Here is a 144,179-nt window from a genome sequence, read left to right as displayed (position 1 = left end):
TTTTTTTCTTGATTTCTTATAGTGTTTCTTAAAGCCAGAAAGTTGCCATTTGAAATGACTTTAGTTTTGTGTCATGTCTGTGAACTGCTTTTTTTCTACAAAATTAAACAACTGAATGAACATCCTCCGAGGCCGGTGATTCCATAATTTTTGCCAGGGGTTGTAGAGTGCTTTAGTACAATCAAGTTCAAGGTCTCATGTCAAGGTGAGCATGAGGAGAGTTAAAGAGACTGATAGCTGTATGATCAGACACATTTTCTTACCTTCACATATGCACACCTTTGAGGAAATCATATTTACTGAGAAGTGCTTCCCTTTTCTCTTGATTGTTCTTGGTGTTTAGGACAATTCTGCAAAAAATGGGCCTGCAGAAAAAGGTCACTCCTCTGCAAGCAAAAAAGAAGTGGGACAACCTCAAGAAAAAATACAAAGTATGTATTGTTATTCTGTAATTATGTCTGTTTCTTGATTAAATCGTGTCATTTTTTAGAATGTTGCTGTTGTCATTGGTAGTAGCAGCTAATAATTAATCAGTTGTTTGAATAAATTTGTATGCTGTTATTATTCTTTTAATTTTTAATTAGTGTCCATGATAAATTTATCACTTTGGATGAAAGCATCATTTAAATCCTGCAACATTAATTTTACTACCCTGTGTCACTTTCTGTGCCTCAGGATTGCAAGTACCCAGAGGCAGGAGAAGGTGTCGCTGGGAAACCCAATGCTGCTACTTGGCCGTGGTTTTCCCTCATGGATGAGATGCTGGGACCCTTCACCACCCCCCCTCTGAAAATAATCACAATCTCTGACGACACCCCAGAGACAAGTACAGCAATGGGTGATCAGGAGGAAAATGACGAGGATTACAGCCCATGCTGCAGACTGGAGAGAAAGAGAAAAAGAAATCAAGAGAAGGTTGAGCTTCTAGAACTCATTAGAGAGGACATGAAGCTGCAGAGGGAGATTGAGGAGAGGATGGCAAAAGAGAGCAGGGAGAGGATGGACAGGCTCTTCTCTCTGCTTGAAAAATTAATTGAAAAATGAATACATGAAGTCATTTTTAAATACATTATTTTAATAAACAACATGTTAACACTACATATTGTATGGACTGTATATACAGTGCATCCTGAAAGTATTCACAGCGCTTCACTTTTTCCTCATTTTATGTTACAGCCTGATGGGCCTTTCACATTGCACGCTTTACATGAGTCAGGCAACGATTCCCAACGCGTCGTGACATCAGATGCTTCGCTTCGGAAGCGGCAAGGGGGTTGGAGATTGCTCTGTCACAGTTCAGAACGGCGAAAGTTGGATTGGGTTGAACTTTGACCGCACCAGCCGGTCGACAAGCGGCAATGCGTGGTTCCATCAGAAGTGTCGGTTTAGCTTGGCTTTTGACGCGATACTTCTGACACCTCTAAAAAGCAATGTGTCTCATTGTAAATAATGCTTGCACTTGGCAGCCCACCTGGAGTTTGCCAAAAGGCACTTGTAGGACTCTCAGAGAATAAGAAACAAAATTCTCTGGTCTGATGAGACAAAGCTTGAACTCTTTGGTGTGAATGCCAGGTGTCATGTTTGGAGGAAACCAGCCACCATCCCTTGTATTCCCTACAGTGAAGCATGGTGGTGGCAGCATCATGCTGTGGGGATTGTTTTTCAATGACAGGAACAGGGAGACTAGTCAGGATTGAGGGAAAGATAAATGCAGTAATGTACAGAGACAGCCTGGATGAAAACCTGCTCCAGAGTGCTCTTGACCTCAAACTGTGGTTCATCTTTCAGAAGGACAATGACCCAAAGCCAAGATATCAAAGAAGTGGCTTCAGGACAACTTTGTGAATGTCCTTCAGTGGCCCAGCCAGAGCCCAGACCTGAATCCAGTTGAACATCTGGTTCAGTTGGATTCAGATCTAATCGGGACCATCACCTCCCCACCTGGTTTGGGGAGGTGATGGTCTAGTGCAGTGGTGTCCAAAGTATTCCAGAAATGGCTGAGAGGGTGCAGGTTTTCTTTACCGATTTCCCTGATGAACTCATCCCACCTGCTCAAAGGGATGTTAATTAGTGAAATCACCTGCTGAAGTCAATGACGCCACCAAGCTTGTGGCATCATATTCAAGAAGACTGTAATTGCTGCCAAAGGTGCTTCAACAAAGTATTGAGCAAAGCCTGTAAATATTTAGGTTTTTTATTTTAATAAATTTGCAAAAATTTCAAAACTTTGTCTTGTCATTATGGGGTGTTATGAGTAGAATTGTAAGGGGGGAAAAATGAATTTACTTCATTTTGGAATAATGTAACATAAAATGTGGGAAAAGTGAAGCGCAGTGAATAGTTTCTGGGTGCACTGTATAGTAGTTAAATTTTACAACTATTTATAGGTTCCGGTGGTGCTGCTGGACCTGAATGTGTTGTCATAATGAAGACATAGTGTCTTCTGTCAGTGGCAGGGGCGGATCTAGAGATAAATTCATGGGGTGGCAAGCAGGGACAGGCACTATTATGTGGGGTGGCAATGTAATGTTTATGTATTATGCTATTATAGGTCAGGAATCTGGATTATAGCGTCATGAGTCCAAGTTTCATATAGCCTAGAGCAGCGGCCCGCAAGCTTTTTGCGCCACGGACCAATTTTCATGTAACATTAAAACATTTTTGCAGACCAATATAGAAAAAACTATAAACGTGTAAAAAAATAAATAAAATAAATAAATAAATGCGTGAGTGGAATGGTAATTTCAAGTGCTCCAATGGGCGTCATAGATCTGTAAATTGTGTTTTCATGATCACAAAATGAACATTGCTGTAGTAGTGCAGCAGATAACCAAAACAATTGTTCAGTTTGTGATAAAAGCATGAAATGTGGCACGCATTTTCTAAATTAACTGTTTATTTTCAGATATGGCGACATCCTGGAGGTGACCTCTAATGAGCTACAGGGGTCAAAGAATTACACGGGTCAAAATATAAAAATTCTCCAATCATGTTGAAAACTATACCACACTATTTGTGTGATCATAAGGATTCCAAAAATGTATCATTTGGGCTATCCATGACTGAATGTTATGGGGTAAAAACAGCAAAAATGGTGACAAAGGTCAGTTTCAGTTTGTACAAGGGTGAAAACTTAGTTACTTCAGTTTTGGTAAAAAGTGATGCAAATTATTGGTTGAGTGAATAGGATTAATAAATGGAATAGCTTTGACTATGTTGAATGCTTGGTCTCCAAAGTAAAGGTCAAACAAGGTTGATGTCCATTAGATTCTATGACGTGTGACATGTTACCTCGTAACATGATAACTAAGCGTGATAGATGGTGCAAACTATTCCTTTTTAAAATACTATTAACTAAACCAATAATTTGCATAATTGTTTACCAAAATTGGAGCAAGTTTAACGTTTGACCCCTGTACCTTCAAGGATTCAAAGGAATTTTATTGTCCTATGCACAGAAGAACATGTTCCCTGCACAATGAAATGTCTACTGCATTTAACCTATCCTAATTGCCAGTAGGAGCAGAAGTCGCCATTAGGCGCCCGGGGACCAGCTCCAGATGTACATCCCTGCCTTGGCCAACAGCAGGGCTGAGCAAACCAACACCGACCCATAACAAACACACACACAACACATAGGCCGGCCCGGTACATAAACATATATTGAAAAGCAAAACATGAGGGAAAAGGAGAAAAAAAAAAACCCTCATAGCCGCTGCATTACACAGCAGCAATGAGGAAAAAAATCCCCATCAGCACAGAAAAACAATAATCACACAGACAAAAACAAGGACACAGGACGACAACCGAGATTTGAAAAGGTCCAGTTTATCAGTACACTCCGGAGGCAGCCTGTTTGGCGCCGTCAACGGCCTTGTCCGACAATCCTGGAGGGGGAGGGGCAGTCCTGAGCACAGTCAACGTCAGAGCTGGAGAAGCTGAGGGGAGGGGGGAAGACCAGGGAGCGAGGCTTAAGTGTTGATCTTCTGAGGAGGTTTTATCACAGCGACCTTGAAGTGCAGCTGTGTTTGGGTAAGCCAAATGAATAACCAGATTAGCAGACGCTTAAAAGATTCCACAGTTCTGAGAACAGAGTGGCTCTCAATGCATCTGAATGTAGAATGTGGTCTTCACAGACGGTCAGAGCAGGTTTCCAGGGCTGCGATACTATTTGAGATGTTTTCCAACGCGCGGTTAACTCCCGCCGACTGCGCAGCCACTGCCTTCCCAATCGAATCAATCATGTAGGGCAGCCTGGAAGGACCAATCAAAGCTGCTTCCACTTTCTGCCGGTCACCACCAAGCCGAATATGTACACATCTTCGACGTCCTCCACAGAAAGCATGTAAAGGCACATGACCTGCCATCTCCTCCACGAGTCCATCACGTAACCCATCACATGCGTCCCGGCAGGACAGGTCGGGTCCTCCGCCCCCGAATGTCTTGTAGAAAAAATAGTGTCAATTGCGTTGAGAGACCACTTTAACAGATCCATTTTTGTCGTTTTCCAGAAGAGCAAAGCTGCAGCCTCACAGACAACACGCCACAGAAGCAGGAAAGATAAGGAGGGAGGGAGAAGAGAAAAGTGCGTCGGTCTCGGCCGAGTGCAAGCTGGCAAAAAAAAAAAAAAAACTGTACAAACTGAAACTGACCTTTGTCACCATATTTGCTGATTTTACCCCATAACTCCAGAACATTCAGTCATAGATAGTCCAAACTATACCTTTTTGGAAGCTGTGTAATCAGATAAATAATGTGGTATACTTTTCAATATGATTGGAGCATTGTTAAAGTTTGACCCCTGTGTAATTCTTTATTGACCCCTGTAGCTCATTAGAGGTCAGCTCCAGGATGCCTCCATATCTGAAAATAAATATTAGTTAATTTAGAATATTTGTGCCAAATTTCATGCTTTTATCACAAACTGAATGATATGGAAATTTTAGGGCAATTCTACAGCAAAGGAATTATAATCTGACCTAATCTGTAGTTGTTAGATGCAGTATGTCCAGATTTTGCTGCTGTTGTGATTCCGAATTGCCCTTTAGCTTAGCTGCACCACTATAGTAGAAAACAACATATTTAATCAAATGACAGCAGAGAAGCTGTATGAGTCTTACCTGAGCTGAAGACTCACAGAAACACACCTCAAGGGTGTGTATATCAGCGCTTGTCCTCTGCTCATCCTTCTGTACTCTGTCCATCCCTCTGTCCTCTCCTCACACCATCTTCTCTTGTTTCCAATGTTCCTCTAAATCCACAACAAAGTGTTTTCTCCCCTCAGCAATAAAAAAGTGCTCCACTGTTGCCTTATGAAATGAAAGTGAAACCTAAAAAGCATACATTGCCGCACGCGTGCACGGACACGAGTAAAGCTGAAGTCTAGCTACAAAGAAAGTTTTGCCGGCTGATGTGACCAGTGTTGACGTCTGTCCTTGTTTTCAGTTCACCTGAAAGGACGAGGGAAATGAGGTTACGCCCTAATAAAAATACCACTTAAAACTTATTCCTCATTGTTTATTAATTTATACAGTTCTTGGTGAATGTATCAATTTTATATTTCTTTCTCCGCAAAGTTTTCCTGGCAGCCGTGTGTGCTGGCGTGTCGCTGTGTCTTTTAGGGAAAGTTCGGCGTCACAACGGGGGGGGCAGGGAGAGCGCAAAGTGCAGCTTGTGCTGCATTCAAGGGCGCTCAGAGAGCACAGTTTTTGCCGGTTAAAGTCATTTGCGAGGTCCCTTTTTTGAAAAAAATGTCACCCACTTCTGATTGGGGTGGCAACTGGGGTGGCAAGAGCTATTTTTAGGGTGTCAGTTGCCACCCCATGCCACCCCAGTAGATCCGCCCCTGGTCAGTGGGACATAATCTGGGGTGGTCTCCAGAGTGTGTTCAAGAAATTAATCTGTCCAATGTCTACCACGTTGTTCACTGAGTGGATTTGCAGGGCTAACATGGTAAAATCACAGTCCAAGTGGAGGCTAAAGCAGCTGCGTGTGCGCATCGCAGTTATGAACAGAACCCATCAATAACAGCCTCGTGGTCTGCTTGCTGCGCGCTCAGCTCACTTCTGGATCCAGTAAACTGACAGACACTCGAAAATGAAAGGACTTGAGGATTGCCTGTTCTTTTGTGTGTAGCCGTGGACCCACTGAACTGCGTGTCACGCCCAAATTTGAAGTTACAAAGTTAGATCAGCATTGCTCCATTTCTTATTTTTTACTTATGATTTTGACAAAGGCTATTTTCATTCACAAGACTATTCATATTGCAATTTAAGACAGTAATGATTTTATTTTAAAATATGTAAAACATTGAACACCTTGTTTATGTTTGTCATTCAGGACCACAGGCAAGTTTGTTTTCTTGTTCTTGTTACTTTCTTTTGGGGGGGGGGGGGGGGGGGGGGGGGCGCTGATCTGTTCTGTGGCTTAAATAAAACCATATCAATTCCAACCTGTGACACCCTTAGCTCTGCCAATATTTGAGCTCTATCTCTACCACTATAAGTTGGGAAACTGGGTGCGGAAGCACAAGTTCAGGCTCTATGTGTACAATTACAAATAAATACAAGTTTTGATACATTAGTACTAAACTATGGGTTAGGCCCACTACACAGCCGTCAAGGTTAGGGTTGGGCGAGGATAAGCTAATGATGCAATTGCAAAATGCTCATTTCAGAATGAGAGGTTCCGGTGTCACTGACTGAACGGTCCCATGGGTCCGCCCTGTCTTCGTTGCACATACAGCTGAGACTGACTTTGAGTCTGACTCTACACCCAAAGATATCAAAGGGAATAATGTGATTATTAACCATCAGATGACAAAGTAAATCCTCTTGAATCATTTTGAAATCAGTTTTAATAGTTAGGTTCTGTTTTCAGACTACCCAAGGAATTTTCTATTAAAAGCAGAGAACAGGCTGATTCTTATGTGTTGTGACCTGCTGAGTTCAAAAATTGCTATTGGCGTGCTGTATCTTGACTGTTTCCCCTTTTTATTTGCATAAAAAATGGCCGCCCATTTTGCCAAATTTCCCACAAGTTCACTTACCCCTGGCAAAAATTATGGAATCACCGGCCTCGGAGGATGTTCATTCAGTTGTTTAATTTTGTAGGAAAAAAGCAGTTCACAGACATGACACAAAACTAAAGTTATTTCAAATGGCAACTTTCTGGCTTTAAGAAACACTATAAGAAATCAGGAAAAAAAATTGTGGCAGTCCGTAACGGTTACTTTTTTAGACCAAGCAGAGGGAAAAAAAATATGGACTTGTATTTGCTTTAGAAACAGAAATAAAAGGTCTATTCTTATGTATTTTGTCCTGCAGAATTCAAATATTGTTAGCACTGCCTAATTTGCATAAAACAAAATGGCCACCCGGTTTTTCACGTTTTCTAAGTTTGTTTTTGCTCAAGAAAGGCAATGAAAACTCTTTGTGTTATTTAAACTGCTGAGTTCATAGTTTATTTTTTACAAGCTGTATCTTCTCTCCATCCCTAATATGCATGAAACAACATGGTCGCCTGCTGCTTTCATACTTTGTAGAAGCTTGTTGGTCACGTTATTTTTGGCTTGTTCTACATAAGAAATTGATAACAGAACCAATTTTTCCCCATGCCTCTGCTCTGGAATGGATTTCTGTCAGTGCCTAAGAACAAGGCAGACCTGTGTAGCTTATTGGCAACAATTCTGGTTGAAAAAGCCCCAAAAGATAAGCTTGTAGTTGCTGCAGGTGGATGCCAGGATGAAACCAACCATGTTGTCAAACAATTGTGTATGTGAACCTTAAACCACTGAGCTTGCCATGAAGAGGGCGACACAAGGCTGGTGCTCCATTGTGTGAAGAGCACCAGGTTCATTGTTGTGTCTGCCAGAGACACAGACGTCCTACTCCTGCTGATGGCACACTATCCAAAAATGGGAAACAAGCCTGTCTTCACGAAGGCTGGCACTTACAAGCCAAAATTCATACCAATCAAAGATGTCATTCCAAGCCAATGCCCTGAATGAGGAGGTGTGAAGCTGTTGCTGTCCTTCCTTGCACTCACTGGAAGTGATTCAACTTCCTACTGGCTGCACACAGTAAGAAGACAGCTCTGAAAATATTCAGAGATCACAAGATGCTCTTAGCAAACCTTAGACAGGATCCACTCACCAGGGACTCTGAAGTTCATATGTCTTGTGTATAACGCTTCTGATGATACCACTGACAGTGCTAATGTCACTCTGTTCCAGAAGAGAGTGAAGCAAGAGCATCAACAGGCAGCAAGCACACAAAGCATTTCCTCAAGTTCCCCCAGCAGTTGGCATGGGCTGGGAGTAGAGAAATGCACAGTTAGTGCCAACTCTCCTTACATTACCCCCCATACCAGAGTCCTGCTTGCAACGATGAGCTGCGGTTGCACATCTGGCTGTTCCTCTCATCACTGCAAATGCAGGAAATTGGCATTCTTTGCTGCGGGTCATGCAAATGCATCATAGATTGAGCAGAGATAAAAACCTTGTTTCTTAGTACACTCAACAAAAATATAAACGCAACACTTTTGGTTTTGCTCCCATTTTGTATGAGATGAACTCAAAGATCTAAAACTTTTTCCACATACACAATATCACCATTTCCCTCAAATATTGTTCATAAACCAGTCTAAATCTGTGATAGTGAGCACTTCTCCTTTGCTGAGATAATCCATCCCACCTCACAGGTGTGCCATATCAAGATACTAATTAGACACCATGATTAGTGCACAGGTGTGCCTTAGACTGCCCATAATAAAAGGCCACTCTGAAAGGTGCAGTTTTATCACACAGCACAACGCCACAGATGTCGCAAGATTTGAGGGAGCATGCAATTGGCATGCTGACAGCAGGAATGTCAACCAGAGCTGTTGCTCGTGTATTGAATGTTCTCTACCATAAGCCGTCTCCAAAGCCGTTTCAGAGAATTTGGCAGTACATCCAACCAGCCTCACAACCACAGACCACGTGTAACCACACCAGCCCAGGACCTCCACATCCAGCATGTTCACCTCCAAGATCGTCTGAGACCAGCCACTCGGACAGCTGCTGGAACAATCGGTTTGCATAACCAAAGAATTTCTGCACAAACTGTCAGAAACCATCTCAGGGAAGCTCATCTGCATGCTCGTCGTCCTCATCGGGGTCTCGACCTGACTCCAGTTCGTTGTCGTAACCGACTTGAGTGGGCAAATGCTCACATTTGCTGGCGTTTGGCACGTTGGAGAGGTGTTCTCTTCATGGATGAATCCCGGTTCACACAGCATGTGTGGCGTCGTGTGGGTGAGCGGTTTTCTGATGTCAATGTTGTGGATCGAGTGGCCCATGGTGGCGGTGGGGTTATGGTATGGGCAGGCGTCTGTTATGGACGAAGAACACAGGTGCATTTTATTGATGGCATTTTGAATGCACAGAGATACCGTGACGAGATCCTGAGGCCCATTGTTGTGCCATACATCCAAGAACATCACCTCATGTTGCAGCAGGTTAATGCACGGCCCCATGTTGCAAGGATCTGTACACAATTCTTGGAAGCTGAAAATGTCCCAGTTCTTGCATGGCCGGCATACTCACCGGACATGTCACCCATTGAGCATGTTTGGGATGCTCTGGACCAGCGTATACGACAGAGTGTACCAGTTCCTGCCAATATCCAGCAACTTCGCACAGCCATTGAAGAGGAGTGGACCAACATTCCACAGGCCACAATTGACAACCTGATCAACTCTATGCGAAGGAGATGTGTTGCACTGCATGAGGCAAATGGTGGTCACACCAGATACTGACTGGTATCCCCCCCCCAATAAAACAAAACTGCACCTTTCAGAGTGGCCTTTTATTGTGGACAGTCTAAGGCACACCTGTGCACTAATCATGGTGTCTAATCAGCATCTTGATATGGCACACCTGTGAGGTGGGATGGATTATCTCAGCAAAGGAGAAGTGCTCACTATCAGATTTAGACTGGTTTGTGAACAATATTTGAGGGAAATGGTGATATTGTGTATGCAGAAAAAGTTTTAGATCTTTGAGTTCATCTCATACAAAATGGGAGCAAAACCAAAAGTGTTGCGTTTATATTTTTGTTGAGTGCATGTTTCTATCAATGTAGAAATTGATATGTGTATATATTATGTATAAGACTGTAAAGTCTTCATATTCGTGTGGGGTTAGGTGTTACACTACAATAGTGTTGTATTCAGTGTTCATGTTAGACCGTTTGTATTATACATCAGGTAGTTTAATGTTCTTGTTAGACTTAAGGAACATTTGTATTACTTACATAACCACACTATCACAGGTGGGACGAAATCACCATCAAGTCACTTTCAAGTCATGAATCAGCAAGTTCCAAGTCAAGTCTCAAGTCATAACGACCACCAATTGTTTGCAAGCTGACTTGAGACTTGACTTGGGACTTGCTGATTCATGACTGGAAAGTGACTTGATGGTGACTTTGTCCCACCTCTGCACACTATTACAAGATAGATAGTATTAGAAGTTTCACCCACAACTGACATAGAGACATGCATATTTATGAGAAATGTGTTTCATTTCAAACTATCATTCTTTTTTACTTCATTTTGCTCATTTGCTTGCCATGGTCAAATCAAAGCTTACTTTTTTACTGATAACAATATGACACTCAGAAACGACGCATGCGCAGTGAAGGCAGGCGGACCGATTTTTAGGGGGACCATTCGGTCGGTGACGCCGCCCCGGAAGGCCAGGTCTTTGCAGCATGTAGCCTTTGAAGGATGCAGCGCCTGGATTGAGATACATTCTGCCTGCTTCTAGGAAATTCCAAAAACAGAAGCTACAATGAGACAAAGCAAGGATACTAACACTTAAGTGTAGTTCCAGCATCTTTAGGGACAAATAATTAAAAATTGATGTTTGATTCATTGTTACCATTTAAACGCATCAATGATGATTAAATTAGTAATACTGGAAATGTTTTACGTTTTTATGATCAACTTTGCACACCGAATGAAAAACTGAAGTTACAACATACAAACTGTGGCCCTCTTGTCTCACAACAAGAAGGTCCAGGACTCAAGCTCTGCAATGGCCACTTTCTTTCTGTGTGAAATGCATGTTCTCCCCATATGTTACGTGGGTTTCCTCCAGGTTCCTCCCACCATCAAACATGCTCAATAGGTGTGTGAATGATTGTGAAGGGTATGAGGACCCTGCTGTGAATAGACCGTGTCCATTCTTTGTAAGTGTTAATACATTGGCTAGTTGGGATATCCTAAATAAAGATATGCAATTATTAGAAAGGATTTTTTAATTTTTTGAAGTAGACATTTGACAAGCACTGATGGATTTGGTGGCTTGGCTTTGGGAATTCTTTTTTTTTTAAAATGAACAAATGCTTATTTCAAGTTGCCTAAGTTCAACCATACCTGCTCCTAATTTCCATCATTCATGAAATGATGATTATTCCCTGAAACAAGCACACAGATGTCCAGCAGGTAGCAGACAGCTAGGTCTATGGTATATTGAGCACAACAAAGAAAATACTTTTTGGATTAATTTGGTGCATCAAAGTTAACCATTATATTAGCTATGTGCCATTTTTAGTTACAGGTCTGTATGTCTGCATGCGCTCAGTCCACCCAGCTGTAAATGGGTAACAGTCTTGACTGGGGAAGTAACCTGTGATGCACTGGTATCCCCTGCAGAGAGCCATGGGCGCTCATCCACTAAAGGCTATAGTGTCCAGTGATGACCACCGGCCTGATGGCTTGTATAGAATCAACCAACTTCTATCAAAATTGTCCATTGGGTACATTATGTTTCTTCAGAATTGTTTCTTTAATTCATTCCCACCTCCTCCTGTTACTGGGCATGGGCTGAAGCCCATCCAAGCAGTTGTTTGGTGGGAGGCAGGGTACACCCTGGATAGGTCACCAGTCTGTTGCTGGGCAGATTTTATATATATATATATATATATATATATATATATATATATATATATATATATATATATATATATATATATATATATATATATACACACACACACATTTTTTTTTTTATTGAATTAAGTATATAAATTAGATTTTCAGTTGGGCCACAATGGAAGGAGGGTTGACGATCAAAATTCTGGATTACAAAATTTATTTGCCAAGAACAATGTTTTTCTAGATATACAGAATTGCTTTTTAAATGATAAATTTTCAAGTTTACCTTTCAACATAAAGCAATCACACAGAGTAAAAATAATCAGTTGTCACATAAATGGAGAAAAAGAACTTTTATTCCAGGTGTACTTCTGAAGGAACAAAGTTGTTTTGCCAAATCCAATCATGAGCCTGGCAAAGTTGAAATGTCTCATATTCATCCTTCCATCCCTCCCCATGATGTTAATCAGGTTCTGGTTCAGTCCAATATGAAGATAAACAGAGATGGTCCACAAAGAAACACAACACAAAACACTCAGAGCTCAAATTTTTTAAGAAGTCAACAGATAAATAGACAAAACCTTTAAAAAAAAAAACAAAAAAAAACACACACAAACAATGCAGACAATGCACAAATCATTCCTGATAAATTATCCCTCAGGTCATCTCCAAGACTAAACTTCACTCCTGCATTGTGCAACTACTAAACATTCATGTCACTGCACTGGATACTTAATTGTCACCCAGCATAAGACAGCAGTAAATATTGTATCTTAGCTTATCTGGATTTCTGAAAGAAAGAAAAAAAAAATGCAAACTCTAACTTCAAAGTTACTCAACATACTCAACATATTATCACAGAGGTAAACAATTTAGGAACATCAAGTTATCTCACAAAGTCATAGTGGCTACATGGTCTCACAATCTCCCCCCCCCCCCCCCCCCCCCCAAAAAAAAAGAAATTACTGAATTTGCCTCTACAATAGCATGGTTCAGCTTTCTTCTGTACAACTTTGATTTTAGATTCCTGCATTTTTATTTTTAGCCATTTAATGGCACCTTCTAAAGATACTCTATAAATAAAGTTTTTTATCATCTTTATAGGACTAGCTTTTGAACTCACATCTGTGTTTCAACTTATGCATTTTGATCCCGGTTATATCAGACAGCTGTCTAATCACAACTTGACTTTTGGCTTTTGCAAATGGCTTCTTTTTTTTTAAACATATGAATAAAATGGCATATTTTACAAAAGCACATTTATATGTAAACACCAACAGGCACGTCACATTAACTTGTTGGTTTTTACACAGCATGAATGAGTCAACCAATCAGTGTTAGCGGAGTTTCATTTTACCCATAGTCCCTTTGGCATCTGTGTGTTTGTTACAAAACATCAGAATTAGTGCATTATGTAAAATTAAAAGATATGTGTTATATTTTAACTTTGTACAAATGGCAGAATTGTCATTAATGGAGTTATTCTACCCGGATGAATTTGATTTATAAATCAAAACCATAAGTCAAAACTGCTTTATTTTCCAAGACTTCTGCCTCACGGGGGGACTGCTACATGCTGTTAAGGAATAATGACTTCTTTTTTTTGTGGCAACCTGGCGGTCAGGCTCCTTTTGCTGCAGTAGAGTTGAGCTTAACGCCTCTCAGCTGCTTAACTACTGCAACATATGTAGCAAGCAAACAGGAGCTTCCAGCAGTGGGCAGGGTGCACAAAAACAGAAGTGGTGACTCATTGTTTGGGTTTGTGATCATGGTGTTAAAACTCAAAATCGGCTGGTTAGTAGCTGAGAGTGTACCGGAGACAATACTGAAAGTTATCGTTTAGCTGTAGATTCCAATAAATTTTTGGGTGGTTTATCGGTTTAGCTTTATAAAAGATAACTTTACAGTTAGCTGATTAGCTCTTATCAAAGCTAACTTTTTGGTTAGCTATGCCCACCACTGGACACAGCGTATATTTAGGAGTGTTATTTGCTGTTGAATTGAAACAGTGGTTACAATGTAAGAAAATTGCATCAAACTGTGCATTACTTAAACAATCCACTTGAATTTTTTCACACCAGCCGGCATTGTGCCTGGATGTGTGACTGACACACACCAAAGGAAATGCAGCTCTGTAATTTAGTCCATAATGCAGATCAACCAGCACTGTCCTGACAGGTGTCAGGCATCTTCCACACCTGATGCTTTTGATCTTACCACACAGTTTAGAGGACTTTCCTTTCATTTTGCAGGCCTCCATACTTTAACACATCCCACATCCCCAGAGGCTACAGCGAGGACTCCATCCTGCACATTCAGCTAACAAAAGGAAAATTATAATGAATAAGACATATGAATCATATAGCTTGGTCACACAAAAAAAGAGACAAAGATCTGTCTACAGACAACGGCTTCTCAAACTAGACTGGGTAGGACTGGAGACTTGTGTGCTGAACACATCTGATCTACCTGATCAGGGCCTGGAAGTCTTGTACTAAATCATAGTCTGAGACTCAAAGACCAGTGTTTAGCACCAGACTATATGAAATCAGATGTGGAACCTCTCTTCTCCCGCACTGAGTGTTAACGGGGTTAGAGAAATATTTTTTGAGCCTACTGGTCAGGACCAGTAGCACTAATTTTGTTACTGGTCCTCCTGGTCCAAGGCAGTGGTCCCAGGTATTTGGAAGCTCAGATGCTCCAACGGCAAGCCTCAGCGTAGCATTAATCATTACATCATTCGCATGTATTCAATCAATATTGTATTTGTGAATCTATAATTTTGTGTTGAATGTATGTAAAGTTATAAACATTTTTTTACGTGATCCTCTGCTTTCATGTGAATGTACTGTGCACCTTATACTTCGCTTTCTGTAATTCTGGCCTTGTGCTTGTCTTATGCAGCCCAAAAATAGCCTTTAGTCTTGTTACTTAATCCACTTGTCTGTTCTTGCTACATGAGCTCTAGAATATCTTTTTGGGGGGCAACAATTATACCAATTGCTTCTCAGGCTAGTATGATGAAAATTTTATTAATGGGTTAGGGGTCAGCAACCCCAAATCAGAAAAGTTTGGATATGAAAAATTTGGTGGTGGACCCATAATAACTCCCATTTAAGCCCATTAACTTTTTACTATTTAACTATTTACTGCAGACTGTATAAAACCAACATATTTCATGTTTTGTATATTATTATACACTCACCGGCCACTTTAAGGTACACCTTGCTAGTAATGGGTTGGACCCCTTTTCAAAGATTCAAGGATTCTTAGGAATTTTATTGTCATATGCACAGAAGAACATGTTCCCTGCACAATGACATGTGTCTACTGCATTTAACCCATCCTAATTGCCAGTAGGAGCAGAAGTCGCCATTAGGCGCCCGGGGACCAGCTCCACATGTACATCCCTGCCTTGGTCAACAGCAGGGCTGAGCAAACCAACACCGACCCATAACAAACAACACATACACAACACACAACACATAGGCTGCCCCGGTACATAAACATATATATGAAAGCAAAACACGAGGGAAAAGGAGAAAAAAAAAAAAACCCTCATAGCTGCTGCATTATACAGCAGCAATGAGGAAAAAAATCCCCATCAGCACAGAAAAACAATAATCACACAGACAAAAACAAGGACACAGGACGACATCCGAGATTTGAAAAGGTCCAGTTTATCAGAACACTCCGGAGGCAGCCTGTTTGGCGCCGTCAACGGCCTTGTCCGACAATCCTGGAGGGGGAGGGGCAGCCCTAACAGTCCTGAACAGTCACAGTCAACGTCAAAGCTGGAGAAGCTGAGGGGAGGGGGGAAGACCAGTGAGCGAGGCTTAAGTGTTGATCTTCTGAGGAAGTTTTATCACAGCGACCTTGAAGTGCAGCTGTATTTGGGGAAGCCAAATGAATAGCCAGATTAGCAGACGCCTGAAAGATTCCACAGTTCTGAGAACAGAGTGGCTCTCAATGCATCTGAATGTAGAATGTGGTCTTCACAGACGGTCAGAGTGGGTTTCCGGGGCTGCAATTCTATACGAGATGTTTTCCAACGCTGCGCAGCCACAGCCTTCCCAATCGAATCAATCATGTAGGGCAGCCTGGAAGGACCAATCAAAGCTGCTTCCACTTTCTTGATTTTCCGGTAAACCAGCATAGTGCCCGCTCCACACAGCAAAAAGCCGGTCACCACCAAGCCGAATATGTACACATCTTCGACGTCCTCCACAGAAAGCATGTAAAGGCACATGACCTGCCATCTCCTCCACGAGTCCATCACGTAACCCATCACATGCGTCCCGGCAGGACAGGTCGGGTCCTCCGCCCCCGAATGTCTTGTAGAAAAAATAGTGTCAATTGCATTCAGAGACCACCTTAACAGATCCATTTTTGTCGTTTTCCAGAAGAGCAAAGCTGCAGCCTCACAGACAACACGCCACAGAAGCAGGAAAGATAAGGAGGGGAGGGAGAAGAGAAAAGTGCGCCCGTCTCGGCCGAGTGCAAGCTAGCAAAAAAAAAAAAGTCTTCAGAACAGCCTTAAATCTTCCTGGCATAGATTGAACAAGGTGTTGGAAACATTCCTCAGAGATGCCGGCCCATACTGACATGATGGCATCACACAGTCACTCATTTAACCAGTCTGCCCATTCTCCTCTGACATCAACAAGTCATTTTTGTCCAAACAACTGCAGCTCACTGAATATCTTCTCTTTTTTTGGACTATTCTCTGTAAACCCTAGAGATGGTTCTGTATGAAAATCCCAGGAGATCAGCAGTTTCTGAAACACTCAGACCAGCCCACCTGGCACCAACAACCATGCCACGTTCAAAGTCACTTAAATCTACTTTCTTCCCCATTCTGATGCTCGATTTGAACTTCAGCAAGTCGTCTTCACCACATATAAATGCCTAAATGCATTGGGTTGCTGCCACGTGATTGGCTGATTATCTTTTTGTGTTAACAAGCAATTGACCAAGTGTACCTAATAAAGTGGCCAGTGAGTGCATACAGCATGTAATCAAAATGTAAACAATTTGTTGCTTAATTAACAACACTCACCCGCAGCACTGTACTTTGGTGACGAAGCGTGCATAATGTTCTTGGAGGTGCACAAGGAATATGTATCTGCAACACATACAAGAAAAATTTAATTATGAGAAAAATCTAACCTTCAACACTGTATATTGTCTCAGCCACACCCTACCTTAACAGTACAATCAGTTGAACAGGTGTAGAGGCTTCCCGGTGACTTGTAAATCCCGGTGATCAGAGCTGTGTGCCCCACATCAAACTGAGATACATGTTTAAACATCCCCGCCTCCATAGAAAAGGAGTGGATCATGCCTTTGCAGTCTCCAGCCCAGAACTCACTGTCGCTGTAGCTCATAGACAGCAGGTAGGAGTTCAGCTAGAAATGAAGAGGCATGTTTGGAGTATGTCTTAGTATACAGATGTATCCAAGTAAATACAGTCAGGACCATACATATTTGGACCGTTAACCAATTTTTCTAGTTTTGGCTGTGTAGACCACCACAGTGGATTTGAAAGCACACACTCAAGATGTGCCTGTTCTGTAGACTTTCAGCTTTTAATCAAGGGTCTTAAAAATATCAAATTACATTTAGGAATTATGAACATTTGAAGACATAATCCCTTCATTTTCAGAGCCCTAAATAATTAAGAAGTAGCAGTAAATCCTGTACAGGCCCCAAGGCCCATTAGAGCCAATGCGTATCCTCAGATTCTACAGCGTGAAAAAGACGAGTCCTCCACACCATGTGGTACTTAAATCAATTTTAATTTTAGCATACTTAACTGGCAGTTTAGTTATTGTTAATGGTTAAGTTGTACTTTTTAGACAAAATGTGCAAGGTCCTCAAGACTGCATTCTGGTGTGACTTGTTTCCAAACAGTAGTGAATAGCCCTATTTTTATACCACTTATATATATATATATATATATATATATATATACATACATACATATACATACACACACACACAAGGTCTGTTAGAAAACTAGCCGACCTTTTTATTTCTTTAAAAAACTATATGGATTTGAATCATGTGCGCTTGCATCAGCCAAGCTTGAACCTTCGTGCGCATGCGTGACTTTTTCACGCCTGTCGGTTGCGTCATTCTCCTGTGAGCACGCTTTGAGTGAGCAGTGGTCCACCCCCCTCGTCAGATTTTTATTGTGAGGAAAATGTCTGAACGATTTGGAGCTTTGCTGCATCAAATTTTTCCAGAAACTGTGAGAGACAGCCAGGTGGAAACCATTCAGAAGATTCAGACGGCTTTCAGGGACGATTCTATGGGGATCACACAGATTAAGGAGTGTTACAACCTGTTTGAAGACGGCGCACAATGGCGGAGGGAGCGCCGCGCGGCGATCGACAGACTGAAACGACCAGATCATTTCCAAACTGAACGCTGTGTTGATCCGGGATTTCGGCACAGTCCACTGTTACAGGAGTTTTTGTCATGAAAAGGCGTGCAGAGGAATTTGCACGTCGGGACGGAGCCGCTCATGGTGCGGGACAAAAGCAACGCCGTGATGAAGCCTCACAGGACATGTGGCATGTCCAGCTCGTCCACAATTTCTCGGATAGTCACACGACTGAAAAGCCACCGAAAGCCATCTGAATCTTCCGATTGGTGCAAGAGCTGAGCATGTTCCAACATGTCCTGTGAGACAAACACGGAGGTGCTTTTGTCCCGCACCATTAGCGGCTCCGTGGCGAATTCCTCCACTCCTCTTTCCATGACAAAAACTCCTGTAACAGTGGAATGTGCCAAAAAAGTGGTATGTCCACATCTTTTGCCATTTCTGTAGTAGTCAGACGACGTCCCAGATCAACACAGCGTTCAGTTTGGAAATGATCTGGTCATTTCAGCCTGTCGATTGCCGCTTGGAGCGCGGCGCGCCCTCCACCATTGTGCGTCGTCTTTAAACCGGTTGCAACACTCCTTAATCTGTGTGATCCCCATAGAATCATCCCTGAAAGCCGTCTGAATCTTCCGAATGGTTTCCACCTGGCTGTCTCTCACAGTTTCTGGAAAAATTTGATGCAGCAAAGCTCCAAATCGTTCAGACATTTTCCTCACAATAAAAATCCACGAGGTGGGTGGACCACTGCTCACTCAAAGCGTGTTCACAGGAGATTGACGCAACCGACAGGTGTGAAAAAGTCACGCATGCGCACGAAGGTTCAAGCTTGGCTGATGCAAGCGCACATGATTCAAATCCATATAGTTTTTTAAAAAAATAAAAAGGTCGGCTAGTTTTCTAACAGACCTCATATATATATATATATATATATATATATATATATATATATATATATATATATATATATATATATATATATATATATATATATATATATATATACACATATATACATATATATATACACACACACACACACACACACACACACACACACACACACACACATATAAAATTTATTAATTTATACAGCGCCATCTCACAACAGTCGCCCCAAGGCGCTTCACATAACAACACAAAGTAATTTAAGATCAAAATTAAAATCAAGAAGGGCATTATAAAAGGATAAAACACAGTAGAATAAAAAGAAATTACAAGGCAAACATAAAAAGAAATTAGATTAATGATAAGACAGTCTAAAAAAGTGGGTCTTCAGTCTTGATGTAAAAGTCTCCACCGTGTCAGACTGCCTAATAACTGCAGGTAGATTGCTCCAAAGAGTAGGGCCACGGTAGGAGAAGGCTCTATACCCCACAGACTTTTTGTTCACCCTCGGAACACACAGAAGCCCTACTCCCTGCGAACGCAAGAGCCACGCAGGTATGTAGGGCTTAACCAAGTCCGCCAGGTAGGAAGGTGCCAGTCCATCAACAATTTTATAAACCAACAATAAGACTTTAAAATCCGATCTGGCAGAAACCGGAAGCCAATGAAGGGACGCCAGAATGGGTGTAATGTGGTCAAACTTTCTACTTTGTGTCATAAGTCTGGCAGCAGCATTCTGCACTAATTGAAGACCCTAAATGCTGGACTGTGGCAGACCAGAAAATAAAGCATTAAAATAATCCAGTCTGGAAGAAATAAATGCATGTATCAAAGTCTCAGCAACAGTCATAGACAGGATGGGACGAATCCTCGCTATGTTTCGCAGATGGAAGAAGGCAGTCCTCGTAATGTCTCTAATGTGGGGGCCACAGGACAACATAGGATCAAAAAGTACCAAGATTCCTCACTATGTCCGTATGATGCACGGACATGACGCCGATGTCTGGCTGGACCCAGAACCATCATTTCAGTCTTACCAGAATTCAACAGTAGGAAGTTACTAGACAACCAATTTCTCACAGATACAAGGCAATCTTCTAATAGTGCAGCAGATAACTGAAACAATCTTTCAAATGGTGATACAAACACCAAATTTGGCACACATATTATTTAAACATTACTCTTTTGAGAAAGCAGACTATCCACTTGATTGTTCAATAGGCGGACAAGTAGGGGTCAATGAAGAATTACACAGGGGTCAAGATTTACAAATGCTCCAATCATATTGAAAAGTATACCACATTATTCATCTGATCATACAGATACCAAAAAGTTATAGTTTGGACTATCTTTGATTGAATGTTATGAAGTTATGGGGTAAAAACAGCATAAATGGTACCAACGGTCAATCTCAGTTTGTACAGGGGGCCAAAGTTAAAGTTGCTCCAATTTTGGTACAAAGTGATGCAAATTATTGGTTGAGTGAATAGGGTTTTAAAAAGGAATAGTTTGCACCATGTGTCATACTTAGTTATCATGTTACAGGGTAATCTATGTCATATGCCATAGAATCCAAAGGACGTTGACAATGTTTTTGCTGTTTTTGCCCCATAACTTCATAACATTCAGTCAAAAGATAGTCCAAACTATACCTTTTTGGAATCTTTATGGATGGATTAATAATGTGGTATAGTTTTCAATATGGTTGGAGCATCTTTTAATTTTGATCCCTGTGTAATTCTTCACTGACCCCTACCTGGCTGCCTACTGAAAAATCGAGTGGATAGTCTGCTTTTTCAAAAGAGTAATGTCTCAGGACTATTTGTGTTGAATTTGGTGCTTATATCACCATTTTAAAGATTCCCCTGTAAATATTCTCTAATCTGCTGCACTATAGGGATTTTATATGGGTAAGATTACCAGCAGTTATCAGCATGTACAATTGAGTATCATCAGCATAGCAATGAAAGGCAATCCCGTAATGCCGCAGAATATGCCCAAGGGGCGCTATATAAAGTGAGAAAAGCAAGGGGCCTAACACAGACCCCTGTGGAACCCCAAATTTCATTTCACCAAGGCCAGAAGTAGTGTTATTATACACAACACAATGAGAATGACTGGACAGGTATGACGTCAACCAAGCAAGAACCCTTCCAATAATCCCAAAGTAACTTTACAGCCTATCAAGTAAAACACGATCCACAATATCAAATGCAGCACTAAGATCTAAAAGCACTAAAACCATCGTGGTGTCTGAATCCATTGCACACAGAAAATCATTCACCACTCTAATAAGCGCTGTCTTTGTAGAGTGATGTTTTCTAAAAGCAGACTGCTATATATATATATATATATATATATATATATATATATATATATATATATATATATATATAATATATATATATATATATATATATATATATATATATATATATATATATATATATATATATATATATATATATATATATGATTTTCCTTAATAAATCATTGGTTGTTTGGATCAGATATTTCAGTTAAATATATCATATAGCAGACAAACCCAGTGATATTTGATAAGTGAAATAAAGTTTCTAGTATTTATAGAAAGTGTGCAATAATTCTTTAGACAAAATTAGGCAGGTGCATAAATTATGACACCCCAACAGAAACAAAATACATAAATATTTATTAGATCCTCCTTTTGCAGAATTAACAGCCTCGAAACACTTCCTATACCATCCAATGAGAGTCCGGATTCTGGTTGAAGGTATTTTGGACCATTCTTCTTTACAAAACATCTCAGGTTTGTTGGCTTCCGAGCATGGACAGCCCGCTTAAAATCACACCACAGATTTTCAATAATATTTAATATAATTATTGCACACTTTCTGTAAATCCTAGAAACTTCATTTCACTTCTTAAATATCAGTGTGTTTGTCTGCTATACATTTAACTAAATTTCTGATCCAGACAATCAATGATTTATAAAGGAAAAGCATGAAAATGATCAGGGGTGCCCAAACTTTTGCATACAACTACAACCCCTGGCAAAAATTATGGAATCACCGGCCTCGGAGGATGTTCATTCAGTTGTTTAATTTTGTAGAAAAAAAGCAGATCACAGACATGACACAAAACTAAAGTCATTTCAAATGGCAACTTTCTGGCTTTAAGAAACACTATAAGAAATCAGGAAAAAAAATTGTGGCAGTCAGTAACGGTTACTTTTTTAGACCAGGCAGAGGGGAAAAAAATATGGACTCACTCAATTGTGAGGAAAAAATTATGGAATCATGAAAAACAAAAGAACGCTCCAACACATCACTAGTATTTTGTTGCACCACCTCTGGCTTTTATAACAGCTTGCAGTCTCTGAGGCATGGACTTAATGAGTGACAAACAGTACTCTTCATCAATCTGGCTCCAACTTTCTCTGATTGCTGTTGCCAGATCAGCTTTGCAGGTTGGAGCCTTGTCATGGACCATTTTATTCAACTTCCACCAAAGATTTTCAATTGGATTAAGATCCGGACTATTTGCAGGCCATGACATTGATCCTATGTGTCTTTTTGCAAGGAATGTTTTCACAGTTTTGCTCTATGGCAAGATGCATTATCATCTTGAGAAATGATTTCATCATCCCCAAACATCCTTTCAATTGATGGGATAAGAAAAGTGTCCAAAATATCAATGTAAACTTGTGCATTTATTGATGATGTAATGACAGCCATCTCCCCAGTGCCTTTACCTGACATGCAGCCCCATATCATCAATGACTGTGGAAACTTACATGTTCTCTTCAGGCAGTCATCTTTATAAATCTCACTGGAACGGCACCAAACAAAAGTTCCAGCATCATCACCTTGTCCAATGCAGATTCGAGATTCATCGCTGAATATGACTTTCATCCAGTCATCCACAGTCCACGATTGCTTTTCCTTAGCCCACTGTAACCTTGTTTTTTTCTGTTCAGGTGTTAATGATGGCTTTCGTTTAGCTTTTCTGTATGTAAATCCCATTTCCTTTAGGCGGTTTCTACAGTTCGGTCACAGATGTTAACTCCAGTTTCCTCTCATTCGTTCCTCATTTGTTTTGTTGTGCATTTTCGATTTTTGAGACATATTGCTTTAAGTTTTCTGTCTTGACGCTTTGATGTCTTCCTTGGTCTACCAGTATGTTTGCCTTTAACAACCTTCCCATGTTGTTTGTATTTGGTCCAGAGTTTAGTCACAGCTGACTGTGAACAACCAACATCTTTTGCAACACTGCGTGATGATTTACCCTCTTAAGAGTTTGATAATCCTCTCCTTTGTTTCAATTGACATCTCTCGTGTTGGAGCCATGATTCATGTCAGTCCACTTGGTGCAACAGCTCTCCAAGGTGTGATCACTCCTTTTTAGATGCAGACTAACGAGCAGATCTGATCTGATGCAGGTGTTAGTTTTGGGGATGAAAATTTACATAGTGATTCCATAATGTTTTCCTCAGAATTGAGTGAGTCCATATTTTTTCCCTCTGCTTGGTCTAAAAAAGTAACCGTTACTGACTGCCACAATTTTTTTTCCTGATTTCTTATAGTGTTTCTTAAAGCCAGAAAGTTGCAATTTGAAATGACTTTAGTTTTGTGTCATGTCTGTGATCTGCTTTTTTTCTACAAAATTAAACAACTGAATGAACATCCTCCGAGGCCGGTGATTCCATAATTTTTGCCAGGGGTTGTGCCTATATATCAAAAAGGAAAAACTCTGATGTTGTTCATTATAATGGCCAGCACAGTGGCTTTCTAGTTAGCACTGTTGCAACAATGCAAGAAGGTCATGGGATTGATTCCCACCTGTGGCCTTTCTGTGTGGAGTTTACATGTTCTCCCCACTTGTGTGGGTTCCCTCCAGGTGCTTAGGCTTCCTCCCATATCCAAAAGACATGAAAGTTAGGTTGACTGGGAACTTTAAATTGCCTGTAGGTGTGCATGTTTGTCCATATGTGGCCCTGTGACAGAATGGTCTCCTGTCCAGGGTGTACCCTGCCTCACACCCTAAGACTGCTGGTATAGGCTCCAGCCCCCCGTGACCCTTAACTGGAGTAAGCGGTTGAATATGAGTGAGTTTATTATAACTCTATATCACACATCTCTATGTCTAACTATTTGTGGACCTGATTGTAGATGCACAAATGTATACTTCTAAAGAAACAAATACTACCTGAAGCTGCTTCAAAGATTTGCCTGCCCTCCGGTCATACATGGCAACGGTGCAGTCTTTACTACCAGAGATGATGTATTTGTCATCTTCAGCCAGGCACATCACAGCATTACCGTGCAGATGAAGGGTCTTCACCAGGGGTTCAGCGGCTTTGAAACAAATAATGACAAACAGCCACGTCATTTGTTTCCATTACTGTTAAAGGGTTTTCAAATCATACATTTTACATGATTTGTTGGAACAATTACATCATATGGTGTTAAAAACAAAATAGCCAATTAGCTCAAAATCTGTATGTTGTATAACCACTAATTAAAATTCCTAGTTGTTTTCGATAAATTGTGAAATAACTGCTACTGAAACATCATCAATTATCCTTTAAATAAAGAATTACAAAAATAAACTTTCGCACCTCTGATGTCATATATTCGGACTCTCCTGTCAAACGTACCCGCCAACAACACATCTGTTTGATATGACAAGCAGAGAACGGCAGCCCCCGTCCTTATCAGACCTCTTTCTGCCCCACCTGAATCGAGATCCCACAGCCTGACTGTGCTGTCAAAGCCACCTGAAGCCAACAGAGGTCCTCGAGATGCCAGGCACCACACCCAACCCCGATGGGTGCTGAAGTTGCCCTGTGCTCCCAATGTTTGTAATAGAGAGCCACCAGAACCTTCTTGCAAGTCCCACAGTTTCACATTCCAGTCTCTAGAACCTGTGGCACAAACTGTCCCCGCATCCCCCACCAGGAGGACCGAGTTCACCTGGGCAATGTGGTCTGATTGTATAGTGATACACTCCAGCGCTGAGGATGTGCTTGGAGCAGGACTGCAGAGTTGATGGCGCTCCAATTCCATGTCATTGTCATTATCCAAATGCCTGGGTTCTGCCAAAGCCATCTCCATCTCTTCCTCAATAGCATAAGGAACCTTCAGCTCTGCCAAATCCTCCCTCTCCTCATCATGCCTCCTATCACCATCATCTTCTTGTCCCTCTGCAACAGGCTCCCTTTCCAGCCCTGCCCTTTGTTGCTGTATCACTCTCTCCACTTCCCGATCATCATCTTGGGACCGTGTGGCCGAAAGATGTTTTTGGCCTCCCCAGCACAATATCAGTTGTTCCATCTCCAGGCAAGCTTTAATCCAGTCAAAATCGGTGCTCAGGCCCACCGGAAAGCCAGCTTGGGATCCTGTTAGCTTGCGTGCACGAAGCTGCCATGCAGTACTGTCCTTGGCCACATTACCCAATGCACGACACACCTAAAATGAGAGAAGTACTAATCTAAAAGAATTCCGCGTATCTGCAAAACACAGCTTTAATTAGTAACTTATCCATGAAAGCCTGGAAATTATGATAGAGCCTAATGAGAGACATTATTGAAAAAATAAAATCATGTGCCATTATTAGTCACAAACTAACTTTAATTTTAAATTAATGTTCAGCTTTTAAACATAAAAACTTAAAATTGGCTTTATTTATTAAACAAAACTACATAAGTGCAAGTAAGAAACATGGCATTAACACAGGGAACTATATAGACAAAATTTTTGTGCTTCTACTAGACATCATGCCAGGTATTTATTCAAAACCCTTAAGCAGGGGTGGGTAATGCTGTCTTCAGTAAGTAAAAGTCCTACCACATATTTGTTACATTCAACCACTAAACCAGCTGATTCTAATTAGCTCAACTCCTCGGGCAGGTAGATGAGCAAGTCACTGAAATCACCCCTTTCACATGTACAGATAGAAATGACACATCAGGACTTTTACCCACTGAAGCCGGGGTTACCCACCTCTGCCCTTAAGTGAAGAGAGTGGTAGTGGTCCATGCTTAGTGCTGCTTGAGCTTTGTCCTGGGTGCTCTGTGTTTTGGGAAGCTGCGCTGGAAGCAAACAGCCTGCTGGAAACTGAAAAAGTCTTGGATAATTGTCCAAGTCAGAGAGCAGTGTAAATCAACCACAATGGAAATGTATAACCAAACTCGTGTTCGTAAAATTAACACTGGAGCCGAAAAAATAAACTTATAAGCTGCATTTTATTTTTAGCAATGATTTGCCTTTCAAATGTAGGAAAATCCTACTACGTGAATTACACAACTAGAACAAAAGCTACTGACTAGATGGGTACCCGCGAGTTATGACCCATTCACACATAACACGGTTGAAGCCGACTAGCGCATGAAGTAGGAATTGCATGCCATTCGTGAAAAATCAGAGCTGCCACTAACGCCTCGTACACCTGTCACTACAACTGTTCGCACACACCAGCGGCCGAAAGAGTGCGCTGTGAGAGCCCATCCGATCCCTCTCTCGGCAGGTGCCAGCCAAATTCCAGGTGACACATACGAACATCCAACACCGCTCGCTGGACACTTAGAAAATGTGGTGCTATTTGCACTGCTAACACAAAAATAGTTAGCAGATGACTACTTTCGAGGTGTATGTGAAATTTGTCTAAGTCCCCCCAGGAGTGTGGCGATGCAAAGCATGACACGTGGTGTGCCAGTGTGTCGGCTCCCCCAACATGTAGCACGCGTGTGTATCGTGGCGTGCGTGTGTCCACCACCCCCCCAACATATATGGCATTCAGGGGGAACACACTTGCATGAAATGCTGATATGTATGTTGTATGTACAGATGGGGACTGCCCAGCAATGTCTGAGTGCACACAGCACGGTGAGGCGCCTCTCAGCTGATCGCCGCCCAGAGACTCACTGACAGCTGCCAATGACAGCTCAGTGCACACGATGTGTCACATTAAAAACACAGAGACCACAGCCAGGACAGATATATTAATAAGTACTACAATAACTACATACACAATTACATAACAAATAACAAAAAAAAAAAAGATCTCACAACACAGAAACACAGAGCGACACATTGGTGTGTGCGCTGAACGGACAGGGAGCATGGCCACCGACAGCAGCAGCTATTGAGACCTCTGGTTCTGGACGTCACAGCTCAGGAACATGTACCGTGTTTAGAAGGACATAAAAACTGTCCACTGTGACGCACATATGTCTGCTTGCTGTCCTCACATGGAAATGCATAAAAACATATATCGTTTTGGAACGGGTCGCAGCGAGCAAGCGCACATTGACAGGCTGTCCCAGGTGAAACGGACAGTCAGATCATGTGAACACACAGTGGGCGATCTGAATGTCACCCACGTGAGCTCTGTTCCACATGACGCGGTGTATGTCCTGCGGCGCGCCACCCACAGGACACGCGTTTTGGGCCGGACACATGCACGCGGGGTCAAATGGACATACCGGGCTAGCAGATGTGGACATAAGAGCGCACTGCTTCATTCAGTCATCTCATGACTGTACGTCTATGACTATGGGTCATCTACAGAGGAACAGACAGTTCATACTTGTATTGTCCGCTCGATGAGGGATTCAATAAATTGTGGTGTTTTTTAATGGTGTGTGTTTTTTATGTTTATTTTTTCTCCACAGCAGAGGCACAATGTGGTGCAGCACGTTCCAGCTGGGTTTTTTATCTTTAAATTTTTCTCCACATCAGCGGTGCAATGTGGTGCAACACATTCCAGCTGCTCACACAGTGTTCGTGCACGCTTGTGCGTGTGCATGAAACAGTCGCCGGTGTATTGTGCATGCCTTGTGTGACCATGCGTCCCTCACGACAGCAGGTGGAATGTTTCGTGGTTTCGTCTTTGTTTTGCGGATTTTCTTCCAGTTTCTGCGTCTTTCGTGTTATGTGTGAAGGGTCACTTACTATTGAATATTACAACTACTCCTCTAAACCCTACTGGAAACCTTCAAAACTACGAGTAACAGCCCATTATTTGGCGTACACTTTTTTAAGGGCTGTGAAAAATTTGATATCTACTGATTGGAAAAGAAAAACATGAATACACAGAAAATCGCAATGAAAAGAAATGTGCATTTTATGATAAAGACAGGCACCTTTTAAACGAACCTTTGGCAGCACAGAAATAACACACTGAGCAGGAAGATGTGATGCAATGAGAACTATCATCTCCCAAGGCAGAGACAACAAGCCGGACTCTGCAGCTGGAGATGGAACATCATCCACTGACATCTGACCTCGAAGCACAAGACTGAAAGCAACATCAATACAAGTTAGGCTCAATTTGTTTTAACAGCCATGTAAGCAACCAGACAACAGTAAAATAAAGTCCTACCCTTGTAACTCAGGCCTGGAGTAGCTGTTGCACTCAGTCTTCACAGAGGGTTTGTCTTGATGCTCCTCCTGACCTCCATCTGGCTGGACTTCCAGCTGACCTTTGACCTCACACATACTCCTCTGGGCACAACACCGCAAAAGAGCTGCTACCTATTGTCGTGACAACTTCTATGGCTGGCTACACGAAAGTACATGTAAACCTACGTAAATGAATTATTAGTGTTAGCACTGAAAGGTAAAGTAGGTAAAATCAGGCAACGGCGATAACCAAACACTGCTTCGGAATTAGCTTTAGCCACTTGCCAAAAAATGTCGTCCAGTTCACGGGTATAACTTCATTATAACGGCAGTTTTATCGTTAGTTTTGCCGAGAGCAGCATTAGTGAAAAACAAAGGGTACCGAAGCTTTGTTTCGAGACCTGTGTCGTTGCCAATCACGTGGTCGATGACCGTACGACAACGGCGCGTGCATATATATATATATATATATATATATATATATATGGGGTGTGTGTGTGTGTGTAAAATTAAACGTCAAGTGAGGCTGCAAATAATTTGGCTAATCAGTCAGTTCGAACCGGTTCGAACGCCGCGTTCAAAAATAATTAATACAAGAGAGAAAAAAGTACAATCCAGAAATTTCAACCACCTCAAATCCCCTTTTTTTTTTTGCTGTATTCAAAATTTTAACCGCCATTCCTGGAACGGTGCTACACACGCGGTAGCCTGTCGTAACGTGGCTCGAAACCTGAAGTCTCACCTGCCAATTAAGCAACCTTGCAAATTATTTATTTATTGATTGATTACAGTTAAGGATCAATTTCAGTCGTTCTTAAATGGAAAAAAAAAATGGAGACCTTTGCTACCTCGGTTTTGTCCACTTCCGGAATACTGTCACATTGTCGAACTTTTTTTTTTTTTTAAAGGAAACAAGCATGTTACCACATTCAAACTGGCTAATTGTAAAATTATGGTTTTGATTTATTTTCATTTTGTATTTCTGAAGATGGTGAAATATTTTTTTTTTTTTTCCCCATGCATTTCACTCAGCTGTAACCAGGTAAATCTTTGGCTGTGGAAATTTTTGTTTTGTTTTTTTTTTATTTTATTTAAGAATTAAATGTACAAAACATCTTGGCATTTAACAATTTGAAACATTCTAGTGCGGTTTACAAGGCACTGGTAACTTAACAAAAAAGAAAGAGAGAAAAAAAAGGGGGTATAGATCCTTCACACATACACACTGTGTACTGTGGAATAACCTACTATAATGGACTGAAGTCCTGTCCAGGGAGAATCATAGACCGTCATCTGTTTTACAATATGGTGTCTGGAGATAAGCACCGGCCTGATCGGCCCTGGGGCCTGAACGGGACTTGTACATAAAAAGACACTGGAATAAAATAGAATTCTCATTACAGCATATTGGCCAAAAAAAAAAAAAAAAAAAAAAGTCGACCTAGAATGCATTACGTTGTCAACATTTTGGATTGTGTAGTCATCTGAAAGTCCAGTCACTCTGATGCAATAAACGGTTTTGGCTTTGCAGCACCGAGCAACTACACTTTACATATGGCGCATCCAGAAGTATACAGGGCTTCATTTTTTTTCCACATTTAATGTCACACTGCCTTATTTCAAAATGGATGAAATTCCTTTATTTTTTCCCCTCAAAATTCTACGAATACCCAATAATGACAATGTCAAGAAGGTTTTTTTTTTTTAATTTTGCAAATGTATTAAAAATAAGAAAACAGGTACACAAGTATTCACAGCCTGAAGTTCAAAATTGAGCTCAGGTGCATCCTGTTTCCACTGATCATCCTTGTGATGTTTCTACAGCTTAATCGGAGTCCATCTGGAGTAAATTCAGTTGATTGGATATGAAAGACACACACCTAAGGTCCCACAGTTGACAGTAAATATCATAGCACAAACCAAGCACAAAGTCAAAGGAATTGACTGTAGACCTCTGAGAGGGGATTGTCTCGAAGCACAAATCTGGGGAAGGGTACAGAAACTTTTCTACCGCTTTGAAGGTCCCAATGAGCACAGTGGCCATCATCTGTAAACGGAAAAAGTTCAGATCCACTAGGTCTCTTCCTAGAGCTGGCTGCCCATCTAAGGGTGATTCTTAGACTACGGGCACTTATGTCCTTTGATCATATTGTATGAAAAACAGAAAAAAGGGGAAATTTCACACTTTTATAGTTATCTTTATAATGAAAGTATGTTAAGAAATTTGTTCTAGTAGTCTATGATGACCTTTTCACCTTTTTTCAGCATCATTAGATGCAAATATTGCCGTTTTGTGCTTGTCCCACACCCAGACTTTTGATCTTCAATGATAAAAATGAATGGTAAAGAAACATTTTTTCTAATGTTTTAAAATATCTCTGAATAAAATATCAGTAAAATAATCAAAACATAATTGGGGTATTCAATGTCATACAACTGTTGTGATTTTTTTTAAACAAAATGTAGTTGTCCCACACTATTGCCGTAATTTCCACCACAACACTGTAATGTCCCTTTAAACAGTTTGTATGAAAGATTTTTTGGGTAGTTTCTATGGAGAGAAACAGTGACATCAGAGCACATGTATATAGCGCCAAATCACAACAAACAGTTGCCCCAAGGTGCTTTATATTGTAAGGCAATGGTGTGGTGGAAATTACATTTACAAGGCCAATAGTGCCCGTAGTTAAAGAATCACCCCTAAACTTAGCGATCGGGGAGAACGGCCTTAATCAGGGAGGTGACCAAGAACCCAATGGTCATTCTGTCAGACCTCTAGCATTCCTCTGTGGAGAGAGAACTTCCAGAAGTACAACAATTTCTGCAGCAATCCACCAATTAGGTCTGTATGATAGAATGGTCAGTCAAATGGCAGATCACCTGGAGTTTTTTTAAAAGGCACCAGGACTATCAGACAATCAGAAACAAAATTCTCTGGTCTCATGATACAAAGATTGAACTCGCTGGCATGAATACCAGGCGTCGGAAACAAGGTATAGATAGAGCCCCGTTAACTTGCACACACACAGTCACAATTCGGCTTTACTCGCAGTCAAGTTGTGGACCCCAAAAATTTTAAACTACCTATAAAAGTCCATTTTGATTGGACCTTTTTTGCAAGGGATCACCAGTGCAAATTATTCTGGATGATTTCGTCTTCCTCGTCTGGCAGCTGCAGGTCAATAACGAGGGCAGACAATTCTGTGTGGAAGATTCCTGATGATTAAAAGTTTTTGGATGCGACTCTTACTGCCAGTTCAGATTGAGTTGGAATACACACGCCCACCACACATGCTAAAGAGTCACATCCAAAAACTTCTAATTGTCAGCAATCTTCCGCAATGATGAGGCCCTCATCGCTGACATGCAGCAGCTGAAGAAGGGGGGGGATTTTGAACCCAATCCAGATGAAGAAATGATTATTTAAACAGTTCTTTCAGTCAGACAAGGAAGATTGTTTTACCTGCTTTATATGTTTCGGCTACTTCCTGTAGCCTTCCTCAGAAGCGTCACAAGATGGGGAAGTGACGTGTCTTATAAGCTGCTTCTTGATTTGGCAAGACAGCAGGGGGAATTTTCGCCCCCTACTGTCTGACATCTTCTCCAGGACGGCATCCCATGTATGTGATAGGGTATAGGCCCCCTCATCCCGATTCATGCTTCTTGGACCTCGCTTGCGGATCTCGATGGCCTCTCTGATCCAGCGGTGGTATTTGTTGCTTTCAGCACGTATGACCCTGGCATTGGTCCAGTCCATGATGTGATTTTTCCTCTTGCAATGGTCAGATATGGCTGATTTGAGATTTTCCTGCTCGGCTTGTTCTTTTATGTCTGACGTGCACCCCTACTGTCTGACATCGTAGGGGGCGTAAGTTCCCCCTGAAGTCTGGCCAAATCAAGAAGTAGCAGCCTATAAGATACGTCACTTCCCCATCTTGTGACGCTTCTGAGGAAGGCTACAGGAAGTAGCCGAAACATGTAAAGCAGGTAAAACAATCTTCTGACTAAAAGAACTGTTTAGTTAACTTAAGAAGACAGTATGAAATTTCACAAACGAATGAAGAAATGATTGTCCAGAATATATTGCACTGAAAGCCCTCACTGCTGACCAGCAGCAGCTGGAGCAAGAAGAAAAAGATCCCGAACCCACTTCAGATTAAGAAATCATCACCATCCATGAAGGAATCACACTTCAAAATGGTCAAACTATTATAATAAGCTCATTTACATTATTTTGGTCTCCTTAATTAATCTGTGGTTTCAGATAACTCACGGTTTGATTTTGTGGACCCCAATTGGCATGAGTTAATAAGACTAACCTGTATCATCCCCACAGTGAAGCATGGTGGTGGCAGCATCATGCTGTGGGGATGTTTTTCAGCAGCAGGAACTGGGAGACTCGTCAGGATTGAGGGAAAGATGAACGCAGCAATGCAGAGACATCCTGGATAAAAACCTGCTTCAGAGTGCTCGAGTGGTGCGACGGTTCATCTTTCAGCAGGATAATGATGTGCACCAATGCTCCCCATCCAACCTTACTGAGCTTGAGAGATGCTGCATGGAACAACTTCCCAAAGATAGGTGCAGCAAGCTTGTGGCATCATATTCAAGAAGACCTGAGGCTGTCATTGCTGCCAAAGTGCGTCAACAAAGTATTGAGCAAAGGGTGTGGATACTTACAGTGCATCTGGAAAGTATTGACAGCACTTTTTCCACATTTTGTTACAGCCTTATTCCAAAATGTATGAAATTCATTTTCCCCCCTCAAAATTCTACACACAATACCCCATAATGGCACTGTGAGAAGTCTTTAGATTTTTGCAAAAGATTAAGTGGATCAGAGGATTTTCTTCACTAAAATTTCAAATCTAGGGTTGCATCTCAGATGTACCTTCTGGTAAAGTGTAGCTTAACTTTCAGGTTTGTTTTCTTTGTTTTTTTTTTTAGAAAATCCTCCACTATACCACTTCATCATGAAGCTGTATAACTGGTGCTACAAAATACAAAATGTGCACTCTGCACAGTTTCTCCTATCACAGCCAGAGAAGCCTATAACTTCTGATGGGTTGTCTGGGTGTCTTGGTGATTTTCCTCACTTCTACTTCTACTGAACAGTCACTCAGTTTTCGAGAACTGTCCACTCCATGCAGACTTACCATAGAGTGCCATACTGTTTATATTTCGTCATAACTAATAAAGTCCAAGACAGAATCAGTGACTTAAAAATGTTCATGTACAGTATTGTTCAGAATAATAGTAGTGCTATGTGACTAAAAAGATTAATCCAGGTTTTGAGTATATTTCTTATTGTTACATGGGAAACAAGGTACCAGTAGATTCTCACAAATCCAACAAGACCAAGCATTCATGATATGCACACTCTTAAGGCTATGAAATTGGGCTATTAGTAAAAAAAAAAAAAAAAAAAAAGTAGAAAAGGGGGTGTTCACAATAATAGTAGTGTGGCATTCAGTCAGTGAGTTTGTCAATTTTGTGGAACAAACAGGTGTGAATCAGGTGTCCCCTGTTTAAGGATGAAGCCAGCACCTGTTGAACATGCTTTTCTCTTTGAAAGCCTGAGGAAAATGGGATGTTCAAGACATTGTTCAGAAGAACAGCATAGTTTGATTAAAAAGTTGATTGGAGAGGGGAAAACTTATACACAGGTACAAAAAATTATAGGCTGTTCATCTACAATGATCTCCAATCCTTTAAAATGGACCAAAAAAAAAAAAAAAAAAACGGAAAACCACCATCAAAATGGATAGAAGAATAACCAGAATGGCAAAGGCTCACCCATTGATCAGCTCCAGGATGATCAAAGACAGTCTAGAGTTACCTGTAAGTGCTGTGACAGTTAGAAGACACCTGTGTGAAGCTAATTTATTTGCAAGAATCCCCCGCAAAGTCCCTCTGTTAAATAAAAGACATGTGCAGAAGAGGTTACAATTTGCCAAAGAACACATCAACTGGCCTAAATAGAAATGGAGGAATACGAGTATTTTGTGGACTGATGAGTAAAATTGTTCTTTTTGGGTCCAAGGGCCGCAGACAGTTTGTGAGACGACCCCCAAACTCTGAATTCAAGCCACAGTTCACAGTGAAGACAATGAAGCATGGTGGTGCAAGCATCATGATATGGGCATGTTTCTCCTACTATGGTGTTGGGCATATATATCACATACCAGGTATCATGGATCAGTTTGGATATGTCAAAATACTTAAAGTGGTCATGTTGCCTTATGCTGAAGAGGACATGCCCTTGAAATGGATGTTTCAACAAGACAATGACCCCAAGCACACTAGTAAATGAGCAAAATCTTGGTTCCAAAACAACAAAATTAATGCCTCACAGATGGGTGACCCACTGCTTAGGCCATTCTAATGCATTTTTGTTGTTTTTACCCCTTAACTCCATAACATTCAGTCAGTTAGTCCAAACTATACCTTTTTAGGAATCGACATGATCAGAAAAACGCGGTATATTTTTTAAACATGATTGGAACATTTTTAAATTATGACCTCTGTGCAAACCTTCATTGACCACTACCTGGCTGTAGCTACCACACTTGGATGGCCATCATACATTTTTGTGTAGGCCATGGCACACTGAGGCTGGACTGTGCATTTCATTTATTCCCCTTACGTGGTACCAATTTGGTCAAAATTGATGACTGGCTCATGGACAATTACGAGTGTTGCCAATGCACTTGCTCAGGGGATGGTTCAGGTTGGGTCTTACCCTTGTGAAGCACATCAGGGTGACTTATGCACTATATAAATGAACTGAATTGCAAGTGATCAATGAGTGATTTGGATCCATTTTTGCACTCCCTTCCAATAGACATGTTCAGGTGTAATGAAAGAGATTTCAATTAGTCTTAATCACACAAATTATACTGACTTAAACCAATACTTTATTTTCAATTCACAAAACTTTTAGATACATACGGCAACCCAGCTACAACACAGCTGAGCATAATAACATTAAAAATCCAATACCAGCCTAACTGAAACAAAGTGGAGGGCTTTCCCCTCCATTTTTTTTTGTACAAGCATTTAATTTGACAAATGATCCACTATAAAAACTGAAATTCTTTAAATATATATAAAAAAAACATCCAAAAACAACTTCTGTAGCAGAGCACAAAATAAAGTCTCAAATAAAAGTGTGAATAAAAAAATAAATAAAATGTGACTGCATCAAAATAAAAATTGCAGAAAGCCAAGTTTACTTTGATAACTGAAGTGGTACAGAATGAGTATTATATCCACTATGTGTATTAAGGTCTATGCCACACGGAGTATTTATAATGTGCAGTTCCACTGCTACACCAATTATATCTGAGATCACAGTCTGCAGCTTGCTTTCCAATTAAACCCACAGAGGACTGACATTTAATTTTCTCACATATATACATTTATAGAGTTGTGGTGATATGCGATGAAATGCTTGTCAAGATTTCTGCATTTTCAATTAGTGAAGTTGTAAATCTTGAGGAGTGCTCTCCACATTTTTGTCAAGCTCTGATTCAGTCTAATGATGGTAAGCATCACAAAGATAATGTCCAAGTGCCCTCATTAAGTTCTACATGATTCACACCATACCTTGCAGGACATTACCTGAGGGAGGGGCTGGTGCAGTAATACAAGCCATTGTAACAGAAAAACCACACACAGCCAGTTTTATTCAAAGTAAAACAGACTAAAAGATAAAGCTGGCTAGACACCTCCACTCTCAAGTAAAACAAACAGCACCTGGGACAACTGCACATTCCCAGATACATCTGACACAGTATCAGCGGGCAAATATATGGCCAGTGGCAACAAATGTCACCAGATTGATTATCACCTGGAAAAACAATCACTGTACATTAGTCCAGCAGTGGGTTACACTGCCAATAATAAAGCTTATGCACCCCTTGAAAGGGACAAATTACAAAATTACAAAAAGTTTCAAGCAAAGCTTGTCCAATAGCATGAATGACTATGACTATTAAGCAGAAACCTCAATCACCCTAAATGCCATTCCAAAATGTCACAATGCTGCCAATCTACAAAATGTCTTATTAAAAGGGGTGACACATGGCAGATTTGCAGATACATTAACAGTTTCCAAATACTGAAATTAAGATCCGGAGTACATTTTAGCTGTGCTACCTTAGAAAAGTAACCCTATATAAAATGCCTTAAGCCATACATGATCATATTACCATTGCATACTATCATAACTGCTTACTTTAACAAGCCATCAACATTCCTAAACTCATTCATCAAAACATCTCTCTCAGTATATTACTGTGAACATGTGAAATTCTATAATTTTTATGAAGAAAGTGCATTTATTTGAATACCAATCAATCCATTCTTGGTTTATTACCATTGAAACAACCATTGTGTAAATACTCTAAACAGTAGCAGCAGAAAATGTTCTCATCTTGCCAACACCTAACAAAATTAGATTGAGAACACAAGACAATCACACATAAGAACTCATGCATTAATCTACTTTAACTGGACCTTTTGAACACAAAATCACAGGGGTTCATCACTGCCCGTCAGAATAAGTCAAAGGATCTAAGCATCTAATAGCTTGAAACTATGGCAGCATCGTAATACTGCAAACAATGCACATAAATCAATTTCAAGATAAGCAACAAGGCAAACATTCACTCAAAATTGTTACTTAACAAGAGGCAATCATATACCATGCAGTAACTTGGTACTTAAAAATCCTTAGCCACATTGACTGCATGTTCATTTAAAAAGAACATGCAGTCAGAGATGAGAAAAAGAAAAGCAAGACTCCTAAGGAATCCATAAACTAATAGGAAAGAAAAAGTTGAACTAAAAGATACAAAAGGACAATGAGACTTGTATATGCAACAAATTTGCACATTTTTGCCATAAAAACCTGCAAAAAAAGGAAGAAAAAAAATACAAAAAGTGTGCATATCTCTTGCATTTTTAGATGGCAAAAACATTGTTCTTTACAACCCATAACAACTGGAATCGCCACACAGAGTGCTCTGCCAGCTTTCTTTCCTTGTAGCAAGTAAACAAATCACATACCTCAAAAGAAATTAGATTAGTTTATTAAAAGAATGTTGCTCTGTCATGTCTTTCAACACTATGACTTATGAACACTGGATTATCACTGTACCACATTTATATACGGTGCATCTGGAAAGTATTCACAGCGCTTCACTTTTTCCACTTTTGTGTTACAGCATTATTCCAAAATGGATGGAATTTTCCCCCCTCAAAATTCTACTCACAACACCCCATAATGACAACATGAACAAAGTGTTCAAAATCTTTGCAAATTTATTAGAAATAAAAACTAAGAAATCACATCAACACAAGTATTCACACCATTTGCTCAAGTTTGTTGATGCACCTTTGGCAGCAATTGGCATGCATTCAAAAAGTATTCACAGCGCTTCACCTTTTCCACAAATTCTGTTACAGCCTTATTCCAAAATACATACACTTCATTTTTCCTCAATTCTACAAACAATATTCCATAATGACAATGGGAAAATTTTGCAACAAATTTATAAAACAAAACAAAAAAATATATAAGACATCACACGTACATAAGTATTCACAGCCTTTGCCATCAAGCTCAAAACTGAGCTCAGGTGCATCCTGTTTCCACAGCTCATCCTTGTAATGTTCCTACATTAGAGGTCACCAAGCCTTCCCCTGAAAGGCACCTGCCCTGCATGTTTTGTAACTGTCCTGATCCACTCCCAGGCAATTAACTATCAGGTGTACTCAGCCAATCAACAGCTGGAAGACACCACTTTAAAACAAAAAACAGGTGTGTCTTGAGTAGGTTGACATGGAAAACATACAGGGCAGGGGCTCTCCAGGAACAGGGTTGGTGACCCCTGAGATACAGATTTGAACAAAAGCTCATAATGGTCAGTATGTGATTAAATGATGACGAAGTCACAAAGCAGGGGTCACCAACCCTGTTCCTCAAAGTTGGTGACAAATGTTCTACAGCTTAATTGGTGTCCACCTGGGGTAAATTCAGTTGACTGGACTTGATTTGAAAAGGCACACACCTGTCTACATTTAAGGTCCCACAGTTGACAGTGCAGGTCAGAGCAAAAAGCAAGCATGAAGTCAAAATAACTGTCTGTAGACCTCAGAGACAGGATGGTCTCAAGGTACAAATCTGGGGAAGGGTACAGAAACATTTCTGCTGCTTTGAAGGTCCCAATGAGCACAGTGGACTCCATTATTTCCTTCATTTTGAAATAAGGCTGTAAATATAAAACGTGCACAAAAGTGAATCACTGTGAATAGTTTTCAGATGCACTGTAGCAGCTATGGTTAAAGTGCTTTACAGTGATGCCTCACATTCACACGTCAGCACCCTGACGTGTGAATGCTGACAAGGTGCTTGCCACACACCGGGAGCAAATTGGGGACTAAGGACCTTGCCCATAGGAGTGATTTTTCCAGTCTGATGTGAATTTGAACAGCAAGCCTACCACTTTAAACACTCATGGCCTTCCATATCACAGTAGATTCTATACACACTAGATAAAGCCGGTATGATGTCACCCATAGGTTTATTTTTTGTTTGGTGGGTTTTCTTCTTTTTTTTTGAGACCTGCAATAGCCACTATGAAGCCCATATCTGGGCACTGCCATGTTGGCAGCAGCAGCAGCACTGATTCTGGCTATGTCACAATGAACCCATGAATGGATTAAGAGGTGAAGTGTGGGCGACTGTGTGTATGCCAAAAGAAGCCTGAACACACCCCTCTCTTCGAGTCTGAACCAGCTAAGCTAACTGGCTAACATCTGTTTGGGTGTTTAGTAAATAATTTTTTGCGGACTGCGTGACAGTTTTCGTAGCAGTTTGGTTTGATGTGAGCATTAAAAGTTACAAGTCGATTATTTTATCAGTAATCGTTCATTAAAGGAACCTAATGGATCAGACTACCGATGGCTGCTGAAAGTGCTAACACCGTGAGCATAAATCATTAAATTTAATAATTTCACTCAGCGTGAATATTATAGTGGGGACTTATGAGATGATTCGTTAGGATGTCTCACCACACAACAAGCCAATTATTACAAGCGTTTGTCATAAAATCCTCAAAATGACAGATACAGCCCTCGACAAGAGCTAGCAGCCGCAATGAGTGGACAAGGAGTTAGGGACACAGAGAGTCGGGATCGGTTCAGCAGCTGTCACTCAAAGCGAGCACACCTCCAATAATAATTTATGGTTTAAAATGTCTAAGTAGAAACAGAAAAAAAATTTAAATTCACCCTATATAGTTGTCATGGAGGATAAAACTAGATGTAGAGACCAAAAGCACTTTTTGTACCAGGGTGTAAACATGTTTATTTCTGAGATTTTACCAGACGAATAGGAACCTGTTCGGTTTTAGCGAGGTCCTCAAGCGGCAATACAGAACTGTAACTTCTTCTGCTTCTGGGTAGGCTTCATCTGAGACCATCGGCGACTACCACTTGCATATTGCCACCCCCATATCCAATTTATCCCAAAATTAATTTGCTTACTCATATACTGGCTTTCCCCACGCTACAAGCTTTTGGTCCATACACAACATGCTCCCTCTGTGTGTGTGTGTGTGTATATATATATATATACAAATCCATCCGTCAATCCTTTACTGGTGTATGACTGAGTTACACATGAATACTTTTGTTACACATGGCTTGTGGGGTAGGGGCACTGCTCCACCAAGAGTTGCCTTGTTTCTTTCACTTGGTCTGGAAAACAATGTCATTATTTCAATTAATTCATATATGTGTGTGTATGCATTTCCCCCACAATGCCACCTATTGAACAAATACTGCTTTGTGCCTCATCTGTGATTTGTTTATTTGCTATAAAGTTTGGTGACTATCCTACACATGTGGTGATTCCATAATTTCTGACAGGGGTTGTACTCCCTGGCCAGCCCTGAGTGGCTAATAAAATTAAACCTACACATGCATCTGCACACATCTATACTGTACATGTCCTGCTGACTATGGGCACTGTGGAACCATGTCATCATATGCTGGTTAGAAAATTCTTCTTATGTACTTTACTGTCACCCCATGCTTCGTCTTACATATTAAAGCGGTGATCACACCTAGCCCTATTGGCTTCAACTATCTATAATCCCTGCAGTCCTGCTGATACAAGTCATTTCTGAGTGTGTTGAATTTAGTGCATCCAGTTTACCCTCAAACCTCCTCCTCCTGTCCCTTTCAGAGACATACTGGATGAAGAGGCACAATGACTATCTGCGAGGAAACCGTTTAGGCCAGTCACACCCTTACAACTCTTCTTTCTTCTCACATACTGGGCAGTGAGATTATATCGATGTACGAGTTCCCCAGTAACATTCCGATAAATTATCCTGGAGGGGGGGGGGGGGGGGGGGGGGGGGGGGAGAGAGAGAGAAACTGTCACCCTCTTACCTAAACAGGTAAATGTAAAGTTGCTAGAACTGCAGAAAACAGCTGGAGAAAACAGCAGTGGGTTCTGGATCAGAAAATGTATTTGGGAACAAAATCTATCATTGCTTATCAATGAGCTGGGTTTTTCATCATTTCCAGGTGGTGATCAGTTTTACAAGGCAGTGGCATCTGTGGGACGTACCTAAAAGGTTGTTGTCTGATGCAGACCAGGGGTAGTTTACTAAACACCATAGCAGGTTGACAGCCGCTCCTTCAGCAAAGGAGGGAACTGCTTGGAGAACTGTTGCCAGTTCTCCTCCCCGACCTGGTTCTTGAAGCCGTGCAGGATCTTGAAAAAGAGAAAACAGGCCATAAACTCCAACAGGTGCTGTCTGAGCTCTCAGGAGAATAGTACTGGGCTCCAGTTTAGGATAATTGCAAAAAGCTGACTTATTTGGCTTCTTTGCTCACTGATTCAACAAATAAAGCCGAATTATCGCTTCTGTAGTCTTCAAAGTGAAGAGCTTTCTGTGGTGTTTGGGCTCACGATATCTTCTCCCCAGACAATAGCTCCTCCACACACTCAGAGTCTAAATTCTTCCACACAGAACAATCAGATTTCGAATGTCTGATAACTGATCATCACAGAATGCAGAGGGCAAAAAAGGGGTAAGGAAGATTTCATTTTACAAGTACTACTGATCAAAACTGAACATCCTCTGTCTATGTACAATCTCCTCAAACATAGTACAAACAATAAAAACATGGATGGCTTCAGAAATTTCTACCAGCGTTGAAGATGCACTCACCTTATAAAACATATCTCTCAAGTCATCTTTGGGGTTGGCCCAGGAGGCCACAGCATCACAGAAGAAAATAAAATCCTGGACACAGATAATCATCATCACAATAATGACAGATGTCTGCTGGCTCTCGTGCTTCTGTAGTATCAGATTCTCAAGTTCATGTGATCATTATTCAATTCATTTTAGATAGCGCCACATCAATGGCCCTGTGCACATCAGGTAGTGAAAAGGAGACAGGCAAAAACAAAAATCCTAAAACGAAAAGTTCTCCCTCTTTTTTTTTTTTAACAACCTCAGTAACATTAAAATAATATTGGCACTCAAGCTTCTAAGTGCTTTCCTCACCAAGTGTAGATCCACAGTGGATATGTTGTGGCAAAAAAACTTGCAACTTTGATACTGTGGTTGTAAAAAAAAAAGTGAGTGTATCTTTTAAAGGCCTTTTACTTGCTAAAATGGGCAAAATTTCACATCTGCAAGGCCCACATTTAGGTCCTAATGTCATGTCATAGTCTTCATGGTCTTCATTTATATGTGTACAATACAGCCAGGTAGCCAAGGTCAATTCACCTCACCTGCAATACTCCTGCAGGGTTGACGCCAATCATCATGCAGATTCCACGGAAGGCCGAGTCCTTCTCTTCATTATCTCTAATATTTCTCAGTGACTGGCACCTAGAAAGAGTCGTGATAATGTGATCAAGACCATACTCTTACAAAGAAATCATTTCACTGATGACAATTCAAGAATCAAGAAGCTCTGTCATTATACATATGCACAATGAAATTTCTAAAGTCTTTTCTCAATATGCAGAAAATCAAAATACAAAAGAACAAACTGATAAAACAATAAAAATCAGAAGTAGCAAAAATCAAGGGTCCACTGTTTGGTTCTTTTGTATTTATTTCAGAAGATATTCTCAAATACTGCGTACTTAAAAAAAGAAATAAAATATCAAAGGCACGTCTATTGTAAGTATTATATCAACTTATTGCATGATAGATGGACACAAACCCAGTGGTTTCTCTGACTTTGTGTTTCCATTTGTGTTTAAATGTGCTTTCTTTACATAAAAATCTCGGCAGCATGACACCAGAATAAATGCCATGGTTTTTCATACGATGGAACAGCACCTATGCTGAATGAACAAAGAGGAGAAAAAGTAGTACACAGACAAGGGCTTCATTATTTTGCCGCAGTGCTGCTGTTTTTTGGTCTCTGTGTTGGAGTTTAACTGCCGGGTGGAGCTCAGGCTGTGCAGCCACCCACAGAGTGACAGTGAATCTGCAGGCAAAGATAACGTGCTATTTGACACTGAGGCCATAGTTATTGGATTTACTTGTTTATGGATTTCTCTGGGACTCGAGGGCCAGAGTTGCTCGAAAGAAAAAAAGAAAAAAAAAAAAAGGCTAAATATGGTTTTGTTTCAAAGCTGCACCGAAAAGCTTCGCTGCTATGGGATTGTTTTGGTTAGGCTAAGGAACAGCTTTTCCCCAGAACTGTAGCTTCCATCACCCCACCGCATCCCCCTCCCACAAATACAGACATTCAGTAACAGATATCAACATGTGCAATGAATACTACAGTCTGTTTACATGTCTATAACTATACTACCTCACTAATCACAAAGTACCTTAATTTATTAAGCACCTTTTTTTTTGCACCGTCAGTATTTAAGGAGGTCTTGTCTTATGAAGAATTGTTTGTTGTTTGTAAAGCTGTTGTGTTTTTGTTTGTGTATAGCTGTTTGGGAAGTGCCACCAGAATTTCATTGCAGGGATGCTATGACAATAAGCATCTATTCTTTTCTATCATTCATGTAATTAAAACATTATTTGTCCAAATTATTTCTGTGACTTTATATTGTCAAACAAAATTAGTTATCAGGACATGCCTAATCAAGGGTGCCAATAATTCTGTTCATATCTACATTAAGATTAAATAATTAATACAAAACTCACCAAGGTCTAATGAAATGCTGAAGCTGAGGCGCCACCTCTTGGGGACAGATAAAACCCAATCTACCGATTGTAATGGCTGCATGTGCACGCACACACACACACACACAAGACAGGAGAGGAAAAAATTAATCCACCTCATCAACATACTAACTTACCTACTCCGGGTTCATGTACTTTTGAAGTTTTAAAGCTTGTGTGTGTGTGAGAGAGTGGGACACCACTCACCTGTATTTTCTAGCAGAGTCTTCGGAGTGTTAGGTTTGTTAATGATCTCAACTAGATGTGGCAGAACTAATCCCACATATGGCTGCATCTCTGCACCAACAAATACACACAGAGAACATCATCTGTCAGAAGACTTTTGGACACATCAACAAATAAATTACTTTCTATGGCTTACACTCTGGCATTTATGAACTGTGCACCAACTAGTGTGGGAGGAAAGACTGCTTTAGTGTGACTCTACATTAGGCTGTCCTGACACAGCCCACATAGGTGAAGAAAACCATGTTGCAGAATCTCACTTGACTGATGATAGCCAATCCATGATATTCATGTTTTTGGACAAATGGACACTAGTAACTCGGTGTACACAGTAAGAGAGCCATACAGCCATGACAGAGCAGTGTCAGAGAACAAAAAAAATAAATGAATAAAATTGTATTTGAAATGAGAGGGGATATGACTTGAAAATTACACTATTCTTTCACATATATTCAAAGTGATAAAAAAAAAAAGTAATTATGAAAATAGAATGGACCCAATAGCATGTTGTAAGCACATAGTGACCAGTATTCACTACACTGTGTCTGTAGCAACTCCAGTTCAAAGCCAGATCACAGCATGATCAAAACTCATTGAAAGGGTTACATTTTCAGGGTGGTGTGGTGGCCAAGTGGTGAGTGCACTCTTTCAAAACAGCAGGTTTTGTGTTCAAGACCACCTGTGCTCATTCTCTATGTAATGCGACTTGCATCAGGAAGAACATTCAGTGTTAAACTTGTGTCAAATCAACATGCAGGATCCATACTGGACCTACTGTGCAACTCCAAGCAAAAAGGCAGAAGACAAAAGAACTGACTTAATGTGATCTCGTGGGGAAAAAAGCACCCGGTTATAGTGTGCATTTGAAAAACACTGAGACATGAATATTTCAAATCAACCCACCCACCCTTGGTTTTTTTTTTTTTTCCTGGTACGAAAAGGCCTGTAATTTTTGCAACATCTGCCTTATCCAAGTTATGGACCCAAGAAAAGAAGTGATCCTCCACACTTCCCCAGTCAACAGCACAAAGAGGGGAAAAATATAGAATATAAATTCAGACCTGAAATACTCCATCACTCAACCCTAGTGTTAAAAAAAATTGACTGGACCAAGTGAGTTATGGTCAGAGACATGGAAAAGTGCAATTCTTTTGAAGCTCAGTGGGCAGGGAAGAGGATTATAACAAAAACTATAAAAGTGAAAAAGTCAACCAACTATTATATAGTCAACCACTATCTGGATCAGAAAATATAAAAGGGAACAAAATGTATCATTTTTGTCAATGAGCTGGGTGTTCATCATCTCCAGATAGCACTGAGAAGTTGACTGCGATTCACTTAAAAATGATTTCAGACAATTACCAAATCCACAAGAGTTTCCTAACTCACCCATTTGCATGGAGATCTCTCCAATGGCCCAGGTGGCGTTGTTGCACACTGAGATGAACTCTGGGTTGAGGTTGACTGCCAGGATAGGCATGAACTCAGCTGGAAGGAGAGCAAGTGTTACGACACATACAAAATACTTGTACAACATTTCATTTGTAAAGCCCTCAAAGAATAGATCTGGCAATCAGACATTAGATGAGAACACTACCTATGGATGCGTGCTTTATACAATGGTAAAGACAAAGTCATTTTAATCAACCAGTTAGTGGTCAGCCAAAGAATTACTCACCAACACAGGGCTTAACGTGGAGGAAACAAGCCTTCGCTAGATCACCCAGCAGAGCAAACGAGCTCTGTCTCACCTCAGGCATTGTATCCTGCAAAACAAACCGCCAACCTGATGCCACAGACTGCATGCAGCACATCTTACATCTGTTATGATGCGTTGAACAACAAAAACAAAAAAAAAGAACTTTTGCAGTAAAGTAAACATTGCCCAAGACTGCCATTGTACATACCTGCATGCACTGGAAAAGCAGGGTCATGATGTTGGAGCGGGCCACTAGCTGTTCGACGTGGCCCCCCAAACCCTCAGCCAGGCCACTCAGCAGATCCAAAGCCACAATCATAAAATCCTTGTCAGGTGCCTCATACTGGTCTGGATGCTGGCTATACATCTGCACATGTATACAAAAATATTCAGACTTCCAGCTTTAAATAGTTATTTACATTACCTCTGCCAATGCACTTTGAAAACTATGCTAGAAACCTGAATCTGACACACAGAAGAGCCCAACAGAATTAAAGTGGACTGGACTAAATACATTGAATGCAAATACAGCTGCCGTCTGAAACCTAACCCTAGACCTCTCATTTTCTGCTGCACAAAATCTGAGGCAGGCCCATTGGGTCAGTGCTCATCCCTGGATACCATAATGTGAAGTGGAAGAGTGTTTACAACTGCCTAGGACACCAGTCTATTGTAGGTTACATCCCCATTTTCAGCTGGGTGGACTGAGACAAAGTTGTTAACACTATCACGTCCAAGGTCACAGATCAGTAACCTGAAGCACATACATGCCTGGACTCGAATCCCAGTCTATATCCTGGTAGTCTATTACCTATCCCACAGAGGCACTTTGGCAGTAATTACATCCTCAACCCTTCTTGAATATGATGCCACAAGCTTGGTGCACCTATTGTTGGACAGTTTTGCCCATTCTTCTTTGCAGCACCTCTCAAGCTCCATCAGGTTGGATGAGGAGCCTCGGTGCACAGACATTTTCAGGTCTCTCCAGAGACATTCAATTGGATTCAGGTCTGGGCTCTGGCTGGGCCACTCAAGGACATTCAGAGTTGTCCTGAAGCCACTCCTTTGATATCTTGGCTGTGTGCTTGAAGTCATTGTCCTGCTGAAAGATGAATAGTCATCTCAGTCTGAGGTCAAGAGCACTCTGGAGCAGGTTTTCATCTAGGATGTCTCTGTACATTGCTGCATTCATCTTTCCCTCAATCCTGACTAGCTCCCAGTTCCAGCTGCTGAAAAACATCCCCACAGTATGATGCTGCCACCACAATGCTTCACTGTAGGGATGGTGCCTGGTTTCCTCCAAACATGAAGCCTGGCATTCACACCAAAGAGTTCAATCTTTGTCTCATCACACCAGAGAATTTTGGCTCTCGTGGTCAGAGTCCTTCAGGTGCCTTCTGGCAAACTCCAGACAGGCTGCCATGTGCCTTTTACTAAGGAGTGGCTTCCGTCTGGTCACTCTACCATGCAGGCCTGATTGGTGGATTGCTGCAGAGATGGTTGTCCTTCTGGAAGGTTCTTCTCTCTCCACAGAGGAATGCTGGAGCTCTGACAGAGTGACCATCGGGTTCTTGGTCAACTCCCAGACTAAGGCCCTTCTTCTCTGATTGCTCAGTTTAGACTAGTTGTGTCCAAAGGATTCCAGAAAGGGTCAAGAGGGAGCAGGTTTTATTTGCAGCCAGATGGGATGAGTTCATCAGTGAAATCACAAGGGCACCCCATGTATCATCTGGCTGTAGTTACTTTCAGCAAGTGGGGGCAGAGCAGTCTACCTGGGTGTTTGCTAACCAGGATTCATGGGTTCCATTAGTCTAGATGATAAGGTGGCAATATCAGATGAATAATCCATTTTGTGATACAAACATGCCCTTTGGCATGGTAATAGAGCATGACCTTCTGAATATTTTCAGACATAGTCACAGGCTGAAAGTGCCCCTGGTGGCAGATGGCGCCACCTACATTTAGACACCCCGTATATGCTGTAGTGTTACAAAAGTTTACCAAAACCACTAGGGCTGAAACAATTAATCGAGTAATTCAAATAATTCGATTACAAAAAATGTTGAGGCAAATTCTTTGCCTTGAAGCTTCGTTTGAAGCTGTAGTACATATGCCAGGACTGTAGGTGGCATTGTAACGCTCAAACAAAAAACCGAGAAGAAGACCGTAGAGCATGCCCATAACTAATGTAAGCGCTAATCAATGTAGCAGGCGATGCTACAAGTTTACAAAGCCACATGCTGAGTAAAATAAAGCCTTTTAAGAGAAAGGGTCTGTGCTGATCGTCTAAAACAGACTTATGCATTTAAAGTGAAGCGGTCTGTTATATATATAGCCAGCGGTTTGCTCCACTGGCTGCTCTCCACCTCCGCAGATGAAGCGAAAGGAAGCGCACTTTAAATTAATCATGTTTAACTATTTAAAAAAAATGCTTTTTCAGATTTGATTAGAGTTTTTAATCAACAGGCTGTAGAGTTAATTTATCAGTGCAGCTGTTGTGGAAATGTTGCACTCCACGGCCATTTTTTCAAAGGCTTTGTTATTTGCCAAGTATCCACAGATAAGGAATTTGACCGGTTTGAGCTGCTCTGTATGGCATGTAGAAATATACACTAAACACTCAATAAATCACAGCAATAGAAAAATAATGTCCTGTCCGCAGACTGAAGATTTCACAGAGAGCCTGGGCTTGTGGATTGGCAAAGCTCCAAAACTTAATGTGAAAAAATAATTACCTGGGAAAACAGAGAGGGGGAACATCCTAAACTTAAAAATCTGCATGATGGCATAGCGACATTTTGCCATTGCTTAGGGAGAGCCCTGCAACTACTGATATTGTTTAAAAATACAAAAGTACTTTTTTTATCCGATTACTCGATTAAGCGACAACATAATCGATAGAATACTCGATTCGATAGCTGCAGCCCTAAAAACCACCTTTCACTTGGTAATGAAGCTGAACAGATCCTTTTCCTAAATGATGTATGTACAGAGCCTTCATCAACACAGGATTTAGGGGCAGAGCCAGAATCAGGCACATGGGGTGCAGTGAGGGTGCCTGTTGAGTATGGCTGCCAAAAAAGATACTCCTTGGAGAAGCACTGCAATTTGCTCTGTAAACCCATACATTTCTCTTCATTTAGAGTGCTGAACATGTTATATATACTGTTGTGTATTCTCACCATAGCCTGAGCAAGCGTTTTCTGAACTAGTGTAACACACCGCTGGTAAACAGGTTCACAATAAGGCAGGAACCCACTCTGCAGGGCTGTGGCTACCGATGACAGACACTAGCAGAAAAATATGAAAGAGATGATTAAGGTGAATCTTCCTCTAATAAAAGCAAAACTGAAAAAAGAACACTTGATCAAAAAGCACCACAAAGCCAAAACCAGTGTCACTCACTCAGCTTAAACCACTTACTCCAATTGAAGCCCCTTTCACATCAGGCCAACGTAGAGTTGTGCAATGCACCGTACAGATTACACCAAGCTTATGCAGCCCTACGCAAAGCTTACGCAGTCCTATGTGGCAATATGCTGAGGGACGCAAAGGGGTCCACGAAATGGAATCAAAAAAATAAATGTTAAATTTTTTTGTAGACATTCGGCGTAGAGCGCTGCGTCCAGTGCTCTACGCACGTCTATGCAACACTCCACTACTGTATGTAAGTCTACGTATCACCATGCTACTGTACACCAAGCATCCACAATTGGATGCTACCCTACACCAGTTTAGCAAAAAACCCTTTTAGGTATTTTAATTAGTACATACCTGCACTGCTAGATTTTATACATCCCACTGGACTCTCTTGAACTTTGCTGGCAGTGAAGCGTCAAAATCACAGAAGAAGAGGCAGGCCAAAGCTCCCCCCACCCACCTCCCAGCCCCGCACAAAACATACACAGCCATTCCTGCGCATTGCAATTCTACGCAGGCCCAGTGTGAAAGGGGCTCCAAGGGTCACGAGGATGCTGGAGCCTATCCCAGCATTCATCAAGCGTGAGGCGGAGTACACCCTGGACAGGACACCACCAGTCTGTCGCAGGGCCCCAAAACCAGTGCCAGGATATATTATTTAAGGGAGTATAATGACAAACACATAGCTTTCATTTGAAGAAATTTCAGTATAAAACAGGACTGTAAAATAAAGAAATAAAAATAAAATAAAGGACAGTCTCTTGGTTTATTTGGACATTGTGCAACTTCTCAGCTATTCATCTTTTTTTATATGAATGGTATAAACTTGGTACTGACTGCAGTGCAGATATTTTAAAATAAACTAACCTCCAGTAGTGGGAAGATATCTTTGTCTTCGTCTTTTAGCTCATTCCACTTGGCAATTAGAGGAGGCATCAATTTCTGAATGTACTCCTGGACAACAATACATAAGAGTCACAACTGCATACTTCTTTTTGAACAGACCACATATGATCAAAGTTTTAAACACCAGATATAAGTTAAACAGAAACAAAATGACGATACAGCTTAGAAACTATATTATAATAGCCAAGTGGCCTCTGTGTGCATGTATGCATTTGGCTTTGATCACAGAGAAAATGGGGAAAGCTGGCATTTGCCGTTTGGTATTCAGTGTTTCGCAGTTGTGAATCTCGCGCTGTTTGGTCGGTTTCAGCAGAGTTCCGATGTCATGAGCTCAGTACTCACGATGTAAACATCTCGTTACGTATGGACAACAGGACAACATTGGGGCACAGCAGAAGTCCATCACAGGTGCTACACCTCCTCTAGATAACCCTCTCAACTTGGGAAAGCGTATAATCATCATAATTGCTAAATTAACACCATCCACACCTTCGCTTTGCCATTGTTTACATGTGCTGAGAGACAGCGGAACTCTGCTGGCACAGCAGTGCATTGTGGGAAGTGCAGGCGGCCATTGTGGGAAACATTGAAATACTGAATGCTTATGTATTTTGGGTCAAGAATGAACGCTGAGAAAATGGAAAGTTGACAGGATGATTATTTTTGCAGAAATTAGTCATTTTAGCTAACAGTGAACAATGGACGTTGTGGCAATGCACCATGGTGTTTTAAATGTTGTTACTGTGGTTCAAGTTAGTTTAACAGTGTTGTTAGCATTATTGATTTATTGTGTTTTGTAGTTCAACTAAGTGTCCTGTTGTCGTTACCATGAGTGAAAAGTATACTGCGTTTGATGTCTTCCGCCACCATCTCTGTTTGTGGGGGTGTAAACATAAAAGCACCTGCTTGCGGCAAAATGCAGAAAAGAGGGTGCAGGACTATTGTGTGTCCCGAGGGTGAAGAAAAAGTCAGCGGGTTACAGAGCTTTTTATCACCGCGCCCCAGCTCTGTGGAATGATCTGCCTGCGCTGATACAATAGTCGGACTCTGTGGAGACTTAAAGCTAGGCTGAAGACACATTTGTTCTCCCTGTTTTATCATTAGTATTTTATATGATTGTGTGTCTTTTTTTAATTCGTTTTATTTATTTTTATTTCTTTTACCTTTTTATGGTTAAATTTTTTTTTTATTGTGTTTTAATCTTATTTCATTTTATTCTCCTTTTAAATGTTTGTGAAGCGCCTTGAGGCGATTACTCGTGATTTGGCGCTATATAAATTAATAAATGATTATTATAAAAGACAAAAAGTTCAACGTGCATGTGTATAACTTCAATCACAGACAAACTGGGGAGAGCTGACATTTGCCATTTGGTATGCTTATGTATTTTGGGTAAAGAATGAACGCCGCCACAACGGAACATTAGTAGGACTAATATTTTTGGAGAAACTACGTATATTAGCTAACAACACTGAACAATGGACGCTGCTAATTACATTCTAGACTCACACGCCATTCTAGTAGGGGGCAGTGAATCAGCTATATATTAAAAGCGTGCATGATTTTATGTACTAAGTTCAATGTTAATACATAATATAATTGTAAATATGTAAAAAAAAAAATACATGGATGCACAAGGAAGTGAAAACACTTATTTCCATGGTAGTTCATTTAAAAATTCAAATGACAAAACAGAATAACAAAATATAATAATAACAATAATAATAATAATAATAATAAACTGTTGAGGTCGAAGGTTATAAAAGCATTCTGAACTCACACACCATTCCAGTTCATTACAGAAACTTTGCATAATTTATTACCACCCTTGAAAATGTCAGCCACCTATTTTATAAACACTAACCAATCTGGAGCCCATGGATCCCCACGGGCAAAGCACTAGTAGTTTGGATTTTGGAAAAAAAAAAAAGCACAGGTCTAAACTTCACAGGGACTTACAGGCTGATTCAGGTGGTGACCCACTGAGTCTGCCAGAGTTCCAATGGCATCATAGAGGATGAGCAAATTCTTGTGCTGATACTTCCCAAAGGCAAAGACCAGTGTGTCCAAAATGAAGCTCAGGTATGGCACAAGTTCAGTACACGCCTCCTCCTCCAGGGTGGCAAATGCACTAAGAAATAAAATAAGGTAATCAATCAGTATTTTTTTGTGTATTTATATACCACATTTTTCAGACTACAAGTCGCTTTTTTTTTTAACTAGCATGGGAAGTCCATGACATATGTAAAAAAAAAAAAAAAAAAAAAAAAAACACTAAATAAAATAATAAACCATTAAAAAAATAAATAAATAAAAAGAAAGTTACAGTTCAGTACTTTCTCAGTACAGTGGAAACAACATTAAAGATATATATAGAGGTGCACCGATCGATCGGGCACCGATCATTATCGGTCGATCACGCCTTGATCGGTTTGATCGGTGATCGGCAAAATGCGCCGATCAAAAGGACCAATCACAACAGTGCAGGCAGTAGCGCAGGGAGCGCTTGGTCCTGTCATGACACGCTTTCCTCTGTGACGTAAACTCATTTTGACTTCTGATATGAGCTGGACGGACAAGGAGAGCAGTCGCCATCATCTAATGTAGTCCATGTCCGTTCAGCTCATATCAGAAGTCAAAATGAGTCAAATGGCTCTGAGAGATCTAAATAGACTGCTGTGTAATGAATGGAACCACACTGCCATCTAGTGGATGTCCAGTGTGCTTGAGTGTGTATTTGTGAATCAGTAGGCATTTTGATTTTGTTTGTTTTTTTCATATGAGTGTAAGGGTACAGAGAGTACAAAGAAGCTTTGTTCATTTGATTTGCTTATATTGTGAACTGCCATGATACTGGAATTGACAACTAAGTTCGAAATAAAAAAAAAGAATTGATTGAATTGATTGATTTGTTTGTGGATCTGTGGATTTCGCGAAAAGAATGTTTCAAAATTACGTCACAGAGGAAAGCGATGATGAATGCATGTAATTGGTGATCTACAAATGCTGAAACTCAATTCACAAATACAATTTCCAGTTTTACAAATGTAATTTTTTTTTTTTTTTTACAAATTAAGTTTTATATTTGCAAATACAACATTATTTGCAAAGACCAATTTACAAGTTACAAATATGAAATTTGCATTTGTGGATATCTGAACACATTTGCAAATCAATGATTATTTGTAGATCACCCTGTGTGCATTTACAAATATTGAGACAATTTTAACCCCATAGAATGAGGGCTGTATTTTACATTCTCAACATATTCTCTGTAGGCTGTAACTTGAGCAACATGAAACATGGAAAAAAAAAAAGCTTGCTGGTAGAACAAAGTCTGTAATAAAACAAAAGTTGGCAGTTTATTCTAGTGTCTTTATTTGAATGCATGTTTTTTGTTTTCATCATTAAGTTTTAATGCAAAAATAGTCCTATACATTAGACCTATATTCTTATTTTGGGCATGATCCAAATATGTACTTGATCGGTATCGGCCTTGATCGGTATCGGCAGATCAAAATTTCCGAGGAATAACTAAACATTTCACACCCAGAGCAGAAAAGTGCGGGAGAGACAGGAGAAGCCGGCCTCCTTTAGCAGTAATGGTACTTGTAATAAGTGTAGCTTATTCGTAGCTTTGGAGGCCAGGCTGGGCGAATTGGAGACTCGGCTCCGCACCGTGGAAAATTCTACAGCTAGCCAGGCCCCTGTAGTCGGTGCGGACCAAGGTAGCTTAGCCGCCGTTAGTTACCCCCTGGCAGATCCCGAGCAGCCGGGAAAGCAGGCCGACTGGGTGACTGTGAGGAGGAAGCGTAGCCCTAAACAGAAGCCCCGTGTACACCGCCAACCCGTTCACATCTCTAACCGTTTTTCCCCACTCGGCGACACACCCGCCGAGGATCAAACTCTGGTTATTGGCGACTCTGTTTTGAGAAATGTGAAGTTAGTTGTCTTCCGGGGGCCAGAGCAGGCGACATTGAAGGAAATTTGAAACTGCTGGCTAAGGCTAAGCGTAAATTTGGTAAGATTGTAATTCACGTCGGCAGTAATGACACCCGGGTACGCCAATCGGAGGTCACTAAAATTAACATTAAATCGGTGTGTAACTTTGCAAAAACAATGTCGGACTCTGTAGTTTTCTCTGGGCCCCTCCCCAATCAGACCGGGAGTGACATGTTTAGCCGCATGTTCTCCTTGAATTGCTGGCTGTCTGAGTGGTGTCCAAAAAATGAGGTGGGCTTCATAGATAATTGGCAAGGCTTCTGGGGAAAACCTGGTCTTGTTAGGAGGGACGGCATCCATCCCACTTTGGATGGAGCAGCTCTCATTTCTAGAAATCTGGCCAATTTTCTTAAATCCTCCAAACCGTGACTATCCAGGGTTGGGACCAGGAAGCAGAGTTGTAGTCTTACACACCTCTCTGCAGCTTCTCTCCCCCTGCCATCCCCTCATTACCCCATCCCCGTAGAGACGGTGCCTGCTCCCAGACTACCAATAACCAGCAAAAATCTATTTAAGCATAAAAATTCAAAAAAAAAATAATATAGCACCTTCAACTGCACCACAGACTAAAACAGTTAAATGTGGTCTATTAAACATTAGGTCTCTCTCTTCTAAGTCCCTGTTGGTGAATGATATAATAATTGATCAACATATTGATTTATTCTGCCTTACAGAAACCTGGTTACAGCAGGATGAATATGTTAGTTTAAATGAGCCAACACCCCCGAGTCACACTAACTGTCAGAATGCTCGTAGCACGGGCCGGGGCGGAGGATTAGCAGCAATCTTCCATTCCAGCTTATTAATTAATCAAAAACCCAGACAGAGCTTTAATTCATTTGAAAGCTTGACTCTTAGTCTTGTCCATCCAAATTGGAAGTCCCAAAAACCAGTTTTATTTGTTATTATCTATCGTCCACCTGGTCGTTACTGTGAGTTTCTCTGTGAATTTTCAGACCTTTTGTCTGACTTAGTGCTTAGCTCAGATAAGATAATTATAGTGGGCGATTTTAACATCCACACAGATGCTGAGAATGACAGCCTCAACACTGCATTTAATCTATTATTAGACCAACTGGCTTTGCTCAAAAAGTAAATGAGTCCACCCACCACTTTAATCATATCTTAGATCTTGTTCTGACTTATGGTATGGAAATAGAAGACTTAACAGTATTCCTTGAAAACTCCCTTCTGTCTGATCATTTCTTAATAACATTTACATTTACTCTGATGGACTACCCAGCAGTGGGGAATAAGTTTCATTACACTAGAAGTCTTTCAGAAAGCGCTGTAACTAGGTTTAAGGATATGATTCCTTCTTTATGTTCTCTAATGCCATATACCAACACAGTGCAGAGTAGCTACCTAAACTCTGTAAGTGAGATAGAGTATCTCGTCAATAGTTTTACATCCTCACTGAAGACAACTTTGGATGCTGTAGCTCCTCTGAAAAGGAGAGCTTTAAATCAGAAGTGCCCGACTCCGTGGTATAACTCACAAACTCATAGCTTAAAGCAGATAACCCGTAAGTTGGAGAGGAAATGGCGTCTCACTAATTTAGAAGATCTTCACTTAGCCTGGAAAAAGAGTCTGTTGCTCTATAAAAAAAGCCCTCCGTAAAGCTAGGACATCTTTCTACTCATCACTAATTGAAGAAAATAAGAACAACCCCAGGTTTCTTTTCAGCACTGTAGCCAGGCTGACAAAGAGTCAGAGCTCTAGTGAGCTGAGTATTCCATTAACGTTAACTAGTAATGACTTCATGACTTTCTTTGCTAACAAAATTTTAACTATTAGAGAAAAAATTACTCATAACCATCCCAAAGACGTATCGTTATCTTTGGCTGCTTTCAGTGATGCCGGTATTTGGTTAGACTCTTTCTCTCCGATTGTTCTGTCTGAGTTATTTTCATTAGTTACTTCATCCAAACCATCAACATGTTTATTAGACCCCATTCCTACCAGGCTGCTCAAGGAAGCCCTACCATTATTTAATGCTTCGATCTTAAATATGATCAATCTATCTTTGTTAGTTGGCTATGTACCACAGGCTTTTAAGGTGGCAGTAATTAAACCATTACTTAAAAAGCCATCACTTGACCCAGCTATCTTAGCTAATTATAGGCCAATCTCCAACCTTCCTTTTCTCTCAAAAATTCTTGAAAGGGTAGTTGTAAAACAGCTAACTGATCATCTGCAGAGGAATGGTCTATTTGAAGAGTTTCAGTCAGGTTTTAGAATTCATCATAGTACAGAAACAGCATTAGTGAAGGTTACAAATGATCTTCTTATGGCCTCGGACAGTGGACTCATCTCTGTGCTTGTTCTGTTAGACCTCAGTGCTGCTTTTGATACTGTTGACCATAAAATTTTATTACAGAGATTAGAGCATGCCATAGGTATTAAAGGCACTGCTCTGCGGTGGTTTGAATCATATTTGTCTAATAGATTACAATTTGTTCATGTAAATGGGGAATCTTCTTCACAGACTAAAGTTAATTATGGAGTTCCACAAGGTTCTGTGCTAGGACCAATTTTATTCACTTTATACATGCTTCCCTTAGGCAGTATTATTAGATGGTATTGCTTAAATTTTCATTGTTACGCAGATGATACCCAGCTTTATCTATCCATGAAGCCAGAGGACACACACCAATTAGCTAAACTGCAGGATTGTCTTACAGACATAAAGACATGGATGACCTCTAATTTCCTGCTTTTAAACTCAGATAAAACTGAAGTTTTTGTACTTGGCCCCACAAATCTTAGAAACATGGTGTCTAACCAGATCCTTACTCTGGACGGCATTACCCTGAGCTCTAGTAATACTGTGAGAAATCTTGGAGTCATTTTTGATCAGGATATGTCATTCAAAGTGCATATTAAACAAATATGTAGGACTGCTTTTTTGCATTTACGCAATATCTCTAAAATCAGAAAGGTCTTGTCTCAGAGTGATGCTGAAAAACTAATTCATGCATTTATTTCCTCTAGGCTGGACTATTGTAATTCATTATTATCAGGTTGTCCTAAAAGTTCCCTAAAAAGCCTTCAGTTAATTCAAAATGCTGCAGCTAGAGTACTGACGGGGACTAGAAGGAGAGAGCATATCTCACCCATATTGGCCTCTCTTCATTGGCTTCCTGTTAATTCTAGAATAGAATTTAAATTCTTCTTCTTACTTATAAGGTTTTGAATAATCAGGTCCCATCTTATCTTAGGGACCTCGTAGTACCATATCACCCCAATAGAGCGCTTCGCTCTCAGACTGCAGGCTTACTTGTAGTTCCTAGGGTTTGTAAGAGTAGAATGGGAGGCAGAGCCTTCAGCTTTCAGGCTCCTCTCCTGTGGAACCAGCTCCCAATTCGGATCAGGGAGACAGACACCCTCTCTACTTTTAAGATTAGGCTTAAAACTTTCCTTTTTGCTAAAGCTTATAGTTAGGGCTGGATCAGGTGACCCTGAACCATCCCTTAGTTATGCTGCTATAGACGTAGACTGCTGGGGGGTTCCCATGATGCATTGTTTCTTTCTCTTTTTGCTCTGTATGCACCACTCTGCATTTAATCATTAGTGATCGATCTCTGCTCCCCTCCACAGCATGTCTTTTTCCTGGTTCTCTCCCTCAGCCCCAACCAGTCCCAGCAGATGACTGCCCCTCCCTGAGCCTGGTTCTGCTGGAGGTTTCTTCCTGTTAAAAGGGAGTTTTTCCTTCCCACTGTAGCCAAGTGCTTGCTCACAGGGGGTCGTTTTGACTGTTGGGGTTTTACATAATTATTGTATGGCCTTGCCTTACAATATAAAGCGCCTTGGGGCAACTGTTTGTTGTGATTTGGCGCTATATAAAAAAATTGATTGATTGATTGGTGATCGGCCTAAAAAATCCAGATCGGTGCACCTCTAGATATTTATCCTATGTTCTTTCAGCTATTGCGTTACTGAATAGTCTTTCTGGATTGTTACCGCCGCCAACAAAGTTCAGTGGAGGTTATGTTTTGACTCGTTTGTCAGTTTCTGAACAGCCTGTAACCCACAATTTTTCATATATCGTTATAAAAGTTTTACAGAGGATTCATATCCTCTCAAGGTCATAGCTCTAAGGTCAAATTCAGGAACAATCTTGGAAAAAAAATCTCTATCCTTAAACAAATTTTCAAAAATGTCAAGAAAGATCAAATGTCTTTCATATTTGAGAGCCTTATGTAGGGTGGTATCCTTTAATCAATTGACATACTTTAATCCGGATCTGATCCAGATTACAGATTTTGTGGCCATTTAAATTTAACACTGAAAACCCCATTTAATGTATATTTTACATCCTATCTTCATCAAACGTGCCCCAGTCACGCTCATACTTAAAAGTGAGGCGCAGACTGGCACTCACTATCACCTGACAAAGTTTCACCTGGATCTGATCCGGAAAGCAGATATTTGAATATTAAAAAGCCCATTTGGTGTACATTTTACATTATAGCTCAATCCAAAATGCCTCAATCACTCATTTGTGACAATGAGGTGCAAACTTGCACTCTCAATGAATAGACCAATTTTGATCCGCATCTGATCCATTTTGCAGATATTTGATTTTAACATTGAAAATCCCTTTTGATCTATATTTTGTATTATATTTTAGCTTATGAAAAGCCATTTCTAACAGTACTTTGACCTTGAAAATGTTTTCCAAGGTAAAAATTTGTGGAAGTGGAAACTAGTGTTGATGGAGGTTTGTGCTCTATGAGCGCAGTGCTCTAGTTACAAAATGTTTCATTTCATGAATTCTTGTGATATATATATATATATATATATATATATATAAAACAACTTAAGGTCTTTCAGCTTCTCCGTTTCACTTGGGTTCACACAGTAGCTCAGACATAGATCTGCATATTGATATGGCCTAAGTTTTACACTGGATGCCCTTCCTGTCGCAGCGCCACATGGCATGGAGAAATGGGCAGGGTTGGTTGTGAAGTGGGAACGTTATGCTTTAGAAACAAGCACTAACCCCTTGGCCAGCAAGCTAAATGAGACTTGCACTCTGTTGCAACTTAAGAGCCTTAAGAGTAAAATACGAAGACGAATTGTGTGATTCCCTGATCAAAGAATAGGAACAATGTGTGTCATGGTTCAGGTGCGAGTTTTAACAATTCTACTTGATAACCAAGAATAGAATGGAGCTGCTTACCTGCAAGCAGCTTCCTGCACCCTTTTGTTGCTGTCCAGAATGCATTTCAGAAGCTCAGTCATAAGAGGTTTGAGGTAGGAGTCAGAAGGCTGGGAGACCACCCAATGTGCATAACGACTCAAAGTCCAGCACGTGATGGAGCGCACAAGGGCTTTCTTGTCAGACAGACACTGGATGAGGTGAGGGATGAGCTCTGGCAAGTAGGGAACCATACCTTGCATGCATCCTTTTGTATGGAGATGCGCAAGTAAAGAGAAAAGATAGAGGGAAAACAAACAAACAAACAAACCCTATTAATGACATTTGGGAAAACATTGCATAATGTACGCATTTGTTCTTGCAGGTGAAAATCAGCATACCAAGGCCTCCACCTCAACATGCTGCCTGAACAGACTGCTGCTGCATTCTGAATGAGCATACTCAGTGGTGGGTAAATCTCACATCACTAAGAGTGAACTGCCAGCTCCACTGTCAGCATGGCGAGAAGGCGTTGAGAGGATAGTCATCAAAAACACTTCTAAAGAGTGGCGCTCTCAGCCTATTCCACAGGACACCATTCTACTACAATTGTCCACAATGCAAAAAAGTGCAAAACTGGATAAAACCGCTTAATCCATCTTGCCTCCTAACAGGCTGGTTTATAAAGTGCAGGCCTGGCAACCAGCTGGGAAAAAAGTATGGCAGTGCACCTTAGCCAGAATTGCAAGAAATATTGCCTTAGCTTGTAACACGCGCAAGGATGGTTTCGGACATAATTCACAAAGTCAAATGTTCAGAAGGAAATTTTGCCTAAGTTTTACAGATTGTGACCATGCTTTGATCGGTTCCCTCCATCTGATCAGTTAGACGGGGGAAACTGATCAGACAGCAACTGGTGCTTTGATCGGTCCGCCGGACTGATCAACCCGGGACCCCGGTCTGCCATGAATAAATGAAGCGCTTGACGCCTTAAACTTTTGATCGGTTCCCCCGTCTGATCAGTCAGAGTTGTTTGAATACCCCGTCACATCAGACAGACGGGGTACTGCTCAAAATGCCGATCAGTTTGATCGCGACCGGTGCTTTAAAAGTTTAATGAGTCACAGCGTTTCATTCATTCACAGCAGCGTTTACCACAGCCAGTTGACTCATCAGCATTTTGATCGTGATGAAAATGATCCACCAAGACAAAAAATTAAATAATGTTAAATTACTCTGTAAAATGATCCACAAAGAGACAAAATAAAATAAAGTTAAATTACTCAGATTCTGACCCACACATCACGCAATACTGACCCGAAACACTGTGTAAACGGGGATGTCGGCATACACTGACCAATCGTCAAGTTGACAGCTACATCCATTTATTAGACATACACCAGAGTATGCCAGCATTTTTAATACAGTCGGCATACACAGGCTAAATATTCAAGGTGTGACAGGGTCTTAAAGAAGACCATCCTACATAACACTCTCAAATATGAAAGAAATTCAATCTTTTTTGAGTGATGAATTTTTGAAATTTGTTCAATGGATAGGGATTTTTCCCATTTTCCAAGATTTTTCTTGACTTTGACCTTGAAATTTGAATCTGAAAAATTTTAGGACGATATATGAAAAATTATGGGTTCCAAAACATAACCACAATCCAACTTTGTTGGCAGAGGTAAAAACATATACATTTTTTAAAAAATGCTATTACATTAAGTATATGCAGAAATGCCATGAGAACATCAGCACTGTCAATACGCACCCTCAGCTATAGCGCCCAGCACCAGGATGCCAGACTCCTTGATGACCCAGTCAGGGTGGAAAAGCAGTCCTTTCAGAAGAGGGAGGAGGTGGGGTAGCAAGTCTTCACGGAAAACATTGGCCAGTATGTCGAGTGCAGCAGCCGAACACTTTCCTGAAACAAAATGAAAACCACACACAAAACACTTTCTCAAAATGATCACTGAGCTCAGCTGAGATTTTCAGGCCAACTTGCAACTCAAATGCCTGTCAAAGAGACTGTGTAGGACCAAATCTTATCTTATCACCTATCCCTCAACCAGCAATTTTACTTTTTTTTTAATCCCCATACACTATAACATGATGAGAAAATCAAACACTGAAAAAGACCAATAAAAGATGCAAGTGTTTGGAAAAAAGAAACGATTGAACAATTCATCATATTCCCCTTTCCAAGAGTAACAGGAACATTTTAAGCATTCATAACATGACATCACTTACGCAAGTTCCACTCAGACAGTGTGTCGTCATCATCATCATCGTCATCTTCAATGTCCTCATCATCCTCACCATCCACTCCTCCTCCATGCTGCAGTGTGACAGTGCGTGATCTGTGGAAACGAGGCTTGATGTCCTGATCACTGTCTGGTACTAGCTCATCCTCCTCCACATCACCCTGGGCAGGAAAGAAGTCACACCTTTCATGTCAACATCATATGCACATTTTCATTTGCCTTTCAAAAAATAAAAGTGTCCTCAGAAACTCTTAGCCACGATGAAAGAACAGCCACTTAACACCACACTACAAATGATGTTTATTTAAATAAATACAAAAAAAAATCCAAGTTGACACCATCTGCAGTACTGAAAGGAATTTCAAAAAATCATGTACAAACAATTCCAGCTAGTTTGTGTGGTATTTTACTCTTATTCAGTAATTTATGTCAAATCCTGGTGAAACATGGGCCCCGCCCATGTACCTTACCCTCTTAGTTAATTTTTTTTCTAATAAGTACCAACTTACATCAGTAGAAATTCGGTCCAGCATAGTGGCTGCAGGTTGTCAGCAGTATTACTTTGTACAGCCACGTACACACAAACTACTCTTTGCAGAATCTTTATCAATTTCTCGGATACACTTGCCATCTTTCTCTTTTATCCTTTCCAGCGCATTTTCCTCCCACACCACCAAAAAAAAAAAAAAACTGCCTACAGTTTCAAACTTTTTTCACTTGCTGCCATGATTGTGTATCCCATAATATGCAGTTCTGGCATGTGGGATGTCGCATGAGATGTTTTTCATGAAAAGTAAAGTTTTTACCGCTTAGGGTACTCCTGCCCTGTCATGAACTACCCAGCCTTTGTTTCGTTAACTGGCTTTATTTACATTTACGGACACAAACAAAGTGCAGGACGAGGTGCTAAGCTGTTTAGCACAGCAACTCCTCTTCTACCTAATACTGGCAAGCCTCGTGCACTCCACGTTGTCCAGTAACGACGACGCCCGCTGGCTAATGTGAGAACTGTCACACACATCAACTCAATTTTTTCCTCACTGGCTTTGAAATGATATAGAAAGGTGACTAAATTAATCACAAAAGTCGGGAAAACCACGGATCGGCAGGAGATTCACATCCCTGCATGAAGCTCGAGCAATGTCAGACAACAGTGCAATATTCTACGTGGCTGCTGTGTGCCACTGCAAGAGAAGTAAAAATCAGCGGGCTGCAGGTGTGGTACAGAGTATGTATTTATTACATAGTCTGTCCAAATTCTGTCAGCTCAATCACAAAAATTAATGAATGCTGCATAATTAACATCTGCTTTCTGACCACTGTATGTATTACAATGCAACTGGAAGCACAGCTGACTTCGTACGTAAGTATACGCAATGGAGAATTTTTAAATGCATTATTGATAAACTTTTTGCAATTTTCACTTGTTCGTGCAATTTAACTGCAAAAAGAAAATGCCAAAAATGTCAACATGCATTGTATTTTATTTATTTTTTATGCTGTGAAATCATGAGTTTAAGGCCGCAACATTAAAAACAAACAAAAGCCTCTGAGGGAAGTGAGAGCTCACCTTGAGAAGTATGATGTCGATTTCTGAATACTTCATCCCATTTACCAATACTGGAACGAGCCTATAGAGTAGGAGGAAAAACAGAAGAATATCTAAGTCACCTAATGGGGCTATTCCTTTCAGTTTAATCCCGAATAGCAAATTGGGGTGCATTTTGAAGCATCATAACAACTTCTTGATTTATCTTTGTCAATCTTGAACAAATTTGTATATGTCATAGTTATGGCCATCGTTGGCACCAGTTTGGAAATCAGGATCAAATGTCCGAACTCTTTAAAAAAAAAAAAAAAAAAAAAAAATTCAATCCCGATTTGCAAAATCTGTATCATTACAACTTTTCTGACATTTTACTGCAGGCAAATATTGGCCCCCAAATCTTTTCAATAATTGGTATTGGCCCATAAACTTCCATATTGGTCAACCCCTAGTCTTAAAGAGCTTCAATCATGTTTGAATGTCTTTAAAAGAGGGATTCCTAGTGAATACAGCTTGAAACTTGTTTGACTGTGCTCCAGTGAGGTAAAAATTTGAAGCTGAAGCAGCGTTTTTTTGCGGTTCTAGCTAAGGGCACAGCTCCTTACTTTCTTTTCCTGCTAGGCTGCCAGATCTGCACATTATAAGCCATCTAATTGCCAGGTCTGCACTTGATGAGCCAACCTGTTAGGAGGCAAGCCGGATTAAGCCGTTTCATCCTGTTTTTGCACATCGTAGAACGGCACCCTGTGGTACAGGGGTATGAAAAAAATTATAAATACTGTGTTACATGTACAGTGGGGTTAAAAAGTATTTAGTCAGCCCCTGATTGTGCAAGTTCTCCTACTTAGAAAGATGAGAGAGCTCTGTAATTTTCATCACAGGTACACTTCAATTATGAGAGATCAAATGAAGGAAAAAAAAAAAAAAAAAAAAAAATTCCAGGAAATCACATTGTAGAATTTTTAAAGAAATTTATTTATAAATTATGGTGGAAAATAAGTATTTGGTCAATAACAAACAAGCAAGGTTTCTGGCTCTCACAGACCTGTAACAACTTCTTTAAGAAGCTCTTCTGTCCAGCACTCATTACCTGTATTACTGGCACCTGTTTGAACTCGTTATCTCTATAAAAGACACCTATCCACAGCCTCAAAGAGTCAAACTCAAAACTCAACCATGGCCAAGACAAAAGAGCTGTGGAAGGACACCAGGAAGACAATTGTAGATGTGCACCAGGCTGGGAAGAGTGAGTCTACAATAGTCAAGCAGGTTGGCGTGAATAAATCAACTGTGGGAGCAATTGTAAGAAAATGGAAGACATACAGATGACCTGCAGAGAGCTGGGACCAATGTAACAAAGGCTACACACTACGCACAGAGGGACTCAAATCTTGCAGTGCCAGGTGTGTCCCCCTGCTTAAGCCAGTACATGTCCAGACACATCTGAAGTTTGCCAGAGAGCATATGGATGATCCAGAAGAGGATTGGGAGAATATCATGTGGTCAGATGAAACCAAAATAGAACTTTTTGGTAAAAACTCAACTCTTTGTGTTTGGAGGAAGACGAATGCTGAGTTGCATTCCAAGAACACCATATCTACTGTGAAGCATAGGGGGTGGAAACATCATGCTTTGGGGCGGATTTTCTGCAAAGGGGACAGGACGACTGATCCGTGTTAAGGGAAGAATGAACCGGGCCATGTATCGTGATATTTTAAGCCAAAACCTCCTTCCATTAGTGAGAGCATTGAAGATGCAACGTGGCTGGGTCTTCCAGCATGACAATGATCCCAAACACTCTGCTCGGGAAATGAAGGAATGGCTCTGTAAAAAGCATTTCAAGGTCCTGGAGTGGCCGAGCCAGTCTCCAGACCTCAACCCCATAGAAAACTTGTTGAGGGAGTTGAAAGTCTGTGTTGCCCAGCGACAGCCCCAAAACATCACAACTTTAGAGGAGATCTGCATGGAGGAATGGGCCAAAATACCAGTTACAGTGTGTGCAAACCTGGTGAAGACTTGCAGGAAACGTTTGACCTCTGTCATTGTCAACAAAGATTATGTTACAAAGTATCGAGTTGAACTTTTGTTATTGACCAAATACTTATTTTCCACCATAATTTAGAAATAAATTCTTTAAAAATCCTACAATGTGACTGATTTCCTGGATTTTGTTTTCCTCATTTTGTCTCTTGTAGTGTACCAATGATGAAAATTACAGACCTCTCTCATCTTTCTAAGTAGGGGAACTTGCACAATCAGGGACTGACTTTTTTTACCCCACTAAGTATTTTGTCTTGTCCACACAAGGCAAGGAGACAACCAAATATCACTTCATATAAATGGCATAAAAATCTAAAACTATATTTTTGAAATTGCAGCAAAAGACAGCATTTAGTGTTTTACATGAAATGCGCGATCAGACCACACCACAGAACCTGCTCAATGAGATTATCAACAACAAACTTGGGTTTCATGTACATGTGTACATTTTATGATAGTCACTTAATTTAACCTTTATTTAATCAGGTTAGTACTCTTTTGCAAGGGAAACAACATGTAAAACTTATACACAACCATTATTTATTCTGCAGAAAACAGCTTTAAAAATGATTAGCAACAGTCGTTTTAGAGATCCATCTAATCCATTATTCATTAAGTACAAGGTACTTAAATTTCATGATTTAGTTGATTTGAAAATATTACAGTGCACCAAGCTAATAAAAATATCTTACCAATAAACATTCAAAATATGTTTGAAAAAAGAGTAAGTAGTTATAATTTGAAAGGAATAGAAGTCTTTAAAAAAACCAAGATTCAGAACCAAAGTAAAGGAACGGAGTACTGCAGTGAATGGTGTAAAATTATGGAACAACCTCAACAAAGAAATCAAAGAATCAAGGTCGCTTAAATTATTTAAAAAACGTATTAAACTAGATGTATTAAGTAAGTATGAAACTATGAAATAAGTCAGTGGGTTGTGACAAAGTCTAAAATGTTTTAAGTCTAAAATGTAACCTGTTAAAAATGTAATCTTTTAAATAATGCCTAAAATTATGAAATAAGTCAGTGTTATGTGACAAAGTCAAAAAATGTAATCTGTTAAATAATGTTGAATAATGATGCTTAAAATTGAAAGACTGTATTGTAAAAAGAGGCAGAAAATAAAAGACTTGTTCTTCCCTCTGCTCCTTTTCATTCAATGTCTTGTAATATATTCATTTCTGCTTTTTTGTTTTTCTTTTAAATGAATGAAATAAATATTGGGAAAAAAAAAAACCTGGACATTTAGAAAGTTTCCAATTCACCTGACCTGCAGGCCTTTACTTTACATATAGTATCTAGTTTGGGGTTTCCATTAGATAACCTATAGAATATGTATTTTGTCTTCCTATAGTAAGCTGGCAGGGTTAAATTTAAATAGATACCTAAAGATTAGGGCTGCAACAACGAATCGATAAAATCGATAAAAATCGATTACAACAGGCGTTGGCAAAACATTGCATCATCGATGCGTTGTGTCGAGCGATTATGGCGTCAGAAGCGGCCAGTAGTGACCAGTGCACAGAGCAGATCAGACGCTGTTTCGTAGAACTACACAGTTAGAATATGGCAGATGCAAGTAGACGAAAGAAAGTTAAGACTTTAAAAGTGTGGGAGCACTTTACGTTAAACAACGCAAAGACGTTTGTTAACTGCAACATTTGCAAGTCGGACCTCGCATGGCACGGGAGGCTCAGGCTGTCTGCGCGTCTCCCAGAGCAGCAAAGTGAGGGGCAGAGAGTGAGAGAAAAAGAAAGAACAGCAACAGCACCGACAGTTTTTTATTAATGTTGTCAAAGTCCTACCATCGACATTAACACTTGTCCGATTGTCCGGGACAAGTGTAAAATGTGATCGGACAAGTAATAACTCTAAATCGTTGTCCGACCGGACAAGTGGCATTTTTTTTTTCTTGGTTTAAAATGTTCAAATTCTTCTCGCACCTCGCGAGAAAGCGTCTTCGGTTTTTCCTGCCACACTCTATGCAGCGGACAATCAGAAAACATGATAACACCGAGTTCTCGCCAGACAGTGGAACAACAACGCCGCGCCATCAGTGTTCTGACAGCGCCGTCACACTCTGCCGTGCTCTCAGGTAGTTTTTAAAAATTCAGCCAGGCTGTTTGTGCAGAAGTGGCAGCTCCCCCTCCCCCGCAGACACTGCAGCAGAAAAAAACTCCATCAAAGTCTTCACATAAAACGAGCTCCTTCTGGATGTATAGTTCCAGAAATTCATTTATCGGCTTTATTTTACAGTTGAAAGTCTTCATGTTTCCAAAGTTTGCTCAAATACGGTGTGTGTGAGAGAGACAGAGAGAGAGAGAGAGAGAGAGACAGAGAAAGAAAGAGGGGGGGGAAGAGAGAGAGAGAGAGAAAGAAATACGTATATGTGGGATGAGTTATATGTATCATTGTGAAATGACCACATAGTTTACAAGTTATACAGAGAATATTGCACATATATAATGAGTCAGGCTACAGTTTTTGATTTAGGTTTTATGGTTAACTGGTTATGCTAACTGCGCATTTGCAGCAATAAAATACCTCTTTTTTCACCATATACGTATTTTATAATATTTATATGTTTCAATGCTGTTTTATGGCAACTCAGCACTTTGATAAAGCAATGCCATTTGAAATAATTATTTTTGTTCTTTATTATAAACTGTTTTATTCTTTATTATTTTATATTTCAACAGCCAAGGGACATTTGACAATTTGTTGATTTTCAAGTATTAAGTATTAAGTAAGTATTAAGTTTTCAAATAATGTTCTGTTGTAAATAAAGTGCTGAAGGGGGAGGTGGCCAAATCAAATCAAATCAATTTTATTTATATAGCGCCAAATCACAACAGTTGCCCCAAGGCGCTTTATATTGTAAGGCAAGCCATACAATAATTATGGAAAAACCTCAACGGTCAAAACAACCCCCTGTGAGCAAGCACTTGGCCACAGTGGGAAGGAAAACTCCCTTTTAACAGGAAGAAACATCCAGCAGAACCAGGCTCAGGGAGGGGCAGTCTTCTGCTGGGACTGGTTGGGCTGAGGGGAGAGAATCAGGAAAAAGACATGCTGTGGAAGACAGCAGAGATCAATCACCAATAATTAAAAGCAGAGTGGTGCATACAGAGCAAAAAGAGGTGAATAAAAAGAAACATTGGGTGCATCATGGGAACCCCCCCAGCAGTCTAAGTCTATAGCAGCATAACTAAGGGATGGTTCAGGGTCACCTGATCCAGCCCTAACTATAAGCTTTTTCAAAAAGGAAAGTTTTAAGCTTAATCTTAAAAGTAGAGAGGGTGTCTGTCTCCCTGATCCGAATTGAGAGCTGGTTCCAGAGGAGAGGAGCCTGAAAGCTGAAGGCTCTGCCTCCAATTCTACTCTTACAAACCCTAGGAACCACAAGTAAGCCTGCAGTCAGAGCGAAGCGCTCTATTGGGGTGATATGGTACTAAGAGGTCCCTAAGATAAGATGGGACCTGATTATTCAAAACCTTATAAGTAAGAAGAAGAATTTTAAATTCTATTCTAGAATTAACAGGAAGCCAATGAAGAGAGGCCAATATCGGTGAGATATGCTCTCCCTTTCTAGTCCCTGTCAGTACTCTAGCTGCAGCATTTTGAATTAACTGAAGGCTTTTCAGGGAACTTTTAGGACAACCTGATAATAATGAATTACAATAGTCCAGCCTAGAGGAAATAAATGCATGAATTAGTTTTTCAGCATCACTCAGACAAGACCTTTCTAATTTTAGAGATATTGCGCAAATGCAAAAAAGCAGTCCTACATATTTGTTTAATACGCACATTGAATGACATATCCTGATCAAAAATGACTCCAAGATTTCTCACAGTATTACTAGAGGTCAGGGTAATGCCATCCAGAGTAAGGATCTGGTTAGACACCATGTTTCTAACATTTGTGGGGCCAAGTACAATAACTTCGGTTTTATCTGAGTTTAAAAGCAGGAAATTAGAGGTCATCCATGTCTTTATGTCTGTAAGACAATCCTGCAGTTTAGCTAATTGGTGTGTGTCCTCTGGCTTCATGGATAGATAAAGCTGGGTATCATCTGCGTAACAATGAAAATTTAAGCAATGCTGTCTAATAATACTGCCTAAGGGAAGCATGTATAAAGTGAATAAAATTGGTCCTAGCACAGAACCTTGTGGAACTCCATAATTAACCTTAGTCTGTGAAGAAGATTCCCCATTTACATAAACAAATTGTAATCTATTAGATAAATATGATTCAAACCACCGCAGCGCAGTGCCTTTAATACCTATGGCATGCTCTAATCTCTGTAATAAAATTTTATGGTCAACAGTATCAAAAGCAGCACTGAGGTCTAACAGAACAAGCACAGAGATGAGTCCACTGTCTGAGGCCATAAGAAGATCATTTGTAACCTTCACTAATGCTGTTTCTGTACTATGATGAATTCTAAACCCTGACTGAAACTCTTCAAATAGACCATTCCTCTGCAGATGATCAGTTAGCTGTTTTACAACTACCCTTTCAAGAATTTTTAAAAGAAAAGGAAGGTTGGAGATTGGCCTATAATTAGCTAAGATAGCTGGGTCAAGTGATGGCTTTTTAAGTAATGGTTTAATTACTGCCACCTTAAAAGCCTGTGGTACATAGCCAACTAATAAAGACAGATTGATCATATTTAAGATCGAAGCATTAATTAATGGTAGGGCTTCCTTGAGCAGCCTGGTAGGAATGGGGTCTAATAGACATGTTGATGGTTTGGAGGAAGTAACTAACGAAAGTAACTCAGAACAATCGGAGAGAAAGAGTCTAACCAAATACCGGCATCACTGAAAGCAGCCAAAGAGAACAATATGACTTTGGGATGGTTATGAGTAATTTTTTCTCTAATAGTTAAAATTTTATTAGCAAAGAAAGTCATGAAGTCATTACTAGTTAAAGTTAAAGGAATACTCGGCTCAATAGAGCCCTGACTCTGTCAGCCTGGCTACAGTGCTGAAAAGAAACCTGGGGTTGTTCTTATTTTCTTCAATTAGTGATGAGTAGTAAGATGTCCTAGCTTTACGGAGGGCTTTTTTATAGAGCAACAGACTTTTTCCAGGCTAAGTGAAGATCTTCTAAATTAGTGAGACGCCATTTCCTCTCCAACTTACGGGTTATCTGCTTTAAGCTGCAAGTTTGTGAGTTATACCACGGAGTCAGGCACTTCTGATTTAAGGCTCTCTTTTTCAGAGGAGCTACAGCATCCAAAGTTGTCCTCAATGAGGATATAAAACTATTGACGAGATAAAAGTGGTTAATGCGCTTGGTTTCAGTGCAGAAGGTTCCGGGTTCAAATCCCACCCCCGCCACATTTCTCCATGTAATGTGGAGTTGCGTCAGGAAGGGCATCCGGCGTAAAACCTGTGCCAATTCAACATGCAGATCCACCTTGGATTTGCTGTGGCGACCCCGAGTGCAAACAAGGGAACAGCAGAAGGGACTTACTGTTAAATAAAGTGATGGAAGGAGAGAAAAATTGTTTCCCTGGCACATTTTTTTAAAATTCCCCGCTAATCCGATTAATCGTGTCGAAACCCCATTAGATTAATCGATTACCCAAATAATCCTTTGTTGCAGCCCTACTAAAGATATTACATCATAGCTTCTGTTTCTATAAAATAACCATATTTATAGCTTAGCCTACTAACTATAATTTAATTTTACTACTAGTCTACAGACTAAGTATACGTATACTACAATCTTCTCCTGTATTAATATTTAGATTTTAGAAGCTAACTCCTATAATATTATGTAGTAACTATATTTCTTGTATATGTTGTTTATTACCCTTATTACGTAAATATCACTTATATACATGATGTCTATTTTCTTATATGTCTTATGATATATAATTATGATACGTCTATTTTCTTGAGCCGTTTGGGTGGGTAGGGATAGTTACCATAGGATAAAAAAGCTTTTCAACCTACTATCCCTGGTTCTCAAGACCAGGCACCTAAGTGGCTCTACTCTACTCTTCTTTTTTTTAGATATACTTTAGTATACGAGGGCTGTCAATAAAGTAACGGTCCTTTTAATTTTTTTCAAAAACTATATGGATTTCATTCATATGTTTTTACGTCAGACATGCTTGAACCCTCGTGCGCATGCGTGAGTTTTTCCACGCCTGTCGGTGACGTCATTCGCCTGTGAGCACTCCTTGTGGGAGGAGTCATCCAGCCCCTCGTCGGAATTCCTTTGTCTGAGAAGTTGCTGAGAGACTGGTGCGTTGTTTGATCAAATTTTTTTCTAAACCTGTGAGACACATCGAAGTGGACACGGTTCGAAAAATTAAGCTGGTTTTCAGTGAAAATTTTAACGGCTGATGAGAGATTTTGAGGTGATTCTGTCGCTTTAAGGACTTTTCACGGTGCGAGACGTCGCGCAGCGCTCTCAGGCGACGTCAGCCTGTTCAAGCTGAAAACCTCCACATTTCAGGCTCTATTGATCCAGGACGTCGTGAGAGAACAGAGAAGTTTCAGAGGAAGTCGGTTTCAGCATTTTATCCGGATATTCCACTGTTAAAGGAGATTTTTTTAATGAAAGACGTGCGGACGGGTCCGCGCGTCGGGACGCAGCCGCCGCGACGCTCCGCCACAGGAAAAACACCTCTGTTGAAAGCCTTAAGGACAAGTTGGAACATGTCCTGCCTGTTAAACAATTTCTCATATACTCACTCCACTGAAAGCCATCAAAAGCCGCCTGGATTTTACAAATGGTTATCAACACGGAGGTGTTTTTCCTGTGCCGCCGCACCGCGTCGGCTGCGTCCCGACGCGCGGATCCGTCCGCACGTCTTTCATTAAAAAAATCTCCTTTAACAGTGGAATATCCGGATAAAATGCTGAAACCGACTTCTTCTGAAACTTCTCTGTTCTCTCACGACGTCCTGGATCAATAGAGCCTGAAATGTGGAGGTTTTCAGCTTGAACAGGCTGATGACGGCGCCTGAGAGCGCTGAGCGACGTCTCGCACCGTGAAAAGTCCTTAAAGCGACAGAATCACCTCAAAATCTCTCATCAGCCGTTAAAATTTTCACTGAAAACCAGCTTAATTTTTCGAACCGTGTCCACTTCGATGTGTCTCACAGGTTTAGAAAAAATTTTGATCAAACAACGCGCCAGTCTCTCAGCAACTTCTCAGACAAAGGAATTCCGACGAGGGGCTGGATGACTCCTCCCACAAGGAGTGCTCACAGGCGAATGACGTCACCGACAGGCGTGGAAAAACTCACGCATGCGCACGAGGGTTCAAGCATGTCTGACGTAAAAACATATGAATGAAATCCATATAGTTTTTGAAAAAAATAAAAAGGACCGTTACTTTATTGACAGCCCTCGTACACTAGTAGAGTTCTACCTTAGAATTGGAAAATATTATAGAAGACATACCTTACTGAATTTTCATGACAAGCATACACAGACCATAGTAAGTTCAGAATTTTTGTGACTGCAGGATATTAGAATGTATGTAGACATATGCTGCATTTGTCTTTATTTTGGACATCTGTGTGAATTAAAGAGGATTACAAGCTCTGGCTTATACATCACATGGGCAACAATGAAAGTGGGCCATGGAGAGAGAGATAGAAAAAAAAAAATTTGTGCAAGGGTCGAAGCCCTGGCAGAGGTACTGGGGTTCTCCCCCAGAGAAGTCTAAAATCTCAGATGCATTCTGGTAAATTTCCAAGTCTACTTACAAGGTCTTCTTACAAGTTCGCTTTTCCTGTTTATGTTTCAGGTGTGTTGATGAAGCCAGCAACAATTCCACGGATTCTTGTCCTTATCAGACTTTTTCAAACCGTATTTCTCGCCATCTTCACTCTGTCTGATGTTGCTCTGTGACACAGACATGCTGCAAAAGTCTTCTTTTAAAAACTTGAACATTCTAAAAGTTTGTGCTCTCCACATGCTACGTTTAGCTAGCTTCGCATGGGAGCCACACAGCGTCACTGCAGCAACCAACCAGTCCCGCTTTACGACAACTGTTGTAACAGCCACGTTGTGAGCGGCATTTATTTTCCTCGAAACTCAGCAGATCCGAGGAAACTGATTTGTATCTGTAACACACAGATCAGTGTCCGCGGACTTATAAAACTTGCATGATGTCGTAAAAAAAGAGAATGCTTTGCGATAAGCATTTTAAAAACTCAGTAACAATCACAATTAAAGAGTACAACACTGACACTCCCGCACCCCTCCCCATGATGAAATCCGCGGAATTCCGTGGATCTGCGGAGTTTTCACAGCCCTGCTTATTTGATTTTATTGCCGGCTTGCAAACCAACACTGTGGGGTGGGCCATACTAAAATATGAAATGGACAAAATGGAGCGAAATGGGTACTGATAATCACAAAATGGGGTTAAAAAGTAATGAAATGAGCACATTGAATCGGAATGACTCCAAATAATTACTTTAATTATTTAGCTTTTGTTTCTGTGAATTGCACTCAATACATGTAGTACGGGCAGGTGCGCCATCTGGCGTTCGAGATGAAACCTCAGTCAATGGGTCAGTCTGCTCTATTTTGTTACATTTAACCCCCGTGTCGTTATTATCAGTCCCATTTTGCTTAAAAATAATTAAATATAAGTAATTAATTTAATCATATTGAGTCAGTCTGGGTCAGTCTGCTCCATTTCGTTACGTTTTACCCCAGTTTCGTTATTAGCAGTCCCCATTTTGCTCCATTTCGCTTAAAAATAATTAAAGTAATTAACTGAATCATATTTAATCATATTTGGAGTCAGTCTGCTCCATTTTGTTATGTTTTACCCCATTTCGTTATTAGCAGTCCCAATTTTGCTCCATTTCGCTTAAAAAGAATTAAATAAAAGTAATTAAGTGAATCATATTTAATCATATTTGGAGTCAGTCTGCTCCATTTCGTTACTTTTTAACCCCATTTCATGATTATTAGGCTCCATTTCGTATTTTAGTATAGCTACTGTTGAGTTGCAACTGTTGGAATGGATTCTGAGGAATTGTCAAAAATAACCCGGAAACATTCACCAACTAAGTAAAAACCCGGATTTCCAGGATTTTCTGGAAAAATAAAGCTTTCATCACCGCATGGGTAAAGCTCAAAATGGCGAATGATGTGCTACTTACTGCATCAGGTGTCTAAAGAGCATCTCCTTACAGATTGGTTGCTCAGCCAGGGTTAGCCAAAACTCACAGGCCTCCAGAGCCACATTCTCATCAGGGTCTTGGGTTCGCTGCAGCATGTACTGCAGGAGGAGACAGAAGTATACACATGGGAATACTGGAAAATCCACGCGAAATGCCAAAAATGACTGTTAATGTAACATTCAGTTGTCTCATACAAAGAGGTATTCCCCAATTCGTCACAGAGGAGTGTCAGGCCATAAAAATAACCAAAATTTAACAAATACTCATTACAGTGACAGTTTCTGGCATATTGCAACAAAAAAATGGGCAGTAACATTTCTGTTATCTCTAAAACGCTTAGTGGGAAAAATACTGGCACAACACATCAGCTGCTAAATGAAGCGACTGGATTAATCTTATTTTATGCATTAAAAGCAAAAAAATTTTAAAATTTCAGACATGGTACAATTTTTCTGTGAAGGCTCTCAGTTGTGGGGCGGCACGGTGGATTAGTGGTTAGCACTGTTGCCTCACAGCGAGAAGGTTGTGGGTTCAATTCCCGTGGCCTTTCTGTGTGGAGTTTGCATGTTCTCCCTGTGTTTGCGTGGGTTTCCTCCGGGTGCTCCGGTTTCCCCCCCCACATCCAAAGACATGCGGGTTAGGTGGATTGGAATCTTTAAATTGTCCTTAGGTGTGCATATGGGTGTGTCTGTGTTTGTCTGTCCGTCTGTGGCCCTGCGGCCGACTGGCGTCCTGTCCTGGGTGTACCCCGCCTCATGCCCTATGACTGTTGGGATAGGCTCCAGCCCCCCGCGACCCTTAACTGGACTAAGCGGTAGTAGATGAATGGATGGATGGCTCTCAGTTGTCCAGATGGTTTTCATAGTAGAGAAGCTTGAATCTTCGACTGGACTGGGTTGCTTGACGAGAGGACATTTCGCTTCTAATTGCAGAAGCTTCTTCAGCTAAATTTCTTGCTCTGGTAGTAGAGAAGAATGAAACAACCCAGTCCAGTCGAAGATTCAAGCTTCTCTACTATGATACGGTACAATTTTTTGTGAGCGATACACTGTGTGTATTGCCCACATTGATGTGTGGCATCTGCTTGCATTTTTTTGGATTAAGAGTGGCTGGTGTGTCCAAGAAAGCATACAAGAAAAGCTGTTGACTTGCTTGCCAAAATAAGACTCTTGCTCAAAAGAACCTTATTTCTCTTTATGCTAAAATGTACAGTCTCATGTGATGTGTGGCTCGCAACCTCAGTCAGGCTCAAGCCCATGCATTTACGACAAGTTGCACAAAACTTCTAACATGCTAATAAAATGAATATTATCAGATGTATTTGACACCAAAACCAGGACACTTGTACCATTAACTATTTTCAAGCCGTATTATGAGCAGATCATAGTTACAAGATGGTGGCAGTCGCATAAACAAAAAAACCTTTCCCTTCAGTATACTGTTAACTTGCTATTCCAACATCCCTGATCTGAGCACACACATGACAAATTTGACTCCTCAGTTTATTCAGAGTGGTCATAATAAACAGACAAATATATTTAAAAGCTTTTTTTTTTTTTTTAGGTCAGGTACTCCTGAGCACATTTCTGGGATGGTGGCCAAGCCATTAGTGTGCTTGTTTGCAGAGCGGAAAAATTCCAGGCCCTGCCCATGCTCCATGTCACGTGGAGTTGCATCATTTGGCATAAAAATGGTGACAAATCAACATGCAGATCCATCTCAAATGTACTGTGGCAACCCTGAGTGGGGTGGAGCCAAAGCGGCGTACTTTACTCCCTAGCACGTTTCAATTAGAGGACACATACGTCTTACGATGAGTTGTGCATTGTAGCATGGCTGGAACACTTAATAGCGTGGCAATCCCACAACACAACAATGGAACACTATCATGGGAAATCTGGACCAAAACCTCTAGGGCAGGTATCAGCGAAACCACAGACAGTATATATACGCACTGGACAAATCCTTCATGATGTCACACAAAGTTTTTTTTTTTTTTTTTAATGAACAAGATGATACATTTCTGTGACAGACTGGCGCACTGTCCTGGGTGTACCCCACCTTGCTGTCTATGACTACTGGGTTAGGCTCCAGCCCCCCGGGACCCTTAATTGGACTAAGTAGTTGAAGATGAGTGAGTGAGTGAGTGTGTGTGTGTGTGTGATAATACATTTTGAAGTCCCACCAACTCCCAAAAAGTCCTGCCATGTTGGCAGGGTTTATTATGCCTACTTCACAGGTAATCCATATCTGAATAAAGTGGTGGAGTGTGGACATATGTTGCGTGATGTGTGCAGGACAAATAAAGCCCGAACTCAGCCTCATCTTAGCGTTACCAAACACGGTAAACCAACAAGCAGACTTTGGGTCAGGTGTTCATTAAAATCATATTTTTGTGGACTGGGCAGTGGGTTTCTTAATGGTTTGGTCGAGTGTCGTCATTAAAAATTATTTGCTCAGTCATCGTGGATTAATGGGACCCATCAAGGTATGAACAGCTACTAAAAGTGCCAACAACATTAGAATACAAAATTAAATTACACTAAATTTCTCTCAACAGAAATACTGCGAAACAGACGTTTAATTTAGTAAAGGACAATTACCACATTTGAGTAGTTCCTGAAATTAGCAGCTCTATAAACTGAATTTGGCGTTCCTGTGAGGTGGCTTTGCTGCCTTGAGGTGCTGGGATTCTATTTTGGGCCTTGGGGACTTACATTTTCAATACTTAGTGTGTCCCAGGAGTCAGTGGCCAAAATCTGTAATGCAAACCATGCAAAACTAAACTCTGATGATGTTGTTGCAGAGTAACAGCTCAAACCAGGAGGCACACCTGGACAATGTTGTGCATATGGGGAATGAGGCGGTCTATCCGGACTTCCAGCAACATCACCAGAGCCCGACACACATTCTTTCGAACCTCACAATCCTCATCTGCAGCCAGTGCAAACAGACTCTAGCAAGGGAGAAGGAAAATATGAGAAAAGGAGAACAGACATTAGAAAGCACCTTTGATTCTTATTTAAATCCAAGACAAAATAAATAATAATTAAAAAAACAACTTAATTCATGTGTTCGCACATGCTACTTACCTCAATGAAAGTGTCAATGTTGTCCATCAGGGCCTGGGATCTGCCAATGATGAACTGGTTCACACAAGCTATAGCATGAGACCTGCAGGGAAGCAAGATTCATCCAGCATAACATGATAACCAGCAAAATGGAATAGACGCAAATACACATTTACCAGCAGCTTACACAAATTTTGTCAAGAAATACAGAAAAACTACATTTGAATAAATTTTTAAAAACTCAAATCATTTGACACAAAATTTACTTAAAACCAAATTAAATCAGCTTTAAAATCGGAGCAGGTGAAACTATGAATGCAATGCGTGATCTGAAATTTTGGTCCGTAACCTTATACCAACATTCTGAATGCATCACATATTTTGTATCATGCCCAGAGGCCTGGCAACAGCTCTTCCACTTGTGCACAAGGGAACATTTGAAATTTGAGTCCCTTCGCTCCTGTACCTAATCTTGGGGCTGCGGTGGCTGAAGAACTGAAGGAACTTAGGTATCATAATGGTGAGGGGTCTGTTCAGAGCGTCGCTGTCAAGCAGCTCAGACGAGTCCTCGCAGATCTTTTGCAGTGCTCCAAATGAGCCCTGAGACACGGACACACATAAAGAAGCTGTCAAATCAAACAAACACGTACAGGGACACAAAAGAGAGAATGACAGTGCATCAGAGAGCAACACAGTGACGAGTTATACTGCAGATAAATATACCTTATAATTTAAATCTAAAATTTTTGCACACAGCTAGACTTGAGCTCACATAAAACAAAATGATATACCGTATTTTCTGGAGTATAAATATCACTGGCCCAAAAATGCCTCTTTAAGAGGAGGAAGAAAAAAAAAAAGATGAATTCTAAGTCACACCAGAGTACAACTCACATTTATCACTTTATGCAAGAAGCATAATGGATTAAATTGCTGTTATTCATTTATAATGCATACACAATGTTAAGGAGAACAGCTAACAAGCCAATTAATGTCAATATAAGGGCACAAAATGCGAGTAAAGCCTCGGTCCCACTGAATAATAAGCCATGAATAATGAGCCACGCATGGGTGTGTCAGCAATTATCCGAAGAATGATCCACGTTTTAAGCTATCACGTATCTGCTACTAAGGAACCTCTATGCACCTCACATGTGCCAAGTATCAGCTTCTAATGAGGCTGATACACGAGCCCCCTCCAGCCCAGAATGGCGCGTCGCTGCATATGATCCATGTCAAGCCACATATGATCCACGTAGCGCCATGTAACGTGACACTGGCCACATTTAGGCATGGGTTTGGTCCAAACCTCCAGCCCTTCCACACTTGGTCTCTTTAAAGTGTGTATTTTCAATTCATAGCATCCATTCATTACGTTACATTTTTAAATGCAGTTCAAACAGTACAGTCTGGCCAGTGTGCGCCGTGCGCCAGTTCGCCTGTGTTCCAGAGTCATTAAATGCACCAGACCAGCTAGAACCGAAAACATAAGTTCCTGGACAGTCGCCTCTGCACCTCTGCCTTCTTCTGGCTGGCTTTATTTCCTCTGTGGCTTACAGGCACCGTGATCCAACTTTTAACTTTGTGTTCTTCCATTATTGACTGCAAAATCACTCTTTTGTGAGCTTGCGTTCTGCGTACTGCTCGTCTTGAGTGCGAGTCACTGCGTCAGCGCGCTCGGAGTGTGCCTCATCATAAACATAATTTTACAGCTGCTTATAAGAAGGAATGAACATGAAGCTGTTTTACCAAGCTATTACAATAAAAACATTACAAATACTTACCTCTGAAGCTGTTCCAAAGAAGTTCTCCACTTCAACGCACAAGACAGACAAGAAAAAAGTTCCAATGTCCTCTGTGATTCCAGAAGCAATTAGATGTGTTTTCAACATCCAAGCTCTGACAGAAAATGATTAATCCGCTAAAAAATAATTATTTTATATACAGGCGCACAAAGCAGGTGGAATTGCAGTGTGCAAGAGGGCTGAGCCTGTCCAAAATAACCTGTCCTGTACTCATAGCTGACAGGTGCTTGGATATGGGATTTTAACAGCCTCGTCCACACCACAAACATGCCTCTAAAATCCTCATTTGTCCTCGTAGTACCATGTACACAAACTGCCCCATGCTGTTGTTGCTAAATTTTGAACTACTTGAAATTAGTGCCACACTCAGGGATGAGCCTTATCTGAATATTCTGCATCTTAGAGCCTCTCAGAGCCACTAATCTCCCATGATTGTTGAAAAAAAAAAAAACATGCTACATGGCTCATTATTCATTCTTCGTTATTCGCCCGGACCAGGGCTTAAGCTGCTTCTTTCAACCACTGAACAATCATACGTGAGATGAATGCACCACTCAATGAAACATTGAAAAACCTGGTATATCATTCATATATCTGCAACATAAACACTGCTTCAGCCACCAGAAGCTAAGAGCTAATTATTGTTTTTGTGACAAGCATGAACTCTTTAAGTCATTGAATAGACAATCATATATGAGGTGATTGCACAATGCAATTTAAACTTTTTAGTACATTTCTAAAATAAACCCAACATTGATCTTCTTTTTCCTTGTTAAAATAGTTATCCTTGGGCTTTCAAAAAGTGTGGTCTTCCAGTAAAAAACATGTTATGGTATTTCTTCAGAATAAAAAACTTTTTTCCCCCGTCCCGCTCTTTCTTTCATGATTTTATGCTGCTGGTTCTGAGGTCTCCTTCCTGAAGCAAGACATCTTGGGACAAATTTTACAAACCATAACATTGGGTGAGAAGCAGGGCGAATAAGCCCACGTGGTGGCTGGGGAATCAGTCGCCCCGTCACCTCCACCTCTCCTGCTGGCTAAAGGCACGGACCAGCGGACCCGCCTCGTGGGTGGTTTCTCCCTCAGGGTGGGCGGGCTCTTTTCATGGATCCTCCCAGCTATGGATCCACCAAGACCCTGTTTTGTGATCAGACCACAGACTGTTTTATTTGAGCCTCTTTCCAGAGCTCAGTCAGCTGTTTTCCTCTTCCTCGTACAGCGCAGCGTTGACCTCTTGTGGATTAGTTTCTACGTGGAACATTTCCCAAAGTGACAGAGCGGTCCAACACAAACCTAAGTTCAGTTTTAAATTGGCTCACAGCAGGATTTATCCATTTCCTGTTCATGTTGTTCTGCTGTGGAAATAAACGTCTTTTTGTTTGCGCCGTAACAGCACACACACACAAACGTCTGTTCCTGTGTTTTTTTTTTTTTTTAAGGCAGACTTTGTGTCATTTGATAGCACTTTTTGCTGTTTGATAAAAATCTTTATTCATATGTACTGGCTTGAAGTGAGCATGACTGCCAATTGTATTCTATCTGGAGGCCGACATGAGGAAAAGCTCAAAATAGCAACATTACGATTGCTCTTAAAAACAGTTTAAATATGATCTGACTGTTTTAAACAACCACTGAAAGTAATAAAGCCCTGTTAGAAAGTTTCCACCCTCTCATTTTTTAAAATGAAAAGACAGCTTAATGGTTTCTCACTTCAAGCAGAAACAAAATTTGTGGCAATGACTCGTGTTTTTTTTCTGTATGTAAGTTATGGGGTTTTTTTTCTGTACGTAAGTCACAGGACCTCTCAAACTAGTTAAAAAAACACAACTTATACTCCAGAAAATACAGTAATCAGATGCCCTATCAATGGCAGACTTGTCTCAGTTGTAATTTAAACAACAAGTTAGCACAGGGCAGCTGCAGACCTCGCATGTGTTGTAGTCCTCTGAATTGAGCAAGTTGCACAACTGGGGCAGCAACTCCGGCCATGTCTGCAGCTCACCCTTGGAGGAAATAGTAGTGATCAAGATGCCTGGAAATAAGAATAGATGGGAACATTTAAGTATAATGTAATTGATGCACATACGTGCACAACTGTCACATTTAAAGTTGTAATTATATCTGGATCAGACAGTATGAACACAAAAAAACCTTCATAGATATTCATTCAGATGTATTTATTAAATCATCTCCAGAGAGCAGAACAAAATGACAGATGTCAATAAAAACAAAGCAGCAATTCCAAGCCTTCACGACACGTCAGCAAAAACTTACCAATTGTGGCTCGGATGAGCGGCGAAGAGTCGCCGATGTTGCAGAGACATTCCTGCTTGATGAATTCAGCAACAGCTGGCGGTAAGTTCTGGTAGTGGGCTTTAACATTGTTCTTTAGGATCAGACCACTCAGAGAACGAGTCGCCTCATCTGAGCACGGTCAAAGGGAGAAAAGCACAAGTACAGTGACGAAATTAGGTTCAACAGACACTCCACACATAATGCAGGTCAACATGGCCTTAAGAAAAAAGAAAAAAAAAAAAAAAAAAGGGCCAAACACATACATGCCTGCTGGAAACTCACCTTCAGTTTTCAGTCGTGTGAGGACAAAGATGAGGTAGTTGTTGAAATCTGGGAATTGATTGAGTTGTTCAAGTTTCTAGCAGAGTAGCTAAGGACATTTATAGTAAAGAGTATCCTTGCATTCTTACACCAAGTAATACAACAACTGAAGACAATTCTCCAGACCCACCTCAAAATAACAGTAAAATTTGATACAGGTATTAATAATTTACAGTACCAATGGCAATTTCAATACACAGGACCGACTCATTTTGAACATGTTCAAATCTTCAAAATTTCATTACAGGACAAAGTTATCATCTGCAAATAAATCCTCAATGTGCAACATTCTGAATTGTGAGGTATCAAAACTACAGGGCTGTGAAATGAAAATTGTGAAATCCGAGGAAAATTTGCAGGGGGTCTGGGGGGGGGTACAGCTCCCCAGGAGCCAGGGTCTAAGGCCCTGTGGGGCCCCAGAATTAAATTTTTATCCAATGATACTTTTTCAGCATCTCCTGGAAGAACAAATCTCAAAATTAGTGGATATTTAAATGATCCTATATTCAACCTTTTATTTGACCTGTCAATGATCATGTTGAAATAACAGAATAAGACATGGAAGTAGACCTGGAATGATTTTCCTTTTAATTGTAAACCAAATTATGCATTAACGCAAAACAATTAAACTACATGAAATTTATGAAGACTGAAAAGACTGTTACAGCATTTCAAAAACCACTGCTAAAGCTTGGAGAATATTTGGAAAATCATGGTAAAATATCATTAACAAAGCTTACAGTAAAACGTCATTATATTCTTGTGTAAATTCATGCAGTCTAAATCCATTCAAAGCCACGTATTTTTTACAATGAAAGAAAGTCTAGATTAGTGAAAAAAGTCACAGAATCTTGTCTAAAATCCTGTTTGAACAGCAGAAGGTTTATTTTCCAGGGAGAGAAAAATTCTTACCGTGTTTTCCTGAGAGAGCACAGTTCACTTTTCCTGTTTCTTTTATCTTTCAGGTGTGTTCATGAAGCCTTTTTCAAAGTCTTTCTCGCCATCTTCTCTCTGTGTGACGTCGGTCCGTGACACAGACATGCTGCACGAATCTTCTTTTAAAAACTTGAAAGCTCTAAAAGTTTGGGATGTCCACATGCTAAGTTTAGCTTCGGCGTCTTGCAGGAGCCACACAGCGACAACTGTCGTAACAGCTACGCTTTGAGTGCCATTTTTCCTCCGCAAAAACTCCGCGGATCCGAGGAAACTGATTTGTATCTGTAACACACAGATCAGTGTCTGCAGACTTATAAAACTTACACGACCTCGTAAAAAAAGAGAAGCTTTGCGATAAGCATTTTAAAAACTCAGTGATGTTCATGATTAAAGAGTACATCACTAACACCCCACCCCCCTCCCCATGATGAAATCCGTGGAATTCCGCGGATCCACGGAGTTTTCACAGCCCTGAAACTAGGACACTAAGAGCACATACCTCCTCCAAGGTCCAACAGTCCTGTTAACACCTCTTAACATTATCATTTTGAGGTTATTAATTTGATCCTTCTCTTAGATCAGTCCTTCTCAAACAGTGGGGCGCGGTGCGATACCAGGGAGGGGTGAGTGTAACCGCGGGGAACATGCCTTTTTTCCCCCTACAAGAAAAAAGTGTAACTGCACATCCACTACAGTAGGTGGCAGTGGTGCTGTCATTGTCAGAGTGTGCGCAGGGAGTACTGAGGACTCTAGCATAATGGAACGCAGCTCTAAGTAGGGTTTTTTTTTTTGTGCACTACAGTGGGAGACGAGGAACGATCGTTGTGCCTTAAAATGTTGACAGCGGACAGCATGAAGCTAAATAAATTAAGGCGTCACTTAAAGACATTACACCCCAATCACGCAGATAACCCCCTTGTTTTTTTTTCAGCAGAGGAGCTGAGCAGCAGCAGACATGGTCTACTGCTGCTGGTCTAGTCCTGCAAAAATAAAAACAAAAAAAAAAATATAAATTCACAAAAAAAAAAATCATAAAAAATCTGAACAAATTGTTTTATTCATTTTTGTTTTGTCTGTTAAAATGTTTTATATATTCTGCTCCTGAGTAAAGTGTTCTGATCAATTTGAATTTATTATTATTTATTCATTTTATTTCATTTTTCAGTATCAAATGGCAGACGGTCAAAAAATGTTTATAGTTTAAGGATCACATTTTTTTAATTTCAAGAAAGTGATGAAAATTTTTTTTCCTGTTACAGACTAAAAACAATGTTAAAGTTATTCTTTGCTGTAAGTTGATCTAAAGTTCTTTCTTTTTTGTTTTCTTTAACGTTAATAAGGGTACAATGTTATGCAGAGGTGTACTTATTACAATTTTATGGACAAATGATACAATTTATAGTCACGGCGGAGAGTGGGGCACAAAAGTTTCTTCTTCCTGGGGGGGCATAACAGAAAATAATTGAGATGCACTGCCTTAGATCCTTAGTAGATCTTGACTGTTGACCTATGATCCAAATATTTTCTCATGAACACTGACCTTTAACACACACACACACACATATATATATATATATATATATATATATATATATATATATATATATACAACCCCTGGCAAAAATTATGGAATCACCGGCCTCGGAGGATGTTCATTCAGTTGTTTAATTTTGTAGAAAAAAAGCAGATTACAGACATGACACAAAACTAAAGTCATTTCAAATGGCAACTTTCTGGCTTTAAGAAACACTATAAGAAATCAGGAAAAAAAAATTGTGGCAGTCAGTAATGGTTACTTTTTTAGACCAAGCAGAGGGAAAAAATATGGAATCACTCAATTCTGAGGAAAAAATTATGGAATCATGAAAAACAAAAGAACGCTCCAACACATCACTAGTATTTTGTTGCACCACCTCTGGCTTTTATAACAGCTTGCAGTCTCTGAGGCATGGACTTAATGAGTGACAAACAGTACTCTTCATCAATCTGGCTCCAACTTTCTCTGATTGCTGTTGCCAGATCAGCTTTGCAGGTTGGAGCCTTGTCATGGACCATTTTCTTCAACTTCCACCAAAGATTTTCAATTGGATTAAGATCCGGACTATTTGCAGGCCATGACATTGACCCTATGTGTCTTTTTGCAAGGAATGTTTTCACAGTTTTTGCTCTATGGCAAGATGCATTATCATCTTGAAAAATGATTTCATCATCCCCAAACATCCTTTCAATTGATGGGATAAGAAAAGTGTCCAAAATATCAATGTAGACTTGTGCATTTATTGATGATGTAATGACAGCCATCTCCCCAGTGCCTTTACCTGACATGCAGCCCCATATCATCAATGACTGTGGAAATTTACGTTCTCTTCAGGCAGTCATCTTTATAAATCTCATTGGAACGGCACCAAACAAAAGTGCCAGCATCATCACCTTGCCCAATGCAGATTCGAGATTCATCACTGAATATGACTTTCATCCAGTCATCCACAGTCCACGATTGCTTTTCCTTAGCCCATTGTAACCTTGTTGTTTTCTGTTTAGGTGTTAATGATGGCTTTCGTTTAGCTTTTCTGTATGTAAATCCCATTTCCTTTAGGCGGTTTCTATAGTTCGGTCACAGACGTTGACTCAAGTTTCCTCTCATTCGTTCCTCATTTGTTTTGTTGTGCATTTTCGATTTTTGAGACATATTGCTTAAGTTTTCTGTCTTGACGCTTTGATGTCTTCCTTGGTCTACCAGTATGTTTGCCTTTAACAACCTTCCCATGTTTGTATTTGGTCCAGAGTTTAGACACAGCTGACTGAACAACCAACATCTTTCGCAACATTGCGTGATGATTTACCCTCTTTTAAGAGTTTGATAATCCTCTCCTTTGTTTCAATTGACATCTCTCGTGTTGGAGCCATGATTCATGTCAGTCCACTTGGTGCAACAGCTCTCCAAGATGTGATCACTCCTTTTTAGATGCAGACTAATGAGCAGATCTGATTTGATGCAGATGTTAGTTTTGGGGATGAAAATTTACAGGGTGATTCCATAATTTAATCCTCAGAATTGAGTCCATATTTTTTTTCCCCTCTGCTTGGTCTAAAAAAGTAACCATTACTGACTGCCACAATGTTTTTTTCTTGATTTCTTATAGTGTTTCTTAAAGCCAGAAAGTTGCCATTTGAAATGACTTTAGTTTTGGGTCATGTCTGTGATGTGCTTTTTTCTACAAAATTAACCTGAATGAAGATCCTCCGAGGCCGGTGATTCCATAATTTTTGCCAGGGGTTGTGTGTGTGTATATATATATATATATATATATATATAAACACTCATACACACACCCACGTACACAGTGCATCCAGAAAGTATTCACAGTGCTTCACTTTCTCTACAGTTTATGATGCAGCCTTATTCCAAAATGGAATGCATTCTTTGCTTCAAAATTCTACTGACAACATCCGATAATGACAACATGAATGAAGTATTCTTGAAACCTTTGCAATTTAAAAAAAAAAAAAACTAAGAAATCACATTTACATAAGTATTAACACCTTTTGCTCAATACTTTGTTGATACAGCTTTGGCAGCAATTACAGCCTCAAGTCTTCCTGAACATGATGCCACAAGCTTGGTGCACCTATCTTTTGGCAGTTTTGCCCATTCCTCTTTGAAGCACCTCTGAAGTTCCATCAGGTTGGATGGGGAGCGTCGGTGCACAGCCATTTTCAGATCTCTCCAGAGATGTTCAATGGTATTCAGATCTGGGCTCTGGCTGGGCCACTCAAGGACATTCACAGAGTTGTCCCAAAGCTACTCCTGTAATGTCTTGGCTGTGTGCTTTGAGTCATTGTCCTGATGAAAGATGAACAGTCACCCCAGTCTGAGGTCAAGAGGACTCTGGAGCAGGTTTTCATCCAGGATGTCTCTGTACATTGCTGCATCCATCTTTCCCTCACTCCTGACTAGTCTCCCAGTTCCTGCTGCTGAAAAATGTCCCCACAGCATGATGCTGCCACCACCATGCTTCTGCGGGGATGGTGCCTGGCTTCTTCCAAACATGATGTCTGGTATTCATGCCAACGAGCTCAATCTTTGTCTCATCAAACCAGAGAATTTTTGTTTCTCGCAGTGTGAGAGTTTTTGAGCTTCATGGAAAAGGGTGTGACTATTTATGTACATGTGATTTCTGAGTTTATTTTTAATGAATTTGCAAAAATCTAAAAAAACTAGAAGCACTCGGAGAGCGCAAACCTCCAACAAGGCCACAGGGTCACTAACTTCACATGGAATACCCTTTGGCAAAGAGACTTATTCCACGTCGTTTCACGCATGTTTCAGATTCAGTGGTTAACCCTCTGGGGTCTGAGGTTATTTTTTGGACCGTTCACTCACCTGGCATAAATGTTTTATTATTGCTGTTAACAGCTCTCCCTGCATCCCACAATCAAGTTTTGTCTCTTTTTTTCAGGACAACCTGTACTTTCAAAATATATATGCTATAGTTGTGTTTTATAAGTGTAATAAAGGTTTACAATCAGAAATAAGAAAGGAAAAGTAAAGCGGAAATAATTTTCCACACACATTTATTCAAAACACACAGCAAACTATAATAAACAACTGTTTTGACACTTTATAAAGGTAATTTGGGCTCTTGTGTGAAAGACTACAACAAAAAGGTTCAAACAAACACAAATGCACATTTTGAACAATATATCCAAAATGGTCTATGCATTTTGTTTCTCTTCATCTCAAAGCAATTTCTGTCTGCTGTTACATAAAGGTCACATCACAAACTTCTACTATGAAGTTGACTGTGTGTTTGTTCTCTCCTACTCTGAAAACAACATTCACACTTTGAGGCTCATTCAGTTTGAGGAGCGGCTCCTCCCCCCTCACTCCATTGATATGGTAAACAGTGCTTCATGCTGGAGCGAGAGAGCTTGCCACAGGCTTATCCAGTAACATTCACAGGAAAACTAGTCAAGCAATCCTGATACTCACACACTGTTTGAGCACGTGAGATTGTATGAGAGGCTCTCCATCTGCTCACTTTCACTTTCGTTGTGCGGAATGGCGCAGGACGCATTGGAGCAGCCAGGGGGCTATTCAAACGGGCCAACTAGTAACACATCACTCCTAAAAACAATCTTTGGTGTCATGTGAGATGAATCTGCCCTATGATTGGATTTTGGAAAACCACGTGACGGTGAACCAACACTCACATTGTTCACGCCATCATACAGCTTCTATGAGGAGTACAAAGATGGTGGACGGTGGCTCGAAAGACCGCAGAGTTAACTTTTCAGCAAAAAAAGTAAGTTTCTATCTCATATCATTAAAAAGTTATTTATAATTTAGTAAAGCTTGGTCTCAGCCATTGTATACAATGGCGTCGGATCCAGAGGGTTAAACCCTTAAGCCCCGTTTACACACAGACGGTAAGAGCGCCCGGAAGCGTCCCGGAAGAGTTTCTGGCCGTCTTAAGGATCACACGCTGTTGTTAATGCCGGCACTAGGGGTGTGGCTTAGTTCCGGCTTTACTGGGAATCGTCGAAAAAATTATTCCAACATGTCGAATAATTCCGGGAGCGCTCCCGGAGACCTCCCGTGACGACAGCGACAACGGCGTTTGATACTTTTTAAATCGCCATTTCATCCTGCCGCTTCCTGTAGTGCCGCAGTTCTCGTCGCGCCGCGATGACCAATCAGGGACTGAATATGTAGTGACGTGGAGATGTCTGGAGATTGAAGATGTGAACATGTCCTGTATCTGGTAGCAGCCTGTGAGCAGGACTTATGTCTCTTTTGTCCTTTATTTTACAATCATGACAGAGATTTGGAGCGAGTAGCAGCACCACAGCAGCGTGGAGCAGAGTTTCTTTTTATTTTTATTTTACATGCGTGCTCGCGCGAATCGTCCTGGAGATTATTTTGCTTATTAGCTACACAGCTGTATAATAAAGCAAATGGTGACTGGCTTCTAAACACAATTATGACAGAGTTTTTTGGGGGAAAGAGCGGAGGAGCAGCCCCGTAGCAAACAGCAGCAGGGAGCGGAGTTTCTTTTTCTTTTCTTTTTTACGTGCGCGTGAGCGAATCGTCTGTAGAGAATATTTTATTAATTAACTACACAGATGTATAATAAAGCAAATGGTGACTGGTTTCTAAACACAATTATGACAGAGTTTTTTGGGGGAAAGAGCGAGGAGCAGCCCTGCAGCAAACAGCAGCGGGGAGCGGCGTTTTTTTTTTTTTTTTTTTTTTTTTACGTGCACGCGCTCCGCCCCTTTCCACCGCGAAAATAGCCGGAACTACCGCGAACTTCGGTCTACGTACTACTTGCCGACAAAACCGTCTATGTGTAACCTGGGCTTTAGATCTTCAGCAAATGTATTTATAAAGAGAAACTGCATGAACTACACAAGTTTTTTTTTTCTAATAAGTTTATTCAATGAGGAGAACCAAATGCTAAATTACTGTTGTGTCGTAACTTAATTTTTGTTCAGCCTTTGTGACCCGTCTTCATGAAATTAGATGCAAAAATGTTGAAATTGGCCCTATCCTGTAATGATAAAGAATCCTTAAAAAAATTACTGGATCCAGATCGTGTTCCAGATCATTACCAAAATTTAATGACTTCTAAGTTAGGCCAAGATACACCCCTGGTAAAAATTTCATTGAAATCTGTTGAGGATTTTTTTGAGTAATCCTGCTAACAAACCAACCAACCAACAAACAGACGCAACCAAAAACATAACCTCCTTGGCAGAGGTAAAAAAAAAAAGAAAAAAAAAAGCAGCTAAACTTTTTTGTCATTATGGAGTATTTTGTTTAGAATTTTGAGGGAAAATGAATTTCATCCTTTTTGGAATAAGGTTGTAACAAAAAAATGGTAAAAGTGCAGCGCTGTGAATACTTTGTGGATGCACTGCGTGTATATATATCTCCACTCAGATTTGATCATTTAATTATGAAATAAGAGTTGCTTCAAGCTGTTGTGTAGACACATTTACATGCAGTTTCTTCTCCCAGCTGTTTCATGGGGTATTTTCTCACTGCTACGATCTACTACGTCATACTCTTTCGGAATGTGAAAGCATAAAGGCTTATGATAAGAGGATACTTGTTGGACAGCTCTCTGTGTGGCTGTGTTGGGTGACTGAGAGTCCTTGAGTAGTTGGAGGACCTGTTGAAGTCCCTGCTCATCTGGCTGCCACTCCATCCTGAGGAGACCCACACAAAGACAGGAATTCAAAACAAAACAAAATCTCACAATTACATCTTTGCTAGTTTATGCTGGTAATTTATACAGACAGAGAGTACACAGAGGTGAACAAGTGGTCTCTGGATCAGACAGTATGAATACAAACACCATCACCTTTAATCAGATTTTTGATTATACATCATTTCCAAAGGCCACAGCACTAACTACAAAAAGGCTAACAAAAAAACATCTGAAATGCTAGAATGTTTCAACTGGCCAAAACAAATTAAAATGGCAACATGACAATCTAAATAAGATATAACAGCAGTAGCTAGACTTTGGCCAACTGTCTACCATGAATTTAAGCAAGGCCATGTGATATGCCATCGTCAACGGTCTTAACTGTGGCAGGATACCACCCTTGCATCGATATCCGCTGATGAACAGAGAATGTCCATACCTAACAATAAATACTCTTCCTGACATCTGTCGCTTATATTCCTATTTGTTTTGTAATATTTATTTAAAATCGAAGTGGCTACGGGTATGTACATCCGTATCTTCTGCGGGACTGCTAAAGGTACGGAGCCGCGCTGTGTTGAACACAGCAGCTGCAGCAGGATGCCTCAGCTCAGCAGCTTGAACATCGCAGATCCGTGTAACTTTCAACATTAATATTTGGGAATGTGTGTGTGTCAGAGTAAGTTTAATACTTTCCTGACATAATTTAACCCCTTAACGCCTGAATTTATATAGCTGTATATAAAAAAAAAGTTGTGTGTGTTTTTGCCTTTAAGTAGATGGTAAATAATGTTGAGATTATTAATTTCATTTTTGCACAAAAAATAAATAGTAATTTTGGTATTTTGGTAAAGACTTTATGTTATAATAATAATGGTATGTTGCAAATTTGCAACAGGCATACTGGTCAATTTGGTATGTTGCATATTTGAGTCAAATATTGTAGCATATGTGCGACAATAGGCGTTAAGGGGTTAATGTAAATTAATTTTACTGGCTCGACATCCAGGTCAAAATGGCATTTTAACACGTATTTTGCGAGCATTTTTCTGAGTGTGTTCAGTCGCGAATCCCCATTGAAAATGCATTAACATCCGAGTACTTCATCAATATTTTGCCCTGTTAGGAGACGTCATGTCGCTGTCCATGAAGGGATGCTTTCGTTTAGTCTGCAGCATTGGGAGTGCGCTCTCTAGTTCTCATATACAGCTCCATGGGTTCACTGAAGATACAGACAATGTACGGTTGAGTTTTGAAGCCTTGCCGGACCTTTAGCAGCATATGGTATGGGTATATTTGCGCATTCTGATTGGTCGGTAAGACACCCTCCATATCTTTATAACGGTCTCTGTAGATACGGGTCCGTACCCGTAGCCACTGCCATTTAAAATTACCATAGCCGCTTGTTGTAATCTCTAGAGCCTACATGTGGTCAAAGACACAGAAAAAGTACAAGTAGTAACGTTATTGTGCAATCCACCTGCCGCCTCCCCCCCCCCCAAAAAAAAAAATTCGCAGGGGGGGGGGTACATAACTGCTTCGAACAGTAGCTGCTGAGGCCTCAAATTATTACCGCCAACTCCTCAAAATGATCATTTTCAGAGCGGCAAAATGCCAGGAAATGGTGAGATCGTGTGCAACTCCTCTTACCAGTGTCCTTTGCCACCGTTAGATTTGGTACCACGCTATAAAGTGCCACTGTTACAGTCCCATCATACTTTCGGTATATCGCTTATCTATGAACGCGCACATCTTAACTACGAACAAAAAAAAGGGGGGGGGGGGCAGACAACGGGCAAAACTAAATCTGCTCCAACAGGTAGAACGACGATTTGTACAGTACCAAATTTACCAATGGCCACTCACGCGGTTACATTAGCTGCTTTTGTGTACGTCAGCTTTGGTGTAATTTACCAATTAGGGTAGAGGCCTGGCCTAAGTGGCCCGAGTTCCGGGGTTTGTGATCGCCCTGCTTAGGAGCAAATAGGCTTTAGACGAAAATGTACCCCGTAACTTATCTTCGGGTTAGAGAAGAATTACAGCTAAACATCCATGAAAAGCGTCGCCGTTAGCAGCACACTGACTAATGCCATGAAGTACACGTTCATGAGCACGTTTTGGTAAGCTAGTGCTAATGGCTAAACCGCCCGAAAAAATACTATAACCGATGGCTTAGAAAATAAAACCACTACCATTAAAATATATCTACATGTAATATATATATATATATTTTTTTTTTACTTTCTAACAGATGTATATTATACGTACAATGTTACTAACTTCACAGTTTGTATGGCAGTGTTTGGCTCCTGCGTCTTCTCCCTCCGAGTGCGCGAGAAACCTATGCAGCTCCCGTACAATTCTTCTTCGTTGTTAAATTTCTGTTGGCGAACGAGCAAATGGTACATTAACGCCACCAATTGGTAAGGAGCATAAATCCCGATTAAAGATGGACGAACTGAACTCTTTGCTCAGTCTTTGCAATGTGCCCAACAAAAATACAAATTCAACACTTTATTTCCTTCTCATTTTTTCATGCATTTAAGTAAAAAAATCTATGATTTATGCTATTGAATTTTTTTACTTCATCAAGACAAGACAAAACAAAACAAAGGGCACATCGCATTACAGTAATTTTAAAACAAGTCTTACCAGGAATGCTTAAATATCAGCATTGTAGGAAACATTCATTCAAAAATTAAAAAAGACAAACCGACATCAGTTATTTTAAAAATGAGAGCTAAACATACAACCCCAATGCCAATGAAGTTGGGATGTTGTGTAAAATGTAAATTAAACATTACACGATGATTTGCAAATCCTCTTCAACCTATATTGAATTGAATACACCACAAAGACAAGATATTTAATGTTCAAACTTTCAGACTTTATTGTTTTGTGCAAATATTTGCTCATTTTAAAATGGATGCCTGCAACACGTTTCAAAAAAGCTGGGACAATGGTATGTTTACCACTGTGTTACATCACCTTTCCTTCTATCAACACTCAATAAGCGTTTGGGAACTGAGGACACTAATTGTCGAAGCCTTGTAGGTGGAATTCTTTCCCATTCTTGCTTGATGTACGACTTCAGCATGTGTTGCTCCAAAACCTGGATGTACCTTTCAGCATTTATGGTGCCATCACAGATGTGTAAGTTGTCCATGCCATGGGCACTAACACATCCCCACACCATCACAGATGCTGGCTTTTGAACTTTGCACTGGTAACAATCTGGATGGTCTTTTTTCCTCTTTTGTCCGGAGGAAACGATGTCCATGATTTCCAAAAACAATTTAAAATGTGGACTCAGACCACAGCACACTTTTCCACTTTGCGTCTGTCCATTTCAAATGAGCTCGGGCCCAGAGAAGGTTGTTTCTGGATGTTGTTGTTGTGTGGCTTTCCCTTTTGCATGGTAGAGTTTTAACTTGCACTTGTAGATGTAGCGACAAACTGTGTTAACTGACAATGGTTTTCTGATGTGTTCCTGAGCCCATGCGGTAAGATCCTTTACACAATGTCAGTTTTTAATGCAGCGCCGCCTGAGAGATCAAAGGTCACGGGCATTCAGTTTTGGTTTTCGGCCTTGCCGCTTACGTGTAGAAAGTTCTCCAGATTCTCTGAATCTTCTGATTTTATTATGGACTGTAGATGATGGAATCCCTAAAGTCCTTGCAATTGAACATTGAGAAACATTGTTCTTAAACTGTTGGACTATTTTTTTTTCATGCAGCTGTTCACAAAGTGGTGATCCTCACCCCATCTTTGCTTGTGAACGGCTGAGACTTTTGGGGATGCTGCTTTTACACCCAATCATGACACTCATCTGTTTCTAATTAGGTGTTCTTTGAGCGTTCATCAACCTTCCCAGTCTTTTGTTGCTCCATCCCAACTTTTTTTAAATGTGTTGCAGGAATCTGTTTCAAATTGAGCAAATATTTGCACAAAAACAAAAAAGTCTATCAAACTGAAAATTAAACATCTTGTCTTTGTGGTGTATTCAATTGAATATAGGTTCAAGAGGATTTGCAAATCATTGTATTCTGTTTTTACTTACATGTTACACAACATCCCAACGTCATTGGAATTGGGGTTGTATAATAGAAATTGTGTCCTGAGTAGCTTTTAAAATGTATTTATTGTTTATCCAGCAAAACAAAGACAATCATACCCTTTACAAAATAATTCATGAGCACATACACATTACTGAAATGTACAATTAGCCTCTTAAAAATAGAAAGTTTGGATATGGCTTCACAAAAAGAACCATTTGGTTCATATAAAAAGACAATCAGCCAATTAGCACCTGTTGTTTCAACATGAGTATTAACAGCTTCAACATAAGAGCTCCTGTATCCCCCCATCGATCACAATGAAAATAAATACTATTCTAATCTATTCTATGATTGTTATTATTACTGATTTATCATGTTTGTAATGTGTCAGCACACAAAGACAGGTAGGTACAATCTTGCCAACATAATGTCCCTGCCTACCATGTTTATCATGATGGGACATTTACAGTGTCATATTACCCACCTACCCACAATAGATTCATTGTCCTTTATGACTGAAATGCTGGAATATAACTTGTGTTTTTAAGGTGCTTTTTTCCCTTCAGATGTTTTCACACTTCATCTTTAGCATGTAGGATGTATTTGGTATTGGCTTTCAACAAGAAATGAATGAACCTTAAAATAGTTATAATTTACTGCAAATCCAGTAAATTGTCACTGAGTCCAGGTAATTTGTTTTCCAGTCATTTTGCATATTAAAAGCAGTTTTCCCCCCACGACCAAAAGCAATAATGACATTTAACAGATGTCCCCCATCAGTTAGTTTCATCAAACTTGCTGCACTTCCAAAGCAGTTGGCATAAAGTGCTTTTCATAACCTGATGTGAACTGTTCCTCTTCTGATGAGCACAGAGACTCTTCCATCTCCTCCTCCTCCTCATCCTCCTTGCTCCTCTCTTCATCGGAGTCCATCATTTTGCTGTACTCCTCACATCCGTAACCGCGGCCTGTCTGTGAGCACGCACTTCCCAGCTCTTTCTCACCGAGGCCATTGGGGTGGGAGTTTTTCTCTACATTTGGCTCAAAAGCGCTTGGTAGATGTTCCACAACCTCTAACTCAGATATTTTAGGAAGGGACTCATGAGCCGGAATGCAGATTCGAGACAAGGAGTCATTGATCTACAGGGACAGCACATGTGGATAAGGGGACAGTTTGTTGCATTTTAGTTACAAGCCAAGTGTTGTATTCACTGCAACAGATGATCATTTCCATTTGAACTTGAATCACTATTCAAATGTGTAGTTTCAACATGGTGTTTCCACCAAATTATGTGAAAATATCACATGCCAATAATCATAATCAAAATTCTGTTACTTTAGGCCCTGTATCCATATCCGTATTTTTTCTTTGGTGGAAAAGTGCTGAGAGAGAGTGCCCAGAAACTCATCCCAGTGTTTTCTAGTAGGAGTAAATAAAAAAAAGCCAATGAGCAGCTTACTACTAGTTATATAATATCTGTTGATAAGAAGTACTCACCCTCAGCAGCAACACTGCATCTGCTATCACAGATATGTTTTTTGTCTCTACACAGTAAAATCACCAGTGTTAAATTAACACTGCCAGTGTACATATGGTCCCACTCTGGCCAGAGTAGGACCATATGTACACTGTCAGTGTTAATTTAACACTGTCAATATTAGTTTTACACTGGTGATTTTACTGTGTATCAGTTCAATTCAATTTAATTATATAATGCTGACTCACAACAAAGCTGCCTCAAGACGCTTCTCACAGGTATGGTCTAACCCTGACCAACCCTCTCTACTGTGACATATTTTGAGTGACAAATCAGCTGACTATAGACAGAAACAGCAAAAATGAACTTCTCATTCTGGTGGCCTGAAAAGACACAATATTGATGTCACAGTGTCTAACCAAAAAGTTCAGAGTTTTTAAAATTAAAAGCACAAAAAGGGTTTTGAACTTAAAAGTGGTCCGCTCTGAAAAAAAGATACTGGGAGTTGTGTTTTGTTTTGTTTTTTTTTTGTTTTGGAGGTGGCTGCATGTGGCTATATACTACATTTTCATTGAGAGCAACTGAAAAACAATTAAAAAATGAATAAATGATGGAGCCCAGAAAAAAAAGCAATATGGACAGAGAGACATGAAGTGGACGAGGGAGTTTTTGCACAGTGATCTACTTCTTAACATGCTCGCAACCTACAGTCTAGTTCTGGCCTGCAGTGTGCGCAGATTAATCTGAGTGTTTGTGAGATAAAGACCACAGGGGCTCGTGGGGTACCCCGTTGCATCATTGTCAGACAGGTAACAATCCCCACAGCTCTGTTAAGTTTATCATTGTCATTCTGCATCTTGTTGGGGGGAGGGGGGGGTCTTCATTCACTTTTAATGTCTGGTAAAAATTTACTGCAGAGAATAAAATCAAATCTTCACTCCACAACTCCCTAAAAGAATAAAATGTAAAAGCAGAGGGTGTTTGCATGCTTCTGTTCACAGATCTGCTTTTGTGATGCCATCCACAGTCTCTGCTACAGTAAATTGTGTTATTGTTCCCACACTCATGTTACACAACAGGTAAAGCAAGAATCAGCCTTCCTCCCCAGTGTGCAAAAAACAATATTTTTATTTATTTATTTATTTTTGTCATTCTAATACCGCCAGCCACTCAAATCAATTTCATACATTTATTCAACTCTGCACCACTATACATTGATTCTGAGTATCTTACCTGATGCTTCATCTGTCTCAGAACATTGCTGTTTCTGGGATCTGGTACTTTCTCATCAAAACACAAAGGCACTGGCAGGCAATTTTTTCTCCTATGGGCGGACACATTAATATTAAAAAGATAAAGCACACTGTTAAACACACCTGAACAGTGATTGTCCTGGAAAACTCTGGATAAAATACAGTTACAATTCAAATAGAGTGCTCTGCTAATGTTTTATTGATATAAATCCCTTAATCAGTAGTTCAACAGGAAAAAATGTCATTCGTATTACTGCAAACATCGAATATTAGTTTTTTCTTGGTTTATTAAACAAAATAATCACAGTCAAGTTATGAATCTCATTTATCATTAAAAAAAAGCTTGACTTTTTTTGTATATGTACTGACTGTTACATGATGAAACAAAAGTTGGTGATGATCACTCAAAATATTAAAAGCATCATTAAAACATGACTTTCTCAGAAAGGAAATTAATTTATTTCAGAAAGAAATGATGCATTTATCCTGAATGCCTATGATCAGTAATGGTTGGTTAATGTTTTAGACCAGCTCTTCACTCTCACAAGGATCCTGTAGGGTGCCTGGGAGTATGCCCATCCAGTCTACATGTGTTTTGTGGACTTGGAGAAGGTGTATGATCAGGTACCCCTGGAAATATTGTGGGAGGTGCTGCGGGAATATGGAGTGAGGGGTTCCCATCTCAGGACCATCCAATCTCTGTACTCACAAAGCGAGAGCTGTGTTTGGGTGCTCGGCAGTAAGTCAGACTCATTTCTGGTGGGGGTTGACATTGATAAGGTGAGAAGCTTGGTCCAGCTGGGAGGAGACACCGGGGAAGACCCAGGACGAGGTGGAGAGATTATATCTCCACACTTTTCTTCTCCTCTTCACAGAGGAGAAAAAAGGGCAGAAAAGTGTGGATGGCATGGCAGCACTCACTGACTTGAAGAATGTTGTCCAGAGTGACAGCCCACTGCGTCTCAACAATACACGATATTCCATTGTGGCCCTCAATAAAAATTAAACAAGAAAATAACTCTAGATCACTCACTTCATCGTCCTCCTACGTACAGGTGCCGTCCAGCCCGCTGACCATCTATGCACACCCGGGCCGATGCATAAAACTTATTTCCATTGTGGTCCCCAATTTTACTCACTCTTCAATTGTTATCCATGATCGGGTTGCAGGAGCAACAGCTCCAGCAGGGGACCCCAAACTTCCCTTTCCCAGGCCATATTGACCACCTCTTACTGGTGGATCCTGAGGCGTTCCCAGGCCAATGTGGAGATGTAATCTCTCCACCTAGTCCTGGGTCTTCCCCAGGGTCTCTTCCCAGATGGACATGCCTGGAACACCTCCGTAGGGAGGCGCCCAGGAGGCATCCTTACCAGATGCCCGAACCACCTCAACTGGAAACTTTCAACGCAACGGAGCAGTGACCCAACCCTCATGACCATAGGTGAGAGTAGGAATGAAGACTGACCAGTAGATAGAGAGCTTCACCTTTTGGCTCAGCTCCCTTTTAGTCACAACAGTAGGGTAGAGCGAATGCAATATCGCCCGTGCTGCACCAATTCTCCGGCCAAACTCATGCTCCATTGTCCCCTCACTCTTGAACAATACCCCAAGGTACTTGAACACCCTGGACCATGTTTACAACAACATACGTGGTGCACTCCGGGCCGCCCCCCGCTCCCCCTTTGGAAACTCAGATCACATCTCTTTGTTTCTGTACCCGGCCTACAGACAAGAACTCAAGCAGTCGAACTCTGTCACCAGACAGGTTAAACTGTGGACACCAGAGGCTGAGAGCACTCTACAGGACTGTTTTGCCACAACTGACTGGGATGTTTTCGAGCTGCAGCCACCCGCAAGGACTCCTCCGTCAGCGTAGATGACTATGCTGAGTATGTGACTGGGTATATCAGCACTTGTGTCAAAAACATCGTACCCACCATACAAGTGAGAAAGTTCCCCAACCAGAAGCCCTGGGTAAACAGAGAGGTGCTGCACTTGCTGCATGCTTGCACTGCTGCTTTTAGATCTGACAATGAAGCCGAGTACAAGGCTGCACAGTACAGACTGCAGAAGGCCATAAAAGCAGCCAAGAGACAGTACAGCGAGAAGACGGAGGACTTCTACTCTAACGCTGACCCCAGGAGAATGTGGCAATGTCTGGATCACATCACAGACTTCAGGACCAGCTCCAGAACGGCCACTATCAGCTCGTCGGACAGCCTGCCAGACGACCTCAACGCCTTCTACATGCGTTTTGAGAGCCCCACCCACTCCACCTCTACAGAATACAGACACACCCCGACCATTCAACCCCCTCTCCCCCACCAATTGTCACATCAGCCCAGGTACACAAAGCCTTGAGGAGCGTCCGCACCCGGAAGGCTGCCGGGCCAGACAATGTACCAGGACGCACCCTCAGAGTATGTGCTAAAGAGCTGATTGATGTTCTCACCTCCATCTTCAACCTTTCTCTCAGGCAATGCATCGTCCCGAGATGCTACAAGACCACCACCATCGTCCCCCTCCCCAAGAAGAACCCCCCATCCTGTCTGAATGACTTCCGGCCAGTAGCACTCACTTCAATCATTATGAAATGCTTCGAAAGAGTGATACTGTCTCACATTCATAACAGCATCCTGGACACGACCGACCTACTGCAGTACGCCTACAGGCATAACCAGTCTAGGTCCGACGCCATCGCCGCCGCCCTTCACATCTCCCTCTCTCATCTGGAAAATGAAGACTCCTACATTAGGATGCTCTTTATCGACTACAGCTCCGTCTTCAACATAGTCGTCCTCCACAAACTCAACCACAAATTGTTAGCCCTCGGACTTCACCCCCCCTCTGTGACTGGCTTTCCAACTTCCTGACTGCACAGTCTGTCAGGATCAGGAGAAGGACGTCAGCCACCATCACTACCAACATGGGGACCCCACAGGGCTGTGTCCTCAGTTTCTACACCCTGTTCATCCACAACTGCGTCACTTCCCACACCAACAACACCATCATCAAGTTTGCCGTCGACACCGCCGTGATAGGACGCATCACTGGCGGAGACGAGGTGGCCTACAGGAGGGAGGTGGACAGTCTGGTGACGTGGTGTGGAGACAACAACCTCACCCTCAACACAGACAAGACTAAGGAGATGATCATGGACATGAGGAAGGAGAGCAGGCCTCACCAGCCGCTGTTCATCCGAGGTCTTGAGGTGGAGAGGGTGAGGAACTTCAAGTACCTGGGGGTCCACATCAGCGATGACCTCACCTGGACATTCAACACCACACAAGTGGTGAAGAAGGTTCAGCAGCAGCTGTATTTCCTGAGGAGGCTGAGGAAATTTGTGTTGGCACCCAAGATCCTCATCAACTTCTACAGCTGCATCATCGAGTCAGTCCTAACCACCTGCATCACTCTGTGGTACGGCAGCTCTACTGTGTGGGACCACAAACGCCCGCAGAGAGTGGTAAAAACTGCGTCTAAGATCACCAGGACCCCACAACCCTCTCTGCAGAGCATCTACCACTGCAGAGTCCACAGGAGAGCTGTCTCCATCATCAAAGACCCCACTCACCCCCAACATGGACTATTCACACTCAGGCCTCAGGCTGCAGGTTCAGGACTGTGAGATGTAGAACCACCAGGTTCAAGAACTCCTTCTTTCCCACAGCCATTAGACTGTTAAACAGCTGAACATCAGCTACATGTGATTGGTGCAAAGTTAGTGAGGCTACCCTCCTCCACATGTTCTGGGTCTGCTCCTGTCTTGAAAGATTCTGGAGGGACAAATTTGAAGCATTGTCCACGGTACTGGGAGTCAGGATACCACTTAATCCTCTAATTGCACTATTTGGGGTCACTTCGGGTGGGGTACTGCCTGGGGAAGTACGGCTCCCAGCGGGTGGTCATAAGGTAATAGCTTTTACCACTCTGGTGGCACGTCACCTCATTCTTTTAAAGTGGAAAGACCCCGTGCCACCTTCATTGACACACTGGATAAGAGAGGTCCTACTAAATCTTCGTCTCGAGAAGATTAGATATGCATTACGTGGGTCGCAGCAAACATTTTTAAAGGTGTGGAAATCCTTTTTTATTTTCTTTGATAACCCAACAACATTTGTATAGTCCTTGATAGCTGTTTTTTATTTCTTTTTTTTGTATGTTAATTTACTTTTCAACGTACAATCTGTTTTTGGAACACTTATCACTGTTGTATGTGATTTGACCTATCAGTGCAATACCTCTATATGTTTTTGTGGTGACAGCTGGGGAGGGTGGGTTTTGGGGTGTTATTGTTGTTTTATTTTGAAATCATTCCTTGTATAATTGTATAATTCCTTGTATAATTCCTTGTATAGTCTTACACACCTCTCTGCAGCTTCTCTCCCCCTGCCATCCCCCCAATACCCCATCCCCGTAGAGACGGTGCCTGCTCCTAGACCACCAATAACCAGTAAAAATCTATTTAAGCATAAAAATTCAAAAAGAAAAAAATAATATAGCACCTTCAACTGCACCACAGACTAAAACAGTGAAATGTGGTCTATTAAACATTAGGTCTCTCTCTTCTAAGTCCCTGTTAGTAAATGATATAATAATTGATCAACATATTGATTTATTCTGCCTTACAGAAACCTGGTTACAGCAGGATGATTTTGTTAGTTTAAATGAGTCAACACCCCCGAGTCACACTAACTGTCAGAATGCTTGAAGCACGGGTCGAGGAGGAGGATTATCAGCAATCTTCCACTCCAGCTTATTAATTAATCAAACACCCAGACAGAGCTTTAATTTATTTGAAAGCTTGACTCTTAGTCTTGTCCATCCAAATTGGAAGTCCCAAAAAACAGTTTTATTTGTTATTATCTATCGTCCACCTGTTCGTTACTGTGAGTTTCTCTGTGAATTTTCAGACCATTTGTCTGACTTAGTGCTTAGCTCAGATAAGATAATTATAGTGGGTGATTTTAACATCCACATAGATGCTGAGAATGACAGCCTCAACACTGCATTTAACCTATTATTAGATTCAGTTGGCTTTGCTCAAAATGTAAATGAGCCCACCCACCATTTTAACCGCACTTTAGATCTTGTTCTGACATATGGCATAGAAATTGAAGACTTAACAGTATTCCCTGAAAACCCCCTGTTGTCTGATCATTTCTTAATAACATTTACATTTACTTTAATGGACTACCCAGCAGTGGGGAATAAGTTTCATTACAGCAGAAGTCTTTCTGAAAGCGCTGTAGCTAGGTTTAAGGATATGATTCCTTCTTTGTTATGTTCTTCAATGCCATATACCAAAACAGTGTAGAGTAGCTACCTAAACTCTGTGAGTGAGATAGATTATCTCGTCAATAGCTTTACATCATCTCTGTGCTTGTCCTGTCAGACCTCAGTGCAGCTTTTGATACTGTTGACCATAAAATTTTATTACAGAGATTAGAGCATGCCATAGGTATTAAAGGCACTGCGCTGCAGTGGTTTGAATCATATTTATCTAATAGATTACAATTTGTTCATGTAAATGAGGAGTCTTCTTCACAGACTAAGGTTAATTATGGAGTTCCACAAGGTTCTGTGCTAGGACCAATTTTATTCACTTTATACATGCTTCCCTTAGGCAGTGTTATTAGAAAGCATTGCTTAAATTTTCATTGTTACGCAGATGATACCCAGCTTTATCTATCCATGAAGCTAGAGGACACACACCAATTAGTTAAACTGCAGGAATGTCTTTCAGACATAAAGACATGGATGACCTCTAATTTCCTGCTTTTAAATTCAGATAAAACTGAAGTTATTGTACTTGGCCCCACAAATCTAAGAAACATGGTGTCTAACCAGATCTTTACTCTGGATGGCATTACCCTGACCTCCAGTAATACTGTGAGAAATCTTGGAGTCATTTTGATCAGGATATATCCTTCAATGCGCATATTAAGCAAATATGTAGGACTGCTTTTTTGCATTTGCACAATATCTCTAAAATTAGAAAGATCTTGTCTCAGAGTGATGCTGAAAAGCTAATTCATGCATTTATTTCTTCTAGGCTAGACTACTGTAATTCATTATTATCAGGTTGTCCTAAAAGTTTCCTGAAAAGCCTTCAGTTAATTCAAAATGCTGCAGCTAGAATGCTGACAGGGACTAGAAGGAGAGAGCATATCTCACCCATATTGGCCTCTCTTCATTGGCTTCCTGTTAATTCTAGAATAGAATTTAAAATTCTTCTTCTTACTTATAAGGTTTTGAATAATCAGGTCCCATCTTATCTTAGGGACCTCTTAGTACCATATCACCCCAATAGAGCGCTTCGCTCTCAGACTGCAGGTTTACTTGTAGTTCCTAGGGTTTGTAAGAGTAGAATGGGAGGCAGAGCCTTCAGCTTTCAGGCTCCTCTCCTGTGGAACCAGCTCTCAGTTCGGATCAGGGAGACAGACACCCTCTCTACTTTAAAGATTAGGCTTAAAACTTTCCTTTTTGAAAAAGCTTATAGTTAGGGCTGGATCAGGTGACCCTGAACCATCCCTTAGTTATGCTGCTATAGACTTAGACTGCTGGGGGGGTTCCCATGATGCACCCAATGTTTCTTTTTATTCACCTCTTTTTGCTCTGTATGCACCACTCTGCTTTTAATTATTGGTGATTGATCTCTGCTCTCTTCCACAGCATGTCTTTTTCCTGATTCTCTCCCCTCAGCCCAACCAGTCCCAGCAGAAGACTGCCCCTCCCTGAGCCTGGTACTGCTGGAGGTTTCTTCCTGTTAAAAGGGAGTTTTTCCTTCCCTCTGTTGCCAAGTGCTTGCTCATGGGGGGTCGTTTTGACCGTTGGGGTTTTTCTGTAATTATTGTATGGCTTTTGCCTTACAATATAAAGCGCCTTCGGGCAACTATTTGTTGTGATTTGGCACTATATAAATAAAATTGATTTGATCTGATTTATAATTATTCACTTCTCTGTTTTTGTACTGTTTTGTGAAAATTAATGAAAATTAAAAATATTTAAACACAAAGAAGAAACTGCTCTATCCTCTGCAGGCAAAGGAGAACTGGTCACCAAAAAAAAAAAAAAAAACAGAACTCTTTTTATTTAACCCCATACTGATACGCAGCCAATATCATCCAGAGGCATACATTTTTAACTTATGGTTCAAATTTTAACCAAACTTATTTCGTACAAGTTATTTAAATTAACGTCACTTCTGAAGTTTTATAAAGTGAAAATATCAGATATATGTTTTAGTTTTAAAGTAATGCGCTAATTTTTAAGGTTTTAGTGTGGGGCATGCTGTGTCCAGGTGCATTATGGGTAGGGTATTCTTAGTACGGTAATCTTAGTACGTTCACGACAGGAGAAATGCATTTCAGACACTCTGATCAGGACAGCAGCATTAAACTCTATTGCCTAAAACTCACGTGAATATATTCTCTGGGTTTATAGACGTTTTTATTGTGTTTGCTTTTATTAACGCATCTTAAACGTAGCAAGTAGCAACACAGATTATCTGGAATTTTGTGTTTGCAAGTTTTCAAGGTCTCTACTGCCATCTACTGGCCAGAAGTGTTCATGGCAGTATTCAAACTGAAGCTGGGCTGATATTTTCAATAACTGTACTCGTACATTCAAAAACCACATGTTGGACTCATGTTTCCAGAAGCAAAACGTAAACAGAAGCTTTTTTTTTTATGTAAACATGGGAGAATCACAGGCTGTCTCTCCGTTATTTTCAGTTGGAGCTGCTGTGAGCTACGCTCACTTCCTGATCATGTCATTCTGGGGGAAAGTGAAGTTTGCTCTTTAACGTCTTGATTATTGTTCTTTACAATACTGTTTGTACTCTTTGTTCCAGACTAATATACATAAGATGTCTGAAATTCGGTTTGCGTTTATTAAATTCCATGCAGATTAAACATAGCAGACACGGATAATTCGTTATAATTGTTTTAGTAAGTTTTCAGGATATCATGCATGCAGTTTCTTATTAACGTGATGAAAAGCATAAAAAATACATTTATGTAGTATAATATTAATTTACAATTGTCATCATGTGGATTCTCTATATGTTGTTTGACTGCAGCGACTCTCTGGCACGCAAGGGATTATGGGATACGTCAATAGAGCGAATGGCAGTGTTCTATTTATTTTGACACCGGTTATATCAGTTATCTAATTACAACTTGGCTTTTTTTTTTTTTTTTTGAAAATGCCTTTTTTTACAAATAAAAAATGGTATATTTTACAAAAGCACATTTATCTGTAAACAAAAGCACATGACACATGTCACATTAACGTGTTGGTTTACATAGAATCAATCATCCAATCAGTGTGATCAGAGGCACATTTTACCCAGAATGGCATCTGTCTGTGTTTGTTACAAAACTTCAGAATTAGTGCATTATTCACCATTAGAAGATATATGTTATATCTTAACTTTGCACAAATGACAGAATTAACATTAATTGAGTTATTCTATCAGTATTCATTTTATTTATACACCAAACCATAACTCAGCACTGCTTTATTTTCCAAGACCTCGGCCTGACGGCAGTGCTGTGCTTGGGTAGAGAGTTGAGCTTTGCAGCTCCTCTCAGTTGCTTCTGTGCTGGAAGCCATGTAGTAAACAGAAGCTTCCAGCAGGGGGCAGGACGCTCAAAGACAGAAGTGCTGACTCATTATTTTGGTCTGTTGTTGCTTTGATGCTTCCAAAAGCGATCGTGGTGTTAAACCTCAAAATCAGCTTGTTAGTAGTTGTAACTGTACCGGAGACAATACTGGAATTTATCGGTTATCTGTAACTTCTGATACATTTTTGGGTGGTTTATTGTTTTAACTTTATCGAAGATAACTTTTCGGTTATCTGATTACCTATTATCGAAGTTATTTTTTGGTTATCTGTGCCCACCACTGAATACAATACCTGCTATCTTGAATCCATTGGCTCATTTGCACTAAACCATTTACTGCTGAATGTTGCACACTGATGCACTATTATGTACATAGGCCATTACAGAAGTATATTTTATATTTCTCCTCTTATAATGTATATTTCCATTTTAGTACATTGCTCTGTTATATTCTATTGTTCTTACCAACGTACTTATTTTACGTTATTTCTTTTTTCCACTTATATTTAGATATTTATACATATATATATATATATATATATATATATATATACATATATATATATATATATATATATGTATATATATATATATATTTGGGCATCCAGTGTGGGCAGCAAAGTAAGAAATTCATTGTACTGTGCAGCTGCTTAACACTCGACTGCGAACTGATCCATTGAGTGTTGGAGGTCACAGGCCACTGAAGCCAACAGGTGAATATCACAAACAGGATATGTGGCAAAGTGCAGCCCTGGCGGAAGCCAACCTCCATCGGAAACAAGTCAGACTTACTGCCAAGCACCCGAACACAGCTCTCGCTTTGTGAGTACAGAGATTGGATGGCCCTGATAAGGGACCCCTTCACTCCATACTCCCGCAGCACCTCCCACAGTATTTCATGGGGTACCCGATAAAACGCCTTCTCCAAGTCCACAAAACACATGTAGACTGGATGGGCATATTCCCAGGCCACCTTCAGGATCCTTGTGAGAGTGTAGAGCTGGTCGGTTGTTCCACGGCCAAGACAGAACCCGCATTGTTCCTCCTCAATCAGAGGTTCAACTATTGGCCGAACCCTCCTTTCCAGCACCCTGGAGTAGACTTTACCAGGGAGGCTGAGTAGTATGATTCCCCTGTAATTGGCACACACTCTCTGGTCCCACTTTTTAAATATGGGGACCACCACTCCAGTTTGCCACTCCTTAGGCACTGTCCCAGACCTCAATGCAAGGTTGAAGAGACGTATCATCCAAGACAGTCCCTCCACACCCAGAGCCTTCAGCATTTTTGGACAGATCTCAACCCCCCGGGGCCTCGCCACTGCGGAGTTGTTTGACTACCTCAGTGACTTCCACCAGGGAAATTGATGAAAATCCTCCATCAGCTTCCAGCTCTGCCCCTACTATAGAGGGCGCTCCGGTCTGATGCAGGAGTTCTTCAAAATGTTCCTTCCAGCAGCGGATTACATCCTCAGTTGAGGTGAACAGCTGCTTTGCCTCCCGCACAGCAGAGGCTGCTGCCCTTCGGGCCTGTCGGTACCTTGCAACTGCCTCTGGAGTTCTCTGAGATAACATATCCCGGAATCTTCAGTCGGACAGCTTCCCTGACCACCGGTGTCTGCCACAGTGTTCTAGGGTTGCCGCCCCTTGAGGCACCTAAGACCTTCAGTCCACAGCTCCCTGCTGCAGCTTCAGCAATGGAAGCTTTGAACATTGCCCATTCTGGTTCAATGCCCCAACCTCCTCAGGGATGCTAGAAAAGCTCCTCGGAGGTGTGAGTTGAAGATATGTCAGACAGTGGGCTCCTCCATACGTTCCCAGTTCACCCGTACTATCCATTTGGGCTTACCAGGTCTGTCCAAAGTCCTCTCCAACCCTCTGATCCAACTCACCACAAGATCGTGATCAGTTAACAGCTCTGCCCCTCTCTTTACCCGAGTGACCAGAACATGCGGCCTCAGATCAGAAGAACAAACACAAAATTGATCAACGATCTTCGGCCTAGGGTGCTCTGGTACCATGTACATTTATGAGCATCCTTATGTTGGAACATGGCGTTCGTTATGTACAGTCCATGACTAGCACAGAAGTCCAATAACAAACAACCATTTGGGTTCAGATCGGGGAGGCTGCTCCTCCCAATCACACCTCTCCAGGTGTCTCTGTCATTGCCCACGTGTACGTTGAAGTTCCCCAGCAGAACAATGGAGTCCCCCACTGGAGCCCCATACAGGACTCGGTTCAGGGACTCTAAGAATGCCAAATACTCCAAACTGCTGTTCAGTGCATGCACACAAACAACAGCCAGCTCAGCGCTGCTCTGGCTCCAGGCTCGAAGTCTGGAGAAAAAGGCGAGCAGCACTTTCTTTGCAGTCAGAGCTGTGGCCACGGATCGTGCTCCATAACAATCCCGCAAAGGCGGGATTTGTATTGATTATTATGTAGTATAATCAGGAAAGTGTTATTTATGTAACATATGCATTGATTTGTATAATGGCACTGTTTATCATGTTGATCATCTTCATTTTTATGTGGATTCCAGCGCTGGTTCATTTTGGTGTATAATTTACGCCACCTCTCGACCTGGTGTATATTTTCAGTGCAGCGTACGCCAACGACCACATTGATAAATGCCAAGTAGCGCAGCCGTTTTGGCGTACACCCCATATACGCTCAAATATCGGCGTAAGCAATGTTGATACATGAGGCCCAATGTGACTAGAGATTTTGATATTGATCAGTAAAATATTTGGGATCAATTGGTATGTGACTTCAGGATGAAGCAACAACGAACTCATGTCAAGTCATATATAATTAAAAAAAAAAATCACTCCACTATGTGTAGTTCTTCGAAGCTCGCTGCAAGTATTGCGAACAATAAGTATTCACAATATAAACTTGTACCTCAGTTTGCAGAGCTCTCAGAATATGCATCAGCCCCCTGATGCCTTTCATTGTACTTTAACTTGTGCAAAACCTTGAATGTAAAATTTTAATTATACAACTGTAAGTGTATTTGCAATATAAAAGAAATATTATTATTATCATAGAAAAAATTATCACACATTTTCCTTATGTATAAATATTACAGTGGTGTATGAAGGAGCTAAACATTTGCACAGTACTCTCTATATATGATGTAGCTCGGAGTCAAATTAACACTTCAGAAACACCAGAGAAGACGATGATCTCACCTGAGTAAAAAAACAGCGGTGCATAAACCAATCATAGCAAATGATGCTATCATCAGGTACGCTGAGGGTGCTGAGACAGATGGAGAAATCAGAGAGGTTCATGCTATTGTTCAGTTGATCTCATGCTAAGACCAATTAAATGTGATTAAACTCACTGTCATGTTGTAAGAACAATACACTAGTTAGAAACCCTTATACATCCTGTGATACATGCCTACAATGTGATTCCATACCAAAGCTTTCCTGGTCTTTCGTTTTGAAGTGTGTGGTGGTTTGACTTCCTGGACCCGCTGCCGTCACAGCTCTTATCCACACTTCATAATCCCAGCCCGGACTGAGATCCAACAAGTCAAAAGTCTGATTTTCATTTTGCAAAGATGCAGTCACAGTGTGCACTAGTAAGAAAGGAATTGATTGGAAAATAGTGAGATTCGGTAACTGAGAGCCCGAGACACAGCACATTACTTATGACTGTCTACAAGTTTCTTTACTCATTGATCTGCTTCATCCTATTTATTGTCTTTTTCTTGTTTTCCAGCAGTGATTTCTGTAGTTCATTAAACAAGAAATTAAAACAATGACAATACGATAGCTGATAGGGGCCGTAAGACTTTCTCATTAAGACAACCCCAGCAGAAGTAGAAAACAGAAATGTAAAATAATAATAATAATAATAATAATAATAATGAAAAACAAATTTCCACCAATTCAACAACAGGTAGTTCCATCAAAAACATCTTGCAAATGGGATAAAAATGCCTGCAAACATAGAGAACACAAACAAATATCAACTGCAGTACATTCAACATTTTCATTATCAATGTGTCTGCTGCAAATTCACACAATGCACCCAAATACAGAAATGCTTTACAAAGCTTCACAATGCAACGGAAGCAGTATTTTCATTTATTCACAATACAATGAAGTCTAGAATGCACTTAAAAGTTTCTGTTCCACTGATTTGTTCATACTTCTATTGCATAGTGAAACTTTACAAAATGTTTCTACATTTGTGTGCTGACTGAATTTGCTGTCACACCTCCTACACAAGACTGTGGGAGCCTTAAGAAGCTCCTTCAGTAATAGACTGCTGCACCCTCAGTGCAAAGGAGGTCATATATTCCAAGTCGTTAGACTGTATAACCACGTGCCGCTTTTGCACCATTAACTATGTCTCCCACCGCTTTTTGTGCTTTATTACATGCACATCTGTGCAATTTATCCTGTGCAAATTAGATGTTATGCCTATACATATTTACTTATATTCTATTTTTATGTAATCTGTTCACACCAGTATTTATGCATTCACCAGTAAACACTGCAATATATACTCAACAAAAATATAAACGCAACACTTTTGGTTTTGCTCCCATTTTGTATGAGATTAACTCAACGATCTAAAACTTTTTCCACATACACAATATCACCATTTCCCTCAAATACTGTGCACAAACCAGTCTAAATCTGTGATAGTGAGCACTTCTCCTTTGCTGAGATAATCCATCCCACCTCACAGGTGTGCCATACCAAGATGCTGATTAGACACCATGATTAGTGCACAGGTGTGCCTTAGACTGCCCACAATAAAAGGCCACTCTGAAAGGTGCAGTTTTGTTTTATTGGGGGGGGATACCAGTCAGTGTCTGGTGTGACCACCATTTGCCTCATGCAGTGCAACACATCTCCTTCGCATCATCCGTGAAGAGAACACCTCTCCAACGTGCCAAACGGCAGCAAATGTGAGCATTTGCCCACTCAAATCAGTTACGACGACGAACTGCAGTCGGGTCGAGACCCCGATGAGGACGACGAGCATGCAGATGAGCTTCCCTGAGACAGTTTCTGACAGTTTGTGCAGAAATTCTTTGGTTATGCAAACCGATTGTTTCAGCAGCTGTGCGAGTGGCTGGTCTCAGACGATCTTGGAGGTGAACATGCTGGATGTGGAGGTCCTGGGCTGGTGTGGTTACACGTGGTCTGCGGTTGTGAGGCTGGTTGGATGTACTGCCAAATTCTCTGAAACGCCTTTGGAGACGGCTTATGGTAGAGAAATGAACATTCAATACATGAGCAACAGTTCTGGTTGACATTCCTGCTGTCAGCATGCCAATTGCACGCTCCTTCAAAGCTTGCGACATCTGTGGCATTGTGCTGTGTGATAAAACTGCACCTTTCAGAGTGGCCTTTTATTGTGGGCAGTCTAAGGCACACCTGTGCACTAATCACTAATGGTGTCTAATCAGCATCTTGATATGGCACACCTGTGAGGTGGGATGGATTATCTCAGCAAAGGAGAATTGCTCACTATCACAGATTTAGAGTGGTTTGTGAACAATATTTGAGAGAAATGGTGATATTGTATATGTGGAAAAAGTTTTAGGTCTTTGAGTTCATCTCATACAAAATGGGAGCAAAACCAAAAGTGTTGCGTTTATATTTTTGTTGAGTACTTTAGTCACCTTTCTTTAATGTTAATATTTTTATCTTTACTTTGGCTGCTGCAACAAGTGATTTTACCCATTGTGGGATTAATAAAGTTTATCTTATTTGCAGCAGACGCATTATCAAATTAAATATGTTGTATTGTAACTTATGTTTATGTTTTCTGTTTGACATTATCCAAATTGCAAAACATTTTCTTCATGCAGCTACCTGTTGTTGAACTGATGTAGGCATGTATTATATTTGGAAATGTTTTCTGCATTCACTTGTACTATCTTAACTTGGAAGTGTTGTGGTCCTTATCAGCCACCATACCATAACATCAAAGAGTCAATCATTCTCCAAGAAGCACTTCTCTACCTTTGCCTATACACAAATAATTTCCTGTTGCCAACAGTCATCACTCCTCTTGTTTTATATACCTGTTTGGTCGACTCCTCCTATTTGGTAGCTGATAATCGTCCCGTTCTGCTTGAGCAGTGGAATGGGCTCCCAAAACAGTGTCACGCGAGTGGCGTCAATGGAATTCACCTTAAATGACGATACTTTGGAAGGAACTAAAAAGAAAGAGAACCACATGATCAGTTTACACTCTGTTTAATACAAATTGAGATCAGATGCAAAAAAAATGTCTTTAAATGCAGCATTGTGTTCTGGGGAAGAAGTTCTAAAGAAGAGTCCTTCCAGTGTAAACACATACTTCCTTCCAGGGAATATCCAATGGCAGAAGACAGCTGCTGGGCTTTAAAGTTGTGCGATATTGTGAAGAGTGACACTAAGTAGGGTGTGTACTTCGCAAATCGACCTGCAGGTGAAGACACAGACCACCACAGTGAACTTCCATCAAGCACAAATCCAACTGTGAAGATAAGAACAACTATGATATTCTGATTTTTGTAAACTTCTTAAAAGAACTGCATCTCCTGTTTCTTGTAGCTGTAAGGGTTCCCATAACAGATCATCTGTTTCCATGTCACCCTGTCCTCTGCATCTTCCACCAGCCACCTCTATGTTCTCCCTCAAAACATACATAAACCTCCTCTTTGACTTCTTTCCCTTCTACCTAGTGGCTCTATGCTCAGCGTCCGTGTTCCTGTATAACCTGGTTACCTCCTCTGTGCATGTCCAAACCCTCTGTCTGTCTCACCTCTCTTCCTGCAGAACGTCTTACCTGTGCTGCTCCTCTGATTGGTCCATCCTCACTACACCCCCCCCCCCCCCCCCAAAAAAAAATCTCCAGCTCTACCACCTCCAGCTCTGCCTCCTGTCTTTTTGTTAGTATTGTTGCCTCTAAGCCGTACAACATAGCTGGTCTTCTGTCTGCCTTACGTTTCACAAGGACTGCCTGTTCACAAGACAAACCTGTCGCCATTCTCCACCTATTCCACCCTGCTTGCACTACATCTGCACTCTATTCTTCACCTCTCTATCACACTATCCATTACTTTGGATAGTTGCTGCATCCACACCACAGAACTGCCTTGAGTCCTGGATGGCAACATCTCTAAAATAACTATCTATCTGCCACAGGCAGCTAAAATGTGGGCAGTCCCTTGGCCTTCTCCAGCGGCTGGGGCCCTCAACACTCATGCACCTGTGTGCTGGATCATGCACAGGCAAATGTGCCCACGAAACTGTCGCTCCCTCACAATGCAAGTGATGCTCATCATTTTAGTCTCTCTTCATAAGTGCTCGTTTGATACACACCTATTCCAGCAGTACCCAAGGATCCCCCAACAGACCTAGTACCAAAGACATCAAGTTGTCACTTTAGGTCACTGGTTTGCATCCACGTCCCACAACCATACAACAAGACAGGTAGCACCAGAACCCTGAAAACTTGGACCTTCATTCTTCTGAAAAAATATCAGCATCACCAAACATCTATCCAGTGACGTCATGACTCCATAATCATAAAGGCAGAGGACCCACAGAAATGTATGTCACTGCCAAGATAAGTGAATATCTCTACTAGTTCAATACTTTCACCCCATACAGATACACTTCTGATGGCTGAGTCCAGGAAACTGTTAAAAGCCTGAATCTTAGTCTTGATCCAGGACAATCTGAAACCCACTCAGATTCATCACTCAGCTTCTCAAGTGCTGCAATCAGAGTATCCATTGATTCCGCAAAGATCACAGCATCATCTGTGAAGTCAAGATCAGTAAACCTTTCCTTAACAACAAAAGCACCCAAGTCACTGGTTTCCACAACCACACCCCACACCCAGTCCATGCAAGCATTGAACAGTGTAGGAGGCAGAACAGACCCCGATGAACAAACGCCTGTTTTCATTGGGAAAATCTCAGAGTCTCTGCCTCCACTTTGCACAGCACTCACAGTATCTGTGTATAGGCTAACTATGACATCCAGTAGCTTCTCATGGATAACACGAATTCTCAGGATGTCCGAAAGAACAGTCTGATCAAATGAATCAAATGCTTTACTTGAGGTCCTCTATCGTTTGCCCCAAGTATTTAAGCTCAACTACCTTCAACACCTGTACTCCTTGCAACATCCCTATTCCACCGTTCTTCCTCTCATTTACACATGTGCTCAGTCTTGCTCCTAAGGATTTTCATTCCCCTTCTCTCCAGAGCATATCTCCACCTCTCCAGGCTTGTGTCATCCTGCTCTGTACTCTCACTACAGATCACAATGTCATTTGCAATAGTCTGTAAGTTTAAATGAATGTTTTTGCATTCTGTAATATTTCTCTTGCTCAATTCAAAGTTTTTTGTTTAAGGTTTCATCTTCAACATAATATTTTCTATTATTCTGATTTAACTCAGCTTCTGAATTAAAAGCATCCCAATCAAAATGACCTTTAAGAACTTTTCTTGTTTGGCCTTTCTTTACTCTGTCCCAATCAAATCCTTGGGGTGGAGGTTGTCCTACTTGCTTGTATTGCACCACATATTCTTTCAGGTTGTCAGAGGGCTCAGAGGGCGGGTTCCAGGACACATTTAGATTTTCTTCGTTCATCTTCAAGACAATGGCTTGGCCGTTACTCTGTTTACCTTTCAAAAATAGAATTTCCAGTGAGAAATATTAGAGAAATAATGACAGCAGCACTTTTCAGAAAGTAATAACCTTGAAAGATTGAGCACACCTATAAAACATAATAATATTAAACTCCCAGTACAAACAAGAAGGGCACTGAATTGAGTATGTTATGTGTCGACGCGGGTTGAGGAGCAGACCTGCGTCTGACGGAACCCAGCGCTAAAATAACCAGAAAGCGGTTCCAATAACAAAACAATTTATTCTTTCCACCCTCTGGTGCATAACAAAGTGAATGAACAAAAGATGCGTCAGTCTGGTGGAGTGAAGGCTGGCACGCTCTCCAGCGCCTAAAAGGATCGAAGCCCGGCGCTTCTGGACTCAATTTTACCGCCAAACACCCCCCAGGTGGACACGACAAACCGACTCTCTGCGAAGGATAGAAGAGGTGAGGTAAGTCAGCAGTTACAAGCAATATCCTTCAAAAGGCACACACTATCAGCAACACATTCAGGTCTGTATTTAAGCTTTATGTAAATGAGCAGCTTCTCACAACAGGTGGAGGATCAGTTGTCCGCACGCCACAGCAGTGAGAAGCGAGCTGCACAATTCTCATCACAATTCAAATATACTGCGTAACAAAATACCAAGTTACTATCAACAAGTAGTCAAACAATTAATCACCTCTGATGTGTGCTGACAGCATGTGTCCCTCACCCTTCCTGCTTCACAGGCACGATGTGTCAAACCCAGGCGCGGTCCTCAGTGTCTCACAAACGAACATCACAAGGTCGAGTTCCCGGCAATTCTGCTTGAATCACACATGGCTTAAATGCAGAACGCCATCTAATTATCTGCTTCAGCTGAAAGTCTTTAAGGTTGCATGTGAGCACCATCCACAGGTGCTGCACATAACGTTGATGAGGGTGAAGGACTCTTCTGCCAGCACCTTCTCCACAGACAAATCAGTTTTCATACCACCTGGAGAGCAAAGAAAAGAAAAGAACACCAAAATGTCCAGCCACACCCCCCCAACACACAACAGAGTACATACCACTTCCATATTTAAAAAGAAAACTGCTAGCAATAAAGAATTTACTACACACAAGATTACTTCAAAATAAATTAACCAGAAGCTCCAGACATTTAGTCAGCCTCAAATAGGGGCGCAACAGTTATTTTCATATTTCATTAATTATTGTAGCTCTAGTCTCAAAACAGCCATGAAACAAATGTGTTCCAAAAATATTATTTTAAAATCTTTTAACTATTACAATGCACAGTTGCGTTAAAAAAATGATTTATTGATGTGAAATGATTGAAATAAAGAAGAGCTAAAAAAAATTTAAAGTGTTCATAACACTAGAATGAAGTGACTGAAAAGGACCCTGGATCTAATTCGAGCACTTTAGTGTGAGTCATTACTGAAAGAATTTCTGGTTTCAAATTGGTGTGGGATGAACATGTGATTATCTCTGAACTGGTGTGAATATTTATTGATACGCGTGTAGCCTCTACTAAAACTTTGGAACTCACTTTTTTGGAAGACTACATTCTGGGGGAAAGGCTTGAGACATGTTTGGGTTGGGGTGAGCAATGGGAAATCTCCTACCTTAATGACTGATCTGGTGTCAATACAATCACAGTCCATTACAAACAGAGTCTATGTATTTCACTGGGACTCTAATATACACATCACTGTTGTCTTTTCAACTATCCTGTCAGTGTGAACAGCAGACTACAAATGGTTGTTTAGCTGCAACATTTCTGCCATTACATGTTCTGTCGATCTTATGCTTTCTCTTTTGTCTTGTTAGAATGACCACAGTAGATGGTCACCCCACTCAGCCTGGTCTGCTTGAGGTTTCTTCCCATAATCAAAAAACAGTATTTTTTTAAACCAATCTTACCAATCTACTTGCTCATGGGTTGGGTAATGTCTAGACGTTACTTGTATGTAGCGCCACGAGATAACATAATTTGGTGCTGTATAAATAAATTGAATCAACAGATCCAGAAATTCCATTTCGAAGTGACTGAAACAACTGCATCAGAAGACAATTCACTGTTTCAAAACACTAAAATAATTTTTTCCACAAATGATTCACTGTTCCAAAATACTTGATGCACCAAAGACTGCCTCTAAAATTTACTGTAAAACATTAAAATCCTGCTTTAGAAAATGATTCACCCTTTAAACAATAAAAGCAATTGCTTCAGAAAAACATTGCTTCAAAATACCTGAAACATAAAACAGAATTTTTGATTCACAAACATAATTTGCTGGTACGAAATGCTTGAAAGACTAAATTAAATAATTTCTTCAAAATCAATTCACTTTTAATACACTTGAAACACCAAAAAAAGAAAAAAAAAACAAAGAAAAAGAAAGTTAAAAAAAATAACTTCTTCAAAACTGTAACTGAAACAACTGCTTCAAAATAACTTCAACTGGACTGAAATGTTGAAAACAATTGCCTCAAAAAATATTCACTGGTGTCAATTGCTTGAAACACTAAAAGACACAAATGCTTCAGAAAACAACTTGATGTTAGGAAATTCTGGGAACATTAACTGCTACATGAGCAGCGCTACATGCAAAATCAATTTTTGGCTATGCACCTGGAGGTAAATGCATCATATTCTCATCCTGGTGCAAAACGTATGACAAGATGGGCTGCTGATACCTGTCGCTGGCACATCTACACGAGCAGGTAGCGTGGCACCGTGAACACTGTAAGCCGAGACAGTCGCTGATGATACATCCTTTAGAGAAGAGGTGAGATGGCACTGCATATCATCACACACCAGCTGCCCACGCGGTTCAGCCGCAGACATGTTCATCACAGCAGTAGAACCATTTCTGTACAACAGTCTGACTTCATATCCAAGAATGTGACCACGAGACTGTGAAACAGGAAGCATCTACATGTGATGAAGAGAAAAAGAGAACAAAAATTGGTGAGGGTGTATGATGATACATAATTATTTCAGCAAAACAATGTCTAATTAATTTGCCTACCTTCCAGGTCAGAACACAGTCAGCATTTGTGGAGGGCATTCCACAGTCCATCCACACATCCACCTCTCCAGTTGGAGCTGAACATCAGCGGAAGTAATAGGGGGACAAATTATTTTATTGATGAATGCCAAATAGACTACCTTACGACGACATTTTAGGGCCACTTTGAAGGGGTTTTTTTTTAGACTTTGAAAATAAAGTCGTAATTTTATGAAAAAAACTCATATTATTACGAGAATAGAGACGTAATTTTATGAGAAAAACTGCATCTTAAAATGAGATCTGTGGAGCACTTTGTTAAGTTGTACTACAGTGTAGGTTTTACAAATAAGGAAATACTTCAACTTTTGGCCCATTTGCACTGCATTATCATCCGTATTAGAACTTTGAAAAGAATATGCCAGAAAATGTGTCTATTCCAGAGGAGGAACCACACAGACTTCGCCTGTAGTTCCGGCGATTAGTAGGTCCCAAAATCACCTCTTTCGTGGAGGAGGAGATGGCTGGAACTGGCAGTCTGCAGGGTTATCCCTATTCGTATAAATGCAACTTTAGTCTCGTAATATTACGAGTTTTTTTCTAATAAAATTACAACTTTATTTTCGGAATAATACTGTTGTGGGCTGGGGTGTTTGGCTGGCTTGGTTTTTGTTTTCTGTTTCTCCCACCAGGTGGTATGCATTCAGGACTGAGTGGCTGAGCATCAGGACCTCACCCTGAACACCTGAGGCTTGTTATCACGTGCAGGTCATCAGGACTCACAGCTGTGGTGTATTTTGTCTTAATCAGAGATTGCTGCATTTAAACCTTGAATGCACAGTGTGTGATGGCCAGAGACTCGACCTTGTGAGCAGATGTGTGAGATCGACGTCAGGAGAACAATTTCACCATCACGGACGCAGAGACCGCTCCAGGTTTGACGCCACAGTCTGTGAAGGAGGATTGGGTGAGGTCTCACGCTCTTCAGCACACTTCCTGAGGTAATTTGGTTTTGGTGACTTTTATGAAGTAATGACAGTGGATTGGGTGTCCCTCACACCTTGTGTTGGTGAGCTGTCACGTTATGCTAATTGTCTAATCAGCTTCTGCTGCAGTGGAGATTTGAACTGTGTTGTTCCGTGCCTGCAGGGTAAGAAGCTGATGTATAGATTTAAGCCAGGAAGTGTTTGCTGACTGCGTGCACCTTTTGAGTTGTGTCTCTCTGTGTGGAGTTGGACTCAACTCATGTTTTCTTTCTTCACAGACTCGGTTTGTCGCGGCCACCTGGGGGGTGTCGGCGGGGTCCCTGGGTCCGAACTGCTGTGGCTCCGGACCGTTTGCGCTGCTGAGAGCGCGCCGTGTTTTCACCTCACCAGACCGCGGACTGTTTAGTTGTTTAATATCACTCACTGTTATGTTTATTAAATTCTGTTATCCTTTGAACCGTGCTCTGCTTATTTTATGCTGGGTCTTTCAAACGCTGGGTCGGTGCTCCGACCGCGTCCGAAACATAACAGTAGTCTCTGGCCATTTAACAATGGACCAGCGGAAGCAGAGACGGTATTTTTTGCCGGGAAGGCTGCAGCAGATGTTGGAGCTGATCCGGGATCAGTTGCGGGTGCGCTCCGCCCGGGTTGTGCGCGTTGGTGCGCGCATGGCGGAGTTTACAGCTTGGGTCGCGTCGCACCCCGCTGTTACGGCTGTAGCCCGTCTCCTCCCGTGCAGCGGGCTCCGACGCCTGTTGTAGCAGCCCCGGTGGTATTTAGTTTGCACGTTAAGCTGTTTGGTATAACCTGCTGTCGTTTGCAGCAGTGTGTATTGGTTTTTACTCTGTTACCACAGGGATTTTCTTATTTGGTACTTTGGCTCCCTCTGTTGGTGACAGAGTCACATTACCGTCTAGGTTCAAAGGATGGAAAATACGTTTTTCCATTCTTTGCACTTGATGTAAGCCAATGGTAGTTTTTTTTTTTTTTTTTTTTATTGGTCTATCTGTTTCTTGTTTTAGTATGAGGTGTTTTTATCAGGGGTTAATTTGTTGTTTTTGTGGGTTTTTAAGCACTGTCTGTGGTCTGGTGGAGTTGAAAATGCAGGCTGTCTGGAGCATAGTTTGACCCAGGTGACTTTATGTTAGTCTGTTAGTCTTTCTTTTTTATTTCTTTTGGTTTCACCTCCCAGGGTTTGATGGGACGGTCCTCTGGGGGGTGATGGGGGGGGTAATTGGGTTGTTTTTTCTTTTTTCTTTTTTTTTTTTTTTGTTTTTGTTGTGCCCTCTCTTCTCCTCCGGCCCCAGCCGTTTGAGCCGTACGTTGTCGGCGTTGCTGGGGTGGTGCAGTTCAGTTATGCTGGGCGTTTCCCAGGTCACCTCTGCACCCGGGTGGGGGGGGTTTAGGGTTTTTTTTTTTTTACTTCCCTGTTCCACCTCCGGCTTCAGCGCGCCTTTGAGCCGTACGCCATTGGCGTAGCTGAGGTTTGGGGCAGTGGAATATACCCGCAGCTGGTGGCTGGTTTAAAAGTCGGAGGGGTGGCGCAGTCTTGTGCCGTATGCCATTACCGCTGTTCCACTTTTCCCGGTTGACTTTTGGGGTATAGTCGTGGTTGGTGACACTGGACGTATTTCCAGTTTCCACTGCGCTGAGGGGGTGGGGTTGGGGTATTTTTTTTGTTTTTCCCCCAGTTTCCGCCCTCAGGGTGTGACTGTGGTGTCCTCTGGGGGGGAAAGGACTGTGGGTCCATCTAGCCGTGGACGGCCAGGGCTGGGTCTGTTAGTCATGAGGGGGGGCGTCTCCTGGGGTTTGATGGAACGGTCCTCTGGGAGGCGCTGGGAGTCCCTGTGAGTGACTTTGGATCCCAGAGGGACCTCGGCTGTGGTTATTACTCCTGGAGCTGGCGGGATGTCCTCTGGGGGGTGTTGGTCCCTACATGTCGTCCGGGGGGGGGTGTTAGTGTTTTCTTTTGTTTGCAAGCTTAGGTTTGGGTTGTGTTTTTTCTTTTCTCCTCTTCCTGGGGTTTGATGGGACGATCCTCTGGGGGGGGGGGTTTGGTATGGTTGTTTGTGTTTGTCTTTTCTTTTTGTTTTATGACTAAGCAGACTTTAACACAGTCGGAAGAAGGCTGAGTGCACAGGTTTAAGAACTCCTGGCCAAACTGCAAAGTGAACAACTAAAGCAAGAGTCGACAGGAATGAACGCAAAGGTGGAGACTCTTAACAGGTTTGCTAAACGAAACAGAGGGCAAGACCATTCAAGTCAACAAAGGATGTCTCTGCACTGGAGTGTCAGCTGCGGAGCAGTCTGCTGCAGACAGGCTCAGGATGGGCTCTAGGATGAGAGTGATGGTCTCGGCACGGAGTTCCCTGTTGATAGAGAAGAGGCGGCTGGGAGCGTGCGTTATCCAGCTGAGGGAAGAGCTGGAGAGGCTCAACATTGAGATGATCAATGACTGCATGAAGAGATTAACGTTGCAGGTGGAGCAGCTGATGATGAAGCTGTCATCAGAGCACAGTAACGCACAGCTCCTGGAGACGGGCCTTTCCCAGCTGGATCGTCAGCACAAGGAGCTGAAGCTGCAGGAGGTGTTTTTTGTTCCCAGCCAACATTCCAGCCATGGTCCCTGGAGGGGTGCTTTGTTTTTCCTGGCCCAGGTCCGTGTGGTCGCCGGGAGGCTTCCCGTGAGGGTGGGGTACTGTTGTGGGCTGGGGTGTTTGGCTGGCTTGGTTTTTGTTTTCTGTTTCTCCCACCGGGTGGTATGCATTCAGGACTGAGTGGCTGAGCATCAGGACCTCACCCTGAACACCTGAGGCTTGTTATCACGTGCAGGTCATCAGGACTCACAGCTGTGGTGTATTTTGTCTTAATCAGAGATTGCTGCATTTAAACCTTGAATGCACAGTGTGTGATGGCCAGAGACTCGACCTTGTGAGCAGACGTGTGAGATCGACGTCAGGAGAACAATCTCACCATCATGGACGCACAGACCGCTCCAGGTTTGACGCCACAGTCTGTGAAGGAGGATTGGGTGAGGTCTCACGCTCTTCAGCACACTTCCTGAGGTAATTTGGTTTTGGTGACTTTTATGAAGTAATGACTGTGGATTGGGTGTCCCTCACACCTTGTGTTGGTGAGCTGTCACGTTATGCTAATTGTCTAATCAGCTTCTGCTACAGTGGAGATTTGAACTGTGTTGTTCCGTGCCTGCAGGGTAAGAAGCTGATGTATAGATTTAAGCCAGGAAGTGTTTGCTGATTGCGTGCACCTTTTGAGTTGTCTCTCTGTGTGGAGTTGGACTCACCTCATGTTTTCTTTCTTCACAGACTCAGTTTGTCGCGGCCACCTGGGGGGTGTCGGCGGTGTCCCTGGGTCCGAACTGCTGTGGCTCCGGACCGTTTGCGCTGCTGAGAGCGCGCCGTGTTTTCACCTCACCAGACCGCGGACTGTTTAGTTGTTTAATATCACTCACTGTTATGTTTATTAAATTCTGTTATCCTTTGAACCGTGCTCTGCTTATTTTATGCTGGGTCCTTCAAACGCTGGGTCGGTTCTCCGCCCGCGTCCAAAACATAACAAATACAAGTTTTTTCATAAAACTATGACTTTATTCTCGTAATGAGTTTTTCTCATACAATTACGACTTTATTTTTGTAATAATACGAGTTTTTCTCATAAATTTATGACTTTATTCTCATAATAATACGAGTTTCTTCTCATAAAATTCTGACTTTATTCTCATTAATATTTTGATTTTATTCTCTGAATATTTTTCCTCATGAAATTATGACTTTATTCTCGTAATAATATGACTTTATTCTCATAATATTCTGGCTTTATTCTCGAAGTCTAAAAAAAAAAAAAAAACTCAACGTGGCCGTAAAATGCTGTCATACTACTTGAGGTCTCACCGGTCCCTGCACTCCGAACCGTAGCGATTTCACTCCAGTCACTCATCACTCCTGGCTCACAGGCACAGCAAACCTGAAACTCATAGACCGTGTATGGGCGGGGGTTGTCTATTGTATGGCTGATAAATATCCCAGCTTCATCCTGTATAAAGAGGAACAAAATAATTAAGTATGAACAAGTATGCAAGGGTCCCACCAGAAGAAACATTTATTTACAGCTTGGCGAAACAATGACTGCAAACAAATGAACAATAGAGAATCCGACTACTTTGTAGGAATGGTCTGAGCAATTTCTCTGCCTAGGCGGACAGTTTTTCAATATTATAGTCTGTCTCTACTGCAATACTGTGTACATTTCTGACTTCATTATGACCACAGTTATTGTCAGGGAGAACAGGTCTGGGAGCACGCGCTGGTGCCATGAGTCAACACATTCACCACACATGGATCCTTAATGGCAACAACCCAGGCAGACCACAGGATCTTTGGAAAGTAAACATCTATCTGCTGCAGCCAGGTGAAACAGGGGTGTCCCCTTGACTTGTCCAGTTGATGGGGCCCTGAAAACTGAAGCACCCATGTATTGAATCCCAGGGAAGCAAACCCCATGGCCCAAACGTCAATGTTCATGTTCCCTCACAATAGAATAGAATAGGTCTTTACTGCCATTGTACGGGAAGTGGGGGGGTGACAACAATGAAACTGGGGCAATGCAATGCAAGTGGTACGCCTCATCTGAGTCTCCCAAAGTAATCAACCATCCATCCATTCGTGACTGGGACATGTGGTATTAACACGGAAGTTGTTACAATCCGGATCATGCCTATGGCAGTGGTTCCAACCCCTTTCTTTGGAGCCCCCTTACTTGTACCTAAGAAAAATACCAATGTGGTATGTAAAGAAAGAGACAAAACAGGCTGCAGGCAAAACTTTACCTCCTCAATCCAGACTTGATCTTCTTCAGTCCGGTGTCGAATCATACAGTTTCCCAAAGACAAATCCAAGTCAACACATGAGGAATAATTCCAGAGAAACTCCAGTGGGTCCTGGGTCACTGTGACTCTGGGAGGAGATGGCTTGACTTTAAGAATGAAATACACAAAATTTGTGATAAATAATATATTAGGCACAAATATTATTGCTATTGCTGTGGTCATGAAAGGAGAAATTTACATTTGACTTACTGATGTTTGCTGGGTTAAAAGTAACTGTGTGAGACGTGGAAGAACCATATTGGTTCTCAGCCTGGACCCAAACATGAAGTTCACTGTTCTGAGTAAATGTGTGACGTGCGATAGACCCACTCACATTTGTTGCTTTCGTGAGCCCTTCTCTAAAAGACAAGAACAACCCGACACAGTACAGCATATTAATGACAGTCCAGTGCTTATCTTCATGAAGTTCTTGCCACCATACCATACCATACACCATAGTGGGAATTTAAGCTATTGTGCTTATTTTGATGGTGGGAAGAAACCTCAACAGTGCAAGTGCCATGACCTTCTTGCTGTGAGGGAAGTGGGCCAACCACTATGGAAATATACTGCCCACAAACTGAATATACAGCTAACAGAAAAGCTTGTTGAATCTCATACTAACTGAATATGAAGAAAAATTAGGCTGGAGAAAACTAAATATAAAGCTAACAGAAATGCTAAATAAATCTGATATTAACTCAAAATGTAGATAAATGACTCTTAAGATTTAAAAACTATCTGAAAAGCTATCAGAATATAAACAGAACTGAAACAAGTAAGAATCCAGAATCTAAACTTGTCACAATTCGGCCACAGTTGTGGCTCATGTCATGTTTTGGTTCTTGTCTGTGTCCATGTCCCGTGTTTGTGTTCATGTCCCCTTTCTTTGATCCACTGTCTGGCCCCAATGTTTATATTTTTATCTCTTGTTAAGTCTTGTCTTAGTTTGGTTCTGAGTATCTCTTTTCTGTGTGTTATTCTTTAGCCATGTGGTGAGTTCCATTCTAGTTTGGTCTCTGCCTTTTAATTTCTTGTTGATCTCTTTTCAGTTCTTCCATTTGTTCCCTATAGTCTGATTTTTTGTTCTTCCGATGTTGGTCTTTTATTTGGCCTTAGGTTGGGTTCATCTTTGTTTTATGTATTTTATTTTTCTTACAGTTGGTTTTGAAGAATGTCACTATCACATTTCCATTTGCTTCTGCTCCTTTCTGTCACGCCCACCTGTCACTGAACTCTCTTGTCTCTTCTCTTCTCTGGTCCTACCACGCCTCCTTCCTGAGCATTCCCTGCACCTGTTTCATTTCACACCCTGATTACCCACTGTGTATTTAAGCCTCGTGTTTTGTGTTGGTCTCCGCCAGTTCGTCGTACCATGTGTTTTCATCCCAGCCATTTTTGTCATAATTCTGTTTGCCTAGCCATGTATTGACCTCGCTTTGTTTTTCGATGTCACTTTTGCCTTAACCCTTTTAACACTGTCTCTCCCTACCTCTGAACCCTGCTTGTTTTTGGCCAAGCCACTGCTTTGCACCTGCCTGTTACCTCTGCCTCGCTGACTGCTATCCTGTGTACCGAACCTCTGCCTGCTTTAAGATGAAGTCATTTTATTACTCCAATGCCTCTGTCTGAGAGCCTGCATTTTGTGTCCGCCCACTGTCTGAGCCACGTTGCCTCATTTCATGACAAAACTGGACTGAAAATCCAAATGAATAGAAAACAAACTGCAAATTAAGCTAAACATGTTTTCAGCTGCTTTGAGTCTAGTACAAACTTGTTGTGCAGATAAGCTAACACGTGCCCTGAGTGACTTGGTTTTGAGTTTACTTGACATTTGCTGGTTTCCAGTGCAGGCTGTAGTTTGAATGGATTTGCTGGTCTGGCCCTGGATCCCAAGTACAATGAATGTCATCCTCATTAACAGGAATATAGCACTGAAGATCAGAGGGCTGAGCAGGTGGACCTGTGGAAACACATAAGGGAAATAATGGCAAGATTCAATGAGGCTGCAGCTTTATTTCAAATTCAAACAAACAAAATCTGAGAGTTTATTCTGGTAAGACCAACAAAATGGGGTGGGTGGTCTACCAGTATTATAGCTGTCACGGAGGTGATAGTGCACCATGATATGAACTGTGCAAAACTGTCAACACTGTGATCAATCACACCAATGAGAACCCTTGCCAGGCCAGAAAATTCTTATCATGACAGGAATGAAAAACAATACCATTCATTTGGAAGCCAATAATCACTTCAGTGCATCTGCAGCTCTGATCAACACTGCAGCTCTGAGGCCTTGAAGATCACAGTTCCGGTTGTATTTCTTATTCTGCTGAGATCCACATATGAGTCAAAACACCTCTTGAATACTTTTCTTATTGACATAACTGCCTTTTCTTATTGATATAACTGCCTATAAAGTAAAAGACAAATCAAAGTGCTTAAACTGTGATTGTGTTGTGTGAACTAGCTGATATTTTCACTGTGTGCAAGTTTGTTAAAGTCTTAATTAAACACAGCAAAAGATTTGTAAAATATTTAAAACTGCATTAAAAACTTTTCATTCATGATTTGAACTCATCCAGGTTTTAACTTTGAAGGAGCAAGTTTGAAAATGAAAATAGTCCAGATTAACTCTTGCTGAAATGAAGTCATTTTTAAAGGGGTCATATAGTGCAAAACCAGTAAGACTGTGTTATAACACACCGTCCAAAAAGTTAAAAATAACATGACATTAATTACAGGTAATGTAACAACTTTGCTTTTATATGTGCACATTTAACAGGGACAAATTCTGCACATTTTCAGACATACACCTTTAATATTAATTCTTATTAATATTAATTCTTGTGATCTAGGGTTAACAATTGTTTGTTACATTGGCAAAATCTAGAAGTAGTGAGGCAGTGAAATTCTGAGAATACCAATACAAAGAACACCAATCACACCCAACAACAAAATCCCCACAGCGGTACTATTCACTCACATCCGTTCATTCCGATGAATGTGTTTTTGTTCATCACAAGAATATCAATCAGAGTTACCCGCAGTCTTCTTTCTGGTAAGCCTATAACTTTGCAGAGATAGTTAGTGCATGAAGCCCGTTGCAGGGAAGCAACAGGAAACGTGTTTTCACAGTGCAGGCCTAAATGTTTTTGCCCTTCTCTTGTCACAACTTCCTCTTCAGCAAATGCACAAATGCGACAGCAGCAGAACTTGGTCTATAAATGAAATTTACTGACATGTCTGCACGAGGCTCTACTTCACAGCGCGATGGCACAAAAAGTCTGTATATAAAGAAAACTAAGACACTTTTAGTCAAACATGTTGAAATTGTTTAAAAATTTTAGTGCACTTCAATGTCTGCCACTGTAAATCCATACTTATGCTGCATCATGACTCCATACAGGTCCATGAATAATTTGATGCAGAACGCCAGAGAGTAATAGCAGGCAAATCTTATATTGTTTAAAAGAATTATTATTATTACTATTATTAAAATATATCTCTCACAGCACTCTATATGTTGGTCCCATTTACATCAAAGTGCAGGACACCTTCACGTGAACAAACACACACGCTAACATAACTGGTTACATTCTTATAGCTTTATTATTAATCTGTATGGTATGATTTGTTTTGGCATCAGATACGATATTTTGGACATGTGTTTTTCTGTGCAGGTGGGTCAGTGATGAGGACCTCAGGGCTAGAAAAAGCCAAGAGGATGCTCAAGTTTCACCTTGCTGCAGAAGATAGATGGTTTCTTTCAAAAGGTTGGGATGGATCAGTTCTCTGCCAGGATGGTTGTCATCCAGGACCCAAAGTGGTTCCATGGTGTGGTGGATATAGTGACACATGCAATGTTCCCAGACTTGACTTTCCCCCACTGTTTGACTCTGCTTACTATTTGTTCTTGTTGTTTCTTCCTCAGGCCTCCTCCCAGTTTGATGTGCCTGGAAGACCTCCCTAAGGAGATGACCATGGGGCACCAGATGCCCGAATCATCTCAGCCAGCTCTTTTCGATGTGAAGAAGCAGTGGCTCTACTCAGAGTTCCTCTCGGATCGGCGGGTTTCTCACCCTGTCCAAGAGTATAATCCCTGATACCCAACGAAGGAATTTAATATCTGCCTCTTGTATCTGAGATCTTATTCTCTCAGTCATTACCCAAAGTTCATGACAGGAGCATGAATCAACTGGTAAATTGAGAGCCTCACCTTCCAGCTCACCTCCTTCTTCCGGTACAGCCTACCAAAAATATCAGACGCCGCCCCAATTTGTCTATCGATCTCATGCTCACTTGTGAACAAGACCCCGAGACACTTAAACTCCTGCACTTGAGGCAATAACTCTGCCCAGACCCAGAGAGGACAATCCACCATTTTCCAACAGAGGACCATGGTCTCAGATTTGGAGCTGCTGATTCTCTGCCCGGTCGCTTCACAAACAACATTCTTCCTTATATTGCCCATCCACTCACGGATGCCACTGTGATTAGAAAATCAATGTTTTTCACTTCACCTGTTAGTGGTCACAATATTATGACTGATTAGTGTGCGTGTGAGCGGCACAGTGGATTAGTGGTTAGCACTGATGCCTCACACCAAGAAGGTCATGGTATCACTTCCTGCCCTTTCTGTGTGGAGTTTGCATGTTCTCCCCGTGTTTACGAGGGTTTCCTCCAGGTGCTCTGGCTTCCTCCCACATCCAAAGACATGCAGGTTAGGTGAACTGGAAACTTTAAATTATCTGTAGGTGTGCGTGTGAATGTGTGTTTGTCTATACGTGGCCCTGTGATGGGCTGGTGTCCTGTCCAGGGTGTACCCTGTCTCACGCCCTATGACTACTTGGATAGGGTCCAGCCCCCCACCCCTCCGTGACCCTTATTTGGAGTAAGTGGGTATGGGAAGTGGATGGACGGTGTGTGTGTGTGTGTGTGTGTGTGTGTGTGTGTGTGTGTGTGTGTGTGTGTGTGTGTGTGTGTGTGTGTGTGTGTGTGTGTGTGTGTGTGTGTGTGTGTTCCTCAAGCTCGAGTCCTCTACCAGAGGCCTGGGAATTTGAGGATTCTGTGCAGTATCTTAGCTCTTCCATTCTGGACAGACACCTCTGATGTTGTCTGTTTTAGTTTGGAGGTTACAGCTCCAAATACTCCCACTGCCACTGAGACCACTTTGGTCTATTCCTTCAATATCTGCTCCAGTTGTTCAATCAGCCCCAGTACTTCTTGATTTTCTCGTACTCCTTCTTTCTGACGTTGCGGTCAGCTGGGATTGCCAACTCTGTCACAACTGTGGTCTTCTTTTCCATGTCAGCTATGACAATGTCTGGTTGGTTGGCCAGCAGCTGCTTGTCTGTTTAAAATTTGAAGTCCCGCAGGACCTGAGCCTGTCGTTTTCAAACACCTTCAGAGGTGTCTTCCATTGGGACTTGGGTACTTCTTATCTGTATGTAGCACAGATGTTCCTGTACACTGTTCCCAACACTTGGCTGTGCCTCTCAGTCTATGCTTTCCTATAATAGCATCAAATCAATTCAACTTCTGATATATTGATCTGGTCAGTTAAGCAGAGAAAGGGGGGTATTAATCAGTTTCAGCTGCTTAGGTTTTAATGAAATTAACAACAGATACACTAGAATGGCAACAATGAGACAGCCTTTCATCATTTCATTCCTTACACTGCAAAACTTGGTTCAGTCAGAATACAGCTCATATGAACAAGCACCTCTCTTTTTCCAATGCCCTGGCCATGTGTGCAGATCAAGTCAAGTTTGTGCGCATGCACTGGTGCTGCACCTTTCCACATCCACAACACCAAGGAACCGCTCCGGGTCCTGGACCACCCAGACTGACAACCGGACCATTCCCACATCTCTAAAATAAGCATCTCTCTGCCATACCCAGGTGAAATGTGGACGTCCCCTTGGCCTTCTCCAGCTACTGGGGTCCTCAACACTCAGGAACCTGCTGTGTGCTGGATCATGCACAGCAAAAAGGACCACATGGCCAAAATGTCAGAGGAGACGCTCCCTCATAATCATTCCAACGGTACCCAAGGATCCTTCGAAGACACTTGAACTAAAAACATTCAGGTGTCGCCATAGGTCACTGAATTGTGGCCAAGTCTCACAACAATACAGCAAGACAGGCAACACTAGGACCCTAAAGACTTGGACCTTCATTCACCTGCAAAGAAATTGGCATCACCAAACACCTCTGTCCAATCACCTCATGGCTCTATAAGCACTTCCCAGCCACCTTTCAATCTTAAAGGTCGAGAACCCAGCGACATATACGTCACTGCCGAGATAAGTGAAAACCTCTCCATGAGTGCAGCCAAAATTATTACATCTGCCAAGGATGTAATAAAATCATCAACGTTTATTTATTTGTCTGTCTGTCTGTCTGTTAGCAGGATTACGTCAAAACTCCTGCAAGGAATTTGACAAAAGTTTCACCACAGATACATATTAGGCCATTGGAGACTCCATTAAGTTTTGGAGGTCATCCGGATCCAAATTCGGATTCTGGATCAAGATTTCACTTTATATATGCTTTGAAGGATTACGTCAAAACTACTTCACAGATTCTCACCAAATTTGCACCACAGATAGATATTAGGTCTTGGAAGACTCCACTGAATATTGGAGGTGATCTGGATCCAAATACGGATTCTGGATCAAGATTTCCCTTTATACAGGCTTTGAAAGATCACTTCAAAACTACTTCACAAATTCTGACCAAATTTAGATAGATATATATTAGGGCATGGAAGACTCCACTGAATTTTGGAGGTGATCTGGATCCAGATTGGTGGACCTCAGAAATCTCTGATTGCTCTCGTTTAGCTCATGCACACTAATACATCAAACCATTAGCTCAAATGTTGAGCTTCTGCATCATACAACAAAGGTACAGGAAATACAGTACTGGGTATATAGCAAATGTTTTGACCATGCTCACACCAAGAAGCACATTTTAAAAGCAGTTGTTCCATACACTGCAATATAGCGTGCATTCCACAACTGTGGCTTGTCACGCATTAGTGTATGGCCAGTATAAATACTAATAAATAGGGATATAAGTTTGACGGGAGAACCAGGTGCAGCTGAAGCACTCATGAACACACAGAGTGCACACTTTGAATAATGCTACCTGCTGCAGCAATGCAAGAAGGCTGGTGGAGCAGCAATATGGAGAAAAGCCATGTTGTCCCAAGACTGGCCATTACATTTGGACCCGGGCATCTAGTGCCTGTGGAACATAAAAAAAAAAAAAAAAAAAAAAAAGCAGAAACACACACTTCAAAAGTTACAGTTTATTCTGTAAAATACATTTCTCTTATTCTAGTACATCTATCATGTACATGTATCTCATTGATGGTGATGATAAAGCCAAGGTTGGGTAGGATTACTTTGAAAGAATACATGTGGATTACATGTATGTGTGTACATACATTTGGATTACTTGTAATCTGATTACTTTTGGATTACATTTCAAAGTAATCCTACCCAACGTTGGATACATCTACTGTACAAAATCCTTAAAAAAAAAAGCCAAAAAGAGACTTTTATTGTTTTATTTTCCCATATGTTTGCTACGAAATAAATTAATAATGACGTGATATTTACATATTTCCATGTAAATTACAAAGTTAATAATCTAATAAATATAATAACAAGCCTGTTGAAGTTGTTAAATTCTTAAGTGAATTAAAAGCAGCCATAAAGAACGAAAATCTCATATCTGAACATAGGAAGTTGGTTGAAGAGTAAAACTTTTTTTTTTTTTACCTCATTTTGAGACACAATGATAAAACGCATCTGAACCCTCTCGACTTCAACCGACACACTCTTCAGTCTTCAAAAGCTCGGTAGCTCCGCCCCTTCCGAGAATATCGCGGTTTCGACTGGGTGACGTCACGGGATTTCCGATCAAGAAGGGTGTGGCGCCAGCCGGCGAGCACGAGCTCAGCTCATTTATAAAGCTGTAGTACCACTATGTGACAGTAGGCTGTGCACTTGCTGTAGTTTCGAACCGTTTCAAACTCTCTTTGTGTCAAATGTTACGTAACTGGTTTCGAAATGACCAGGTTTACAAATCAAATGCATTATACTCCTTATCAGAGTCTCCATAAGTAACCTCCAGAGACACCTTGTACCAAAGACATGTAGTCATCATCTTACACGGTCAACAAAAATATCATGGGGTGAGTGTACTATAAGAGCATTTTCAGCTTCAGAATAAATAAATAAATAAATAAAGTTGATGACATATGTCATAAAATATTCACAAGTAAAAGTGCATCCAGTAAGTATGCACAGTGTTTCATGTTTTCCACATTTTGTTACAGAATTGTTCCAAAATGGATGAATTTCTTTTTTTTTTTTTTCTCAAAATTTTACACACAATACCCCATAACAAGAATGTAAAGTTGATGGCACATGTTATAAAATATTCAGAAGTAACGGTGCATCTGGAAAGTATTTACAGCGCTTCACTTTTTCCACATTTTATGTTACAGCCTTATTCCATATGGATGAAATAAATAAATAAATAAATATATATATATATATATATATATATATATATATACAAGTATTCACAGCCTTTGCCATGAAGCTCAAAGTTGAGTTCAGGTGCATCCTGTTTCCACTAATCATCTTTGAGATGTTTCTACACCTTAACTGGAGTCCACCTGGGGGTGAATTCTGTTGATTGGGCATGACTTGGAAAGTCACACACCTGTCTACATATAAGATCCCGCAGTTGACAGTGCATGTCAGAGCACAAACCAAGCATGAAGTCAAAGGAATTGTCTGTAGACCTCTGAGACAGGATTGTCTCAAGGCACACATCTGGGGAAGGATACTGAAATATTTCTGCTGCTTTGAAGGTCCCAAAGAGCACAGTGGCCTCCATCATGCATAAATGGAAGATGTTCAGATCCACCGGGACTCTTCTGGCTGCCTGTCTAAACGGAGCAATCAAAAGGGCCTTAGTCAGGGAGGTGACCAAGAACTCGATGGTCACTCTGTCAGAGTTCCAGCATTCCTCTCTGGAGAGAGGAGAACCAACCAGGAGGACAACCATCTCTGTAGAAATACACTAGTCATGCCTGTATGGTAGAGTGGCCAGACAGAAGCCAGTCCTTTGTAAAAGGTACATGGCAGCCCACCTGGAGTTTGCCTGAAGGACTCTCTGTCAGGCTCCGGGGTCGTGGGGGTGGTTTTGGTGTTTGGTTTGTCTCTTTTTCTGCTTGGGTTTACTCTGTCCTGTTGTCTCTTGCCTTTTTGTCTTGGTTCTTGGTGGTGGGTGTCTCCATCCGTCTGGCCACACCCCGGATCTGGGTGTTTCCCTACACACCTGTTCTGTGTTGTGGTTATTCACTTGGGTGCTTTATAAGGTGCCCGGTTTGAATCTGTCCTTTGCCAGTTCAATGTGCCTTGTGCCTTCTTACCGGCTCTGTTCTTGTACTCTTGCCTTGCTTTTTGTGCCTTATCGGTTTATGACGACTACTTGCTTGCATTTTGACCACGCTTTTTGCCTGATGTTCTGGATCCTGTTGCTTTGTTTAGACTGCCTATCCATGTACTGACCTAAGCCTGTTTACCAAGTAAATGTTTTTCCTCCACAGAGCTGTGTACCTGCGTTGTGCATTTGCGTCCAGCCTGTCCTGCCTTACAAGCCTGATACTGTCAGACTATGAAAAACAAAATTCTCGGGTCTGATGAGACAAAGATTGAACTCTTTGGCGTGAATGCCAGGTATCATGTTTGGAGGCACCATCCCTACAGTAAAGCATGGTGGTGGCAGCATCATGCTGTGGGGATGTTTTTCAGCGGCAGGAACTGGGAGACTAGTCAGGATTGAGGGAAAGATGAATGCAGCAATATACAGAGACATCCTGGATGATAAGCTGACTTCAGATGCACAGACCTGTTTTTCCACCATATAACCACTGATGGAGACAATGTTCATACAATTATCTCTTTAACAAAATTAAAAATGTGCAGCACCTAATCTCTCCTTTGTTGTATGGCAGTCTGACATGATACTATATTCTAAATCAAAACAGGTCAAACAGGTCAGGACTAAAAGTCACTTAATATAAACAGGAATCAACACTGGTTTCAACGACCATAAGCTTTACCTCAGATGTTTCTCTTACACCACTTACAGTACATCATATGTATCCCAATAATATCCCTAATTATAATTAATTTATATTACTATATTTTTGCATTAATTATTCATATATTATTTATTCATTTTTATTATGAGGCTATAGAATATTTAGAAAAATAACAGCATCTGTATCATGGAGCACTATGTTCCATTTGGTACCAAGAAAATTATTTGAGAAGTTTTCCCATTAGTACACATTATTTTACATCATGATTTAATTTTGACTGTATGTGGCGAGTTAAAAGGATTCACCTTAAATTGTTAGGATACATGGTATAAGGTATGCTTAGATTGAATTTCAGAGTTTGTGGTGTTGCAGCAATATGACCAGACCAATGAAAACAACAAAGTATCAAGTCAGTCAAACAATAAAACATTTTGTTCTATTTGTGGATCCATTTTCGGACCCACTTATTCCAGTTAAGGGTGACATGAGGTCTATCCTAGCAGAGGCAGGGTTCACACTGCAGGTCCCCAGTCTATTACACACAGACAATCACATTCACACCTACTGTCAATTTAGAGTCACTAATTCACATAACCTGCATGACTTTGGAAGTAGGAGGAAGCCAAAGCAACCTGAGGCAACCCATGCAAACACAGGGACAACATGCAAACTTCACACAGAAAGGACCAGGTCAGAAGCAAGCCCAGGACCTTCTCTTTGTGAGGCAACAGTGCTAACCACGAGGCCGACGTGCAGCCAATAGTTCTACAAAGAAAAATACATATATGGACCATTTCTATAGCAGTTTTCCATTTGGTGCAGACACACAGACTGCTTCATAGTGACACCCATACACGGATGTCAGAATACCGCCATGCAAGGTGTTCAACTGTACATCAGATTCAACTTGCAATTTCAGACCATGCTCAAGCACAACTTCATGGTTTTCATGTCTGATCAGAGAACTGAACCAAGTATCTTCTGGTCACAAATTTGCATCTCTAACCTCCAAGTCAAAGCTTCCCTCCTGAAATAAGTCCATCTGTGTATCAATGCATCCAGTTGTTTTTGCTGTACAATTTATTCACCATCAAATAATTGCAGCCAAATTATATTTGACATGACGGTTCATATCCTAACCATCCAACATGAGTTCAGAGGGCACCGACCTTGAATTACTTTTTCTGATTCAAATCAGGGAGACCTGCATACTTGTCCTTCAATTCAGCAGGAGGCACTTGTTCAGATCTTTTGGCTTTTGTAAAGCACGAGTGCTGACACTGTTCATCATCACATTGGAGCAAGGAAAAAGGTAGTTTCCATGGCAACAAAATTCAATTCTCAAACTGACTTTTTAAAACTTAGGTAGGTGAAATTTTACAATTCAATTATATATATAAAGGAAAAGAAAACAAGATATACAGCTTCATTGTACCAAATTTCCTTTTAATCAGCAGTTGTTTAAGGCTGTGGTTTTGACAAATACATTAATGGGCTTGTCATCAAACCAAAAATACAAATCAATGAACAAATAAATGCATTATAGGCTACAGGGATGTACAGACTCATCGTCTACTCTCGTTGGGCTTGATGTCTTTCTGGATCTGATTGTAATGATGCTTTTACCCCATTTAACTCAGAGATTAGTATTTCAGATGCCAATGAGTATGTACTTTTTAAAATTAATGCATGTTTAACATGTCCAGGGGGGAACAAAACAATATGCTTCAAAATTAACACAATCTAATGTTACATTTCTTAAAAAAGGATTTTAAAAATTTAATGATGACAGCCCAGCAACAGTCCATACACATCACACATACAACATTTTAAATGGCTGACACAACAAAACCTTTAACTGCATGGAGGGTGGGTAAAGATGTGTGCTTGGGTGCATGCATGAGTGCATCTGTCTTCTTGTGTATTTCAGTTATTGATTGTTATGTGTGTGTTTGTACTTAAATATGTACACACACACACACACACACACACACACACAACGGGAGTGGGCGACTCTCAGCAGAGGGAGCTGATCTCGCTCTTGCTGCAGCCCCACTTGCAGCAAGCGTTGGACAGACCCACCACCACATCCCGGCCTTTTCGATCGGCTTTCCGCAGGGCTTCTAAGATTTCGTCAGAGATGAAGGAACGGGTCTGCCTGCTAAATGTCCCATCTTGGGTGTTCTTGGATGGGAAGCGTAGATCTCTGCTCCTCTGGAAGAAGCTTTCCACAATGGCGTTTTGGTTGAAACCCTCTGAGGATTCATCTTGATGGGAGGTGAAAGGGTCGTCTGTTGCAAAACAGGTCATTAAAATGTCTGATGACAGCTGAATTTGAATGCAAGTTTGTGTGAATGAGAGAATTTTATCTCTAAATATCTTTTTAACTTTGTCCATCTCAATGACATGCTCAGAACAATTCCTCATACTGGAAATACAGAGAAGATGAGAAAACGTATTTTTTCGATCGTGTTTAAAAAGCTGAATAAAACAAAGTGAAAGATCAGTACACAAATAAACAGTCCAAAAATTTAACAACTATTGCAAATCTAATCTTTATATGCAAAAGCCATAGACACTCTTGAATTGTGATCAAAATTTAGCATTTGATGCTTTTTAGTTTGTCAACATAAAAATCAAATTTGAAATGTCCAAATAGTCTTATTTACATAATATTAAATGTGATTTTTTTTTTCTTCTATTTAAATAAAGTAATATGAAGTTACAAACGTTAGTTTAAAAAGAAAAATCTTTACAAGTGGTCTTCTTGGTACACAAGAAAGAAGACAATAATAGATGCTGATGATCATTCAGCATCAAAGTGATTGCAAAATAAATATCTTAAAATCTTGTCAATTGTAGGAGACCACATTTTTAAGGTAAAATGTGATCACAGATTTAAAAAACTCATTTATAAATATAAATATATATTATTTATATTTGATAATGTGTTAGCAATATATTATAAATAAAATTCTAGCTTTTCATTATTTTTAAAAATCTTTCATTTTGTATGTGTGGTTTTTCTGTTATTGTTGTTTTTTTAGCATTTTGTTTACATGGGATCTCTAACTACACTGATATTGGTGCTAGCAAATTGTTTTGGGGGACATTAACGTGTCCAAACATTGATATTGAAACAATATTAAAACTAACATTTCTCTTTTATTTCTATTAAGTAACCAGTTGTGAAATCACAAAACTACCTTAAAAAGAAAGAAAAAAAAAGATGATCACTCAGTAATAAAATGACTGCAAAAATGGACTAAATTCAAATCAAATCTGTTAAATACTTATAAAATGCAGGGTGTGTGTGTATATATATATATATTCAGAAATATTACATATTCAACATTTAAGAGGTTTTCATTGTATCAGAATTTATTTATTTTAATATTTGGCAGCTTTTCAATATTTACATTTTTTCATGATTTTATTATTTACAGCAGTACACAAAATGCACTTGATAAGCCTTAATATTTGCACAGTGTTGTTTGCATGTGTTTTGCAGCATTTTGTGTCATTTCTGTCTCAGTACACTGCTGGCAAATTCGTTTTGGGATGAGATACACAATCACAAATAAGAACACAAGGTGGAAGATAGCAGGGGTTGCATATAAACAAATACTCGTACATACAGAAAATGAATCAAATACTTCATGTGAACACACCAGAAACGAGAATTCACAAATTCTTCTGACTTTCAAACATTCAACAGATTTCCTGATTTTAGAAAACAGACATGGATCTGAAATGAATTTCACTGTATCTCACCTTCACTCACGAGTGATCTTCTCCATCGTGAACCTCCGCAGGTGAAGATGACCGCCCGAATGAACTCACGGCCGCACAGCTTCACTCCATATGTTGGGTCATCTATAGGCTGAGCTCCAGCAACCAGCAGACACACAGCCAGTACAACAGCTGTCCACATGGTAACCCAGGAGCACTAACGTCAGAAAGATGTGTTCAAAATTACAATTGCTTATTTGCCGTGAGCACAATTCAGCTTTTTGTCTCCCTGTTTGCAAGTCCTGTGACATTCTAGGTGACCCAGGCATGCTTTATAAAGGGCTCTGCAGCCCTTTGAGTGAGACATGCACACTACGTAAGTATGGATGACAAAAAGAGATAGAATCAAAGACCTTTATGTAGACAAAAAAAGACCAAAGGTGGCATAATTAATCGCTGTGACAGAGGCCTGTATTATCTGATTGTGTTTCAGTTTGTACCACTTCTGTCTGTTTTCGCCACTTTAAATTAAATGTGAATTATTCCGTTATCATGAATCAGGCACAAAAAATATGACTATGAGGAGCATTCAAAGGCATGTATGATTATTAATTACTTTTGCTAGATTGCAGCATAATCATTATTTGCAGTACTTGAGAAAATGAGGAAACAATGCATCTGGCTTTGCAGTTGGATCAAGACTAAGATCCAAGCTTCCACTTATTGGACTTGGCCATTAGACGTGTATCTGTATGGAGGCTGAACTTGAGACATTCACGAATCACAGAGATATTTGGGTCTCTAGGTTCTGAACCTATAAGATTGAGATGTCTGGGAAGAGCTTGTGGAGTCCTGACGTCACCAGACAGAGGCGTCTGTTGAGGTTGTTATCTTTGCAGGAGAATGAAAGTTCAAGTGTTTTGAATCCTGGATTCTTCCTTGTCATACTGTATGGTTGTGAGACTTGGACACAAACCAGTGACCTAAGGTTACAACTGAAATCCACCTGGTGTGTTTCTCTGTGCATGATCCAGCACCTAGATGTCTAAGGAGATGCCCACATTGTGGCATATAGATAGTTACTTTCAAGAGGTGGGGATGGACCTGTTGCCTGCCTGGTTGATTGCCATCCAGGATCCAAAGCAGTTCCATGGTGTAGTGTATATGCACAACATCAGTGCAACCTCTTAGATTTGGCGTGGTGGTCTATTGGTAGTGCACCTGCTTTGAAACCTGGATGTTTAGAGTTCAAAGCAACAATGTGTTCGGGTTCAAAACTGAACATGAGTGTGATGCAAAATGAGCCAATACCACAAAGTGCAGATTGGTCATCCGTGCACTGAAAGGTACTGCACACCTGTACTCCAATCACTTGTTTTTGCACAGTCCCATTCCACTATGTTATATTTATTTAACAGTGAATACAGTATTGCCTATTCAACTCTTTTACTTCTGACAGAAGTGCACTCTAAGAAATAAAATGTTGAATTTAATTGATAAAGTTAAGGTAACTTTTTCCACATAACTTTATCAATTAAGTGCAACACAATGTTGGGATTTAAGTAATAATGTTTCATTTGATTTAATTAATGTCAATGAAAATGTTGTTTTGCACTTAATTAACAATGTTATGTGGAGAAAGTTACCTTAACGTTATCAATTCAATTCAACATTTTATGCCTAAGAGTGTATGTTTCATTTCTAAGAGTGTGTTTTCTTTTCTTTTTCTTTTTATTATTGTTTATGCACTAATAACACCAGCTCAAACTCCTTGTATTAGTCCAGCAGTTAAGGGATAGAATCGTGCACTTTTTTACAAAAGCGCCAAACTTTGTCCAGGGACTCTTTAAGTTATATTAAGTCATGTCAAAGCGGGAGACATTTGATTATCGATCATATGGTTATTATGTAGGGGGCCAGTGATCAAGATTGAACATTGTTAAGCTGTAGAGAATGGCTACTGCAACCAGTTCTTTCGCCAGTACTTCCTAGTCCTTCTGGTTGGGGCTGGGTGCAAGATGAGGATGGCTGGAAGCCACATTGGACTGATAAGCCAGAGGCATCAAAGCATTGCAAAGAAGTGATCCAATGTTCCTGTAAAAAACAATGCAAGAAACCATGCAAATGCACAACAATGAGCCTCTCTTGCACAGAACTATGTGTATGTCGGGGTGCATGCTACCAGGAGTTATGTATTTTGATATGGTTTTGGAGTTAACCATAATGAGAAATGTTTAAATGTTTACTCTTTCTAGTAGTGTGCTACAGTTTTTGTGTTACTGGATTTGAACATAAATAGTCATGCAGAGGCAGCACGGTGGATTAGTGGTTAGCACTGTTGCCTCACAGCGAGAAGGTTGTGGGTTCAATTCCCGTGGCCTTTCTGTGTGGAGTTTGCATGTTCTCCCCGTGTTTGCGTGGGTTTCCTCCGGGTGCTCCGGTTTCCTCCCACATCCAAAGACATGCGGGTTAGGTGGAATGGAATCTTTAAAATTGTCCGTAGGTGTGTGTGTGGGTGTGTCTGTGTTTGTTTGTCTATTTGTGGCCCTGCGACAGACTGGCGTCCTGTCCTGGCTGTACCCCACCTCGCGCCCTATAACTGCTGGGATAGGCTCCAGCCCCCGCGACCCTTGATTGGATTAAGCGGTAGAAGATGGATGGGTGGATGGATAGTCATGCAGAATCTAAGTTATAGAAGTAACTATTATAGAACTACAGTGTTCTTAAATTGTAACATTAATTTACCATTAGTTTTTAAGAGTATAAACTATGTTTAAGTGCATTTGTAGCATACTTTCTTTTTCTATGCATGTAAACTGCTTTCAGTCACTTTAAGTAAATTAAATATAGAGTCATGTTTTTATGTTATGGAAGATATAGCATAAGGTAAACTGAGTGTTTTAAATTGTAAACTAAATGGTTATGGCCATAAAAACAAAATTAATTTCTTGTAATTAATAAAAAAGCATTTCTTTCCGTTCAAACACTGTTGTTATTTTAGAGTGTAAATATGTTAGAGTGCATGAGTAGCATCTTTCCTTTGCCCTGTGCTCGCAAACAGCTATATTGCATAGGTATATTAATATTCACAATGAGTTAGACAATATTTAGTCACTTTCCCTAGATTAATGCTTTTTCTAAGAGTGTAAGCACACTGAAGTACATTCGAAGCATCCCTACTTAGCCTTAATACATTTTTCATAACCTTCAAGTTTATATTATGAACTTAAAAAGACATTTGGATAAGAGTTTGTCATGAATTATATGCTGTAGGCTGAAAATGGTTATTCTCTTAAACCCAAGTTTTTAGAGTGTAGACGTTTATGGATTCAATGTCTCCCGATCTTATATACTTCAGGACACTATAAAGTACCTCTGATAAAGTTTTGGCGCTTTTGTATAAAAGTGCATGATTCCCCTAAAATTTGTCCCTTAGCCGCTGGACGATATGTGTGAAATTACTTGACAATAAATTCAATTCTGATTCTGAAATGTATTGTGTTTGTTTTTTCATGCTGTGGAGGACTCTTTTCTTTTCTTTTCTTTTTTACATGACTCCTAGAGAATTCTGTTTGCACAAATAGCCTATGGGGTCATTTTTGGAGGAGGACAGTCTCACCCATGCATGTGTGAACAAAATAACTCAGAGTTAATCTGATTTGACCACACCTGGTGGAATGAGTCAGGGTAAGCCCAGGAGAAAGTTTTGAGCTTCAGAAAGATTTGAGCTTGAGAAAATTTGATAAAAGTCAAGGTTTCAGGCCAAGGCCAAATTTGGGGCAGGTGATTGTGAGTACTGCATCTCCAAAGCACATATAACACCAGTAGAAGACTTGACAAATATATATATTGATTTTTTAAACAGCTTAGAAGCACATCATAATCATGTCTGATGTGCAAGCCCTCCGCCATGTGTCAATGAAATCCACTGATGTGTTTTTCAGAGATCATCCTGACAGACAGACAAACAAAACAAACATATTGGGCCAAAAATGTTCCATCTTCAAAGGAGGTGAAAGGCATCAAAGGACTGATGCTTACTCTATGCAATCTACCCACTATGATATAAATATGCAAGTAAATATACATATGTCTGTAAGTGTGTTTTTGACTATATATGACTTCCATATATGACTTCATTATGAAGTCATTCATTCCAATCAATGACAAATATTTTGTTGGTTTCTGAGATGTTATCAGGCTTGGTAGCTAAAGACGTCTGGACACAAATGCAAAACTCAGACAAGCAGCTCTGTGGTTCAGAAAGGTTTATAAAGTAGCAGGCATGCCCAAAAAAGACTGCTAGAAAAGGGTGATACCCCTCCCGGCGGTAGAACAAAATGAGACCTGTTTTATTTAAAGGGTATGGATGTCTACTTTTAGAAAATCATGGTTGTACTAAATTAAAATGTGTACAATGCATCAGATTAACCCCCTGTTTGCCAAAACATTAACATGTCTTTGTACTGCAATATTTGATATATTCACCTGGCAAAGAGGCATAATATGTAATCAGAGCATCAATTAACCCCATCTTTCAGGTGTAAGGCATACCACTACACACATTCTTAGGGTTTAATGTGTTTTTTATCCTACTGTGGGGATATTAACCCCTTAGAACTCAAATTTTTTTATGACTTTTCCCACATGTTTTGTTGATGCTCTGATTATTCATGAGTGGATGTTAATAAAATAAGTTGCTGTGTATATCATTTGACAATTTTAGATGTCTTTTATTAGAAAATACCAGGTAGAATCATTTAAAATGGGTACAATGCTTTAAATTAACCCTTTGTTTGTGGTAAAATCAGCCCACAGTTAGTAAGCAATTTGACTGATTGTGGCCGAGATTTCCTTTGGGGATGAAAGTACACGACTTTTATATAAAAATCATCACACAGAATGTTCTGAAGTCCTTTTAATGGCAGTATAGACAGTGTTAACCCCTTTCCAGCTAATGACATGTTGATCAAGAATTCTTTCGAAACTTGCCGGAATGCATCTGGCTGTACAGTTTTGATAATCTTTCTGAAATTAACCACTTCTAATACAAACAACGGAGTGTTTTAGGTATCTTTCAGTGGTTTTACCCAGTTAATTCACTGTATTTCTGAATGCAGCAACTTAAAGAGCAGTTGGCTGTTGATAACCATTTTCATCATTTTCAGGCGTAGCTTCCCATAGATTCTATGTCTTCAATTTGCCTATAGCTGGCTCCACAATTGATCCTTTGTTTCAAGAAATGGATTTGATCTCAATCAGGAATAAACGAACAAAATATGACCAAATTTGACCAAAATAAGTTATAATTAAGTTATAATAAGATAGTATTAATTGGTCTAACAAAGGTAAGTAAGAGTAGAAATGATGATAATGATAATGAACTTAATTAAGCCAACAGATTGTTTCTGAGAAGGTCATTGTGCTTGACCAATTGTGCATTAATTAATGAGGCAACAAATAATATTTTACTGCAAATGTGCAGTAAAATAACTGCAAGTGTGTATTTTGCAATGACGATCGAAACTGGTCACACAAATACCCTCTGCAAGTTTCAAATAATGATTGCTAGATCAACATGTGCTTAGCTGGAAAGGGGTTAAAACTGTCTATACTGTCATTAAAAGGACTTCAGAACATTCTTTGTGATGAATTTATATAAAAGTCATGTACTTTCATCCCCAAAGGAATTCTCAGTCACAATCAGTCAAATAGCTAACTAACTGTGAACTGATGGTTTACCGCTAACAAAGGGTTAATTTGAAGCATTGTACCCATTTTAAATGATTCTACCTGGTATTTTTAATAAAAGGCATAAAATTGTCAAATGTTATAAATTTCAACTTATTTTATTCCCATTCACTCATGAATAATCTGTGCTATCAACAAAATATATGGGGGAAAATTCATAAAAATTTTGGATTCTAAAGGGTTAATATCCCCATAGTAGGGTAAGAACTTAATTAAACCCTAAGAATGTATGTAGTGGTATGCCTTACACCTAAAAAAAATGGGGTTAATTGATGCCCTGATTACATATTGTGCCTTTTTTTGTTAGGGGAATATATCAGATATTGCAGTACAAAGACATGTTAATGTTTTGGCAAACAGTGGGTTAAACTGCTGCACTGTACACATTTTAATTTAGTACAACCATGATTTTCTAAAAGTAGACATCCATACCCTTCAAATAAAACAGGTCTCATTTTCAGAATCAGAATCAGAAGAAGTTTATTGCCATTGCCAGTGAACAGGATTCACAGACTAGGAATTTGCTTCGGTACAATGGTACAACATTAAGAAGAGATAAAATGCTAAGATAAAATATAACATATGTGTCAAAATAAGATAAAATCTAAGATAAAAAAAAGAAATGAAATATGAAAGGCTGTGTGCAACAGAGAAACAGAAAAAACAGTGCAGTGGGAGGAGTGCAATTAAAAACCAAAGTACACTGTCTAAAGTGACCCGTGATAAGATGATAAAGTGACAGAGTTAAGCTTAAGGTGACTGAGTTATGAGGAGTTCATGAGTCTAACGGCAGAGGGGAAGAAACTGTTCTTATGGCAGGAGGCTCTGGTCCGGATGGACCGTAGCCTCCTGCCTGAGGGGAGTGGTTTGAACAGACCGTGTGCCGGGTGAGAAGGGTCGGCTGTGATCGGACCTGCTCAGCCCAGAGTCCTGGAGACGTGCAGGTCGTGGAGAGATGGAAGGCTACAGCCGATCACCTTCTTAGCAGAGGCCACAATGCGCTGCAGTCTGTGTCTGTCCCTGGCTGTGGCCCCGGCGTACCACACCGTGATGGAGGAGCAGAGGATGGACTCGATGATGGCCGTGTAGAACTGCACCATCAGCTGGACAGGCAGCTTGGCCTTCTTCAGCTGCCGCAGGAAGTACATCCTCTGCTGGGCCTTCTTGATGAGGGAGCTGATGGTTGACTCCCACTTGAGGTCCTGGGTGATGGTGGTGCCGAGGAAGCGGTGACAGACCACAGTGGTGATGGGGCTGTTGGTGAGGGCGAGGGAGGGCGGGGGGGCTGTGGCTTTCCTGAAGTCCACGATCATCTCCACTGTTTTCTGGGCGTTGAGCTCCAAGTTGTTGCTGCTGCACCAGGTCACCAGCTGGTCCACCTCCCTCCTGTAGGCAGACTCATCCCCATCCGAAATGAGTCTGATGAGGGTGGTGTCGTCCGCAAACTTGATGAGCTTTACAGAGTCGTGACTGGAGGTGCAGCAGTTAGTGTACAGGGAGAAGAGCAGAGGGGAAAGGACACAGCCCTGTGGAGATCCTGTGCTGAGAACCCGAGTATTCGAGACATTTTTCCCAGCCTCACACGCTGACTCCGGTCCGTCAGGAAGTCTGTGATCTACCTGCAGGTGGAGTTGGGCACGTGGAGCAGAGAAAGCTTGTCCTGGAGCAAAGCTGGAAGGATGGTGTTGAATGTAGAGCTGAAGTCCACAAACAGGATCCTAGCGTAGGTTCCT

The 144,179-nt window shown here is 40.8% G+C and overlaps 5 protein-coding genes and 1 non-coding gene across 9 annotated transcripts in view; 1 reads left to right on the top strand and 5 right to left on the bottom strand.

The window, feature by feature from the left end:
- LOC117528550 overlaps positions 1-1,413 on the top strand; it is a 10,013-nt gene extending 8,600 nt beyond the window's left edge. Inside the window, exons 3-4 of the mRNA XM_034191183.1 lie at positions 344-431; positions 676-1,413. Of these exons, the coding sequence (XP_034047074.1) occupies positions 344-431; positions 676-1,044 (457 nt within the window). The 3' untranslated portion in view covers positions 1,045-1,413. The remainder of the gene's footprint in view (positions 1-343; positions 432-675) is intronic.
- A 12,353-nt stretch (positions 1,414-13,766) lies between these two features.
- fbxw9 (F-box and WD repeat domain containing 9) lies at positions 13,767-28,988 on the bottom strand. Its single transcript, XM_034190360.1, has 7 exons — positions 28,562-28,988; positions 28,336-28,477; positions 24,798-25,647; positions 24,386-24,534; positions 17,127-17,330; positions 16,982-17,047; positions 13,767-14,241 (listed from the first exon to the last, which is right to left on the bottom strand). The coding sequence occupies exons 1-7, from the start codon at positions 28,675-28,677 to the stop codon at positions 14,164-14,166; spliced, it is 1,605 nt and encodes a 534-aa protein (XP_034046251.1). The 5' UTR covers positions 28,678-28,988; the 3' UTR covers positions 13,767-14,163.
- Positions 28,989-40,431: 11,443 nt separating this feature from the next.
- LOC117527283 (transportin-2) lies at positions 40,432-92,318 on the bottom strand. 3 transcript variants are annotated; one of them, XM_034189554.1, is made up of 25 exons: positions 92,164-92,318; positions 89,794-89,893; positions 81,704-81,779; positions 81,401-81,550; positions 81,052-81,158; positions 77,788-77,921; positions 77,343-77,424; positions 77,084-77,206; positions 74,230-74,348; positions 63,065-63,125; positions 61,481-61,655; positions 61,002-61,154; positions 59,270-59,495; positions 52,042-52,213; positions 50,044-50,130; positions 48,939-49,046; positions 45,965-46,123; positions 45,736-45,823; positions 45,447-45,545; positions 44,019-44,108; positions 43,794-43,869; positions 42,407-42,506; positions 41,835-41,909; positions 41,228-41,374; positions 40,432-40,985 (listed from the first exon to the last, which is right to left on the bottom strand). In XM_034189554.1, the coding sequence occupies exons 1-24, from the start codon at positions 92,301-92,303 to the stop codon at positions 41,267-41,269; spliced, it is 2,808 nt and encodes a 935-aa protein (XP_034045445.1). In that variant the 5' UTR covers positions 92,304-92,318; the 3' UTR covers positions 40,432-40,985; positions 41,228-41,266. The 3 variants fall into 3 exon arrangements, with proteins under 3 accessions (XP_034045445.1, XP_034045446.1, XP_034045447.1); XM_034189555.1 differs by having other exon boundaries at positions 92,176-92,318; XM_034189556.1 differs by lacking the exons at positions 81,704-81,779; positions 89,794-89,893; positions 92,164-92,318 and having other exon boundaries at positions 77,788-77,947.
- On the bottom strand, positions 90,015-90,083 carry LOC117528837. The gene has a single exon (XR_004565894.1). It is a non-coding gene; the product is annotated as a small nucleolar RNA SNORD41 (small nucleolar RNA).
- A 2,194-nt stretch (positions 92,319-94,512) lies between the features above and the next one.
- il12rb2l (interleukin 12 receptor, beta 2a, like) lies at positions 94,513-130,713 on the bottom strand. Of its 2 annotated transcripts, none has more exons than XM_034190273.1 (16): positions 130,622-130,713; positions 129,984-130,082; positions 124,656-124,791; positions 123,039-123,187; positions 122,790-122,935; positions 121,855-121,996; positions 116,979-117,055; positions 116,644-116,881; positions 113,779-113,973; positions 111,651-111,755; positions 111,373-111,507; positions 108,742-108,903; positions 108,509-108,578; positions 96,665-96,755; positions 94,698-95,093; positions 94,513-94,667 (listed from the first exon to the last, which is right to left on the bottom strand). In XM_034190273.1, exons 2-15 carry the CDS (start codon positions 130,054-130,056, stop codon positions 94,743-94,745), a joined length of 2,070 nt encoding a protein of 689 aa, XP_034046164.1. In that variant the 5' UTR covers positions 130,057-130,082; positions 130,622-130,713; the 3' UTR covers positions 94,513-94,667; positions 94,698-94,742. The 2 variants fall into 2 exon arrangements, with proteins under 2 accessions (XP_034046164.1, XP_034046165.1); XM_034190274.1 differs by having other exon boundaries at positions 122,793-122,935.
- A 4,124-nt stretch (positions 130,714-134,837) lies between these two features.
- On the bottom strand, positions 134,838-136,995 carry rln3a (relaxin 3a). The gene is made up of 2 exons (XM_034190422.1): positions 136,738-136,995; positions 134,838-135,254 (listed from the first exon to the last, which is right to left on the bottom strand). The coding sequence occupies exons 1-2, from the start codon at positions 136,895-136,897 to the stop codon at positions 134,980-134,982; spliced, it is 435 nt and encodes a 144-aa protein (XP_034046313.1). The 5' UTR covers positions 136,898-136,995; the 3' UTR covers positions 134,838-134,979.
- Between the last annotated feature and the right edge of the window lie 7,184 nt (positions 136,996-144,179).

The sequence above is a fragment of the Thalassophryne amazonica genome, chromosome 16 (assembly GCF_902500255.1).
Source record: "Thalassophryne amazonica chromosome 16, fThaAma1.1, whole genome shotgun sequence".
Taxonomy (NCBI): domain Eukaryota; kingdom Metazoa; phylum Chordata; class Actinopteri; order Batrachoidiformes; family Batrachoididae; genus Thalassophryne; species Thalassophryne amazonica.
This window is presented reverse-complemented; position numbering and strand designations above follow the sequence as displayed.

Bases quoted from the DNA above. Each gene is read 5' to 3' on its own strand.
- fbxw9 (XM_034190360.1), bottom strand. From the start codon at position 28,677: ATGTGTGAGGTCAAAGGTCAGCTGGAAGTCCAGCCAGATGGAGGTCAG. The intron at 28,478-28,561 runs GTAGGACTTTAT...TGTTGCTTTCAG, and splicing joins TCCAGGCCTGAGTTACAAGG to TCTTGTGCTTCGAGGTCAGA. The intron at 24,535-24,797 runs GTGCGAAAGTTT...TTTGTTTCAAAG, and splicing joins CCGAATATATGACATCAGAG to CCGCTGAACCCCTGGTGAAG.
- il12rb2l (XM_034190273.1), bottom strand. From the start codon at position 130,056: ATGGCCAGTCTTGGGACAACATGGCTTTTCTCCATATTGCTGCTCCAC. The intron at 122,936-123,038 runs GTAAGTCAAATG...TCATTCTTAAAG, and splicing joins TTTTAACCCAGCAAACATCA to TCAAGCCATCTCCTCCCAGA. The intron at 113,974-116,643 runs GTATCAGCAGCC...TATTTTTGAAAG, and splicing joins TGTAGATGTGCCAGCGACAG to GTAAACAGAGTAACGGCCAA.
- rln3a (XM_034190422.1), bottom strand. From the start codon at position 136,897: ATGTGGACAGCTGTTGTACTGGCTGTGTGTCTGCTGGTTGCTGGAGCT. The intron at 135,255-136,737 runs GTGAGATACAGT...GTTTTGCAACAG, and splicing joins AAGATCACTCGTGAGTGAAG to ACGACCCTTTCACCTCCCAT.
- LOC117527283 (XM_034189554.1), bottom strand. From the start codon at position 92,303: ATGTACCATTTGCTCGTTCGCCAACAGAAATTTAACAACGAAGAAGAA. The intron at 81,551-81,703 runs GTGAGTTTCCAG...GACCGTGCTCAG, and splicing joins CACACGACTGAAAACTGAAG to ATGAGGCGACTCGTTCTCTG. The intron at 77,922-81,051 runs GTCTGCAGCTGC...TCCGTGTCTCAG, and splicing joins AGGACTACAACACATGCGAG to GGCTCATTTGGAGCACTGCA.